At 38.9% G+C, this 144,179-nt stretch overlaps 1 protein-coding gene and 1 pseudogene across 3 annotated transcripts; one reads left to right on the top strand and one right to left on the bottom strand.

Moving 5' to 3' along the window:
- Window positions 1-1,078: 1,078 nt before the first annotated feature.
- Window positions 1,079-89,727, top strand: WAPL (WAPL cohesin release factor). Of its 3 annotated transcripts, XM_039233699.1 has the most exons (20): window positions 1,079-1,527; window positions 4,282-4,802; window positions 29,918-30,961; window positions 33,050-33,168; window positions 61,640-61,735; window positions 62,795-62,947; window positions 63,196-63,332; window positions 64,041-64,152; window positions 66,260-66,487; window positions 70,216-70,327; window positions 71,077-71,174; window positions 72,101-72,177; window positions 76,480-76,655; window positions 77,165-77,280; window positions 77,669-77,833; window positions 80,311-80,518; window positions 82,898-82,986; window positions 86,952-87,047; window positions 87,386-87,478; window positions 89,597-89,727. In XM_039233699.1, exons 2-19 carry the CDS (start codon window positions 4,304-4,306, stop codon window positions 87,449-87,451), a joined length of 3,591 nt encoding a protein of 1,196 aa, XP_039089630.1. In that variant the 5' UTR covers window positions 1,079-1,527; window positions 4,282-4,303; the 3' UTR covers window positions 87,452-87,478; window positions 89,597-89,727. The 3 variants fall into 3 exon arrangements, with proteins under 3 accessions (XP_039089630.1, XP_039089629.1, XP_039089631.1); XM_039233698.1 differs by having other exon boundaries at window positions 87,386-89,727; XM_039233700.1 differs by having other exon boundaries at window positions 33,068-33,168; window positions 87,386-89,727.
- A 14,345-nt stretch (window positions 89,728-104,072) lies between these two features.
- Window positions 104,073-113,268, bottom strand: LOC120232773 (annotated as a pseudogene).
- Window positions 113,269-144,179: the final 30,911 nt, after the last annotated feature.

Consider the following 144,179-nt stretch of genomic DNA (forward strand, 5'->3'; position numbering starts at 1 on the left):
AAAAAAAAAAGACACCCCCTTCTCCTCCCCACCATCTCCAACTTTCTTAACAGGTAATACATTGACCCGGAGAAAAAAAAAAACCAAACCCACCCAAAGACCACAAAAGAGGGCAGTGTGAAATTAACTCTTTTCTCTCATCAATCTCCCACCTCCATGTCCTCCCCAGGGGCAACCACTGGTTCAATTCTCTAAACTTTTCATTATGGAAAATTTCAGAAACATTAGAGAGACTGGAATAATCAGCTCTTGTGTACGCATCATGCAACAATGGAAAAACACCCCGCTGGCTTTATTCTCCCTCCCTTGGTATTTGTAGCTGTTATTTTCAAGTAAATCCCAGATTCATAACGCTTTTACCCGTCAAAACCTTAGTCTTTTTTTTTTTTTTTTACATAACCATATTAGCGTTGTACACTCAACAAAGTTAACGATAATACCATTCAGTATTCTCGAGGTCTCTCTTAATGCGTGCAGGACACCCCGGTAACTACGAAAGTATGGGCGGAGGGGTCGCGGGAGCATTCAAGAGCCGGGGCCGAAATCACTCGCGGCGTTAGGTGCCCAGTGCCCCGGGCTTCCCGGTTCCCGCAGTCGTTACCTGCGTCCAGCCGGCACTGGCCAGGCCTGGTAGAGGGCGGCTCCCGAGCCGCGAACTCCGCTCCTACCCGCTCCCGGGCCGCGGCGCCAGCAGGCCTGGCGCAGCTGCACAACCCACCGTCCCTAGACACAGGCGAGTCCCTGGAGGGGAAACGATTGACACAGCTGCCTGCACTGCGCCCCCGGCCGTCCCCCGCGGCACCTGCGTCTCCCGACGGGGCTAGGAGCTGGAACCGGCTCCCGATCCGGGAAGGCAAAGCCCGCCACGACCGCTCCTCCCGCCGCCCGCTCCCGCGCCTAGCTGCGAGTATAGCGCCCTCGCGGACCCGGACCACAACTCCCGTCGGGCCCCGCGGCCGGGCCAATGGCGGGCGCCGGAGCATGCGGGGAGCAGCGCCTGCGCGGCGGTTTGAGTAAGCGGCCGCGCGATTGGCTGCGGGGTCGGACGGCCGCGCGGGGCCTGTGGGAAGCGGAGTGACGGAGCGAGCGGCTGTTGGAGGAAGGAGGTGGGGGCCGGGAGCGCAAATGGCGTTGAGATGGTTCAGGGCCCTGTTCAAACTCCAGCGCTGACCATTCACCGGCGGAAGCGGCGGCGCAGGAGGCGGCGGCGGCCTAGCGGGGGCACGTAGCGGGCTCCGGTACCTGTTCTGGCGGCGGCGGCCAGGGAGGCCTAGGCCCGGGCCCGGCCGGCGGCGCTCAAGGCGGGGAGGGAAGTTGCGGTGCCGCCGCTCCTCCCCCCCTCCCTCCACCGGGTTTCCTATTTACCCAGAGCGGAGTCGCGGGTTCTGAAGGTGGCGGAGCCCCTTGCCTCTCTTCGCGCACAAGCCGGCCCTGTTCTCGCGCGGGGCTCCCGCGCCCGTCCGTGGGCCGTTGGGAGCTGGAGAGGCGGAGGCGGCCCGAGGCCAAAGCACCCGCCAGGCGCCGAGGGTAAGTGAGGTCTCGGGCGGCTGCCTAGGCCCGGAGGGAGCCAGGGAGGGTGGGGGAGGCAGGGGTCTGGAAGTCTCGCTGTCTCACCCACACAGCCTCTGAGGAAGTTGGGCAGGGGAACGACCTGGAGAACTCTCTTTTTCCTCTTTTATTTGTCCTTTTTCTGAGTTCCTTCCGGGCGGCCACTGATTTACCTCCCTCCCCAGGCGCGGTCAAGTGCGTTGGTTTCAGCCCTGAATCCTTTGCCGTCTTTCCTCCGCCGCTGGCCGCCACTGAGGCCTTATACTGCCCTGGGGATTCAGTGGCAGAGGCTTCCGGGGCGTCGGAAGCTACATCCCGTTCCTGGCGGTGGGGGTGGGGAGGAGAAAAGTTGCGTGAGCTTCCAGCAGGAGGGGGCCGCGTCTGCCGCTACCCCCACGGTGCCCCGACCGCTCCCAGGTGAGGATCTCTAGGTGGTTAGCTTCGCCCTTTCCGGCTTTCACTCCTTAGTGGAAGCCCCTAACCTACCCTGGGGGTCGTAAAGACGCTACACTTCGTTGAGTGTGAGGACTTTTTGATCCCACCGCACTTTCCTGAAAATTCGACCTGGCTTTGGGCAGAGGCGAGGGCCCAACGACTGTAAAGACTTAGTTGTGAATCATTCTTTCCTTTTTAGTTAGGAAAGTCTTTGGAGTTTGAAGCCTGAGCAAGATAGCTTGTGTACTTGAGATATACTTAAAAGTATGTCAACTGTGTCTGCACTCGTACTTGAATTGAACGTACTCGAAACTCTAGGCTTAGGCAATGCCATCCCAGTAGTGCGTCTAGTGACTTTTCAAAAAAGACATGGAAAACGATAAAGGAAATCAAAAGTAGGGTATATTACATAATGAACTCCTCTGTACTTACCGCCCAGATACAACAGTTCTTAATTCTTAACCGAGTGTTTCTCATCTACACACTTTTCCATTCCACATTCTTTAAAGTTAGCGAATTGCTGACATTATTTCATCAGTATTTTACTGTATGTTTGTGTAAGACGTGGACACTTAAAAAACATAAGCATGATTTTCTTATCGCTTAAAATAACTCCTTAATATCAAGTGTTCATCTGCAGACTTTCAACTTGCAACAGTGAATGCTTTTTGGTTCCTGGACCATTTTACTGCAAGACCACCAGTTTTTCTCCTGTAGGCCCAAAGGAGCTCAAGTCTAAATTTTTGGTGTGTCATTTAGTCAGCATTTTTAGCTGGTTACGGTGTAAGTGTATACAAAATGTTCAAGCTTTGTTGGTGTTTATGTAAATGTAGGTCTGTAGATGAGGGCTTTAAATTCTTGAAGGAGCAAAATGACTTTATTCTTTTGTTCTTGCAGCTGCCAAATATACTTACTTAGTTTTGTTTAGGCTGGACTCAACAGGAGAGACAAAGTTTCTTTAGTATCAATCTACAGTAGGTAGATCTCTCTCAGGAAAGATTTTGTGACACTTAAAAGGTCTTCACACTATTTTTCCTAATGCAGACCTGTATGATGACAGAATTATTCTTTTGTCAAATTAGAATTGGTTTCTAACCAAACACGAGAGAGGAAAATCATTACTGAATGTATATAAAACTAACTTTATAACGACATAAGTTGTAAGAGTTTATTAGTAAAGGAAAAATATGTTTAAAGCATAGACCACAATGTATTCAAAAGTAGAAGTCCAACATTATTCCAGTTGTTGTATTTTAAATTTCAAATTATGAAGCTTTTTTTTTTTTCAAAATCTAGACAATTATCTTTTTCTAGGTATATTTAATAAATTGACATTTGAACTTTAGGAGGTCAGAGTGTAGGAAATGGGTAAGAATTGATAATGTTTCAAAAGTACTGTTACTTGCTCTTTAAAAAGTGTATTCTTTTGACTTACTATTCTGACTTTTTTTGTTATAGTACTTGTTATTATGTAGATATGACAGATGAGTCCATTTATCCTTTATAAAGCAAAGAGGAAAACAAAGTTATAGGTTTCTGTTGCTTCATTTAATAATCAGCACAATGGTGTAATATGCTGGAGTTCACCAGCTTCAGAAAACGTAACTCAGCAAATGAGCATAGCACTATAGGGACAAAGAACAAAGAAGATAGAATATGGTTTTTTTTTTTGTGCTCAGGTTGATGACCGACTAGAGACTATTTTTCAAGTCACAGTTTAAACTGCATTAGACCAAGAATCAAAATCTTTGTTTGTGTTAAAAGCTGCAGGTTTTAATACATGAGAAAATAGTACCATTTCCCCGACTTCCCCCCCTCCTATGAATAAATGCTCTGAAGTTCTCATTGCAATTATTTGATAATTCTGAGATACTGAAAAAAAATAAACATTTCGTGCATAACATTTTATAGGAGTAATGACCTTATTCAGATTATTTTCTTAAGGTAAAAGTAATATTTATGAGAAGAGTACATAGATTCATTTGAAACTTAAAAAAACTTGATATTCCACTCAAGTTGCTTTTGTGGATAAGTTGGTTAGTCATTATACTTGCTTACTTTGTAAGTACTGTATGATTATGTACTCACTATAAATAAAAAATTAGATACGGAAGTAGGGAGAATAAAAAATGAGCCCCTATTTATACACGTCCTCCCTGTATTCAACCAGCAGCCATTTTTAAAGTTTGTTTCTTGACTATTGAAAAGCCCCCATGGGGAGAATTATGGGTTATTTTTATACTCAGTGTTAATGCTTGTTAAGTATTTGAATTATATATTTTAATTTTTTCCCCACAGAGAATATGAAACAGGTGTCAAAATGACATCCAGATTTGGGAAAACCTACAGTAGGAAAGGAGGAAATGGCAGTTCAAAATTTGATGAAGTCTTTTCCAACAAACGGACCACCCTTAGCACAAAATGGGGAGAGACAACATTTATGGCTAAATTAGGGCAGAAGAGGCCCAATTTCAAACCAGATATCCAAGAAATTCCGAAGAAACCTAAGGTGGAAGAAGAAAATACTGGAGATCCTTTTGGATTTGATAGTGATGATGAGTCTCTACCAGTTTCTTCAAAGAATTTAGCCCAGGGTAAGGGTTCCTCTCATTCAGAATCTAGTGAAGCTGCTCAGCTAGAAGATGTCACTTCTGTACTTGAAGCTAATAGCAAAATTAGTCATGCGATGGGTGAAGACAGTGTTGGATCTGATAAATGCTTACATTTGGAAGAAACTTTGGTTGGGAAAGAAAAGAGCACAAACCGAATCTTAGAAGATGACGCAAGCAAAAGTAGCTGTGCTAAATTAATGACTTCAGGTAAGTTTTGAATTTCTTTTTCTTTCTCTTTTTCTTTTTTAAAGTTTTATTTATTTAAGTGATCTCTATGCCTAACTTGACTCATGGGGCTTGAACTCGTGACCCTGAGGTCAAGAGTTGGATGTTCTTCTGACAGAGCCAGCCATGCACCCCTTGAATTTCTTTATTCTGAGCCAGGAGAGCTTTGTGTACGCCATTTAGTTATTAAATGCTTTAAATTCTGAAATATCCTGCTTCTTGGGTTTTCTTCCTCCATTTGTGATTAATGGGGGCTTTAGATAATTTTGTAGAAGACATTTAAGAACTTTAAAGAAACCAATTGAGGGTTGAAATTTTACTTAAGCAGCTTGGATGTTAATGTTTCCAGACCGTTACTCATGGTACATTTTGGGAACAGTTTAACCTACCTCCCCAACTCCATTTCCAGAAAGAAATTGTCTTTTTGTTGTGTTAGGATGACATCGTATCTCATTTCTATTACTGTGGAAGATTTGTATGGTTACTGGTAATGAAAACGAGATGAGCATTTACAGTGAGGATTAGGTTTAGGAGTGTTAGACTTTTCTTTCAAAACTAGTTTAGAAAGATTAAAGAGGTATTGTGGAAACATTGAAGAATTGAACTTCATTGCAATTTGAGATTTGTGGAGTCTGGTGCCAGTAGCAACTTGTATTAATAGATTTTAATCCACAAAGCCGGTTGTATTTTTAAAGTGTTAATTTGTAAATCTGGCATCTAGTGTTCATTTGGAAAACAATGTATTTTATCCATTTTACTTCTACTCGTTTTGTAAAGGATTTGAGACTTATGGTAAATGGTAAAAGTGCAGTTAACTAAAGACTAAAGAGCTAAGGTTGGAGGTGGCAGGAAAGACTGTGCTTGCTTTATTGGCAATAGGACAGGGATGGCACTGTAATTGAAAACAAACCTTAGTTTTCAACTTCTTGGCAAAGTTTGGTGATATGAAAGGTTATATAGATCTCTTACACTGAAAGGAAGTAAAGACAAAACTTTCCTAGTACTGAATTCTCAAGAGGAATTTGTCCTCGAGGCTTAGTATAAGTGCCTCAAACGGTGTAATAAAAGACTTTGCCTTGCATAGTTTTACTAAAAATGCTGGACATTTTTCACTCTTTCTCACCCTTGGATGAGATGATGAGCCAGCTGTTATTGTCATTCCCTTGGTCCTCTTGGTTAATTCTGATTTGGCTGTCCTTATGCTTTGGCACATTTCTCCTGAAACATTGTTCAAAACTTAAGGTTAGGTTTAACTTTCACTAAAAAATACAGCTTAGGGGCACCTGGGGTGGCTCAGTCAGTTAAGCATCTGACTTCAGCTCAGGTCATGATCTTGCAGTTCATGAGTTTGAACCCCGTGTTGGCCTCTGTGCTGAGAGCTTGGATCCTGTGGCCTGCTTCAGATTCTGTTGTGTCCCTCTCTTTCTGCCCCTCCCCTGCTTGCACTTACTGTCTTTTTCAAAAATCTGTAAACATTAGATTTTTTTTGAAAGCAGCTTAAAAACTTTTCCCAGATCAGTTTCTAAGCATGTATTATAAATCATAGGGCTGTTGGACCAAAATAAACTAACTCCGGTCTCCTTACTTTATAGGTGAGGCTCAAAGAGGTCAAGTGACTGTCCAAGGTTGGCTAGTGGCAGAATTGGAATGAGATTTACTGATTTTCTACATGTTGAGCACATACTACATAACCTCCACTGTGATGGGCTGTGGGAGTGCTTTTCTACTTCCCTTATTCAGTATTCTTACTGCTGTGCCTTGGCCTTTGATAGTTAATCCACATTGTGGGGCAGATAGCCTGAAGGAAGGAACGTGAAGCTCAGGAAGTGGTGAAACTGGTCAGGAAGGCAGACACAGCTTCCCCAAGTGCTATGTTTTGGAGAACTGGGCATCACTGGCAGGCAAAGTGTTTAGGTAGAGGGACAATAGGAACTTGGAAATTAAATTTACTTAGACAGCATTTGCTTATATTGCATATACATCTGTGTATGTCCAAACTGCCATTTGAAGTTGTTTAGTGGGACCTGGAAATAGTTTTCTGTGGAGATGAGATATTAGCTTCCCAGTCTGATAAAGCTAAATTGTAGTTCTGCTGCTGATACTGTGCACTTAGTAGGGAATCCAAACTCCATAGTAATGGTTTTGTGAGTAGAAAACGTGTACTAAAACATAGATAAATAGATGTTCAAGAACATCTTATCCCTCTTCCTTTCTTCTCCACAAGTCATCCTTAGTGGAAATAGAATGGCGAAGCACTATGAACATCGTATTTTCTCCTTTCCCTTGACCACCAGCTGCGGCAACCCTAGAAAGATAAGATAGGGATAAGGGTAGGGTAGGATGAGAAGGGAACTTTGAAGGAGTGCTTTTAGGTCTCATGGTAGTCGTAGTTTTAAGGTCTTAAAAACCATTTATAGGTTTGTATGTTTATAAATTAGTTACAGATTTGGAAATGTTTTTACACATTATGACCTTGCTTTTTCATTCTCCCTCCCCTCCCAGCATTTGGGCATTTCCCTGTGTCTAGACTTATTGCATTATGTCTGTCATATTGTTACTGCCTTTACTCTCATTCAGAAAGCCTTCTGGTTGTAGTTTAGAAACCCAAACTTAAATTTGTAAAAAAAAGAAAAAAGAAAAAAATTGTGTTTAGTGTTTACTTGGTTGGGGGGAGTTAGAGAGAGAGGGGAGAGACAGAGACAGACAGACAATCCCAAGCATGTTCCACGCTGTGATCACAGAGCCTGATGTGGGGCTCCATCCCACAAGTGGTGAGATCATGACCTGAGCCAAAGAGATGGATGCTTAACCAACTGAGCCACCTGGGCATCCCACTAAACTTAAATTTTTGATAAAGAGGGTCTTTCTGGGTTAACAATTCTTTGAGAATGGTAACATTAAAAGAATTTTTTAAACAATGTTTTATTTATTTTTGAGAGAAAGAGAGAGACAGCGTGAGCAGGGAAGGGTCAGAGAGAGAGAGAGAGAGAGAGAGAGAGAGACAGAGTCTGAAGACAGGCCTCAGGTTCTGAGCTAGCTGTCAGCACAGAGCCCGATGTGGGGCTTGAACCCACAAACCGAGAGATCATGACCTGAACGGAAGTTGGACGCTTAACTGACTAAGCCACCCAGGTTCCTATTATTTCAGTGAAAAGGATTTATCCAAGCTCAAATTTACTGTATCCTCCTGGCATCAAGTTTTAAAGTGTGTCTCTTTCTCTATAGGGAAATAGGTGGTTTTTAGCTACTGCTAAAATTCTTTTATAGGTAAAATATTTTATATCAGGTAGTACTTTTAAAAACTGTGGCTCCTTTGAAGAGGAAACTCAGAATAAGGTTATGATAATATGTGTTATGGTTGCCATTTTCCAAATAGATATTTAATGAGTACGAGAGCCAGAATCTAGATTACAAACTGTGAATGAGAACTGCAAGGAAGGATTGAGTTACTAAAATGTCCTAACTCTTGGGGCGCCTGGGTGGCTGTCAGTTAAGCATTTGACTTTGGCTCAGGTCATGATCTTGTAGTTTGTGAGTTTGAGACCCGCGTTAGGCTCTGTGCTAACAGCTTGGAGCCTGCTTTGGATTCTGTGTCTCCCTCTCTGTCTGCTCTTCCCCTGCTCACACTCTGCCTCTCTCTCTTCCCCTCCCCCCCCAAAAAAAAGATTAAAATTAAAAAAAAAAGTCATAACTCTTGATTTAAAAAACAAAAAACTTAACATCAGTTTCAGTAGCTGTCAATATATGGCAAATCTTATTTTATCTACTCTAAACACCACTCTTTCTACTTTCTATCCTATAATCCTTAGATTATTTTATTAAAAAATTTTTTTTTAATGTTTTATTTATTTCTGAGAGAGAGAGAAACAGCGCGATCAGGGGAGGGTCAGAGAGAGAGGGAGACGCAGAATCCAAAGCAGGTTCTGAGCTCTGAGCTGTCAGCACAGAGCCCAAAACGCAGGGCTCGGCTCGAACCCATGAACCATGTGATCCTGACCTGAGCTGAAATTGGAGGCTTAACCTACCGAGCCACCCAGGCGCCCTATCCCTGGACTATTTTAATGCAGATTCAGGACTTCTTATTTTATCTGCAAACACTTTAGTTGTAATTGCTTTTAAATTGAGTTCTCAAACAGCTGTGCCACTTAAAAATGACTGTTAGCAGGACCTAAAGATTTGTCCTTTTAAGAGATCTTGGAATGTTCTTTAAAGTGTGGTATTCAGGGCTGTGTGCATTAAGGATAAAAGAAGGTTTCTCTTGCTTTTCATATGAGGCTACTTCCATTTTCCATCTTTGTGCTTTCTGCTACAGGTTTTTAATCTGGACTCTAGAATAAAGTATGCAAAGACTTACATTTCCACTTGGCACACTTTCCTTGCCAGCCAGCTGGGATTCAGTCTACACATCTTGCCAAATATTGAGATAACTACTGCATAGGCTCTTAATTTGCATGACTGGTTTTGTACCCAATGCATTTTTTTCCATTTGCTTAAAGCTGTACTGAGTGTTTGTGTGTTAGGGATATTATTGTCAGGAATTTAAGAACTTTTGATTTGGAACTGAAGATGATGATTATTATTTTCAATGTTTATTTTTGAGAGAGAGAGAGAGAGAGAGACAGACAGACAGTATGAGCGGGGGAAGGGCAGAGAGAGAGGGAGACACAGAATCCAAAGCAGTCTCCCTCAGCTGACAGCTCAGAGCCTGAGGTGGGGTTTGAACTCAAAAACCGCAAGATTATGACCTGAGCCCAAGTCAGATGCTTAACCAACTGAGTCACCCAAGCGCCCCTGAAGATGATTTTTAGAAAGGAAAATTAATTGTTTCATTCCTGAAAACTTAAAATAGGCCAGGAACTTGTGAGATGAGATTTTCATCTGTTCATTGGATAAAGTACAGCTGATTAATGAGGATATAAAAAAATTTTTTTTAATGTTTATTTTTGAGAGAGAGCGTGCACATTTGCGCATGCACCCATGAGCAGGGGACAGGCGGAGAGAGAGGGAGACCGAAGCAGGCTCCGGGCTCTGAGCTGTCAGCACAGAGCCCAACATGGGGTTCAAACTTACAAACTATGAGATCATGACCTGAGCCAAAGTCAGATGCTTAACCCACTGAGCCACCCAGGCGCCTCTCATGAGGATTAGTAAAGAATTCTGAAAGCATAGTATCACCAAGAGCTCCTAGCCTTCATTTAGGTATTGGATGTATTTGTATTTGTTGCTTAGAATGTTTAATTTAAGTGAGACATAAAATTCTTTTAAAGGAATTATGTAAGAGACCGATTATTTAGTTCCTACTTTGTGTTGAGCTCTTACATATCAATTCTTAATCAACTATATAAGTCAGGCTTTATTTCCATTTTATAGAGGGTAAATCACAATTCAGTGAATAACTTAGGTTACTAGTAGAAGATCTGAGGAACATTCAGTGTTTTTTTCTGTATTCTGATGTAAATGAACTTAATTTTATCATATTTCGAGCCTTACATTTAAAATAACAATGTCACTGTACAGTTTTATCTTGATGTTGGAAATAACTGATAGGAACACATTCTAGATTCCCTCTTGCGTCTATTTAAATAATTTTCTTTTTTTAAATATTTTTTTGGAGAGGAGAACATGCTTGCAAGCAAGCAGGGGAGGGGAAGAGAGAATCCCAGGCAGTCTCTGACCGGAGCCAAAATCAAGTCAGTCAAATCAAGAGACCATCGCTCAACCAACTGAACCACCATGTGCCCCTGAATAATTCTATTTTTAATAAAAATTGTGGCCTGGGGTGCGTGGGTGGCTCAGTCCATTAAGTGTCCAACTCTTGATTTTGGCCCAGGTCATGATAGCATGGTTCATGAGATCGAGCACTGTGTGGGGCTCTACACTGACAGCTCAGATCCTGCTGGAGAGTCTCTCTTCTCTCTCTCTCTGTCCCTCCCCTGCTTTCACTCTCTCTCTAAATAAATAAACAAACTTAAAAAAAAAACGGGGCCTAAATAATTATAATATTTAGCAAGTAAAATTGACCTTTTTACAAGTAATAAGTATTTTCTACGTTTTTCATTTTTTGTGATACAGACAAATGGAAATTTAATATGCAAATTCTGCAAGACACTGTAATTTTAAAGTTTGTTTTAAAGTAGAATTTTAATTTCTTTTAAAGTTTATTTATTTATTTAGTAATCTCTACATGCAACATAGGGCTTGAACTCACAACCCTGAGATTGAGACACATGCTTTTCCGACTGAGCCAGCCATGTGCCCTAGAACTTTAATTTCTTATAAAATATTTTCTTAGTAAAAGGACCTTATTTCAAGGTCTGAGTAATAACAGAAGTGTAGGTGACCACTGACAAGTTTCTTCTTGGATCCAGTTTGAATACCAGCCACGGGAGGTAGTATGTAGAAACTGTAAGCATACTTCATGCCCACTAGGAATGAAGTTATTGATTTCTGCTGGTAATAATAACTGCTTTTAAAACAGTGACAACACATTTGTACAACATTTGATGCTTTTCAGAGATTTTCCATATGCATTCCATATTTTTAGAATTTAGAGCCAGGTGATTCATACATTTTTTTTTTCTCTCCCAATCTTTGACTCCAGGAAACAGTCCTCAACTTTTCCAGAGCCCTGATGGTAGAGGAGGATGAGTTTGTTCATAGGAAAGTCAGGGGGATGCTTTCCTTCCAGCCATTCAGCTATTATTTTAGTGTTCTCTGTATGCTGAGTGCTCATGTATGTCAATGAACAAGATTTTGCCTTATTCACATTCTAGTGGGCAAGACAGAGATTGAATAGAGAGGAAAAAGTGTGCTGAATATTACAGAAAAATATAGGGTTTGGGGTGCCTGCCTGCCTCAGTCGGAAGAGCATGGAACTCTTGATATCAGGGCTGTGAGTTCAAGCCCCAAATTGGAGAGAGATAAATAAACTTTAAAAAAAAGAAAAGAAAAATGTGGGGTCCTTAGAGAGTGTATGGTCTGAGTGAGGGGTAGGGGCAAAGCTGACTTTTTAAAAATTTTATAACAGTATTTCAACTCTTTTTCTTTTTTTTTTCTTCAAGTTTACTTGTTTTCTTGAGAGTGAGAGTGGGCGAGGAGCAGAGAGAGGCAAAGGGAATTCCAAGCCAGCTCTGTGCTGTTAGCACAGAGCCTGACATGGGGCTCAATCTTATTAACTGCGAGATCATGATCTGGCCTGAGCCAAGATCAAGAGTCAGATGCTTAACCACCTGAACCACCCAGGTCCCCCAAAGCTGACCTTTAAGTTGGCACCCACTGCTGCACTGAGCAAGCATAAAAGTGGCAGAGCTTAGTGGCATGGACAGTGAGGAAGAAGGAGACATTAAGAATTTCTCTGTTATCGGGGCGCCTGGGTGGCTTAGTCGGTTAAGCGTCCGACTTTCGCTTAGGTCATGATCTCGCGGTTCGTGGGTTCGAGCCCCGCATCGGGCTCTGTGCTGACTGCCAGCTCAGAGCCTGGAGCCTGTTTCAGTCTGTGACTCCCTCTCTCTCTGACCCTCCCCTGCTCACGCTGTCTCTCTCTCTCTCCTAGAAATAAATAAAACATTAAAAAAAATTGAAAAAAAAAAAAAAAGAATTTCTCTGTTATCTAATGTGAGCATGTGAACAAATGGTGCTATCATTGAGGTAAGAGGACATTTTGAGGGCAAGTTCATCAGTATAGGTTTGGATTTGAGACGTTTGTGAGGCATAGGGTATGCTGGTATGAACTTAGATAAGACTTGGAGATGATAAATTTGAGATTCAGCATGTAAATGTTATTTGAAATTATAGGATTGGATGAAGTTATTAAGGACAGTGTAAGAGGAAAAAGCACTGAACTATGAAGAACTTGTAATCCTTAATTGATGGAGAGAAGAAGAAAAAAAACTAGGAAATTGAATAGGTGCAGCTAGAGCACCAGTAGGAAAATTGATCCAGTGCTATTTTATAGAAGCCAGTAGAAAGATGTCCATGAAGGATCAACTGAATTGGAAGGTTGCTTGCAAAATCAACAAGAATGAGGACTGCAGAGCTGGCATTGGAGTGTGCAGCTTTGGTTGGAATAGTCAAGTAGTGAGTACACAGTGAGGATATGGGAGTAGCAAGTGTACACAACTTTTGTTAAAGAAGTTTTAAGGGGGAAGAGAGGTTCTGAAAAGTTATGAGGTGATGAGGGGTTCTGGAAGATTTGATTGCATGGTAGAGCCTTAAGAGCATAGGATTCAAAGCATAAGGGGAGAAGATTAGTCTGGGAAGAAGGGATGCCACGTTTCCTGGATAGGAGGAAAGATGGGTGAGAATATGAGCGTGGTGAGAGAGGATGGAAGATAGGGTGGCTTATGGTTTATGGATGAAGACATTATTTTCCCCCACGAAATGACAGAAGAGGTTATCCCTGAAAGAGATAAGAGCAAGGAAATGCAGGGGCTAGAGTGGAGGGATAAAAGGTTCAAACAGGTGTTGCAGAAAATGGAAGAAGGAGCTGTATAGAGAAAATTTCTGGACGCTAATGAAGACTTAGTGAAGTTTGTATCATTAAAAACTTAGGGTCACTTAACTCATTGTGTGAATGTGCCCTCGCCCCCCGTTTTAGTGGGGCCCTGTTAGCCAGAACCTACACAGAATGCAGACTCTTGGACAGGAAAATTAGAATTATCCTCTGACAAGATGTGTGAACAGGTAGAGAAGGAAGAATTTAGGGTTTTGTCTGGAAATGATGGACTGTGAAATTTAAAATGTTTAGGAACTGGACAAGGCTGGTGGATAGAAAGAGAAGAGAGGTCAGTATACGGAGAGTCTTATTAAATAAAAGTCTGGAATCGGGTTATTGGAACAGGTTGAATAGTTGATAGGTTGTGACTGAGAAGTGGATTATCTGATTTTTTTGTTTTGTTTTTGTTACAAATAGTTTATTGTCAAGTTGGTTTCCATATAACACCCAGTGCTCATCCCTACAAGTGCCATCCTCCATGCCTATCTCCCCCCCCCCCATCAGTCCTCAGCATTCAAGAGTCTCTCATGGTTTGCCTCTTTCTCCCTCCCCCACTATTTACCCCCTTCTTCTTCCCCGGGGTCCTCCATTAAGTTCCTCCTAGTCGTCCTATACGTGCAAACGTATGGTATTTGTCCTTCTTTGACTGACTTATTTCGCTCAGCATAACACCCTCAGTTCCCATCCATGTTGCCACACATGGCCAGATTTCATTCTTTCTCATTGCCATATAGTATTCCATCATATAGATAAATCACATCTTCTTGATCCATTCGTCCATTGATGGACACTTAGGCTCTTTCCATGTTTTGGCTATTGTTGAGAGTCTGCTATGAACATTGGGGTACATGTGCCCCTATGCATCAGCACTCCTGTATCCCTTGGGTAAATTCCTAGCAGTGCTATTGCTGGGTCATAGGGGAGTTCTTTTGTTAATTTTTTGAGGAACCTCCACACTGTTTTCCAGAGGGGCTGCACCAGTTTACATTCCCACCTACAGTGTAGGAGGGTGCCGTTTTCTCCACATCCTTGCCAGCGTCTAGAGTTCTCTGATTTGCTCATTTTAGCCACTCTGACTGGCATGAGGTGGTATCAGTGTGGTTTTGATTTGTATTTCCCTGATGAGGAGGGATGCTGAGCATCATTTCATGTGTCTGTTGGCCATCTGGATGTCCTCTTCGGGGAAGTGTCTATTCATATCTTCTGCCCATTTCTTCACTGGGTTGTTTATTTTTCGGGTGTGGAGTTTGGTAAGTTCCTTATAGATTTTGGATATTAAGTGGGTTATCTGATTTTAATATTTAAGATGTGAAGCCTTCTAGTACATGACAAGTTTCTGGATGAAACTGAGAACTGGTGGTTTAACTGGAATGTAGAAGATTTCTCTTTGGGAGAAGGTTAAAGAACTGTGAGGTCAGGGGATTGGGATTTGGTGGAATTTAGGAAGGTAGCAAGACTGGCATGAGGGATATGTTATAAATCCTGTGTAAAGCCCTTAAATGAAGAATAAGGTAGTTAAATGATGGGTTTGGGGAAGATTAGAGGATAACTAGCTAGGTGACAGAAGCCTCAAAAGAACGGGCTTTTATAAGAAGGTGGAGTAGGAATAGTTTTATAAACAGGCTCTGGAGAGTCAGCAAACCAGTGACCCCAGAACATCCTACTCTCATACTGCAAGGGGCTGCAGCGTGAGAGGCATGTGTAGTCATGGTTCATCTAGGGCCCAGGAGTCGTAGAGGGAATGAAACCCCAGGTATATGTGAGTGTGCTGATCACTGAGGCCTGTGTGGTTTAGACTTAAGGGTTTGGGTGGTGATGGCAGTTGGTTGTTGGATTTTGAGAAGTACAGATACATTTTGAGTATTAAAGAGTTTGGAAGAAGGTAGATGACAAGATGTGTTTACATTTTGGATCATGACCCAGAGAGACAGATGAGAAGCATGGTGGTTTTAGAACCAAATTTTCCAATAGCAGTGTTCACACCTTTGTTTATTCACTCATCATCTGAAAAGTGTTTGAAAACTGTCCCCGCTTCATATATCCCCTGTATATTTTTTAAGTTTGAGTTTTGATTTATCAGTCAAGATCCCAGCTGGAAACAGGTGGCATGCCCCAGTGAGGCTAATACCAAGAAAGTATGTTTGTTTGTTTGTTTAACGTTTTTTGTTTTTTTATTTCTTTTTTTTTTTATACTTTTATTTATTTCTAGGAGAGAGAGAGAAGAGAGAGAGAGAGTGTGAGCAGGGGAGGGTCAGAGAGAGAGGGAGTCACAGACTCCGAAACAGGCTCCAGGCTCTGAGCTGGCAGTCAGCACAGAGCCTGACGCGGGGCTCGAACCCACGAACCGCGAGATCATGACCTAAGCGAAAGTCGGACGCTTAACCGACTAAGCCACCCAGGCGCCCCGATTGTTTTTTTTTATTTCTGAGAGAGAGACACACACACACACAGCGTGAGAAGGGGAAGGTCAGAGAGAGAGGGAGACACAGAATCCGAAACACGCTCCAGGCTCTGAGCTAGCTGTCAACAAAGAGCCTGACACAGGGCTCGAACCCATGAAGTGTGAGGTCATGACCTGAGCCAAAGTCGGCCACCCAACCTTCTGAGCCAACCAGGCGCCCCAAGAAAGTATATTTATAAAGGGGCTGTTTACAGAGGTGGGGAAAATATTAAGGGAATCACAAGGGATGATGCCATGGTTTGGCTGCAGGGAAGCTATTATCACCCATTTTCACAGGGACAGGGGATTATCTGAGCCATATAGAGGAATCCACCTTCAGAGAAGCAGTATCCTTTTGTTGAGGAGCCTCATAAGGAAAGTGCTGGAGGGAGTAACATACATAAACCTAAATTTCCTCCATTTGTCCTGCTGGGGGTCCTTATGGGTAAAACCCAGTGGAAGAAGTAAGGAAACTTTGATTCAGGTCAGCCTTCTGGGGCTGAGATCAGAATGGAGAGTGGGTCTGGAAGGACAAGTGGAATATGCCTAGTGTAGTATTTTAAAAACAAACAAACCATAAAATTCTTTGAAAATGTATGTAAGTATGTACTTATTATCAAGATATATATTTCTATTATCTCAAAAGTTCCTTCATGATCCTTTTTGGTCATTCCCTTGTCTCACGTTTAGCCTCTGGCATCCACTGATCTGTTTTCTGTCCCTGTAGTCTTTATCGTTTATCTTCTGCAGAATGTAGCCTAATCAGTCTGGTTTCTTTCATTCAGCATAATGCTTTTAGTAGTAGTCCATGTAACAGTAGTTCATTCCTTTTTAATTGCTGAGTAGTATTTCATTTAGTTGACAGACATTGGATTGTTTTCAGTTTTGAGCAATTATGAATGAAGCTGCCATAAACATTCACATTTAGATTTTTGTTAGACGTATGTCCTCGTTTCTCTTGGGTAAGTACCTAGGTGTGGGACTGTTGATTATGAAAATAGTGATCTTAAACTTAAATGCTTGCAAAAGATATAATTTCCTGTAAAAACATATAATTTCCTATGAATATTGATGTTTTAAGATAAAACATTCAATTTAATACCCATGATTTTTTCACCTTTTTATTATAAAAACGCAGATACAGAAAACCCTACAATATAATGTATAGATGTATATGTTCAGTTTAATGAATTATTTATAAGAGCAACACCCTTATAACCACCACCCACATTAAGAAATAGAATTTTGGCAACCACTCTAGACTCTTCTATCTGTCCCTTCCTTCACCCCCAGAATGACTGCTCTCCTGTCTTTTGTCATAATCACCTTCGTACTTAGAAATGCTGTAATTATTTGCTGTTCGCTTTCAGATATTAAAGAAAATAAATAACAAATTCTTTCACAACCAGAAGATTTACAGTGCCTCTTTATCTTTTTGAAATTGTATTTTTATTTTCTTTATTTTTTTTCTTTAACTTTATTTTAAGAAAGCCTCCATGTGGCAGGGGCTGGTGAGGGGAGCAGAGAGAGAGAAAATCAGCATAGAGCCTGACATGGGGCTCGACCCCATGAACCCTGATATCATGACCTGAGCTGAAATCAAGAGTTGGATGCTTGTATTTCTATTCCACTTCCCCTTCAGAATTTTATCCTATTGCACGTATTTGTTTAGTCTTTTAATAATTTATCCTTTTCATTATTCTTTGTACAGGAATGTGTATATATATTTAAATTTAAACTTCTAAGAATTTTTTGTGGTTATAATGCTCTAAGAATTTAAGAATTCTTCTAGATTATTACGAGCACAATTATTAGTACATGGTTGGTCAGCTATGAATGCCATACACTTTAAAGGCAAAATTGATTGGAATTTTGGACTTGGAAACACATCTTAATGATGGGTAGGGCTTTTTCCAGTTAGTTCATGTGTATGAATGTCATTGCTAGGATAATACAAAGCTTTGGTATCAATCTTTTCTTGTTCTTAATACATGTAAATATTGAGAAACCATAGTGACAAAAGTAAGGGGAAGCGTTGTTAGCACAGTTTCTGTTTGAAAGCAGTAATTGGAAACTGCCTGACATGCAAAGGATGTTACCCATACATTAGAGTTACTCACATAGTAAGCACAGAAGCCAGTAATCTATCATATTATTTTTTATAGGTTATGCCAGAATAGTAGCAATATATCACAGTAAGATTAGGAATGGGTGAGCAATATGCCATTATTTATAATGTGGGAGAATGATTAAATCCCAGGTGGGTTGGCACATCAGTTTTTGGAGCAGAGTACGTGTGGAATTGAGGATGTAGTAATGAATTTTCCTTTTTTTTTTTTTTTTTAATTTTAATTTTTGAGAGAGAGAGAGAGTGTGTGTGCGCGTGCGTGTGCATGCAAGCAGGAAGGGTGGGAAACTGGCAGAGGGGGACAGAGGATCTGAAGAAGATTTGCACTGTCAGCAGAGAGCCGGATATGGGGCTTGAACCCATGAGTATCAAGATCATGACCTGAGCTGAAGTTGGATGCTTAACCAACTGAGCTACCCGGACACCCAGGTGCATTTATCCGTCGATGGACATTTGGGCTCTTTCCATACTTTGGCTATTGTCAATAGCGTTGCTATAAACATTGGGGTGCATGTGCCCCTTCAAAACGGCACACCTGCATTCCTTGGATAAATACCTAGTAATGCAGTTGTTGGGTCATAGGGTAGTTATATTTTTAATTTCTTGAGGAATCTATACTGTTTTCCAGAGTGGATGCACCAGTTTGCATTCCCATCAGCAGTGCAAAAGAGATCTTTCACTGTATCCTTGCCAGCATCTATTGTTGCTTGAGTTGTTTATTTTAGCCATTCTGACTGGTGTGAGGTGGTATCTCATTGTGGTTTTAAATTGTATTTCCCTGATGATGAGTGATGTTGAGCATTTTTTCATGTGTGTGTTAGCCATGTCTTCTTTGGAGAAGTGTTTATTCATGTCTTTTGCCCATTTCTTCACAGAATTATTAGTCTTTTGGATGTTGAGTTTGATGAGTTCTTTATAGATTTTGGATACTAGCCCTTTATTTGATATGTCATTTGCAAATACCTTCTCCCATTCTGTTGGTTGCCTTTTGGTTTTGCTGATTGTTTCCTTTGCTGTGCAGAAGTGTTTTATTTTGATGAGGTCCCGATAGTTCATTTTTGCTTTTGTTTCCCTTGCCAGAATATAAGGATGTTTTAAATTACCAGTTAAAGTGCCTTTTTTTTTTTTTTTTAAAGTAGCTTTTACCATTCAAATCTTTGAGTAAAATGGATCCACTGGTTTTGCTTTGGCTTTTTAGATGCCTCTGATAAATAGCCACATATTCCTGTTGACTGACAGTGGGAAAAAAACCATTCCCTTCCATAGATGCAAATGCTGTTGACAGTTTCTTATATAGCTTTTCATAATCTTCAATATGCATAGCATATAAATCAGTGTGTTCTTAAACATGCAGGCACACATAAATGGGAGCATGACTCATGTATATAAATACATGTATACGTATTATACATATATATACACAGCGTGTATAGAGTGTGTGTGTATATATATGTATGTATAGTGTATTGTATCTTACAAAAAACATATATGTGTAAATCTCTCAGACATACACTTATTTATAAATCTACTTGTTCTTTTGTAGCAGTTCCATGTTTTCCGTTATGAGTGTACCATACTTTAAAATTAGTCTGTAAGGAATATTTTGACTATTTCTGGTTCTTTGCTCTTTATAAATAATTGCTATTTTGAAGATCTCCCTACTCGTGTTATTGAGCATAATGTCTCAGTATAGTGGTAGAAGATGTTGTATACATTAAAAAAAAATTTTTTTAATGTTTATTTTTGAGAGAGTGGTGAGGGTCAGAGAGAGAGGGAGACAGAATCTGAAGCAGGCTCTGCACTGTCAGCGCAAAGCCTGATGTGAGGCATGAATTGTGCTGAAGTCAGACATTCAACTGACTGAGCCCCCCAGGCACCCCAGGGTGTATGCATTTAAATTTTCAGTTGATGTTGCCAAATTTCTAAGTAGATGTGCGGTGGTTCTGCTCCACCCCGCCCCCAGTCCTCCTGTCAAAGTTTGTCCTTTGCCTAGCTGAAAGAATGCTGTCTATTCAGGGGGTTTAATTTTTTTTCATTTTAGAATACATACATCTTTTTAAAAATTTCAAATTAAAAAAATTTTATTTGTGCATGGTAATGGTTGAAAGATTCCCAGCCGTTTTCCTCAATCATCCCAGTTCTCCCTGGAGTGACCATTTATTTTTTGTTTCAGCCTTTCTGACATATACTGTGCACATAGAATCAATAAAAGTAGTTATAGGTGTGTGTATTTAAATCCACAAATGTTAACATGTCATTTTGTCCCTTGCTCTTTCTCTTAATATGTTTTGGGGATAATTCTAAGATTATTTATTAGAGAAAGAATACACGCCCATACAGGGGCTAGACAAAGAAGGAGAAAGAGAGAATCTCAAGCAGGCTCCATACTGTTAGTGCAGAGCTCGACGCAGGGCTTGAACAGGCAAACTACGAGACCGTGACCTGAGTGGAAACTGAGTCGGATGCTTAATGAACTGAGCCACCCAGGCCCCCTTTTTTATTTAAAATACTGCTGCATGGTTATGTCCATTTCTGTATGTGGTATAAATTCCTTAAAAGGTTTCTTGTTGATGTGAGACTTTTGGGTTGCTTCCAGTACTTTTGTTTTCCTTTTAAGTTGATTTATTTTTCAAATACCACTTAATAACTGTGTGACTGTCAGACAGTAACTTATGTCTATTACCCTTCATCTGCAGAATGAGATGCAGGTTCACGTTTCCTTATCTGAAACCTTTGGGGCCAGATTTGTCTTGGAATTCGGGACTAATTTGGAATATAGAAAGTGTGGGGTACATTAATACCCCATCAGAGTCTGAGGCAGCATTCTAATCAGTGTTTGTTCAGAAAAAGAAAATACATTCCTAAGTAGGACAAATACTGTAAATAGCCTCACTTAGGTGAGGTCAGGTTTTGTTTCAGAATGTGTTATGAAAAAATTTAGTTTTCAGAGCTTTTTGGGTGTTGAAATTGCGATAAGGGCTTATGAACTTTTAATAGTACCTACCTCAAAAGGTTGCTATGAAATCAAATGAATTAAGGTGTGGAAAGTATGTGGAAAGTACCAGGCACATACTGAGGGCTAAGTAAGTATAAGTATAGTTCAGACTGGTTTTATTTTGTTTTTTTTTCCCCCCTCAGCTTTATTGAGTTATAATGAACATATAACACTGTGTACCTTTTTAGTTTTTGATTTTTAAAAATTGGTAATTTTTAAAAGATTTTATTTTTAAGTAATACATACATCCAATGTGGGGCTTGAACTCAACAACCCTGAGATTAAGAGCTGCATGCTCCACTGACTGAGCCAGCCAGGCACCCCTGTACTTTGATTTTTTTTTTTGTACTTTTATTTATTTTTAAATATTTATTTATTTTTAGGAGAGTGCAGGCAAGGTAGAATCAGAGATGAAATAAAGTATTCTTTCATAAGTTATTTGTTTCTGTTTCTTTTTGTATAAAATGTTTCTTTGTCTCTAGTGCTTTTTTTGCTGGGATGTTGGACTTCCTGATGTGTACAAATTTATTATTTTTTTCATTAAAAAATTTTATTAAATTTATTTTGAGAGAGGGCACGTGAGGGGGGTAAAGGCAGAGAGGGGGGGAAGAGAGGTAATCCCAAGCAGGCTCTGCATTGTCAGTGCAGAGCCAATGTGGGGCTTGAACTAATGAATGAACCAAGGTCATGTTTTTTAAATGTTTGTATTTATTTCTGAGACAGAGGGGGAGAGAGAGAGAGAGAGAGAGAGACAGCGTGAGCAGGGGAGGGTCAGAGAGAGAGAGGGAGACACAGAATCCGAAGCAGGCTCCAGGCTCTGAGCTAGCTGTCAGCAGAGAGCCCGACACGGGGCTTGAGCCCATGAATGGTGAGATCATAACCTGAGCCAAAGTCGGACGCTTAACCGACTGAGCCACCCTGGTGCCCCCCAAGGTCATGAATCATGACCTGAGCTGAAATCAAGAGTCGGACACTTAACCAACTGAGAGCCACCCAGGCACCCCAAGAATTTTTAGTATATAAGGAAATTAGCTTTTTGCATTTCCCTAATGAAGAGCATTTTTCATGTGCTTATTTGATGTCAGTATAGTTTCTGTGCTGATATCTGTTCACATTTTTTTTTTGCTCATTTTTAATTAGTTTATTTTCTCATTGAACTTTAAGAGTTCTTTATATATTTGTATAAAGGTCTTTTATAAAGTATATATATTATTTTATTTTATTTTATTTTTTTACAAATAGTTTATTGTCAAATTAGTTTCCACATAACACTCAGTGCTCATCCCCACAAGTGTCCTCCTCCATGCCCATCCCCCCCTCCCCCCCACATCCATCAGTCCTCAGTTTTTGTCAGCATTCAAGAGTCTCTCATGGTTTGCCTCTCTCCCTATTTATAAATTATATTTATTGCAGACATTTTCTCTGAGTCTGTGGCTTGTCTTTGCATTCTCTTAACAGTGTCTTTTTCAGAGCAGAATTAACTAATTTTAATCAAGTCCCTTTTTGTAAACACTTCTTTTATGACAAGGTTGTACACTCTCATCCCTAGGCGTTCCCTTTGTTGGACAGTTCTAATTGATCTTTAGTATTTTTGCTCATCAGTCCTTATAGTTTCAGTGAATTGAATGATTTCTGCATATAGAATATGCTTGTTTCCTCTTCTCATGACCACCACTCCAATCTTTAAAACTAGCTTGCATGTAATGGAGGTACCCCTTATGGCCCAAATTAACTTTATTTTTTTAAAAGTTTATTTATTATTGAGAGACAGCATGAGCATGGGAGGGGCAGAGAGAAAGGAGACACAGAACTGGAAGCAGGTTCCAAACTGTCAGCACAGAGCCTGATGCGGGGCTCGAACCCACGAACCGTGAGAACACGACCTCAGCCTAAGTCGACCGCTTAACTGACTGAGCCACCCAGGCGCCCCCCAAATTAACTTTTCTAGTTACCTTACCTGTATTTAGTCAGTAATCATCTCCAAAGCTCCTTTATCTGTACAGTCGTCTTAGTCAAAAGTCAAAATCTTTGTTTAAATTTAACCTTCAGCGAATCATATGATACGTATTTGTCCAAAACATTAGATGTTTAACTTCATCTGGATTTTTTCTGTTAATGTGGATTACGATGGTTTATCTGCTTCAGTATTTCAATTTTAAGCTGCTACCAAAGGTAGTATAATGTAATAGAACTCAGGGTGGATCTTTTTATGGGGTCTTTTGGCCATTTGTTTAATTGGTAACTGTGTCATTAACCTCGCTGGCCCAATTTTCCATATCTGTGTGATGGATTTGATGAAAGTGAAAGAAAATATATTCATTTTCTTATAAGGATGAGGGAAGTATATATGTTGTTATTAGTATGTATATACATACTAGCATATAGTTACACAGATGTGTATATCTGTGTATGTGTGTATGTATCTAGCTTCCTTAAGCATTAATTCATGGTCAGTCTTGTTTCATTTTTATTCTTATCTATTTTTTTTTAAATGTTTATTTTCGAGAGACAGACAGTGCCATTGGGGGAGGGGCAGAGAGAGAGGGAGACCCAGAAACTGAAGCAGGTTCCAGCTTCAGCAGAGCCTGATGAGGGCCTCAAACTTGTGAACCTCGAGACCATGACTTGAGCCAAAGTTGGATGCTTAACCACTGAGCCACCCAAGCATTCCTATCTACTCCTTTTTAATGGATTATTTTGAAGCAAATTCCAGACATTGTATTTCATACATAAGTAGAATTCTTTAAAAGATAAAGGGTCCAAAAAAAGTAATTGCAGTACAATTGTTACTGTTTAAGGTACTTAATATGTACCTTTGGCAGTTTTTATTCTTTTAAGTATATGAACAGACTATTCTCAGACTGTAGGCAATTCAAGAGATTGGGGCACCTGGGTGGCTTAGTCGGTTAAGCGGCCGACTTTCGCTTAGGTCATGATCTCGCGGTTCGTGGGTTCGAGCCCCGCGTCGGGCTCTGTGCTGTCAGCTCAGAGCCTGGAGCCTGCTTCAGTCTGTGTCTCCCTCTCTCTCTGACCCTCCCCTGCTCACGCTGTCTCTCTCTCTCTCCTAGAAATAAATAAAACATTAAAAACAAATTAAAAAAAAAAAAAAGATAGAAAGGGCTTTTCCCTTGTCCCATCCTTAAGGACCTTATCTCTACATAACAGAGATCTGCCTCATTCTTTTTTAATAGCTACATAGTATTTAGATATGTGGCTGTATGATACTTTGAGTAGTTCATTATTGATAGTTGTATTGTGTATGAAGGCAAACACCAGGAAACAAAGTTGTAGTGAGTTTCCTTGTTACTTATGTTTATTTCATACTCCTTGTAAATGCTTGTAAATAAAACTGCTTGCTTCAAGGGTATGTTTGTTTCTTTGACATGTACGTTTTTGAAAACATTTATTTATTTTGAGAGAGAGCTTTTGTGCACCAGCTGGAGAAAGGGAGAGAGAATCCCATGCAGGTTCTGTGTTATCAGCACAGAGCCTGATGCAGGGTTTGATCTCACAAACCCTGAGATCATGACCTGAGCTGAAATTAAGATTCAGAGGGTTAACTGACTGAGCCACCCAGGTGCCCTGGAAATGTAGTTTTGTCTTTACTGCTCTGTAGAATTTCTTTGTATGAGCAGACTGCTGTATTGACTGTCCTGTTAATGAATATTTAGATTTCATTGTTTTGGAATGATGTTGCTATGGGCATTCTTTGTTATGTTGAACCATGTGGAATTGCTAATATTTGATTATTTTTAAAACGGAGGTTTTATATGGTTCAGCTTAGTACAACTTTTGGTATATGTTTGCATGGGTATCTATTTGGTAAGTACTTAGAAATGAAATTGTTGTGTCATAAGTTTAGTTTTCATAGATAATGCCGAAGTTCAGTTTCCTTTACCACCAGTTGAAGTTGCTTTACCGTCTCCACAGTACTTGATATTGTGAATTTTAGTTCTGTTGGTGGTTGTGTCATGGTATCTCATTATGGTTTTAATTTGCACCTTCCTAATTGAATTAGGCATCTTTTAATATATTTTATGTTTGTTGAACATCCTTTCTTGAGTGAGTCATCAAGTCTCGATCATTTTTTTATTAGACATATTTTAATTAGTGAGTTATGTGCATTCTTTATATAGTCTCAATACCCTCCACTCTAGTTTGTCTGGTAGTTCTTAAATAGTATTGTTTTATGGACAGATTTAATTTTGGTGAAATTAAATTTCTTTCTTTTCCTTTATGGTTAGTGTTTTTTGTATCTGGTTTAAAAAAACTTACCTCTTCTGAGGTCCTAAAGATACACTCCTGTAGTCTATAAACTTTGCATTTATCCCCCATTGTAGGTCTCTAATGCATCTGGATATGTAAGAACTCTTGTTAAATGAAGGAAATTTACCTCTTCTTTGGTAATACTAGTTGCAATTAATGTTTTTCACATTTTGTTTCCTTTAACCTTATTTAACATGCTGAAATTTTAGATTTTATGTAAGTTAATATGGATTATGGGCTTTATATCTGAGAAAGAATTTCTCCATTCCAGTGTAAAGTATTTTAAAAAAATTCTCTTTTATAATATGTGTATAGTTTCATTTTCCATAATCAAGTTTTTGATTAATCTAGAATATATTTAATATTTGATTTATTATCAAATATTATCAAATATCAAATATAAATAATTTATTTCCTTCAGATATTCCAGTACCTTTATTGAATAATCCATCTTTCCCATAGAGATTTGAAATTCCACAGTCAGTATACACTGATGTTGTGCATATATTTTGCTCCTTCTCTTTCTCGTTTGTATTTTTAATTTTTTAAAAATGTATTTTTATTTATTTTTGAGAGAGAGAGACAGACAGTGTGAGCAGGGGAGGGTCAGAGAGAGAGAGGGAGATACAGAATCTGAAGCAGGCTCCCGGCTCTGAGCTAGCTGTCAGCACAGAGCCTGACACGGGGCTCGAACCCACGAACTGTGAGATCATGACCTGAGCCGAAGCCGGACTCCCAACCAACTGAGCCACCCAGGCATCCCTCTTTCTCTTTTAAACCACTGAAAATATATTTTAGTTTGAAAATTTGCTGAAACTATGTGTACTCTCTCTGAGAAATATGTGCAAATATTCATACAGTTTCACAAAATGTGAAGAAACTGTGAAACCCATTCATAAATCTCTGATCAAACTTAACCGTCTCAATTTTTTAAATACTTCAAAGAGTATTCTTCACTCACAGAATACTTGTTATCCCACCTATCTATTTTTCTTTATAAAACTATGTAGGGGCACGTGGGTGGCTCAGTTGGTTAAGTGTCTGACTTCGGCTTGGGTCATGATCTTGCAGTTTGTGAGTTTGAGCCCCGTGTCCGGCTCTGTGCTGACAGCTCTGAGTCTGTAGCCTGCTTTGGATCCTGTGTTTCTCTCTCTGTTCCTCCCCCGCTTTCACTCTTCTCTCTGTCTCTGTCTCTCAAAAATAAGTAAAGATTAAAAAAAAATTTTTTTTGAATAATTGAACTCAATACTTCTATTATTGTAAGGACTGATATGTTTGTGTTTTTATTGTTAAGGGAATTATCCATTTCCTTTCAAAATAAGAATCTTTAAGGGAATAGTGGGCATTTAATTAATCTTTTATGTGCCATTGCTTTCCATGTTTTAGATAAGCAGCATGAGGCCTAGAGAGATAATAAGGCTTGCCAAACTTATACACATCTAGGTATTGGCTTAGTTATGTGGTTTAACCCCATGCTTGTCATGTGTTTTTTTCATTAAGATAAATTCCCTCCTTTATATATTACCTAACATACAAAAGATTGAGTAACTAATGTTGCTAAAATCTAGTGATGTTGGGGCTCCTGGATGGCTCAGTAAGAAGAAGAGTGTACTACTTAAAAAAAAAAAAAAAAAAGAAGAGCATACTGCTTTTGATCTCAGGTTTGTGAGTTCAAGCCCCATGGTGGGTGTAGAGATTACTTGAAGAAAAAAATTTTAAAAATAAAATCAAGTGATCTTAAAAAACATTAAGTATCTGATAGCAGATGGTGCTGGGCTAAGTTTTAAATTAACAACTTTCTATACATCCAGTCTTCACCCTTAGCTTGAGAAACAGTAGGACTTAGAATGTGGTTTTGGATTCCTTGGATGAAACTGGTAGGCACAGGACACATAAGGGAGTATTGGTGAACTTACAGGTTAGAGCCCACTAAGGAAAGTCTTGCTAAAAGATTATTAAAAATATGTTCTGTATTGTGGCATAGTGGTAATAGTTATGGTAATTTGCATTTATGTGATGTATAACCTGTAAGATGTACTTAAATATATTATCTTTTATCTATTCATCTAGCCCTTCAGAAATATTTTGTTAGTTCATTTTTTGGTGAAGAAATGGCCTGAGCTTAAGGCCTCATTTTACCCTGAAAGTGGCAGAATTGGCACACATTCATTGAACTCCTAAACCTGTGTTAGCTAGGAACATACTTCTGTTTATATAGTCAGTTTAGATTAAAACAGTAAAGTATAGCTTCTCTGGAAGAAAATAACTTATTTTATTTACTGTTTTTAATCACTTGATGTTTTAAGATATCAAACAGAGTTTATGTGACAGAGAAGCTGGGATATTTGAGGGAGGAAAGCAGTTGAAAGTAATTGTCCTGCATTTTAGGATAAGATGGCCTTGCTCTCTTCTGAAGATATAGTTGTAAAGCTTGTTCCAGAGCTAAATGATGAAGGGCTATGGAAGGTGTTTATTTTGTATATAAGAATACTCTTGTGGAGAACTTTTAGTTATAACTTTTAGTAACTTTTAGTTATAACGTTTAATGAGAATATTTTCTGTAGGACTCTTTATTATTCTGTGCTTAAAGTAGATTTATATGATAACCTGACAACAAAGACATATGAAAGATGTCTTATTTATAAGAATAGTAACACAACATGCATTCTCTCTGATTTTTGGAGAAATTAAAGTGAAACTTGAAGTAGTTTTTTTTAGATTGTTTTACTTATTTTCGAGAGAGATGGAGAGACAGAGCACCAGCAAGGGAGGGGCAGAGAGAGAGGGAGACACAGAATCCAAAGCAAGCTCCAGGCTCTGAGCTGTCAGCAGAGAGGGTAATATGGGGCTCAAACTCATGAACTGTGAGATCATGACCTGAGCTGAAATTGGACACTTAGGTTAACCACCTGAGTCACCCAGGAGCCCTGAAGTAGTAGTTTTCTTTTTCTTTTTAATTCAATATATTTTATTTGTTTTAATGTTTATTTATTTTTGAGAGGGGGAGGGGCAGAGAGAGAGAGGGAGACAGTGGCTCTGAAACAGGTTCTGTGCTGTTAGTACAGAGCCTGATGTGGGGCTTGAACTTATAAACTGTGAGATCATGACCTGAGCCGAAGTTGTATGCTTAACTGACTGAGCCACACAGGTGCCTCCTGAAATGGTAGTTTTTACAGATAGGGATACTGACATTTATTGTTCATGTAAATGCTATTCTTTGTTTTTTAGTCAGAAAACAGACACAGCCTACATAAAATTTGTGGCATTAAAATGGTAGAATGCTATGCAATTACAAAAGCAATGTGATAGTACATTTAATGACATCTCACAGACCTTTGTGTGGCTAAGCATACTAAGCACTCCCATAATGTATTCATTAGGAAGTAATTCCTTCAGGAAGGCTATAAAGTAGTCTAGGTCACTGACTTCTCTTCTGACCAGATGAGGAAATTGAAGCTCTTAGGAAAACTCCTGAAGTTAGGGGTCTTGCCTGAGCTCTGAAGAGCTTATCTAACCAGGACAACATTAAGTCTCCAGGCTCAGCTACGACTACTCTTTCTACTTGTTAGTAAAAGTAAAAGCCTTGATGGTATTTCTTCTGGTTTGGTTTAGATTTTGCTTTGCTTCTGTTCCATTTAAGATATCAGATGTCAGAGTCAGCTTTTAATTTTCAGCTTTTCAGTATCTTAGGCTTAGTGATTGGTACTTCTGAGATTATGAAAAACTATAATTCCTTGCTTTCTGCTGGGAAGTATCTAAGAATAAAACAGATATTAGGTCCCTTCTAAAGGTAAGTAAACATTAACCTAACAAGTTAAATTATATTTAAACCCATTGGGTAGTATTAAGAATTGTGCATCAAATTCATGTAAAATCATCCCTTTGTCTAGATTTGATGGTTTGTTAATTGAGATTTGTAATTGGCTTTTCTTAAATGTAAGTGCACTTTTTAATTATAAACAGGAAGTTTGGCATAAACATTTTGCCATTATTTTTTCTACTGCTAAGTGCTGGGAGAGTTAATCATAATACCAGTTTGAATCATATTTTCATCTCTCGTTTAGAAAGGTTAACAAAAAATGTTTATGATGATAGAAATTAAAGATAGTAAAAATGAATTGCCCAAGTACAAAATGAAGAGTAAGTGTAAGATTTACTGCTTGCTGATATGCATAGATAGCCACTTAGGCACCAGAGCAGCTGTTAAAAAAAGAAAAAAAAAATCTTTGAAGTTATATGGCTTTTAGGATTAGGAGAAAGAATGGAAACAGAACTAGAGAAAGAAACCTGACCCTGAGATGGGTTTCTAGACAGAGCTGGCATATTCTTATGGGCAGCCCTACACCAGAGAAATAAACTGCCAGAATGTTTTCATTTATTGTGTTACACTGTTTAGATTCTACTAAATAAATTATAATTTAAGCATTTAATTTGAAAAACCCATAATAATCTCTAAGAAGGTTTGGCTGAGTCCTTTAATTCTGAATTGATCTAGTTGCTTAATACTGTCAATCTTTTGAATTAAGAGTAACAATTTTAAGGGACTTGAATGACTAGGGAGAGGTCACTAAAAGGCATGAGAGCTCTATTTTAAAAGGTGGAAGGGGAAGTGTCAAATACGTAAACATTCATTAATTTCTTCACTGTCTAATAACCTTATTGCAATTATTTCAGGATTAATTCTGTGCTCTTAGGTAGATATCCTTGTTATTTCTTAACTTTAACATTGATGTCACTTATGTTTTTATCCTTGACTTATTTTTAATTTTTATAGATAAAGTGGAGAATTTTAGTGAAGAATATGAAAAGAATAGTCACCATATTTACAAAAATGCTGAAGACAGTACTAAGAAATCCAATGCAGAAACGACAGTAGCTTCTGGATACAAAGCTGATGAAATCAAGGAAACAAATGATACTTGGAACTCCCAACTTGGAAAAGGGTCAGAATCTCCATCAGAAATATCTCCCATTAAAGGATCTGTAAGAACTGGTTTGTATGAATGGGATAATGATTTTGAAGATATCAGATCAGAAGATTGTATTTTAAGTTTGGATAGTAATCCTCTTTTGGAGATGAAGGATGAGGATTTTAAAAACCGGTTGGAAAATCTGAATGAAGCCATTGAGGAAGACATCGTGCAAAGTGTTCTTAGGCCAAGCAACTGTAGGACGTACTGTAGGGCGAATAAAGCAAAATCCTCACAAGGAGCATCAAATTTTGATAAGCTAATGGACGGCACCAGTCAGGCCTTAGCCAAAGCAAACAGTGAATCAAGTAAAGATGGCCTGAATCAGGCAAAGAAGGGCAGTGGAAGTTCTGGGACCAGTTTTAGAGGGACGGTTGGACGGACTAGAGATTACACTGTTTTACATCCATCTTGCTTGTCAGTTTGTAATGTTACCATTCAGGATACTATGGAACGTAGCATGGATGAGTTCACTGCATCAACCCCTGCAGATTTGGGAGAAGCTGGCCGTCTAAGAAAAAAGGCAGATATTGCAACTTCTAAGACCACTACTAGATTTCGACCTAGTAATACTAAATCCAAAAAGGATGTTAAACTTGAATTTTTTGGTTTTGAAGATCATGATGAGACAGGAGGTGATGAAGGAGGATCTGGGAGTTCTAATTACAAAATTAAGTATTTTGGCTTTGATGATCTCAGTGAAAGTGAAGATGATGATGAAGATGACTGTCAAGTGGAAAGAAAAACAAGCAAAAAAAGAACTAAAACAGCTTCATCACCCTCCTTGCAGCCTCCTCCTGAAAACAGTGATAGTTCCCAGGACAGTCAGTCTAATACTAATAATGCAGGTAAGACTTAAAAAAATTATTATAAGTAAGTGTGTTTTAAGTTTAAATCAATAGTTACTTAGTTTCTGCCTAGATACTTGATTTTAATGTGTTATGTTTAATTTTAATAAAAGTACTATTTATTTAGAACCACAGATTGTACCTTATCCAGAGGTACAGTGTTTTAATTGTTCATAATCAAGTTCCACGTAAGGATCAATTTATAGATTGGGGTCTTTTCATATATGTGTTTTAATTCTGCCTTTAGCACTTGAGAATTTTAAAATGTGTGTCTGAGTACAGGGATACTAGACATCTTGATGTTTCAACTTTGAAAATCCCCATGCAGTGGGGACTTAAGGGTAGATTTTGGACATTATGATTTATAATGAGGGAAATATTAGAAAATTAAAATTGATCAAAAGCCTTTGTAGTTGGCTCAAAACTAATCAACTAATGTTTAAAACATTCTCAAGAAATCTTAAGTTTAAAGTTAAAAAGAAATGTTAATCTTAAAAATCATCCTCTCGAGTTGATTTAATAAAATTGAAAAGTGCTAGTTAAGTATTTATTCATTCTTAACAGTGAAAATTTGTATCTTAAGATAGTAGGGCCAGTATTGACTAGAGGCTCTCAAGGAGTTGATAGTTTCCACTGTGAGAGACAAACACAAGAAGTAGGTTAGCTTTGCTATAATTAAGTCATTACCTGACAAGGGCTTTGTGAAGTGGATTGATTGTTGAGAGAAGAACAGTAAGCTAAATCCTCTGGGATCCAGAGGCTATATTTATATATATTTAACCAAATACATAGTTCCTCTGTATCGCTTTACTTGCTAAATAACGTTTTTGTCCTCTTAAGTCATACAAGAAGTGTCATTATGGTGAATTAGAATTCTAATAGTATTTTTACATATAGATTGTCTTGTACATTTTAAGCCATACTTGAGACAACCTACTATTTTGCTTTATTTGTCCTAGTTTTGTTAGATTAGAGTCACTTTTCAAAACTAGAATTGTATAAGAATAGTCCCTAAGGGCTCACTGTATACTCCTAACTGTAAAAATAAATAAATAAAATAAGGGGATTATCAGAATTCAGCCAGTGTTGTTTTGTATCTCTTCTGGAGAACTGAAGTTTGCAGCAGCTTTGTGAGTCACATGAGATCTGACGGGGCAGACAGCTTTACGGTTGCTTTGTGAGGGGGATGATAAGTAATCATGCACAGAACCTGAGTTCCTGTCTTCCTGTAATTTACGTAGCCCTTTCTGCTAACTTAGATAGCAAGTTATCCTGATCAGCAGTTGAAAAATCTCTGGCTGAAATTTACATTTTGGGGTAATGTAACTTTTTAAGCTTTGAAATGTGAGATCATCAGGCTCCCTTTCAAAAACTTCATATTGATACCAAATAAAATTTAAAAATTAGAGACCATTTGATTGATATATCCAGAGTTTGAATTTGGGTCTTCAACTGATATATGAAATAGCAAACATTTTCAAGGGTTGGGCTACTAAAAATTTTTCTATTTTGCTTTTTTTGTTTAGAATAGAAAAAAATATAACTGGGAATTTATCTAATTATTTGGTTATTTTTGTATGAAGACCCACAAATCATTGCGCTACATTGTACTAGGTCATTTTATATCTTTTGCCAAGGATAGCTGTCTTTTTTTTTTTTTTTAATGTGACTTTTGTAGGTGCAAGCAGACATTCTTTGAAGGCCAGCATGATTCAGTATACTTAAGCTCTAGAGAAATGTTAAAAGGTAGATACTGTGTGTATGTTTGAACTATACCCGCCCAATGTCAGTGTCCATAGATATCCAGCAGTTATTTTAGAAAAGAATTGATTTTGCCACTTACACAATAAAACTGAAGCACATACATAGTAACTTGGTGTCTGATTTTCTTCTAGAGTAGGGGGCAGGCAAGGGGGTGAGAATGGCATAATGAGACTTCATATCATTAGGAATATTTTGTCAACTGAATGATGCTTTTATTTTCTTTATTCTTTTACCCCACAAAATGGCACTCCCCAAATGTTCATAGGTTGTTTGGTAGATAATTTGAAATATTAGAAAGCTAGCTAGTTTTGATTACCATTTCAGAAAACTTGGATTTTACAGAGGATTTGCCTGGTGTGCCTGAAAGTGTGAAGAAGCCCCCAAATAAACAAGGAGATAAATCAAAAGAAAACACCAGAAAGATTTTTAGTGGCCCCAAACGGGTAAGTAAAGTATTATCAGTGATTTATATTATTTATATATTATTGGAGGGCTAAGCTCTTGATTTTTTTAATCTGAAGATTATAGATTTTGTCTTTCAAAGTATGTAAGTAAAGTTTTTTAAAAATTGTAACCATTTTTTTTGAAGTGTGGTAAAATATACCTAGCATAATTTTTATTTATGTACAATTCAGTAATATTAAATACATTCACAGTGTTTTGTAACCATTCCATTATTTATATCCAGAACATTTCATCATGTGCAGCAAAAACTCTGTCCTCCTAGCCCCTACCTGTGTGGTAAACGCTATTCTACTTTTTGTCTATTCTACTATTCTACTTTTTTTGTATGAATTTGCCTATTCTAGTTATTGCATGTTAAGTGGAGTCATACAATTCTTAACTATCTGTGTCTGGCTTATTTCACTAACCATAATGTTGTCAGGGTCCATCCATATTGTAGCACATATCAGAATTTCAGTCCTTTTTTATGGTGGAAGAACATCCCATTGTATGTATATACTACATTTGTTGTTGTTGTTCAAGGGTGTTTTATTGATGAGAAGACCAAACTCTACCGTCCACCGGCACAACTCTATTAGGTGATATAAATACATGGAAGGTTACTGTTTTCATTAGTTTTAAGCCATAAACTGGCTGACTTAAAATATGTTTATTCTGTCACAGTTCTGCATGACAGAAATCCAAAACTAAGATGTTGGGAGGGTCTTGCTTTCTAAAACACTCTAAGGGGGCTATTCGTCCTTGCTTCTTCCAGCTTCTGATGGGTCCAGGTCTTCCTTGATTTGTGCTGCATAACTCCATTGTCTGCCTCCGTCACATGGCCTTCTCCCCCTTTCCCTTCTTCTTTCTCTTAGAAGGACATTTTGTATTTATCACATTTTGTTTATTCATCTGTTGATGGACACTAGGACTGTTTTCAGCTTTTGGCCATTTGAGTCCCTACTTTCCTATTTTAGATAAATAGGAGTAGAATTTTTGAGAGAGTTAGGCGTGTGTTTAACTGTCACTCTTTTATACCTTGACCAAACCATTTTACATTCTCACCAGCAGAGGGTTCCATTTTCTCCATGTCTTCACCAACACTTATTTTCTGGGTTGTGTTGTTTTGTGTAGTTTTGTGTTGTTTAATTTTGAAGTAGGCTTCATGCCCAGCACAGAGTTCATTGTGGGGCTTGAACTCAGAGCCCGGAGCTCAAGACCTGAGCTATCCATGTGCTCTCCCCCTTTTTTTGATAATAGCTATTTTTTCTCTTTCTTTTTTTTAATAGCGACTCTAATGGATGAGAAATGGTATCTTATTATGTTTTGATTTGCATCATTTCCTGACCAGTGATGTTGAGCATCTTTTTGTGTCCTTTGTGCATGTTTGGTTTTTTCTTTTTCTTTCTTTTCTTTTTCAATCTTATAAACTTGTTCATTAAAAATCTTTTTAAAAAATTCAAATCCAAATTAGTTAACATGTAGTGTAATAATAATTTCAGGAATAGAATTTAGTGATTTGGTCTTATAAAAAGTACCCAGTGCTCATCCCAATAGTGTCTTCCTTAATGCCCCTCATCCCTGATGTTTTTCCTTAAAAATTTTTTAATTTTAATTTAATTTTTAATTAAAACAATTTTTTAAAGTTTATTTATTCTGAGAGAGAAAGAGTGAGAAAGGGAGAGAGACTGCCAAGCAGGCTTTACACTGACATAGCAGCACTCACAAACCATGAGATCATGACCTGAGGTGAAATCGAGTTGAGTGGTTAACTGACTGAGGCACCCAGGCTCCCCTTTGTGCATGTTTGAATTGAGGTTGTCTTTTTGTTAAGTTATAGGAGTTCTTTACATAGTCTAAATATTAATCTCAAATAAATAATTTGCACAGTAGAACATTCTGTCACCTGTCCCTTTACTGTCTTGATAGTGTGCTTTTGATGCACAAGTTTTTAATTTCAATGAAATCCCAATTTGCTTTTTCTTTAGTGGCCAGATATCATTGCTGAATCAGATGCTTGACTTTTCCTTTATGTTTTCTCCTAAGAATTTTATATTTTAGGTCTTACATTTAAGTTTTTGATTCATTTTGAGTTAATTTTTGTATATGGTATAAGTTAAGGGTCCAACTTCATTCTTTTTTTGGGGGGGGGTGCAGTTTCATTTTTATGCATTATGTAAGTCATTTAATATGGTCCAGCATGGGTATTCAGAATAATGTGCTTGACTTTACCTGTTCATTAAAAAATCCTTCTATAACTTGTTCTGTGTTAATTTTGTTATTGAAAGTTACAAGTTGTCAACATCTTTTGGAGACTGAACTGCTTTCAAGCAGCCCAACAGTAAGGGCGTCCAAGGATGAGTAAGGCCAAGTCTTACAGCCTCATTTTATTTTTATTCTTTCACCTCTGTAAAGAGCTAATTGGCAATCTTTTCAAAATGTGCTATACTTTTGTACCCCCATGTGACCACCCCCCTTGCCAGAAAAAAAAATTGCTTAATGATAATTTCAATAAACTTAACTTAGACTTCAGAATTTTGCTCTGGGGTGAGGGGCTGGGGGCCAGGGCAGTGTGGAATATAGTCTGTATGGACTATGTAGCCTATAGTCATTACTGCTTAGGTGCAGCTTTTGGTTTATATGAAATTGTGTATGGCATGTATTAATTCCAGAGCAATAGTTATCAATTACTTTGGTCTCAGGACTACTTTGTAATCTTAAAACATTTACTGAGAACCACAAAGAATTTTTTTTTTTAAGATCTTTTAATTATATGTGCAGATCAGTATCAAATTAGAAGCGAAAGCATTTCAAAAATACATATTAATAATTCACTTAAAACAACAACCTATTGCATGTTAGTATATAACATTTTATGAAAATTACTTTCTGAAAAAATGTAGTGAGAAGAATAACATTGTTTTACATTTTTTTGCAAATCTTTTTAAAGTTTGGCTTTATGAAAGACAGCCAGATTCTCATAGCCCCTGGATTCAGTATATTTCATTGTGCTGTTTTGATTGAAATATATGAAGAAAATCCAGCCTCACACATATATGTATTTTAAGTAGTCTTTTCAGGTAATTGTGAATGTTGTTCTTTAGTACTATACCAAAACTCAACAAATGGGAGTTTCTTAAGGATGAGTTGCAATTTGGAATCTAAAACCATGCCAGTGAACCTTTAATACTGTTAACAGTAAAATCTGTTGGCCTTTCACTTTTTTTTGGTCATCATTTTGAATGGAATTTTTACACATACATGCTTTGTAACATCATCTATTGGTGATTTGGAAAATACTGGTTACACTGATTTCTCTGCAGATTTTTCAAGTGGTGACACATCTCATTACATGGTATTAAAAAAATCACATTAGTATCACTGCCAGAGTCATCAGAAGTTTTAAGTATTAGGAAGCTATCAGTTTCATAGTAAGAGGGAAAGGGTCTCTAAAATTTTAATTGCTTAAAAGTTGAAATTTTTTCATTGGCAGAAAATACTTCAAGGAGAATGACTGACAGTGATAGGCCCACTTTGTTCATTTTTGAGAAATGGTCTGCCTAATATCAAGTCAAGCATAGCTTGTCAATTAGTTTTTCAAGTAGAGAATGGTGATCCAAAGGCACCTGGGTGGCTCAGTTGATTAAGCGTTCAATTCTTGTTTTGGCTCAGGTCTTGATCTCAGGATGGTAAGATCGAGTCCCTCATTGGGCTCTGTGCTGAGTGTGGAGCCTGCATGGCATTCTCTCTCTCCTTCTCTTTATGCCCCTCCCTATCTCTTAAAAAAAAAAAAAAGAAGAATGGTTTTCTAGGCAAAAAGTGAGTAGTTCAGCTTGCAACTTCAGCAGTAAGATGTTTTTCTTTGACAAAGCCATTGTACTTTGTATGTAGCAGAAGTGTTTTTTTTTTTGAAAGTTTATTTATTTATTTTGAGAAAGAGAATGAGTAGGGGAGGAGCAGAGAGAGAGGAAGAGAGACAGAATCCTAAGTGGAATCTGTACTATCAGTGTGGAACCCGATGTGGGATTCGAACTCCCGAACATGTGAGATCTTGACCTGACCTGAAATCAAGAGTCGGTCATTTAACTGAATGAGCTACCCAAGTGCCTCTGTATGCAGCTGAAGTGTTTTTTTTTTTTTTTTTTTAAGTTTTTTTTATTTTTTTTTTTTTTTTTTAGAGAGAGAGATACAGCATGATCAGGGGAGGGTCAGAGAGAGAGGGAGACACAGAATCTGAAACAGGCTCCAGATTCCAAGCTGGCCATCAGCACAGAGCCCGACATGGGGCTCGAACCCACGAACTGCGAGATCATGACCTGAGCTGAAGTCGGATGCTTAACTGACTGAGCCACCCAGGCGCCCCTCAGCCCTTCTGTTTAACACCCAATGTTCATCCCAGTAAGTGCCTTTCTTCATGCCCAANGGGGAGGGTCAGAGAGAGAGGGAGACACAGACTCTGAAACAGCCTCCAGGCTCTGAGCTGGCAGTCAGCACAGAGCCCGACGCGGGGCTCGAACCCACGAACCGCGAGATCATGACCTAAGCGAAAGTCGGATGCTTAACCGATAAGCCACCCAGGCGCCCCGGAATATTAGTGTATTTGACAGTTGGGATTTAATAAAATTAATAATATTTATTCCTTCACCAAAGGTTTTTTCTTATATGAAACCGCATTTTATTTTTTAACTGGGAAGTATATGACAGTAAAGAATATGACTACTTACACAGTTTGGAGCCCCCCTATCTTGATTCATGCTAAGTCACCAACAGCTTTACCCAATATTGCTTTCTCACTGTCCTTACGAATGACTACATAGTGAAAAAGGCAAATAACGTCTTACTATTACTGGGAAAATTATTGAAAGAGTTTCATGGGTCCCTAGCACATGCTTTGAGAACTGCTGATTTATAGACTTCTACTTTTTTCCTCCCTCTAGACTTTTTACTACAAACAATCAAAATATATAGAAAATGTGAAAGAGCAGTATGATGAATATCCACATCCTTCTACCTAGATTGATTTCCAGTTAATATTTTGACTCAGTTGCATATACATGGTCTCCTCCCCTAACATGTATAACATATATATATATATATATATATAAAACACTTTTTTTCTGTCTGATTTAAAAGTTGTGGAGTTATAGATGGCATACATTTTAAAAGAAAAAGGATAATCTCATATTCAACTGTGGTTATATGATAACAGTACTTTAAAAAATTAGCAATTCTTTGGAGTGCCTGGGTTGCTCAGTCTTTTAAGCATCCGACTCTTGATTTCAACTCAGATCATGATACTGTGGTTTATGAGTTCAAGCCCTGCTCTGCATGCTGACTGCAGAGCCTGATAGGGATTTTCTGTCCCTCCCTCTCTCTGCCCTTCCCCTGCTCTCACTTTTTTTTTCTCTCTCTAATGAATGAACTTCTTAAAAATAAGCAATTTTTTGATACTATCTGATGTCTAGTCCGTATTTCATTTTCTCCAGCTATCTCCTAATTGTCTTTTAGGTTTTTTTTCCCCCCAAATCATAATCCTTCAGTTGTTAATATTTCTTAAGCCTTAAACAGTCCCATCATCTTTTAAAAATTCTTGTGGCACTGATTTTATTTTAAGGAATTCATGTTACTTTTCTTATAGAATATTCCACATTCAAAATTTATCGGATTTTTTCCTCCAATGATATCTTTTAAGTCATTACCCCATTATATTACAGTAGCATAGTGGCATAGAACACTGGAAGTCTGTAAGTTTGATTAGGTTAGGGTTAAACATTTTGACAAGAATAAGTCAAAGTGATAATTGTGTATTCTGCTTTACATTAGAAGCTACATAACACTTGGTTATTCTACTCTTAATATTGTTTGACCACCAAATGAAAGTTTTGATCACCAGCTCTTCCATAAAGGCATATTTTTCCATTAGTTTAGATAGTAAGTAAGCTTCTGGGTGCTACGTTGGCACCATGTGAGTATCCTGTTCCTCATTATGTTTCACTTCATTTTAGCATCCATTGTTGATCTTTGCCTGCATCATTTATTACACTGACAGTTGCAGAATGGTGAGATTTCTAAATTGCTATTCCACATTTAATAACTGGAATTCTCTAGAGATGTTCTTCCTCCTTTCCCTATGCCTTGCTCTCATTCTCTTCTACACTATAGAGTCAATAACTTTTTTTAATGTTTATTTTGAGAGAGAGAAAGAGTACGTGTACACATGCATTGAGCAAGGGCAGAGAGAGAGAGACAAAGGATCCCAAGTGGGCTCTTTATTGACAGCAGAGAACCAGACGCGGGGCTTAAACCCATGATCTGCAAGATCATAACCTGAGCCATCGTTGGACACTCAACTGTTTGAGCTACCCACACGCCCCAAGACTCAATAATTTTTTAAAGAATTTTATTTGTTTATTAAATGTTTTATTTATTTCTGAGAGAAAGAGAGAGACATTGTGAGCAGGGGAAGGTTAGAGAGAGAGGGAGATACAGAATCTGAAACAGGCTCCAGGCTCTGAGCTAGCTGTTAGCACAGAGCCTGATGCAGGGCTCAAACCCACGAACCGTGAGATCATGACCTGAGCCAAAGTCGGACGCTTAACCGACTGAGTCACCCAGTCACACCTATTTATTTATTTTTAAATGCTTCTTTATTTTTGAGAGTGAGTGAGCAAGCAGGGAGAGGCAGAGAGAGAGGGAGACAGAGGATTCAAAGTGGGCTCTGTGCTGACAGCAGAGAGGACTCAGTAATTTTTACTTATTAAATGTATTTACAATAAGATTTGGCCAGTGTGAACCATTTCAAGGTATCTTTTGTGTCCTTTTGCTATAACCTGTCATCTTTTTTTTTTTTTAAGATTGTATTTTATTTTTAAAAGTTATGTCTACACCTAATGTGAGGCTCGATCTCACAACCTCAGCATCAAGAGTCATACGCTCCACTGACGGAGCCAGCCAGGCGTCTCAACCCCATCATCTTTGAGTACTATGCTTGCTTCCTACACAAGAGATGACTTGATATTCATCTTGTATTTTTTTTTTTAAGTTTATTTATTTATTTTGAGGGAGAGAATCCCAAGCAGGCTCTGTGCCAAAATGGGCCTAAAACACCTAAACTGTGAAATTATGACCTGAGCCAAAACCAAGAGTCTGATACTCAACCAACTAAGCCACACAAGCGCCCCTGAGACTCCTCTTGTATTTTACCTGTTTTAGTCACGGAATCATCCATTTATGCAAGTATCCTTGGTTCTTTTTGTGTGAGGATAGTATTTAGAAACCATGATCTGAGTGCTGGCTAGATTTTTCTTACAGGTTCTTTTGTTGGATGGAGCTATGAAACATGTAGAAAAACAAACTATGAGTTCATATTGATAGTTTCATTTCAAATTTAAGATTATGAAAGTTTGTACTTAGTTTACTTGCTTTATTAAGTATGTATTATTTTTAAAATTGCAATACCAATATTATTATGAACAATAAGTACATTGAGTGAAGTTTAAGATTTTTCCAGTTCTTGTTGTCTTTAGATTATTTCACTAAGGATGAAGTCAATGATGTGTTCCCAAATTTTGAAGTAATTTTATCCTATGTGTTTATGTTAATTTGATACTCATTTGTACTCATTTGTGTTCAGGTTTTTAACTTGGTTTTAATTTTAGTATTGAAGTCATTTCTTGCTACTAATGTGGCTTCTAGGCAGCAGTGTGTATGTACTTGACCCGATTATGAAGGAATCTGGCCTAAAGTAAATCAGGTCATATAACCTAGTAGGCAGAAGAGAGGACCTATTTACTGTGATGGATCATGTCTGAGAAAAATTAAGAAAGTGATGTTAATTTATAGAACCAGAAGAGCTTATGAAATTGAATTTCTTTGAAAAATGTAATATGGGTGAAGCACCCTTTAAAACAGTAGTCGTAAATAACATTATATTCCCTGAAGAGACTTAACTTCAGTGTTTTAATTTCCTTTTTTTAAAATCCTACTGAAATATTTGCCAAAACCCTTTTTATTTTAAGTGAGATTGTGTCAAAATTTCTTCACATATGTTAGTACTATTTAGGTTGATCAGTGATTTTCAAAAATGAAACTTTGATCCCACTGTTACTGTACCTTAATAAAAATAATAAAAATGTTTTAGATCCCATGGAAGTTATGTACTCTTATGAAACTGTCTAGGTAAAGAATTTAGAAGCCTACTTCAGGAAGAGAGCAACAAGAAGTTAAGTGGTATAAAATAGCTCAGAGGAAATAGGTCATCCATTTGCCTTCAAGACACTAAAAGACTACTTCAGAGTTGTTAAAAAGGAGAGAGCCATTGAGAAACAGAAATAGGGGAAATTTAAATTTTTACCTATTGAGCTTTGATGAGTGTAAAGGAATAGAGGAAATAAGTGGATCAAAATTTAAGCATTTAGGTAAATGATATGTGTAAATTAATATAGTGGTAATGGTAGGTGTTTTATATATAAGAAATTACGTTTCATGTTGTCTGTGCAGAAAAATAGATACGCTCAATTCTCAAAGGGATTTTTATGTAGGTTACCCCAAATCTCCAGAGGAGAAAGAAGAGGGGGGTAAGTAGGTGGGTGTAGGAAATGTTCTCAGCCCTTGTTCCAGTTCTCCATTATAATAGAAACACCTTCATGTAGCTGATAGGTCAGTGGGAGTATCTGGGTCCTCTCTAATCTGATTAGATTTAAAGACAGTAATGACCTCATTTCTGAGTGAAGAGGTGGCTTGTGGTGGCAAGCCTTCCTACCTGTTGGTCTTTTCATAGCCTCAGTACTGTGGATGTTTTGGACTGAATAAATCTTAATTGTAGTGTTGGTCCTAGTAAATTGGAGGATATTTAGTAAAATATCTGGCCTCTATCCATTAGATGTTAGTAGAACATGTTTCGTCCCCCAACCCCTCAAACCCACTGCCAGTGTTTCAACCAAAAATGTCTGCAGATATTGCTAAATGTCTTGTGGGGTCAAAATGGGCTTTCCTCCCATTGGAGTGTGTGTGTGTGTGTGTGTCTTGAGAATAAGTTGCAGGCTTGATGCCCATTATTCCTAAATCCCTTAGTCTGTACTTTTGAAACACAAGAGCACTCTCCTCTGTAGCTACAGCATTCCCATCAAAACCAGGAGGTGGATTTGACATTGATACAGGAATACAGTCTAAGTCACAGATCCCATTCAGATTTTACCAAGTGCCTCAACAATGGCTTTATGGCAAAACAAATTCCACCCCCCCCCCCCAATAAAGAGCCCATGATCCAGTCCAGAATCACATGTTGTGTTCAGTTGTGACAAGTTTCTAGTCTCCATCAGTCTGGAACATCTTTCTTTCCTGGTCTTTCTGTGGCTTTGACATCTTTGAAGCATTCATATCAGTTATTTTTAGAATGTTTTTCAATTTGTGTTGTGGTTTAGGTTATATGTATTTGGCAGAAATACCATAGAAGAGATGCTATGTTCTCATTGTGTCATAACAGGTGGCACACAGTTGTCAGTTTGTACCATTACTGTTGATATGAACTGATCCCTTGGTGTTGGTCAGGTTCCTCAGCTTTCCTCATTAAACTCTCACCCGTTAGTTTTAGCACTCATTCTTGCTCAGACCAATTTTTTACTATGATGGTTATTGAATGATTTTTTCTAATTACATCATTCCTTCTACAGTTATTAGCAGTTGGCCTTCTCCTCTAAGATAGATCTTTTCCTCACATCCATGTGTGTAAGAATATGTGTATGTATATATTTATATACTCATTTCTTTATGTAAGTAGGAACATGGATTCCTGTTTTATTTAATCATTTTTGCTGTTATTGAAATGATACTATACTATTTTAACACTCAGATTGTTGTAGATTTGGCATGTGGATGTTTCTTCAAACTGACTTGTGATGTGTCCAACTATTTTGCATTTCTTTACTGTTGACCTGCTGAGATGTTGAAGACTCATCATATACATTCCTAGCCCTTGAACCAACCGTTTATCTCAGGACCCCTGTTTTGTTTCAGTAGAAAAGTGGAAAATGGTATTTAGAAATAAAAGTCTGGTTGTTAGGTATGGTTGTTTCTTCTGTGTTGTCATTGCCTCTAGGCCTTTGAGTTGACAAAGCTGGAAAACACGTAAATATATGTCTCTCTCTCTCTCTCTCTCTCTCTCTCCCTCCCTGCCTCCCTCCCTCCCTCCCTCTCCCCCCCTCCCCCCCACACACTTACTTTGTATCTATATTTAGAACCATGAGTTCACACTAATAACTCAAGTTTGAGTGCAACACCATGCTTTATTCTAGTCTTTCTACATTTTACTTTGCTGACAGAAATCTGGTTTCCATTATTCTCAACATATTTATATTTTTTCTCAATCCTCCTGTAATAACCAGTTTCCTGACCACACAGGCCATCTCCTCAGCTTTAGTGCCACTAGCCAAGAGGTCCCTCTTTTCCCTGCCCCTCTCCTCATGTTAGAAAACATTAACTTTTTAAAAATTTTAGTGTCTTTTTATTTTTGAGAGAGAGAGAACATGAGGAGGGAAGAGCAGAGAGAGAGAGGGAGACAGAATCCGAAGCAGGCTCCAGGCTCTGAGCTGACAGCATAGAGCCCAAAGCAGGGCTTGAACTCATGAGTGGTGAGATTATGACCTGAGTGGAAGTCGGATGCTTAACCAGCTGAGCCATCCAGGCACCCTGAAAACATTCACTTTTTAAGTATGCTGCTTTGATAATCTTCCCCAGCACCTAACCAGGGATACAGAGAAGGGTTGTTCATTGCAGGATTGAGGGCTGGGTAGGGAAACACATGTGGCAGAATGAAGATGAGCAGGATGAAGAAAATTTCTGTTAAGAATATAGTTGAGGGGCGCTTAGGTGGCTCAGTTAAGTGTCTGACTCTTGATTTTGGCTCAGGTCATCATCTCACAGTTTGTGGAGCCCCGAATTGGGCCTCTGCACTGACAGTGTAGAGCCTGCTTGGGATTTTCTCTCCCTCCCTCCCTCTCTCAAAATAAATAAATTTGAAAAAAAAAGAAAAAAAAAAAAAGAATAGTTGAAATGATAACCAAGAAAAGTTGTCACTTGCTAAAGGGAGGGAGAAAATGAGAGTTTGAGGAATTAAGTTGGAACATATCTGAATTTAAGTGCCTGTTGTTTCTGTATATGGTTTTATTAGTCATTTGGCAATTTTAATGCCCCCCCCCCCTTTTTTTTTTAATGCCATCCTGGGGCACCTGGGTAGCTCAGTTGGTTAAGCATCAGACTTAGGCTTAGGTCGTGATTTCATGATCTGTGTGTTTAGGCTCACATTGGGCTCTCTGTTATGAGCACAGAGCCCATTTCATATTCCCTGTCTCCCTCTTTCTCTGCTGCTCCGCTGCTTATGCTCTCTCTCAAAAATAAATAAACATTTTTAAAAATGCCATCCTATTTCTGGTATCTGGATATTGTTTCCCTGCATTCTGTTATTTTCAGTTGTCATATATGTGCTAATATACTTCTATACTTTAAGTATATTAAGTTAAATAAGAAAAAAAAATTCTTTTGCTTTCCCTGCTTTTTGTTTGATTTCTAGCTTTCCATTCAGCTACTGCCTTTCTGCCCTCTTTTCTGAAGGCATTATCTGTGTGACCATCCTAACCTTCAGTGCTTGGAGGGTTCTATTTTATCTAGGACTTCGGCCATCTTATTTTGCTAGTAAAGACTGCTGTTGGGTCACTGATGAAACTAATTGTATTTGTCAGTCTCTGTTTCAGTTCTCTTCTCAAATACTTAAACATTATCTTCTTTTTTTTAAAATTTTTTAAATGTTTTATTTATTTCTGAGAGAGACAGAGACAGAGAGACAGCGTGAGCAGGGGAGGGTCAGAGAGAGAGGGAGATACAGAATCTGGAACAGGCTCCAGGCTCTAAGCTGGCTGTCAGCACAGAGCCCGACACGGGGCTCAAACCCACGAACCGTGAGATCATGACCTGAGCTGAAGTCAGACGCTTAACCGACTGAGCCACCCAGGTGCCCCAACGTTATCTTCATTTTTAACATTTTCCTATAGTTTAGTGTTGTGCCCATCTTGCACTATCTTTTGTCTGATTCTCAAAGGAACATCGTGGACTTTTTTTTTCCTTTTTTTTTTTCTTCCTTTCTATCATTCAGTATGATATTGGATAGTGGGCTTCTGAGTAATTGAATTGAATTAAAATTTGATTACCTGGGGCTCCTGGGTTGAGGCAGTTGAGCATCTTACTTTGGCTCAGGTCATGATCTCATGGTTCATGGGTTTGAGCCCTACATTGGGCTCTCTGTTGTCAGTGAGGAGCCCACTTCAGATCCTCTGTCCACCCCCACCCTGCCCTGTGCTCTTTCTCGTTTTCTCTCTCAAAAATAAACATTAAAAAAATAATAATAAATAAAATTTGATTATCAGTGTAAATTGTATACTTGCTAATGGGCACCTGGGTGGCTCAGTCAGTTGAGCCTCCAACTTCGGCTCAGGTCATGATCTCGTGGTCCATGAGTTCGAGCCCCACATCAGGCTCTGTGCTACCAGCTCAGAACCTGGAGCCTGCTTCAGATTCTGTGTCTCCCTCTCTCGGTTCCTCCCCTGCTTGTGCTCTGTCTCTCAAAAATAAATAAACATTAAAATTTAAAAAAAAAATTTTTTTTTAATGTTTTATTTATTTCTGAGAGAGCGTGAGCAGGGGAGGGTCAGAGAGAGAGGAAGATACAGAATCTGAAACAGGCTCCAGGCTCTGAGCTGGCTGTCAGCACAGAGCCCGACGCGGGGCTCAAACCCACGAACCATGAGATCATAACCTGAGCTGAAGTCAGCTGCTTAACCGGCTGAGCCACCCAGGCGCCCCCACCCCCCCAATTTTTTTTTTTAAAGATTACATAAAGCTGCAATTTTAAAGTTAAGTGTAACTTTATAATTTTATAAACTTTTTTTTAGTTTCAGAAAATGAATTTATATAGGTTGTCAACTCTTAACAACTGTAGAGATTTTTAAAGGACAAGTAGTTCTACCTCCCACCCAAGAGCAGATGTTCCTTCACAGTATCCTCCTCCAGCAATTAAAACTCACTCTCATGAATTAGCTTATTTTTCTATCAAATTGTTTTATTCATGATTACCTTTGTTCTGTGTCTGGGGATTCACTGATCATCTGGGGATCCAGTCATCAAGATGGTAGTGTGAAATTTACTATATTTTCATGGACTAGAAACCTGAGATATAAATGGATGTGGTGCCATGAAAAAAGAGAGAGAGAGAGAGAGAGACTCTGGCCATCGGCTTGCTACTGGCCAAAGTGTATAAGTAAAAAGCCACAACTACCCATTTATAGCTCCTAGGTGACTGATCCAAAAAGTTTTGAAGCTGAGCATGTTCTGCCTGATCTAGGGTATGAAAGAAGGTCAGTTTTAGTTGGTGTTTTCTTTGTGATTGTTTTTATTAAACATATATATACTATTTGCTTTCATTGTGTTAGGTGCTGAGGATACGAAAAAGAATACGTCTGTAAAAGGCTGCCTGATGAGGTAGAATGTTTTTCTCTCTATGAGAACTTTTGGTTAGTCTTAATATTTCCTCACTGTGTTTCAGAGCAGAAATATCTGTCATCTTTTTATATAGGTGGAGTTTAGCTTAAATAGTAAATTAGGTACTTAAGTTATTCTGATTTACATAAAGATTTAGGAAAATGTAAATTACTTTTTATTGTGTTTTTTTTCTTGTAATATTTTAGTCTGGAGGGGTTTTAATAAAGAATAAAACTACTATTAATCTTTTTATTTTCTGTAGTTTAAGTGCCTTTAAAGTTTGAAAGTTCACAATATTTTTAACTTATTTCCCAGAAAATGAAGTTTGAAATGAGAAAATAATAGTTACAGGTTTATCAAGAACCTGAGAGCTTTGACATAAATTTGACACTTAGCCAAAGAGTGTGTACCTGCATATTAGGGTGCCTATTTTTTGGAATTTGTCTTTCCAGTTTGTAATATATTTTGTTTAGAGTTCGTCAGATTCAGACATCCAGAAAACTCTTAGCTAGACTTTATTTTCTTGATACTCTGAGGACTTCATGCTGATGATGACTGTAAATTAACGAAAGATGTGTAATTTTTTGACAATGGTGACCATATTTTTTTTACCTTCACATTCTTAGTCTCTGAGATACAGAAGGAGTTCATAAGTGTTTATTTCTGGGATTCATGGAAGTATGTTTCAGCAAGGAATATTTAGTACTAAATACATATATTTTTATTATTTCAAGATTGGTAAGCCTATCAGATTTGGAAAAATTTCAGCCAGTATCCTTCAAATATTTTTTTCCTCCATTCCTCTTTCGGAACTCAAGTCAAACTAGTCCTACCTCAGTCAGCTGAACATCAGTAAAACCTGTAGTCTGGCAGAACATTATTGACTTAGAGCAATAAAGCATATCGCATGCCAGAGAAACGATGGCGCATCTTACCAAAGAAAAGTTTTTGTCAGATTTGGGGGGAAACTGGCGACTTTGGGTGAAATTTAAATGAAACAGTGTCTGAGAGGCGCACTGCAGAGTGGTGCTTTTTGTGAAGAGATCAATACCAGATTTGGGTTGTAAAGTCCAACCCCAAACTGGGTCCAGTTTACTTGGAAATTATTAGGTTAAAGTAATTGTGGGGATGTTGTGTCCAGAAATTCTTTATTTAAAGCTGTGCATCTCTTCAAAGTAACTTAGATCCTCTAAGCTAGAATGGGATACTTTAACTTTTTTCTTTTTTTTTTTTTTAATCACAAATCTGTATTACTATATTTTTAGTTTTAATTACCTGTATAGCTAACAATACAGTGTTATATTAGTTCCCAGTAGTATAGGGATTCCGCAGTTCTGAACACCACTCAGGGCTCATTGTGATAAGTGTACAGTTAATCCCCATCACCTATTTCAACATCCCCCACTCAACTCTACTCTGGTAATTATCAGTTCTCTGTAGTTAAGAGTTGGATTGTTTGTTTTCTGTTATATTTCTTATTGTTTCTGCTATTACATTTTGAAGTTGTTCTGTAGTGTGTAATCAGCTATTAATCCCAACCATTAAGAATTTTTTTTTTTTTTTTACAACTAGTTGATTGTCAAATTGGATTCCATATAACAAGCAGTGCTCATCCCCACAAGTGTCCTCCTCCACGCACATCTCCCCCCCACCCCCGACACACCCATCAGTCCTCAGTTTGTTCTCAGCATTCAAGAGTCTCATGGTTTGGCTCTCTCCCTTTCCCCCACTATTTCCCCGCTTCTTCTCCCCCATGGTCCTCTGTTAAGTTCCTCCTAATCCTCCTATAAGTGCAAACATATGGTATTTGTCCTTCTCTGCCTGACTTATTTCGCTCAGCATAACACCCTCAAGGCCCATCCATGTTGCTACACATGGCCAGATTTTCATTCTCATTGCCATGTAGTGTTCCATCGTATAGATAAACCACATCTTGATCCATTCGTCCGTTGATGGACACTTTGGCTCTTTCCATGTTTTGGCTATTGTTGAGAGTCTGCTATGAACATTGGGGTACATGTGCTCCTATGCATCAGCACTCCTGTATCCCTTGGGTAAATTCCTATCAGTGCTATTGCTGGGTCATAGGGGAGTTCTGTTGTTAATTTTTTGAGGAACCTCCATACTGTTTTCCAGAGGGGCTGCACCAGTTTACATTCCCACCAACAGTGTAGGAGGGTGCCTGCCAACCATTAACAATCTTTATCTCTAAGTTTAGATCTGTTTTGTATCTTTATTGTCTTTTATGCTACTTTATGTAGTAGTGTTTGCTCTACCTTGAATATGTGGAATGTAGTTACAATTATTTTTAATGTTCTTGTGTACTAATTCTATTATCTGTATTGTTTCTGGGTTTGTTTCTGTGAGTTGATTTTTCTTAATATGGGTCGTATTTTACTGCTTCTTTGCAGGCCTGAAAATCTTTGATTGAATCCTATTTATTTAGGATTTTACTTTGTTGGACATTGGATATTTCCTTCTATGATTTGACTTATTCTGAAATACATTTAAGTTATGTTTGACTCTTACAAGGCATTTAAATTTTAGGTGGGTGAGCAGCTTTTAGGGTTTACCTCTTTTCCCCTGAAAATATATCACCCGATTCCCCTGAGTTACACGGTTTTTCACTGTGGCTAGTGGGGACATGAACTTTTTCCAACTCTGGGATAGAACAGCCTAGATTATTTCCTTGCTCTTCTGAGGGAAGTTCTTTCCCTTACCTCAGATACTTTCTTCACACATTTGCTCATCATTACTCAGCTATATATTGGTGGGGACCCTTTGTATATCCAGAGTTCTTTGAACAGCTCTCTCCTCTGGTACTGTGCTCTACAAACTTGCCACCTTCATAGCCCTGGGCTCCTGGTTCCATCTCAGTAAGAGAGACTGCTACTGGTTGGACTGTGAATTCTTCCTTCCGGTGTCACTCCCTGAAAACTCAGGCAGTTAAAGGGCTTACCTCATATATTTGCCTTTTTAGGGATCATTGTGCTGTGCTATCTGATCCATTACCTGAAAACTGTTTCATAGATTTTGTTCAGTTTGTTATTTTCATGTGGAAAAGTGAATTTGGTCCCTGTTACAACATCGTGTCCAAAAATGTAAACCCTCGATTCATGTATGAGTTGTATGAAAGTCATTACATTTTTTATTCTTGAAGTCTAAAAAAATAAGATTTCTTTTTTCCCTTTCATAAAGACTTAAGAGTATTAAGGATTAGGGCACCTTGGCTCAGTCCATTAAGCATTGATTTCAGCTCAAGATTCCGTGGTTCCTGGGATCAAGCCCTACATCGGGGTCCAGGCTCCAGAGCCTGCTTGGGTGTGTGTGTGTCTCTCTCTCTTTCTCTCTTCCCCCTCCTCCTCTCCCTCCCTCCCTTTCTCTCTCACCGCCCCCCCCCCAAATAAATAAGCATTTAAAAAATAAAGAATGTAAGGATTACCTCCAAAACTAATGGTCTCTTCTTGTTTCGATCTCGGTTGTTGTTTTTCTGTTTTAGCCTTACTTCTAACTTGATTTGTAATTTTATGTTAAATTGAAATACAGTTGTATCTGTTTATGTTTAGTTATGATTTATATGTTGCCCATATAAAAAACATTGGAGAAAATAGAAATTTGGTAGAACCAGGTTAAAAATAAATGAAATTTTGTTGAGAAACAGTAAGGAATAGAATGAGGTGAAGCCAAAATTCCAGTCTTTTGTTTTGATAGATTTCCTAGAGCCTACCAGAGATACAACTTTGAGCTGCTTAGAAGCTAGGGCAGAGATGGTTGTTAGTGGCCCCTTTACTTTTTATTTAGGAAGGACTATTAAAAATAGAAAACCCTTACCACTCTTGTACCAAGATATTTTAATCTTTTTCTGTATCTCAATCAAGTAAGTATTGCTATTAAACTTTCATTTGTTGGGGTGCTTGGCTGGCTAAGTTGGAAGAGCATGTGACTCTTGATCTCAGGGTCATGAATTTGAGCCCCACATTGGGTGTAGAAATTAATGGAAAAAAATAAGCATAAAAATTTTTTTCATTTGTTATTAGTAGGTTATTTTAATTAACAGAATTTAATTTCAGCTTATAAATGAAGGATATCTTTATCCCTTCCCACTTGTAAGATTGGCTGTACTAAGGTTGTATTCATCTTTTTATAACTTGTTGACTTGTTACTTTCTTCAGTCTTATCTGCATTTGATATAATTGCTTCATGGAAATTAAAACACTAACAGAATGATAAAAGATTTCTACCTTTTTTTATTTTTAAAGTTAAAAAATATTTTTAATTTAGAAAGAGGGAGAGCATAGGCAGGGGAGGGGCAGAGAGGAAGAGAGAGAACCCCAGGCAGGCTCCATGCTGACAGTGTGAGATCATGACCTGAGCTGAAAACGAAGAGTTGGGTGCTTAACCAGCTGAGCCACCCAGGTTCCCTGATTTCTACTTTTTCTATTTTATAAGTATTCTAAGAGAACTTTTTTTTTTTTTTAAGTTTGTTTATTTTGAGAGAATGCATGTGAGCAAGCAGGATTGGGGGAGGGACAGAGAGAGAGGGAGAGAAAGAATCCCAAGCATGCTTGGTGTAGTTGGCGCAGAGCTCAAACTCAAGAAGCACGAGATTATGACCTGAGCTGAAATCAAGAGCTGACAGTCAACCTTCTGAGCTACCCGGGTACCCCTAAGAGAACTTACATTTTTTAAAATTTGGAAATACTTTCCTTTTTTTCTTTTCTTTTTTTAATATTTATTTTTGAGAGAAAGAGAGTGCTAGTGGAGGAGGGGCAGAGAAAGGAGACACAGAATCCGAAGCAGGTTCCAGGCTCTGAGTTGTCAGCACAGAGCCTGATGCAGGGCTTTCAGCACAGAGCCTGATGCAGGGCTTGAACCCATGAACTGCAAGATCATGCCCTGAGTGGAAGTTGGACCCTTAGCAGACTGAGCCACCCAGCGGTGTGCCAGAGATATTTTCAAAATTACAGACGAGTTGCAAAAATAAAATATTACAAAGAACATTCCTTATCCTGATTAACTTAACATGTATTTTTTCATTGTTCTTTCTCTCTCTGTATTTGTGTATGTATACCCATATACTTGCATGCTTGATTTTTTTTTTTCTGGATATTTAAGTTACATATATCATGGCCTTTTATCCTTAAATACAGTGTGCATTTCCAAGTCAATTGTAGGTCCACATCATAGTAATCAAACTAGTAAATTTAACATTGTTGCAATGTTATTACCTAATCAGTTGTTTCAGTTTAGTTAGTTGACACCATACTGCCCTTTGTAACATTTTCTCCTCTTCTGGTACAGGATCCAGTCTGGAGTGAGGTATTTCATTTAGCTGTTATCTCTCTTTAGTCTCTTCTGAACTGGGGTATTTCCATAATCTTTGTCTTTTATGACATTGACACACCCTGATCCCTTTAAAAAATGGCATCTCATTTTGGTTTAATCTCAAGTTTATTCTTGATTGGATTCAGGTTATTCATTCAAGGTCCAGATACTGCTTAAGTGATGATATATTCTTTTCAGGGTGTCACATCTGGAGGATGTTCATTATGATCACCAAGACAAGGGCTTGTCTATTCTTCTACTGTATATAACTATTTTTTTCCTTGTAACTAAAAAGCAGTCTTTGAGGAGATACTTTAAGACTATTCAAATACCCTATCTTTCATTAGATTATATTTTTAGATTCAGTATACATGATGATTCTTTCATGATCCAGTGTTTATTACTATGCTGGTTGCAAAATAATCCCCATCTTTCATACTCCTCCACATCCAGCACTCTGCATGAGACCACACTTCTCCCTTTTTTTTCTTTTATTAGTATAGACTTATGAATCTCTCTTTTTTAATGGCTTATAATTCATTATTTATTTTGGAGCTAAATTTGTGCTCTTTGGACCTCTTAAAGCTGACTCTTTTGTGCCTGTAACATACCATATTTTATGAGCACTTCCTTATTTTTTTGACAGAACATGATGTTCCAGGTTCATCTTGTACCTCTGCTGTAGCCCTGGAATCAGGCCCATTCTCTAATGAGTCCCCATTCCCTATGGGCAATGCTATTAGAGACCAGGATCTGGGCACTAGATGTGCTCATTGCTTCATGCCTTTTAGCAGATGGCAGTAGAAAACATGCATATATATATGTTCACATGCACACATGTTTCTGCACATGCACATACCTGTTCTAGAAGTCATGAGTTCACACTGTCTTCAGTGTCTTAAGCTATCCGCATGGGATTCTTTCTTGCCTTCTCCTAACTTTGACTCCCAGCAACATCAACACATTGACTCAAACCTATAATACACCTCAAATAATTAGAGAATTGCTTTGTCCACTGTATTACAATAAGCCTAATGTGTTCAGGATTTTTATTTTAATTTTTGCAGTCCTGCACTTTACCACCCTATGCATGAAGCGAAGTACTGTGTTTGTAATTTGCTTTGATTAGTTCTGTCTGCCTGCCTCTTAGTCTTTCTGTTTTTTCTTCAGTGTGTTTGGTATTCATTTGAATTATGAGTAGGTTTATTTTTTCTGGCTTGCTTTCAGTTTTAAGTTTTTTCCCCTTCCATTCTTATTGATTTGTTTTTTGAGTATTTACAATGTTAACATGCTTCCAGAAGTCACAAATATACAAAAAGGTCAATTCAGTGAAGAGTCACTTCGTTGAGAAATGTTCCAGCCCATCACTGACCTTGTGTAGGGAACCAACTTCGTTGTTTTCCACTTTATCCTTTCCGTGTTTCCTATCTTATTCATCATTTAAAAGTAGGCTTCATTCCCAATATGGGGCTTGAACTCAACCCCGAGATAAAGAGATGCATGCTCTACCTACTGAGCCAGCCAGGCACCCCTGTGTTTCCTTTTTAAAAAATAAGCACAAATTTTCTTATTTTTCTTCCTTCTTATTTAAAAAGTAGCATCTGTATGTGCTCTTTTGTACTTTTTTAAGTTTACTAATAACTCTTGGAAATCACTCTGAGTGTATATAGTATATATAATTCTAATTTTTTTAAAGTTGGGTTTAGATTGTGGTTTTTTTCCTGATTCTTTGTCCGTTCTTACATGTTTACATCTCTTAATTGTTTATTTTTTAATGTTTATTTATTTTTGAGATAGTGGGTGAGCAGGGGAGGGGCAGGGAGAGAGAGAGAGAATCCCAAGCAGACTGCACTATTAGTGCAGAGCCTGATGTGGGATTGAACCCACAAACTGTGAGATCATGACCTTAGCTGAAATCAAGAGTTGTGCGTTTAACCAACTGAGCCACCCAGGCACCAGGTGCCCCTACTTACATCTTTTAAGTTGTAGTTATACATGTGTAGGTTATGTAGATACACAAATAGAGTGTTGGGAAAATTTTTTATATTTGATAAATCATTATAATTATTTGGTCCTAATTTCAGTTGAAGATTGTTCACATGTTTTAGGATTTAGCTTAGTTACTATAAAAGAAATCCCAAATAAATTTTTAAGTAGGTAGTGTACTTTTCTCCGTCCTAAGCTGTTTACCCTTGGACTATTTTCAAGTTGCTGTATTGTCAGAGTCAAGCTTCCTCTGTGGTAGTGTTCTGTCATCTCTATCCTATTAAATAGTATAGAAGGGATGGGAAGCTGTGAGGCAGCAATCCATTCCTAGAAGACCAGGACCCACAAGGCATACTGTACTTCTGTTCACTCATCGTTGACTAGGACTTAGGTATATGCCCACACAAGCAGCAAGAGATGTTGGAAAGTCAAGACAAGCATGTGTCCAGCTACATATTCTTTTTTTTAAAAGACATTTTTAAAATGTGTATTTATTTTTGAGAGAGTGTGTGCATGCTTGAGTGGGGGAGGGGCAGAGAGAGTGTGGAACAGAGGATTCTAAGTGGGTTCTGTGCTGCCAGCAGCGAGCCCAGTGCAGAGCTCAAACTCACAAGCTGTGAGATCATGACCTGAGCCAAAAGTTGGACACTTAACTGACTGAGCCATCCAGGTGCTCCTCTAACTATGTATTGTTGAAAAAGAAGGGGAAATGGATGTTTTCTAGCTAAATGTGTCTCATGGTATTTACACCTTCTCTTTTCATATTTTTAAATTTGATAATTCTCACCTTAATACAACTAGTCCATTATATACTTAATGGCATTTTTAGTTCTAAAACGTGATACCCTGGGGCACCTGGGTGGCTCAGTCGGTTAAACGTCCGACTTTGGTTCAGGTCATGGTCTCACGGTTTGTGGTTCAGGCCCCTCGTCGGGCTCTGTGCTGACAGCTAGCTCAGAGCCTGGAGCTTGTCTTCAGATTCTGTGTCTCCCTCTCTCTCTGACCCCCCCTGCTCTTGCTGTCTCTGTCTCTCTCTCAAAAATAAATAAAACATTTAAAGAACAAAAACAAAAAAAACCGTGATATCCTTGTTTCAGCTGATAATTTGATCGTGGCTCATTCTAGTATTTTTTATAGTTGTTGAATTGTAGGTTAAATTGTATTAGTTTTCATAAAGCTCCAAGGATTGAATTTATGCTTTGTTATCTGGATATTTTATGGTTCATGCTCAAATTATATTTCAATTCTAACGTGACAATAGTCTGCTTTTTAAAAGGATTTTACAAATATTGTTATTTGTTTTTTTTAAGTTCTTATTTATTTTTGAGAGCACACAGCAGGGGAGGGGCGGAGAGAGAGGGAGACAGGATCTAAAGTGGACTCTGTGCCGACAGCAGAGAGTCCGATAAGAGGCTCAAACTCATGAACCCTGAGATCCTGACCTGAGCTGAAGTCAGATGCTTAACCAACTGAGCCAGCCAGGCGCACCTCCCACCTCTTGTTTAGAGAGAGAGGCAGAGGGGGAGAGAGAATTTTTTTTTTTTTTTTAATTTATTTCTGAAAGAGAGCATGAGCAGGGGAGGGTCAGAGAGAAGGGAAGACACAGAATCTGAAACAGGCTCCAGGCTCTGAGTTAGTTATCAGCACAGAGCCGGACACGGGGCTCGAACCCACAAACTGTGAGATCGTGACCTGAGCCAAAGTTGGATGCTCAACCGACTGAGCCACCCAGGCACTCCGGGAGAGAGAATTCTAAGCAGGTTCTATGTTCAGTGTGGAATCTAATGTGGGGCTTAATCCCACAACCTCAGGATCATGACCTGAGCTGAAATCAAGAGTTGCATGCTCAACTGACTGAGACATCCAGGTGCCCCAACCATGGTCTGCTTTAATAAAGTCACTGCTACCAGTTACACTTTTGACATATGCTCAGCAAATAACTGAGAAGTAGTGTGCCTTGTTTTTCATAGGGTATTTCTTTAAAAGGCTTATTTATGGAGTTTAATTGTATGTATCCAGTAGAAAAGATTTTCAGCTCTACTTTCTCCCTTGTACCTGTGGATTATATTCTCTGCATAGCGCTCTGTATTAACCTATTATAAATGTCTTGTTCTTAGCAGTAAGAACAATATTTAATAAAATATGAAAATCTTTTTAAGGTTTTTTTTTTTTGTCATAGGGTGGAACAATTTGAGATTATGTAATTATGATTAAAGGAGAATTTTAAAAAGCTGAAGTTACCCTAATCTTTATAAACCTTTCTCCCTCAAACTCCCTCTGCTTCTATCACCCATCTTTTTAAAAATTCCTTAACATTTAAGGGGCTCCTGGGTGGCTCAATTGGTTGAGTGTCTGGCTTTGGCTCAGGTCATGATCTCCACAGTTCGTGAGTTTTGAGCCCCATGTGGGCTCTGTGCTGACAGCTCAGAGCCTGAAGCCTGCTTCGGATTCTGTGTCTCCCACTCTCTGGCCCTTCCCTGCTTAAAGTGTGTCTCCCCCCGCCCCCCCAAAATAAATAAACATTAAAAATTTTTTTTAAAACTCCTTAACATTTTTTTTTTAAAAGCCACTAAAATACCATGGGTGCATGTTTGTGTGCGTGCGCGCGCGCACACACACACACACACACACAGTTGTGTGTTGCAGCACTTGATTCTTTCAGAACTCACTTCATCGTACAGCATGCTGATTGAATTACTGGTTAGAGTGCGATTTTGTTCTCATGATATTCTTGTGTGGGTAAGGCTAGATGAATTCTAATCAGCTTACTATTTTTGTCCTCATTTAGTATATAGTCTTCTTTAAAACTCAAATAAATTTGGTACTGTTGTTTTAAAAAAATTCGTATGGTTTAACTGCTATTATCCAGATTTTTTCCCTTTTGGGAGCTATCTCAGTGAAGGATAGCATAATATTGTCATTTCTTCTTAGCTTTTGGTGACGGAATTCTTTCCTCTCCTTTGTAATTATGATTCAGTTAAGCCAATCTGTTAAGCATGGCCTTGGCCTTAAAATTGTGTAGACCCAGTTTTTATCCATTGTTCTCATAGAAACTGGGTTCTATCTCATGGATAAATGCTCCCATAGATCTGTTACTGGAATATTTTTCCCTTAGCTCACTAGTAGAGTGTTGTACTTAGGGTTCTTCTTGTTTGTCATGCCCCTGGAGAGTTAAATAGAATAGTCTGCGTTTATTTATTTATTTATTTTTAATGTTTTACTTATTTCTGAAAGAGGGAGAGAGAGAGCATGAGGAGGGAAGGTCAAAGAGAGAGAGAGACACAGAATCTGAAGCAGGCTCTAGGCTCTGAGCTAGATGTCAGCACAGAGCCTGATGCGGGCCCTGAACCCACGAACCGTGAGATCATGACCTGAGCTGAAGTTGGACACTTAACCAACTGAGATACCCAGGCGCCCCAGTATGTGTTTAAGATTACTAAAGTTGAACTATGCTAAAATGATTCCAAATCTTTAAAATGTTATAGTATTCTCAGGCTGCCTGGGTGGCTCAGTTGGTTAAAGGGCTGACTCTTGGTTTTGGCTTAGGTCATGATCTCACAGTTTGTGAGTTTGAGCCCAGCGTCAGTCTCTTTGTGGAGCCTGCTTGGAATTCTCTCTCTCTCTCCTTCTCTCTCTGCCCCTCCTCCCCTGTTCACTTTCTCTCACTCTCAAAATAAATAAATAAATGTAAAAAAGAAAAATAAAGGGATGCCTTGGTGGCTCAGTTGATTAAGCCTCCAACTTCAGATCAGGTCACGATCTCACAGTTTGTGAGTTCTAGCCCCATGTCAGGCTCTGTGCTGACAGCTCAGAGCCTGGAGCCTGCTTCAGATTCCGTCTCCTCTCTCTGCCCCTTCTCCATTCATGCTCTGTTCCTGTCTCTCAAAAATAAACATTTTAAAAACTTAAAAAAAATGTTAGAGTATTCCTTTTTTGTTATTGTTTATTTGTTGAGAGAGAGAGGGAGAACACAACTGGGGAAGGGGCAGAGAGAGAGAATCCCAAGCAGGCTCTGAGCTGTAAGTGTGAAGCCTGACATGAGGCTTGAAATCACAAGATTATGACTTGAGCTAAAACCAAGGGTCGGACACTTAACCCACTGAGCCACCAGGCACCCTGGTTTGAGTATTCTTAAGGAGCTTTCTTAATTATTTTGTAATATTCTCCTTAGTAGATTACAGAGCACACAGAACCCACAAATATTTTAACACAGCGAAAAGTTAAAAGAATTTGGTTAATGTGATATGTCTACGTTTTAAGCCAGAAAAACGTTAACAAGACTAAAGGTAAGCGTAGTATAGTGATGCAGTCAGAATGACCTAGTTAAAACTTCGCTAGGTTGCTGAATAATAAGGATGATTTTCATCTTTTATGAAAAGTTGATTGCTATGTGTTATTTTTGCAGGTACTATATATACACCATCACTTTCACTGAGTGACCTTAGCATGTGACATAGTATTTTTATGTAGTCTCTATCATAAACAGTTCACTTCGGTGCGTGCCCAGATTTTGATAGGAATTGCATTGAACCCATAGAACCCTGTGGGTAGTAAGGCCATTTTAACAATATTAAGTCTTACAATCCATGAACACAAGATACATTTCCATTTATTTGTGTCTTCCTTAATTTTTTTCAGCAATGTTTTGTACCTGTTAGTGTGTACAGTCTTTTGCTTCCTGCATTTATTCTTAAGGTTTCTTTTTCTCTTTTTTATGCTATTGTAAATGGGATTTTCTCATTTCCTTTTTGGATTTCGATTGTTCTTTGTTAATTGCTTAGAAATGCAACAGATTTTTGTATGTTGAGTTTGTATCATACAACTTAACTGAATATATTTATTAGTTCTAATGGTTTGGGGGTTTTTTTTGGTGGAATACAAGATGGTGTCATCTGTGAACAAATAAAATTGTACATCTTTTCTAATTTGGATATCTTATTTCTCTTTCCTAATAGCTTTTCTGGTATGTGTGTTAAATAGAATTGGCGAGAATGGCCATCCTTGCCTTAATACTAATCTTAAAGGAAAACTGCTTTCAGTTTTTTACTTTTGAGTATGTTACGTTTTGGGCTTTTAATATATGACCTTTATTATATTTAGGTAATTTTCTTACATGTCTAGTTTGTTGAGTGTTTTTATCATGAAAGGGTGTTCAATTTTCGCAAATGCTTTTTTTGCACCAAATTGTGATGATGGACAGAATTTTGTCCATTCTCTTAGTTTGATATATCACATTAGTTGATTTTCGTATTTTGAATTATCCTTGCATTCCCCTGGTAAATCCCACTTGGTCATGGTGTATGATCCTTTTAGTGTGCTGTGGCATTCTGTTTTCTAGCATTTTGTTGAGAGTTTTTCCATCTGTATTCATCAATGATATTATATTCAAAGACTTTTGAGATGAGTTAGAACAGTGTGTATCCCAGTCTGATTTTTATAATAGTAATACTTGCTGTGTTTTCATGTCAATTATTTCATTTGCTCATTGCAATTCTCTGTTAGATGAGTAGACCACATACTCCAGTGTTCTTTTGGAGATGCTAGACTCAGAATTACACATCATCACATAACTATTATCATTAATATTATTGATAATAGTTAATACAGAGCACATATTCTTTCAGGCACTCTTCTAAATGTTTTACATATTTTCATTTAATCCTCAGATGAGTGAAATGTTGAGTAACTAGTATTAGAGCTCCCTGTTCGTCTGGACTTTAATGTACACTCTCTGGTTCCTAAGTCTGCTTAGGTATATTACCACTCACAGTTAACTGAAAGGTGGTCTGTTGAATTTAGATTTGCCCTGCTGTCTTGTTACCTGTGAAACCAGAGACTTTATTATTATCCAGAAGATTATTATTGGAGATCAGTGTTTTTTAAAAAGAAGTATAGCGATTGGGCTTTGAGGTACCTGTTCTTTCCAAATGTGCTTTATCTTCCTGGGCTCATGACTACTTTCAGTATCAGAAGTTGCTTAAATGAAGAATCTAACAGCTAGTAGGCATATGGATTATATAGCTGATACTTGAGAGAAAAACAGCAAGGAATAGAGAGCTAAATTTTAAATATTATGCTGAGTCTGCTCTATGTGGTTGTACCTCAGTAGGCCTGATTAAATCACTGCTAGAGTGCACAAATTGCTTTAGAATACTAATGCATCCTCACTTTATGCAGGCCGGTGTATAAGAATAATGGGTTTATATACATATTACAGGTGAGAGACTTCATGTAAGTTTCAAAGTAAGATTCATTTTAGTATTAAGATTTTTTTTTTAGCACATATAATATGCAAATCAATTTAAACTTCATCTTTTAATAAACCAGTTCTTATAGAGCTTACACTGTTAACCTTGATGTCACAACATGGTTGTTTTAAAAGATATTATTTGAAAAAAGATAACTTTGATGCTTGATTCCAGTGATGTTATTTCACTGCAGCTAGTAAGGGAAGAAGGTTATTTTTTTAATGTAAATCTGGCCTATCTTGAAGGATGTTTCCCAACTTGTACTCATTTTTTTTTAAGTTTGTCTATTTAGAGAGCACGAGGAAGTGCCAGCTGGGGAGAGACAGAGAGAGAGAGAATCCCAAGCAGGCTCTGCACTGTCACCACAGAGCCTGACATGGGGCTCAAACCCACAAAATCATGAGATCATGACTTGAACACTGAAATCAAGAGTCAGGTGCTTAACCAACTGAGCCACCCAGGCACCTTCCAACCTGTACTTTTATTTTTTGTATGTAGTACTGAAAGTGTGAGTTACTATACTCTTATTAAAAGAAAATCTCCAAGGAGATAAAACATTTATTTGACAATTAAAGGACAAACTTTAACATAACTTCTGTAAAGAATGGAAAAAATGTTCTTAGCTTCTGTTTAATCAATCTCCTTTTGAAAGTGAAGATTTTTGTGCTTTTTATACAGATTTAATTCTTTGGATTTGGTTATAGGGATTCATGGTTCTTTATTCTCAATTCTGAAATTCAGAATGCTAAAATTGAAAATTATTTTCCGTAAGTTTATATTAAATTGATTTGCCAGCACGCTAAGCTCGACTGAAGTGGAACATGCTTGTTTATATCTTCATCCCACTTCATGTGAATATGCAGACATTTTGCTGCAGAAATCATATATGTATCACACAGTACTGCTTTAGATTCCACTGTGTTATGTAATATATGGTATAGATTCCATAACTACTTTTTTAAATTTTGAAAACGTCTCAGGAATGGTACTTATCAGGCCCCCATAGTTTCACTTACATATGAATATATGGACTTTTATTACTTTTCATAAGCTGCCGTATTTCCATCATTGGAAGAATATGGATTGTGAATCAGTGGTAGGGGGAATAAAGTATATGTTAAATAGACTGTATTGATTAGTAAGTTAGTACACGATTGGTAATGGTTGCCCACAGCACTAATTGTGGATTTTGTGGCTGCGTACCACCGTGGCTCCGTAGACACGGAAGCACGGTGTGACTGCAAGCCAGGTGTTGTCTGTCTTGCTTTGTCTGGGATATATGTTTATGTATTTAAGGTATTCTTTGAATTTTTATTTATTAAATGAGGTACTTTTATAATGATGCAAACTAAGGAAACAGGCGATCATTTTCTCCTCCTTCTAGTCTCCTACGAAAGCTGTATATAATGCCAGACATTGGAACCATCCAGACTCGGAAGAGCTGCCTGGACCACCAATAGTAAAACCTCAGAGTGCCACAGTAAGTCAACTGTACATTTTATTTCATCTTTGTTTAATAGATTATAAATTAAACTGTCTTTATTCACGGTTTGAAAATCTTTGACTTCAACAGTTTATTTTGGACTTCCTCACTAAAATTGAGTGTCTTCAGTTTAATCATTGGAGAAGTGAGGATTATGGACAGGGTAATAGAATTTCTGGTGCTCCTAGTTTATAGATAAGAGCCTTAAAAAATATTGGACTACTTTTTACCCTTGACCCACATCTTTTGGAATTATTGTATTTAGTGTTTTAAGGGTAAATTATTCCATATTTGAATTTTGTAATTAGCTATTAGAGCTATATTATAAATTACATCCTGCATAGATCTTAGAGTAGCTTTGAGTAGTTCATTTATTTTTCAGAGAACTTTGTCCTTCATTCCAGTACTAACTTTCAATTCAAATCATATATGAAAAAGATTCTTATCAAATTATATTCTTCAGAATAATTGAAGGACCATAGATTAATACTTCTAGGTTAATGGTAATACGTTAGTCATCTGGAGCTATCAAAGGATGAATTCAAAAAAGTTAGGGATAGAGATTTCTGTATGTACAGTTCCCTGTCTCCTTAAGTTGAATATATTCAACTTTGTTTACTAGTATAAAATCATCATTGTGTCTATTAAGAATTATATACCAGCCTTTTATTATGACTATTTATTTATACCGTAAATTGCAGATTCTTATACTTTAAAAGTTCTTTTGCTATCTGTTATAGTTTTCTTGTCCCTTTCCTAGTTTTTTTATCAGTGCTATTTATGTATGTAATTGTGGTTCTTTATCCCTTCTGATGGTCCTGGGGACAAATAACAAATTGTTTATGAAATCTGATCTTTAAAAAGACCAGAAGGAATTCCCAAATGGTTCTTTTGTGAGTCTTACCTAGTAGTGCATGAAATTTTGAAGTAGCCCATAATGACCTTTCAGAGGCTTTTTCCCACTTTTTTTTTTTTTAAACAAATTTACTAGGTAGATGAGTTGTTACTATTTTTCTATACTTATTTAGAACAATAATTTAATACCTTTATTAATAGGTGAGGCTGTCTTCAAAGGAACCAAATCAAAAAGATGATGGAGTTTTTAAGGCTCCTGCACCACCACCCAAAGTGATAAAAACTGTGACAATACCTACTCAGCCCTACCAAGAAATAGTTACTGCACTGAAATGCAGAAAAGAAGACAAAGAAGTAAGCAGCTATATACAGTTGTACTGCACGTGGATAGATTTTTGAATGTAACATTTAGCCTTTTAATGTCTTCAACAGATATCCACGAACTTCTCTTTTCCTAGTACTACCAATGATTTTAAAACATTTCTTTTAGTTGCCGTATAATGAACTGTTTTTTATACTTTTAAATGAAGTACAGCAAGCCTGTAGATTTAAGCATGCCAGTTCATGGTTATAAAAGAGGTGGACTTATTTTTTCTTGGCAGTTATATACAGTTGTTCAGCATGTGAAGCACTTCAACGATGTGGTGGAATTTGGTGAAAATCAAGAGTTCACAGACGACATTGAGTACCTGTTAAGTGGCTTAAAGAGCACTCAGCCTCTAAACACACGTTGCCTTAGGTAAGATCATATTTTTATATTTGATAATTGTGTGCATGCTATATCTAATTAAAATTCTTAAGCTGAGTAGAGCCAAACGTTTATGAGTTTGTTGTCATGAATGTATTGTATAGCCAGTGATGTTAGAATGTGATTGATTTCTACATGGACAAAGGAAAATTGGATGATTGTAGCCATTTAGCATAGTAGAGGCTTCAGTTTACACATGTTTAAAAGAAGTGTTACAATAAAAAATCTTTTAAGTTATTTTTCAGCCTCAAGTTTTAGACAAGTGATAAATTTGTTTTCAGCATGTTTTGATTTGGATAATCGTTTGTGTACTATAAAAGGTTGAATATCTTAATTTGGTTGATTTATCCAGTCAATTGGAATGTATCCAATCAAACATTATCTATAGTCTTATATATCAAAAGTGTTATGAAAGGTAGCTGAGACCTTTTGGCTTTTAATGGTGGTAGTAGTGGAAGGAATACACCAAAGACTACCACGTGTTAGTAATATTTTTTTAATCTAGCACCCCTCATCACGTACTGTGCATCAACAGATTTTTAATAATTCAGTTTGCCCATGTGTTTTATATTGTGATCCCTGTGGGTGGTGCTTTGACACCCCACACCTCTCCCCATTTGCTTGTTTTGGGTTTATGCAAACAAAAACGTAATGCACTTGCTATTTTCAGTCCCCCTAACCTAGTCTGTTTTCTCCTAGTGTTATTAGCTTGGCTACTAAATGTGCCATGCCCAGTTTTCGAATGCACCTGAGAGCACATGGAATGGTAGCAATGGTTTTTAAAACCTTGGATGATTCCCAGCACCACCAGGTATTTTTAAGTTTCTGGGATTAGGAAGCATTATTTTAAAATATAAGTCTATTTAGCTATTGAAAAATATCTTCATTGGTTATTCATATATGAGTGTTTCCTAATTATGGGTTCAGTTAGTTTTATTTGCTAAATATATAGAGCTTAATGCTAAAAGTTTTTGCTTAATATATTATTTAAGGATGTTTTCTCATGACCCTCTTTTCTCTAATTTATACTATTAAAACATTAGTCCGATACTATACCTAACATACTATACTGAATATTTAATTCTGTAAGCATTGATTCCCTCTAATCATAAGATGCTGAAAAATCTTTAATTACTGTTTGATATTAAAAGCATGAGAAAAACAGTTTGAAAGTAAAAACATTTTTTTTAGACGTTTTGTTTGGATGTTGATTCTAGTTCTAGCCCATTGTGAAAAGAAATAATTTCTCATTTTCATTATGACTTTTGACACTATCTCTTAAAAATTAAGCATATGTAATAAAAGTCAGGTTTTTCAAGTTAGAAAAAAAACACTAATCATTATCCATAGTGGTGTTTTGAGATCACTTTATTATATTTTTGCTCAAGGAAATTATGTTCTAAATGCAGATTAGGTGACATAGTCTGATATTGAATTTTCTGAAACTGAAAGCACTATACTTAACCCTGAGTTGAGATAACTCCATTGCCAAGTAGTAGCAGATATAGAACAATGAGGGAGAAGAGAAGAGAACTAAGAATTAATTTGCTTTGTTACACAGTTAGGAGAGCACCAAGGCATTAGTGTGTACTCTTGGGGGCAGTGGATTTCCCAAGGCCTATACTGTGACATCCTAATTTCCAAAAATAATTTGCTCTGTAAGCATTTAATTAGTCACCTAGTCAGAAATTTTTCTACTATGAGAGATTCAAAGTTTAAATCTTTAGATAATTATGTTTCTTTATGTATGAAATAAGTATAAGTACAAAATACTCCAAATGTTAAGAGTATCCCAACATAGACCATTTTGTTGTATTAATGAGTACCTAAAATATATTACCTCAGTACTCTGGATTTTAGTATCTGTTTTAAGCAGAGTATGCTAACTACCTGATCTAAATGATTTTGAGGGCACATAATATTAATGTAAAAACATTTTTTTTAGGGGCACCTCGGTGGCTCAGTCGGTTAAGTGTCTGACTTCAGCTCAGGTCATGATCTCACCATTCATGGGTTTGAGCCTTGCATCAGGCTCTGTGCTGACAGCTCAGAGCCTGGAGCCTGCTTCGGATTCTGTGTCTCCCTCTCTCTCTGACCCTCCTCTACGCATGCTGTCTCTTTCTCTTTCTCTTTCTCAAGAGTAAATAAAACACTTAAAAATGAAAAAAGAAAAAAAAATTTTTTTAATGTTTATTAATTTTTGAGAGGGAGAGTGCAAGTGGAGGAGAGGGCAGAGAGAGGGAGAGGGAGACACATAAACTGAAGCAGGCTCCAGACTTTGAGCTATCAACACAGAGCTCGATGCAAGGCCCAAACCCATAAACTGTGAGATCATGACCTGAGCCCAAGTCAGACACTTAACCCCTTAACCACCCAGGCGTCCCCTGCTTGATTTATTATAAAGAAATGAGTCTAAATATGTTTATTTGAGCATCTTAGCTTTATATTATTGACTCAAACTCAGCTGTGTTTATTTTGTAGAAAAAAAAATACCTAAGTGATACAGATTTTTAAAACATGTTCTTGATTTAAAATTGAAATTCAACTTTATCAACTATATCATAAAGTGAAGTATCATATAAAAACAGGATTGTGTGTGTGTGTGTGTGTGTGTGTGTGTGTGTGTGTGTATTTAGCTGGAAAAAAATGATCTGTGAACTCTTTAGCACAGAATGGCTAAAGAAATATGTATTCCACTTGATGTTTTTCTAGTTTGGGAGCATTCATGTAGAGAAGGTTGATAGGAAAATTTTAAGTTAGACTTTTCTTCGTTTAATTCATATTTTCCTAGAGTATTTTAAGGGGGCAGTTTTCACTGAGTAAAACATTTTTAAGGCTTCCAGAAAATCTCAAAACAGTCTTAGAAACTGAAATTGTCACTAGTTACATACATTAACCTTTCTTTTTGTCTGTTGAAGAATCTGTCCCTTTGTACAGCTGCCCTCATGTACATATTGAGTAGAGATCGTTTGAACATGGATCTTGATAGAGCTAGCTTAGATCTAATGATTCGACTTCTGGAACTGGAACAAGATGCTTCTTCAGCTAAGCTACTGAATGAAAAGGACATGAATAAAATCAAAGAAAAAATTCGAAGACTCTGTGAAACTGTCCACAACAAGCATCTTGATCTAGAAAATATAACGGTAGGTTTTCTTCCTTCCTTATAAAATGAAAATTATTTTCAAAAAGTTTTAAATTAGTCACAGCAGGGATGTGACTTTGGACAGATCATTTAATCTCCTGGTCAACAATTGGGCAAAATCTTTCTTGTAAGGTTTAGCTCAGAGCATAATTCTTTTCCCCGCCTAAACTAGCCCATCTGCATTTAGGTTTTTTTGCCAGTAAACTTTGTTGCATTTTGTCTGTCCTTTAGTCTTCCTTGTTTTTTGTTTTGTTTTGTTTCTTTTTGAGTGTAATAACTGTATTTAGGATATTAGGAATTTGAATTCTTATTCTCTGTGGGTTTCAGAAAGAAAGATTCAGAGGAATTTCAGGGGCCATTTAAATGAGCATTCACATATTCCAGAGTATGCCAAGGTGTCTGGTTAACTCCTCAAGGGCCCAAGACTCAGAAGGAAGTTTCCTAGGCACCTGCCTTCCCTGGAGCAATGTCTGTCATAATTGGGGTCATGGCCTGTAACCCTTAGTCTCAACACAACTCCTGAAGTTTAAAATGACTGTGTTGCTTCTGGTTGATACCAGTTCTCCTTTCCTTTCGCTTTTTTGCTTGTAGAATCAGTAGTTTCCATACCATAGGCTACTAGATCAGTAGAAGATAATTGGCCTTGTCATTTTGAAAAAAGATTATTTGTTTATATATAATCTGACTTTGAGATATTTCCAACATCAAGACTGTATTAGCATTGTTTTTTTCTACTGCCTACTAAACTGAAGACTGCAGCATTTGCCTCAAACATTACAGAATGCTTTATGCTATTCAGATATGATTTAGGGGTAGTGCTCTGTGATTTGTATAAAGTGGGGTTTGAGAAGAAAGCAGGTTAACATTAAAGGACAAGATAATAGAATTGAGTGTATTCAGTACTTAGTAAAGTTGGAAAAATAAGCTGTTATGCTCAGGTAGTGGATAAAGATCCCTGTACCTTACCATACTGTTTGTATACTACATTAAAATATATTTGTAATTTTTATTTTCCTTTAGCCTTTTGCAACACATACAAATTTTTTAATGATATGAAAATTGAGATTTTTATTTTCTGCATCGTTGAATAAATGTATCTTTTTTGTGGGGGTTTTCCATATTCAACATTTAGATTCTTTCTAGGCTTTTGCTGTTAAATAGCATGGTGATAAACTTGTTCCTTGAAATTTCTCTATGGTTGGTTGAATTTACTAGGATGGTAAATAGCAGTATAATAACCTTCGTATTTTGTATTAAATAATGTATTTACATGGTTAAAACCAGAACACAGTTGCTAATTTTAGGATGCCTCTTTTTCTTCCCAAGTTCAGCTATACTTGAATATTGAATTTGTTTTAAATTGTACAGTAGACTGTTTTGTACAGGACTGTCCCCATGCACATTAGTTTTGATTTTTTATTCCTTAAAATACATTTCCTATTCTTGATGTACCATGAGAAGATAATTTAAAATATAGTATGTTTTCAGATATAATTCACATAGCTGAGAGCTAACAATTGCTGATTGGTATTCTGATTAATGATTTGACTGTGCTTTAAATCTTTGAGGACTATTCCAGTTTTCATATAAAATATTTGATTTATAGACTGTTTTTAATGAACATAGCTTAACATATCAAACATATCCTTTTTATGTTGATAGAGATAAAGCCCCTTTTAGCATAAAAACGAGATTTTTATGCTATATATTGACATCAAATTACTATTCCTTTTCTTCTCTAACAAAGAAAGCCTCATTAGGCTTCACCTTATTACTGCTATGACTTGAGGTAATATACCTGAACTGATCTCATTAAATTACTCTTTCAGGGACTTAGAATGAGATTTGAGCAAAATGGAATCTGTTTTTGTAGTGACAACTTCTCTATATTTGTCACCTTGGATATCAACCTTGTTTTTTTAATGAATAGACTAAAATATTCTAGATCTCCTCTAAGTCTGTAATACTAATAACATTTTTGCTGGTAAGCTCTGTTTTTTCCATTTCTAAATATTTATGTTCAGTTCCAAATAGGCTGGGAGGACTTAATATTAACTTGTATCTTTGAAAGGAAAGACGCTTTGGAAAGGAAAACCATGTCTTATCAGCTTTGCTAATTTTGTTATGCTGAAGTTCCTTATTTTAGCAGGAGCCAGTTTGGTTTTTTTGGGGGTGGGGTGGCTGTATGCTTTTAAAAAGAAAGATAATAAGAAAGAAAAATAATAATTAAAAGCACTCTAAAAGAAGAACTCTAGTCTGGTTGTAAATATGACTTTACTATTCTGTGCTTCCCATAGTGATGGTCCTCAATCATTATTTACATGTAATTTTGTCATGATAGACACATGGTGTGTATCCAGCCTGCTAACTCTGCATGTCAAGTTCAAAACTAGTGAATCTGAAACCATAAAAGTAAAAGGCGAAAGATTTGTACGATCTGAATAGAATACCAGAGTATTGAAACTGTAAAATTAACAGGATTTTTATTCAGAATAGATAAGAAAATATATAGAATAAATTAAAAAAACCAAGCAACTTTGCAAGGAATAAAGAATAATTGACAGAGACTCACAGTAGAGGAAATACAGTTAGCTTATAAATATATGAAAAAAATGTACACGTTTACTGTAGTTAGAAAAATTCAAACCAAAGCAATAAGATACCGTTTTTTACCCTTTGGCAAAAAATTTAAAGTGCTAGTGCTTTTGAGGATTCGAAAGCAAGGTATACTGATACACTTATACTTTGTTCCTGGAGTTAAATGTTACAGCCTTTGTGGTAAAGTATTCCAATATAGTGAATTACAGTTAATACATATGCACTTTGATTCAGTAGTCCTATCGTTCTGTCTTTCTGCCTCTGTTCTATAGAAGTAATAGTATCAGCGTTTATTTTATTGTATTGACAAATGATAGACTTTTTTTTTTCTTTTAAGTGAGCTCTGTGCCTAATGTGGGGCCCTAACTCACAACCCTGAGATTGAGAGCCACATGTTCCATGGCCTGAGCCAGCCAAGGGTCTACAGACTTTTTTTTTTTTTTTTTAATATTTATTTCTAGGAGAGAGAGAGAGAGAGAGAGAGACAGTGTGAGCAGGGGAGGGTCAGAGAGAGAGGGAGACACAGCCTCCGAAACAGGCTCCAGGCTCTGAGCTGGCAGTCAGCACAGAGCCCGACACGGGGCTCGAACCCACTAACCGCGAGATCATGACCTAAGCGAAAGTCGGACACTTAACCGACTAAGCCACCCAGGCGCCCCATTCTTTTTTTTTTTTTTTTTTTTTTTTTAAGTTTATTTATTTGTTTTGAGAGAGAGATAAAGAGAGATCTGGAGCAGGGGAGTGGCAGAGAAAGGGAGACACAGAGTATCCCAAGCAGGCTCCATGCTGTCAATGTGAACCTGATGCAGGGCTCAAACCCACGAACTGCAGGATTATGACCTGAGCCAAAACCTTAAGTTGGATGCTTAACCGACTGAGCCACCCAGGTGCTCCCTGATTTTAATAAGGGGTTTTTCCTCTGTGAAAACAAGCCACTGTTTTAAAGTGTTTCTTCAGCTTAGACTATTCTGATAAAAATTGGTTCAGATTTACTTATGAAAGCACTTAGTGTTATAAAAAATACTATGGACTGGTAGCATGCAGTGAACTCTTCTAAAGTAAAACACTGTAGTGTTGCCTCGGAAATCTCGCCAAGATTCAATATTCACTAATGATGCCTCTGATTTTTAGACTGGGCATTTAGCTATGGAGACCTTGCTGTCCCTTACTTCTAAACGAGCAGGAGACTGGTTTAAAGAAGAACTCCGGCTTTTGGGTGGTCTGGATCATATTGTAGATAAAGGTATGACATTAACATGTATAACATTTTTATATGTCATTTAAAGCCTGAAGAAAATATTCTATTTATACTTCAAAAGATAATGGCATCAGTTTAAAAATGTCACTTTTTTAAAAAAGATACATATATATCTAAATGTTTATTTTGAGAGAGGGAAGAGAGAGAATCCCAAGCAGGCTCCAACATGGGTGCTTGATCCCACAATGGAACAAACTGTGAGATCGTGACCGAAGCCAAAATCAAGAGTTGGATGCTTAACCAACTGAGCCACCCAGGCATTCCTGTTACTTTATTTTTTTAATGTTTATTTGAGAGAGAGAGAGCACACACGAATATGAATGGTGGGAGGGACAGAGACCGAGGAGAGAGAGAATCCTAAGCAGACTCTGCTCTGTGGAGTTTGATCTTATGAACCGTGAGATCATGACCTGATCCAAAATCAAGAATTGGATGCTCAACTAACTGATCACCCAGCTGCCCCGAGATCTGTTCGTTTAGTAGCAGCATCTTGCAAATCTCTTTGACTCTTAAAGGAAAGACTATTGGCACTTTGATACTGGGGAGTTACGGGAATAATAACAATAACAGTCTCCTATGTTTCAGCATCTCAGTGTTTTATAAAATGTAGAATAAGTTATATTCAGAGAGGTTCTGGCATATCACTGTGTGCGGATGGCTTTTAATGTTAATTATGGAGAGAAATACTGAGGTGATGAGACATACTAACTTTGTATCCATTTTGTTTCTCCTAGTGAAGGAATGTGTGGATCATTTAAGTAGAGATGAAGATGAAGAGAAACTAGTAGCCTCATTATGGGGAGCAGAGAGATGTTTACGAGTTTTAGAAAGTGTAAGTAAAAGTATGGGCACCTGTTTTGGGAAATTTACTTAATTGTGACTGAGTGTGTGAGAGACTGTCAGATATTTTTTATGAAGTATCCCAAAAGTTTTGTTAATCCAAACTGAAATTATAATGCATTAGGTGAGCAATCAGTGTTAATGAACAAATTAAATAACCGGTTTGGTTTAAGAATATGCGTATTGTCACTCTTGAGGAAACCTTGGAGGTTAAGATTGTTTTTATTATAAAATGTTCTTTCCTTCATGTGCAATTCTGCTTAAATATATTGTTTGTGGAAAATGATCATTAATAGCTGTCAGGTTTTTTTTTTTAATTAATAAGGATTTCCTTGATTTAGCTGTTTGAGTCAGATTGTAATCACAGCTTTAATAATAATTTACTTTGAAGAATGCTACTGTAGAACTGTGTGTCATAAGAATATTCTTTGGCTTTTATGAATGATTAAACCCAGTTCAGTGTAACTTATAATTTATGCTGCCAGTACATTTCAGGATGTATAGATATAGATTGAAAGTTCTTGGTATAGACAAAATTGAAATTTTTCCTGCTAGCTTTTAGAGTGCTTCAGGTGCATTAAACAGATAGCATTTTTTTTATTCTAAATGAATCCACTTAAGGATTTTAATAGTTTATAAGTTTAGAGGCTGCTCTTTTCTGACATTCAGAGTGATGGGTAATTCATTACAGTGAATGTAGTTCAGAATGTTACCTATGAGCAAACAGTTATAAAAATGTTTAAATTTTGTAACAAAAGAATAGCTCTATTTTAAATATGGAACATATTGGTTATTCCTTTAGATGACAAGGGCTGATCTTCCCTATCTTTGTCTTTTACTATACAAGGGATTGTATGTTGTATATAAATGAATGAAAGTTATAGATTGCCACAATTATTTCATATTTTTCCCTTTTAGGTAACAGTACATAACCCAGAGAATCAAAGCTACTTGATAGCATATAAAGATTCACAGCTCATTGTTTCTTCAGCTAAGTAAGTTTTTCTGAAATATCATGCTCTTTATTTAAAGCATTTGAGTTGAGGGGTGCCTGGGTGTGTCAGCTGGTTAAGCTTCCAACTTTGGCTCAGATCATGATTTTGCAGTTCATGAGTTTCAGCCCTACATCAGGCTCTGTGCTGACATCTCAGAGCCTGGAGCCTGCCTTGCTTGGATTCTGTGTCTCCCCCTCTCTCTGCCCCTCCTACACTCACGCTCTCTGTCTCTCTCAAAAATAAACATTAAGAACAGTTTTAAAAAGGGGCACTTGGGTGGCTTGGTCAGTTGAGCATCCAGCTTTGGCTCAGGTCATTATCGTGTATTTGTGGGTTCAGGCACTGCATTGGGCTCTGTGCTGACAGCTTGGAACCTGGAGCCTGCTTTGGATTCAGTGTCTCCATCTCTTTCTGCCCCTCCCCTGCTTGTGCTTTGTCTCTTCTCTCTCAAAAAATGTTAAAAAAAATTTTTTTTGAAAAATAAAGCATTTGAGTTGACCATAAAGGAAGTATGATTGCATCACCTTCCTTCAATAAAACACTTTTGTCAAGTTCTGTGAATAAGTGGTACAATGTAGTGCAATAGTTAGGAGTACAGAGTCTGGAGCCAGGGAGACTGAGTATGGATCCCAGCTTCCTAACTTTAGCCCTGTCACCTTGGGCAAGTCATTTACATGCTAAAAGTTCTTTAGAAGAGGGCTAATAATTGCATCTACCTACATAAGGTTGTTGTTAATAAAAATAACTTATACATATGCTAATAGGTGTTATATAGAACGTTTTTAAAAATATGGTTTTTAAAAAATTTTTTAATGTTTATTTTTGAGAGAGAGAGGGAGACACAGAATGTGAAGCAGGCTCCAGACTCTGAGCTGTCAGCACAGAGCCCTATGTGGGGCTGGAACCCACAAACCATGAGATCATGACCTAAGCCGAAGTTGGATGCTTAACCGACTGAGCAACCTAGGCGCCCCCCAAAATATGTTTTAAATAGTATATTTGTAAAATACATATTTTAAAATATTTTAAATGGTTTTTAAATGTCCCTCTTCTATATGTTGAATACAGTGTATACTAGGGTGTTAATATATATGTGTATGCATAAACAATTCTTAGCATATGGTAAAAACTAAGCATTAGTCCTTATTTTTAATTGTAAATGACCTTTTCTAATCTCCTGTCCTTTATACCTGTTTTTCCAGATCTACATGTAGCTCCCCCTATTCACCCTCTCTGCCAAACTTGCATGATATTAGGTTAATGCTCTCACCTCAGTTTGCATAAAATTTCCAGTTATGTTTCCAGCCTTAGTTCAATTTTAATACAACAGCCTCTTCCTAATGTCTCCAACCTAGTTCTTGATATCTTTGCCCTCGTTCTCTGGCCTCCAGCCTATCCAGCCCAATACCACAGGGGCTTAGCTTTCCCAAATCTCTGCTTTGTAAAAATAATCCTCAATGCTAAATCTCTGGTTCCTTTTTTTTTTTTTTTTTAAATAATTTATTTTTTAATTTCCATCCAAGTTAGCATACAGTGCAACAGTGATTTCAGGAGTAGATTCCTTAATGCCCCTTACCCATTTAGCCCATCCCCCCTCCCACAACCCCTCCAGCAACCCTCTGTTCTCCATATTTAAGAGTCTCTTAAGTTTTGTCCCCTTCCCTGTTTTTATATTATTTTTGTTTCCCTTCCCTTATGTTCATCTGTTTTGTATCATAAAGTCCTCATATGAGTGAAGTCACACGATATTTGTCTTTCTCAGACTGGCTAATTTTGCTTAGCATAATACCCTCTTGTTCCATTCACATAGTTGCAAATGGCCCAAATCTCTGGTTCCTTACTGGCCTTAAATGTGTGTCTATAGTCCTTGGGATAATATCAAAAGCCCAATGTAGCCTGACTCAAGTTCATCTGTTTTTAATCTCTTATTTTGGTGCATTTCAAACACAGACAAAAGTAGAGAAAGTAGTATGATAAATCCACCCCCCCCCCCTTTTTAAGTTTATTTATTTATTTTGGGAGTGCATGAGCCGGGGAGGGGCAGAGAAAGAGGGAGAATCTTAAGCAGGCTCTGCACTGTCAGTCCAGAGCCCAGGCAGGGCTTGAACTCGTGAAAACTGATACCATGACTTAAGTTGAGATCAAGAGTCAAGACACTTAATCGACTGAACTACCCAGGTGCCCTAGTAGTATGATAAATCTATGATGTCTATGCCATTTAGCTTGAATAGTCATCAAACATGGCTAGTCTTATTTTCATTTGTAACCCTATTCATAACTCTTCTATATTATTTTGAAGCAAATTACAGATTTCATATAATTTAATCCATTAAATACTTGAGTATATGAAGTCTCTTTTTAAAAGAGGACTCTTTAAAAGATGTAACTACAGGGGTGTCTGGCTGGCTCAGTCGGTGGAGGATGTGACTGTTGATCTCAGGGTTGTGGGCGTGAGCCCCACGTTGGGTGTAAAGTTTACTTGAAATTAAAAAAAAAAAAAACTAATTTTTTAATTAAAATTGTCTAGCACTCTGGGCTGATAGCATAGAGCCCGATGCAGGGCTCAAACTGAGAAACACAAGATCATGACCTAAGCCAAAGTCAGACACTTAACTGACTAAGCCACCCAGGCACTCCCAAAATTTTTAAATAAGTAAATAAAAATAAAATAAAAGGTGTAATCACAATAGTGCTTTCATACCTATAAATTATTGGCTGCTTAATGTTATATATCCAGTCAGTATTAAAATTTCTGGTAGTCTTTAATTTCTAAAAAACCTGTAGGTTTCCCCTCCTCTCTTTTTTTTGGCCTTACATTTGTAAATTTTGTGTCACATTTAGGTACCCTTAAGGCCTGTGTTCTAGTTGTTTGTTACTATGTTTTATTCTCCCCTACCAAAGAGTATTCTTGTAAGTGAAATCTGTTTCTTTCTTTAAAAATGTCATATATTTCATGACCCCTGACACATGGTGTCTTCCAGGAGGTATTTGTTATGACAGTTTTTATCTCTTTCATTGTGGTTAGGAATTTTCTGTCAGATATCTTAGAAGTGGCACTTAGGGAGTCAGAATTGGATGTTTGTGAAGTAACACTCCTGACTTTTTTATAACTTTTCATTAGGACCCTGATAAATGCAGGGACAGCATATTGAAAGATTAAATGGTAAAGCTCTGCTATTCTCCCCTCATTTACCAGCCAAAATGTGTTAGCTCAGTACTACTGAAGCCAGTCGAGTTAATAATAATAATAACACGTTTAGTTCTAGCTAACATCCTCAAACATCTAAACAACAAATTATTTTATATTTTATTTTATGTTCATCTTTGAGAGAAAGTGTGTGTGTGTGAGAGAGAGAGAGAGAGAGAGGAGGGGAAGGGCAGAGAGAGAAGGATACACAGGATCTGAAGTTGGCAGCACAGCCTCATGTGGGTCTTGAATCCACAAATTGCCAGATCATGACCTGAGCTGAAGTTGGAATGCTTAACTGACTGAGCCATCCATGTGTCCCGAACAACAAATTATTTTAGATTAGACATGATGAACACCTTCCTAACCATATAGTATGTTTTAACAGGAGAGGCTAGAGAAGGATGAGTTATAGTACAGTTTTTTCCTTAAGAGTTTTGTATGGTGTATATTATAATACATGAAGAATCAACTGAGAGAGTCCACTTCATTTCTCAAATAATTTTTTGAATTAATGGACTTGGTGATTTAAAGAGAGTCTTCAGAAGTACTAGGCTCACTTAAGGATTATATTTCCTTGTTATTTTGGGTAGCATCTTGAGAATCCTTGGGATGTAACTGATACCCTTAGGTTGCCAGGAGACATGTCAGTTAAATGACCTCATGTTTAAAAAATACATACTCTAATGTTTATGAAGTATTTAATATCATCTATACAAGGTTATTTATTATTACACAAATAATAATTCTCTACTTGCTCAGAGTTTGCATCCTAAATGAAAAATATCTAAATGAAATTCAGAAATGTAGCTCCTAAAGGTTTTACCTTGTTTAGGGAGGGATTGTGGTAGGTCTGTTGTGTTGGAGAGATTGGTAAAGTGGGGACAACTGTAAGTAGTACAGATGTAAGCTTCTCTACTGAGTTTATAATTTTAATTTAGAAAATTTTAAATTACTGAGCTTTCTCAAAATAAAATTTAGCACTTAGTGTGATATTAGGCATATGTGGTATATGATTAAATAGTTAATACATTATAATCTCTGTAATAGAAAGAAATTAATTTGGCAGCATTTATGACAGATTTAAAACAGTCTACATTTTGTTTTCTCTTAAGAGCATTACAACATTGTGAAGGATTGATTCAGCAATATAATCGTGCTGAGAACAGTATATGCTTACCTGACAGTAAGCCTCTGCCTCACCAGAATGTAACCAACCATGTGGGCAAAGCAGTGGAAGACTGCATGAGGGCCATCATTGGGGTATTGCTCAATTTAACCAATGACAATGGTAAGTTATGTTTTCTACATGTATTCTCTGAAAGATTGTATATTAGTAAAAATAAATTCCCCTTATTTTCTTTTCTTGATGTAGTGATTTTTTTCATGGCCATCATGTAACTCACTCATGCATAAATTTAACTACTTGTAGGGCTGTTTTTGTTTATTTGAGTTTATTTTTAAGAATGAGCATGAGTGGAAGTAGGGGAGGGGCAGAGCAAGAATTCCAACCAGGCTCTGCTCTGTCATCATGGAGCCTCAAACTCCTGAACTGTGAGATCATGACCTGAGCTGAAATCAAGAGTCCGGATGCTTTACTGAGCCATTCAGGCACCCCAATATTTTTAGGGTCATCCTGGTAGCTTGGTTTGGAAATACTATGGTCAAAAATATATTTTAGTAAAGAAATAGCTATGTATTCCTAACTTTTAGTATCAGTGTTTATGAATGTTGGTTGTTGGTGTCCGAGAGAAGAATCCGAAGCAATTTTCATATTTTTAACATTCTTAACTCTTTCAGAGTGGGGCAGCACCAAAACAGGAGAACAGGACGGCTTGATTGGCACAGCAATGAACTGTGTGCTTCAGGTTCCAAAGTACCTACCTCAGGAGCAGAGATTTGATATCCGAGTGCTGGTGAGTCGGAGTGACTATTTCAGAAATTAGTATTTAATCTATTAAAATGATAAAAACTTCATCCTAGTTTTGGGTTTAAGAACCAGCTGTTTGATATATTTGCTTGTGAATCCACCTCATCTTGTACAAAAGAGAGGCATCTGTGCAAAAATAAGAAGTATAAAAAAATCTAAAGGTTAAAAAAAAAAACCACCTAAATAAAAGGTGTGATTTTTAAAAAGGAATGAAATCATTGGGAAGAGCTCATTATCTTCCACACTGGTTTTTAACCATTTAGTGGATGGCAGAACACAGATTAGGTTTCTAGCTGCCAACAAAAGTTATGTATATTGTGTTAATTTGCTTTTAATTCTCACCTGTGGTAATGTGCATGTTTTAATTTTTGTAGGGCTTAGGTCTACTGATAAATCTAGTGGAGTATAGTGCTCGGAATCGGCACTGTCTTGTCAACATGGAAACATCATGTTCTTTTGATTCTTCCCTCTGTAGTGGAGAAGGAGATGATAGTTTAAGGATAGCTGGACAAATTCATGCCGTTCAGGCTTTAGTGCAGGTAAGCAGCAACTTCAAAACAAGCTAACACCTTCATTTTGTTGCACTGTCCAACTTCCTCATCATTTGCACTTTTCCAGCCTCTCTCCCTCCACTTTCCCTCCCCTTTTCCTTTGTGGGTATGTATGTGTGTTTCACTCTCTCTAGCTCACCGTCGCCAGTTCACTGAGAGGTACACTGGGTTAGAATGTATACCCTTCCTTACTTTGCTCCACTGACAGTTTAACTGTAATAATCACTCCTTAGGCATTGTTAGTGAAAAGCAGAAACAAGGCGTATTTGTTTTATCAGTCAAAGATAACAGATTAGGAATCAGTCTCCAGCCTCAATCCCATCCAGTTCAAGTCCTCTAGCATTTACTTCCCGGTGTGATCTGTGTCTCGGACTTTTGTGCTTCTGAATATTGGGCCATACCTTTCCGTTTTTCAGAAGGGGAGAGGCTGCAGACTTTTCAGAGTATGTTTGCGGAGTAATTTCCTGGCCTAGGAATTGTGTCAGAATAAATAGATTTAAAAATTAGTGTCACTGTGGCATATCTGGCTGGCTCATTTGGAGGAGCATGTGGCTTTTGATCATGGAGTTGGGAGCTTAAACCCCACATTGTGTGTAGAGATTAAATTAGTAAACTTAAAAAAAAATGAAATAAAAATTAACGTCCTCAAGTCACCAGATCCCAGTTACCAAACACGCCCTGTCTTCAATTTCTGCTTCTCCCAAAAAACTGCATGGCTTTATTTCTTGAACAATAATGGGTACTCTAGTTTTTCTTTTCCAGCCTAATGGTTGGGTTCCTAACTACCTTTTTCTTTCCTTAAAAGACAGTTCGCACATGTTCGGAATTGATAATGAACTATCCTTTTCATTGTTTCTGTAACCTTTGCTATCCTGTTAATACTTTTGGCTTTTTTGAAACTTTTTTTTTTAATGTTGTATTTTTGAGAGAGCATGAGTAGGGGAGGGGCAGAGAGAGAGAGAGAGACACAGGATCTAAAGCAGGCTCCGTGCTCTGAGCAGCCAGCACAGAGCCCAACACAGGGCTTGACCCCACAAACTGTGAGATCATGACCTGATCCACAGTCGGCACTTAACCAGCTGAACCACCCAGGCACCCTGAAACTACCACAACAACTTGATTTTTTCCGGAGTCATAACTATGACCCCATCATTGTCTTATCAGTTATTTTGATCTCAGGAGTTCTCTCTCCCTCCCTCCCTCTCTCCCTCCCTCTCTCTCTCTCTCCCTCCCTCCCTCCCTCTCTCTCTCTCTCTCTCTCCCTCTCCCTCCCTCCCTCTCCCCTTCCCCTGCTCGTGCTGTTTCTCTCTGACTCTATCTCTCAGAAATAAAAATAACCATTAAAAAATTTTTATTAAAAAAAGGTTTTGTGTGTTTGCTCTATTGATATTTACTGAATTTGAAATCAAACCAAATTATAGAACACAGGCATTCGTTCCCATAGCCATCAGACATAATCACATAGTATGTACATTCTAGAAAACACTGTACATTCATGAGTGAATCAAAGAAGTCAGTTGACCTCTTACTGTTGTTATGAATGTGATTTTGATCTCACAGATTCTCTAAAGGGATTTTGGGGACCCCTAGAGACCCTTGAACCAATTTTAAGAAATACTGCTTTTATATAAACCTCAAATTTTATTTTCTTAAGGGTATTAAAGTTTCTATACCACTCTTCTGTTTTCTCAGCAATTTTTTTGAGATCTATTTGGCATTTGATTTTCAGGTAGTTGTTTTTAGTAACTTGGAGTTTTCCCCAAATTCTGTCAGTAAATGCTTTCTGTACATTCAGCACTGGACCAGCACAAGGAAAATAAAGTACATGAAGGCAAGGAATTCAGTGTGTTCCCTTTTGTCTTAGAGTTTTCACTGTGTCGAAGTACACACCAACAAGTATACTTCCATTGTTAATAATGTTAGTTGAGATCCAGTTCTGAGTATTTTTTCTGAGACCTCTTGCTTGTTATTTTTTTTACTGGTCCTTGTTTATATTATCTTTTTAGATTTCTTTCAAAGAATCCATGTTGCTTTCCCTTAATATAATGTAGTGTGTGTGTGTGTGTTTGAATGTTATATAGTTTTCTTTAGTGTCCTTTCATAATTTATCCAGTCTGCTCAGGCTTAAAAATTTTTTTTAATCAAGTTTGTATTTTTTGCTTGGAATATCCTGTCATTATTATCTAACTTAAGGGCACATGTTGAGATTTGCATTCTTACAAACAGAATGCCTGGTAACATTAGTAGATACATTTAATTTACTTGATTGAATCCCAACAGCATTTATACTTTCCTTTTTGCCTTCAGTTGGATGTAGAACAAAGCCTTTTATTGTAACTTACCCTTTTTAACCAGAGAGCATGCTTCTTTCGGTTAGTGATTTTGAAAGCAAACAGATCTTATACGTGGGTACATACATGTTGGTTGGTGTTCTTCTAACGATCTTTAAAAATAATTTTTATCAGCTGTTCCTTGAGCGAGAACGAGCAGCCCAGTTGGCAGAAAGTAAAACAGATGAGTTGATCAAAGATGCTCCCACTACTCAGCATGATAAGAGTGGAGAGTGGCAAGAAACAAGTGGAGAAATACAGTGGGTATCAACTGAAAAGACCGATGGTACAGAAGAGAAACAGAAGAAGGACGAGGACGATGAAGAACTTGACCTCAATAAAGGTATATTTATTTTAAATCATGTATTCAAATTGAAAATGTTGTTTCCCTCTAACAAATTTTTAATTCATGTGTTTTCATAATCTTGCTATGATTGTATGGCCTCTCTAGCTCAGTGCAGACAAGCTTTAATATTTCAGTGCTCATAGGAATTCTTTGCTGGTTTCCTAGCAGTGAGGAAGGCACATGTGCAGTGCAGGAAAGATCTGCCTTTCCCAGGCTGGCCTTTCTTTACTCGGTGAAAAGAGAGTCGTTGAACAGTAGGACTCCTAAAGGTTACAGTTTTGAGATTATTTTATGGTCTCACTTTATAAACAGATGATTATCAGAAATTACAATAATAGTTCTCAGATGGTATGGAGTAGCTTGCAAACACTGAAAGGAACAAACTGATGGAGTCATTACATTTATCAGCCACTGTTGTCAGCAGCTGATACTGGGTTTACTGTTTATGCAAGTACTGCAGAATAGCTATTTGTAACTTCATATCACTCATGAAATTAAATAATATGGTTAGCTTCACCAAGCTAGGAAGCAAGCCCTTGCAAATCTTTTTCTGAGCATAGTCTCCTGTCCACTGTTCCACTAATGGCATTAGTTCTAATATTCTAAGAAATTGCTGTTCCATTTTCTAAATTTTTTAAAATTTAATGTTTATTTTTGAGAGAGAGCATGAGCATGGGAGAGGCAGAGAGAGGGAGACACTGAATCTGAAGCAGGTTCCAGGCTCTGAGCTGTCAGCACAGTGCCCAGCATGGGTCTTGAACTCCTGAACTTCGAGATCATGACCTGAGCCAAACAAAGTCAGTTGCTTAACCAATTGAGCCACCCAGGTGCCCCAACTGTTACATTTTCTCAGTGTTCATGTTTCCTTTGGCATAATATTTTTGGTTGTGTAGCATTCTTTTTAAATAATAGCTTTATTGGCTTAAGTGTTAGCTTGTGAGGATCTGCTGTAACTGAGTACTGTAGACTGAGCAGCTTAAACAACAGAATTCTGTTCCAGTTCTGGAGGCTGTAAGTCCAAGATCAAGGTGTCAGGGTTGGTCTTAGAGCTGGTCTCTCCTTGGATTGTAGATGGCTGTCTTCTCCCTGTCTTTTTATGTGGTCTTCACTCTATGCATCTTTGTTCTAATCTCCTCTTATGAGGATAACAGATGAGGACCCACCCCAGTGACCTCATTTAAAGTAATCCAAGTCCTACCTTGACATACTGGGGGTTAGGAGCTCAGCATATTCAGGGGGTGGAGTAATAGTTCAGCCCATAACAAGATAAAATTCAGCCTTTTAAAGTAAACATTAGAGCAGTTTTCATTGTATTCACAAGGTGCAATCATTACCACAGTCTAATTTCAGAACTTGTCATCATCCTGAAAAAACCCTATACCCATTTAGCAGCCATCACTCTCTGTTCTCCCCTCCCCAGCCAGTGGCAACCACTAATTCTGTCTCTGGATTTGCCTATTCTGGACATTTCCTGTAAATGGAAAACAGTATGTAGCCCTTTGTGACTGATTTCTTTCACTTAGCCCGATGTTTTCAGTGTTCATTCATGTTATGTTATCAGTACATAAGTTACTTTTTATGGCCGAATAATACTCCATTGTAGGTATGTACCACACTTTATCTAGTCATCAATTGATGGACATTTGGGTTGTGTCCACCTGTGGCTCTTTGAATAATGCTGCCATGACATAACGTTCACATACAACTTTTTGTGTGAACATATATTTTCAGTTCCTTTGGGTATACACCTAAGAGTGTCAGGTGCTGAATTATTTGTTAACTCAATGTTTAGCATTTTAGGGAACCATCAAACTGTTTTCCAAATTGAGTGCTTCATTTTATATTCCTGCCAGCCACATATAAGGGTTTTAGTTTCTCCAAATCCTTACAAATAGTTATTTGTCTTTTTCATGTTAGCCACCCTAGTGGGTGTGAAAGTATATGAGATTTGATTTGCAGTTCGGGTTGAATAAACGGTGTTGCTTATTGCTCATTTACTTATCTATGTTGTCTTTTCACTTTCTTGATGGTGTCTTTTCAAAGCAAAAGTTTTGAGTTTGATGAAGTTCAGTTTATCTAATTTTGTCACTTGTGGATTTGGTGTGGTAGCTAAAAAGTCATTTCCTAACCAAGGTCATAAAGATTTAGTCCTGTATTTTTGTCTAAGAGTTTTATGGTTTTCATGCTTATATTAAGGTCCCTCTTCCATTTGAGTGACTTTTTGTTAATTTGTATGGCTATTCCATTTTCCTAGTGCCATTTATCAGTGTTTAAGCAGTTCTGAAGAAAAGATAACAGAATTGGTGGTTTTCGGGGGTGGTTTTGTTTGTTTTGATATACTGTTACAGTTTGTTGGTTTTTTTAAAATATTCTTAGCCCTTCAGCATGCTGGCAAACACATGGAAGATTGCATTGTGGCCTCATACACAGCGCTGCTTCTTGGGTGTCTCTGCCAGGAGAGTCCAGTAAGTAAACAGTGCAGTATTATTTTATGTGTCTTGAAAAGATTCCATTGTGACAACTTCATCCCGTTACCTAATTTACTTATGTATTTAAAGTTTATTTATTTTGTGAGAGAGAGAGAATGGGGTAGGGACAGAGAAAGGAGGAGAGAGAAAATCACAGCAGGCTCCACACTGTCTATCCAGAGCATGATGTAGGACTCAAACTCATAAATCATGAGATCATGGCCTGAGGCCTAATTGAGATTTGGGCACTCAACCAACTGAGCCACCCAGGCACCTTTATTTGGTGAACTTTTAAAGGTATTACTCTTATTATTTCCTATTTCAAAATAAGAGCGCATCGGGTTTAATGAGAAAGTTTTTGGTTGATGGACGAATTTATCGAAATGGCTTTGGTTGAAGTAAAAGCATAATGTAAGACCTCTGCTAAGCTGGCTGTAGTCTCTGCAGGGCCAGGGGAGTTGGGGAAGGAAATCTCTAGTCTCAGTGATATTATTAAGGACTCAGATGATGTGTCTTTAAACCCTACTGCCTCTACATGTTGTCTTGTCTTGTGCTTGGTCTCCTCCTGGCCCCATACTGGCTCTAGCTACCAGTCTCATCTAGGTAACTAATGTCTAGTATAAGAAGCTGGCCTCCTGTATGTTTATTTTATTTTTTTATTTATTTTTTATTTTTTATTTTTTTGCAAAAGCAAAGGGCATTTATTCCGGCTTAAGCTCGGGCTCCCAGACCTCATCAACACAGTGGATCCATGCTGAGAGCCATGTATGTTTATTTTTAAGAGCAGTGTTGTTTTTTGGTTTTTTACCTGCTTAGATCCCTCTCCACCCACTGTACCAAGTAGACTTCCTCTTATCTTGGCTAGCTTTGGCTCACATGGCCTTTGTGTGAACCACTTATAGGAAAGGAAAGTGGGATTAGTATATGAGATTTAGATGATGAGGATTTAACTAGAAGTATTAGTGTCCTGATGATGGGGCTGAGTCAGCATGGAAGCAGACAGTTCTGGCTAATGGGACAGTCATTCAGAGTACTTCTTAAGGGGAAAGTCTAGTGAAGAGCCAGATTTTAAAATGAAAGGGAAGTTCTTTTCCTTAGGAGCCAAGGGCATTCAGGAGGCAAGAATGGAAATCTATTCTATAGTGAAAGGGTTAGCTTCTTTCTCTTCTTAATGTTTGAGAGAGAGAGAAAGCATGTGCAAGCAGGAGAAGGGGCAGAGAGAGAGGAGAAAGAGAGAATCCCAAGTAGGCTCCATGTGGATCTCACAAATCCTGAGATCATGACCTGATCCAAAATCAAGAGTTGGACGCTTAAGTGACTGAGCCAACCAGGCGCCCTGAGTTTGCTTCTCCTTTATGTTAAATATGTTTTCTCTGATCCTTTCTTACTCATCTGTTCCATATTTATATTCTGGTCAAGCTCTGATCTAAATGCAGCCTAGCTTGCTCCGTTGTGGCCCTTCCTAGCACATGGCTTTCAAGATCAAGATCAAAGTTCTCATCATGGCTCTAGAGACCCTGCAAGATTTTTTCAGCTCAGCCCTTTTCCTTATTTCCTTAAATTCAAAGATTAAAAAAAATTTTTTTTTCTTACGTTTAATTTTTGAGAGAGACAGCATGAGCAGGGGAGGAGCAGAGAGAAAGGGAAACACAGCATCCAAAGCAGGCTCCAGTGTCTGAGATGTCAGCACGGAGCCCAACATGGGGCTTGAACCTACCAACTGCGTGAGATCATGACCTGAGCCGAAGTCAGATGCTTAACCGACTGAGCCACTCTGGCGCCCCTTTCAATTCACAGATTTTAAGGACAAATGAGAAACACTTATCAAGCAGAGGGGAAAGAGGAATAGGCAGGTCTCAAAACAATGGTCTCAAAAAAATTTAACAATTTTTAGGTATTCTATTTTACACACACCCTAGTTTCTTTTATATTCTTTCTTAAGTAATGGGTCTAGAAATTAATTTGTGGTATTGTCACATATAATTTACCCTTGGCCATTTTTCTCCTGTATAAATTGTAGGCAGTGTTGTGAATGCATAGAACCCCAGATGTCTTTACTGCCTTGGGGGATTATTACGGTTAACCCCAGAAAGCTAGCTCATACATAAAACGTAATGGAAATTGGTGTAAGTAGAAGAGACCCAAGAAAGCCAGTGGTTGTATTATAGTACAAGCTGCCTGTGGGAAAGGGCTGCACACTGCAGGAGCCCAGGAGATTGAGTCATTTTCCATCGCACACCGTGTGTCTGGTGCGTTGTAATAGTCTCCTCACTAGTCTTTGCCTTTCCTGCTCTCTTGACTCCATTCCTGAAATCTTGGACACTGCCGCCATAGCTCACTTCCTTGAGACCACCTTTCTGGGCTCCCCATCATTTAGGGAATCATGACTTTGTTTATGGCTACAAGTAAAACTTGTTAAAACTGCTTCTGCATTTTCTAAATCTGTTACTCTGCTTGGGTACTTTCTAAATTTCTCTAATAGGCAATGCTGTTGCTCATCTTTTCTTTTTAAAAGTAATCTCTACACCCAACGTGAGGCTTAAACTCACAATGCCGAGATTGAGTTGCATGCTCTTCTGACAGAGCCCCTCTCATTATTTTTTCTTTTCATACTTGCTGCTCTCGATTTAAAAGTAAATGCTATGACTGCCCTTCCCATTCCCCAACTACTGTATGTTGCATTCTGTATTGATGGAAAGGGATTTGATTATTGAGGCTTTCACTCAAAACCTTGGCTCTAATCATTTATTCTGTATGCTACAAATCCCTTTTCTACTGAGCAGTCTTCATGGCACCCTGGCTACTGCTCTGGCCACCCCTGTGCTAGCACTCCTCTCCTAGAAATGGCTTAAAGACATTCTTAAATTAGCTTTCATTTAGTTCTGTAGTTTCCATCTTGATTGCCCTTGTAACATTCACCACTTCGGTATATTTTTCAAGCATTTTGTAAACTCTCTGTGTTTTAGGTGCAAGATTAACTCCGGAGTAAATGTGCACAGCTGGGGGCCTGCGGTGGCTTTTGGTGGGGAGGTCGTTCACTTAGAATATGGGCGCTTGATAGCGCATAATGTAGCATAGTTATTTTGGTAGCATTTATTAGATCTTTTCTGAAATTGTATTCATACATTGTTTCTTTATAATTTCAAAAGTACCCTGACAGGAAATTTTTTTGAATAGGGAGATAGGGGACTGGTGGCAAATTTCTTAAAAGCGTAGTATGTAATCTCGTTCCTGCCCCCATCATGAAAATCAGTTTACGCGCCCCCCCCCAACCTCTTCGAGCCCCAAACTCGGACAACATATTTTCTTTTGTGCTTTTTATTATAGGTGAACCTTCTTAAAAGAGTCTTTCCATTTCTTATGAACCTTTAAAACAGGTGTTTAAGCAAGTTATGTGTTTTCCTTGTAACAGATTGGTGTTATATATAAAATATAGTTTAGCTGCTTCTTGCTAACAGTGAAGGGAAACACCGTAATGTCCTTTCCTGGCATTGCTGACATTCCCTCTCTCAAGAAACTAGATTATCATTGGAAAGATCTAGTTAATTCCTAGCCTATATAGAAACATGAGGATTTATATATATATATTTCATAAGCACCTCTGAGGACATTTTCAACTTCCCCCTTGTCTTCTTGACATTGTCCCCACCCCCAATCCGTTTGCAGTGCATTTTGTTCCCTCGGGCATTTTTCTCTGTACAATTACAAAAGTAAACATGGACACAAGTGTTTCATTGTAGCCTTTGCCAGTTTTACCCTTCTGAGGATGGGATGGAGCAGGGAATGGACACACACACTGGCAGATTTCGGAGGGTAGAAAAGTACATGGCACATTAACTAAGGAGTTCAAGGACCTTGTGGAAGTTTGGAACAGGACGTGTGCCAAAGCCAACAAGCCAGTGCGGGGGGCAGACTCCTGCTCTCTGCTGCCTGACCCGTGTTTCCCTGGTCTCTTTCCTCAGATCAATGTGACCACTGTGCGGGAATATCTGCCAGAAGGGGACTTTTCAATAATGACAGAGATGCTCAAAAAATTCCTGAGCTTCATGAATCTTACTGTAAGTAGCTTCTGTTGCAGCTTGTGTGGTCTTAAAAACGATACTGTCATTAGATGGGAGACCTTAAAATGCCGTATGGCCATAGTGACTGGAAGCAAAAAGGGATTCTCTTTTAATGTGTTCTTTTTAAGGTGATTGTTCGTTATTATGGTGATTGCTAGTTATTATGGCCAAATATATTGACATTGACATTATATTATCAGAGTCGCAATTTAATCTTCGTATGTTCTGATTCAGTTTAGTAAAGCTAAAGAATTTAAGCTTTGATTTGATGCTTGTTAAGATGTGTTAAATATTAACTGTTACTTCCTCTCTGCCCCTCCTCACCCCCCCTTCAGTGTGCTGTTGGAACCACAGGCCAGAAATCTATCTCTAGAGTGATTGAATACTTGGAACATTGCTAGCTGCTTTACCTTTGCTTCAGGTGCTCGGTAATGCTGGAGCTATTCTTAGAGAAAAGTCATGAAAGAAGTCCTTGAAGATATACCAAGAACATTCATCAGTATCATTCATGTTTGGATTTTTAAGGCCACCTGATTTCTTCGTCATGCATTCTGCATTTGCTAAATGACAGTTACTACATCAATCTGCAACTATCAAAAATGAGGGAAAAGGTTCAGGCTGTTAACTATTCCATGCAGTATTTAAATACACTTAACTTTGGCAGAGTTTATACTCTCCCCTGTTCTCTTGCTTCACTCTGGGCAAGTTCTAAGGGGAAAATTTGTGCTGCTGTTAGTGCAACTGCTGTGTATGTTGAGCCACTGTTGTCATGCCAGCCAGGTGCAGAGGCAGCTTAGCTACTGAGGTATCGAATGTTTTGAGGACATTCTGGACAACAGCTTAGTTCCTTTTTCAGGCTCATTTGCTTTTGCTTTTTTGTTGAATGATTCCAATCGTAAATAAAGCTTTTAATAATTTTGTGAATTTTTTTTGTTGTTGTTCCCTGAACTACTGTCTATATTTAAAATTAGATGGAATCCAAAGACACAAGGGATTAATAGTATATTTTTTTATTTTTGATTTGGTTTGGGTTGTTGAACTATTTTTCACTTTTGAGACCATGACCATATTATCATACCATAATGAGTCATAGTTATAGACACAAGAAAACAAACAACAGTTTGAGGGAATATTATGTTAAGACGATGTGCCCTGTTAAAGGATGAAGCAAAATAGACAAACCCAGGGTAGTTTACGCTAATGCTAGAGGCGGCTCTTGAAACGCTGTTTGGAGGGAGGGCTCTCTAGATAGATTTTCTAATGTTCAGTACAATAAATATAAGGAAGCTAAAACACCAATGTGGAATTCATGTTTCCAGATAATGTGTATATTCTTCTACAGAGTGACAGGATCAAATGCATAAACGCAAAGCCTTAAATTGCTGGTTCAGAGAAGATCCTTTTTTTCATTCAGATTCTTAGTTCATACATAGCACAGTGTGTTTGGAAGACAGTCATAGAACACACAAAACACATTTTATGTATTTAATCTCACAACATTGCAAATCTTTCTTGTGTTAACTATTGTTCAGACCACTGGTTAAACTTTTTTTTGTTGATTCGGCCTGAATACAGGCTTTCCAGAGATCTCTTTCGTTAATACTTTTAAATACCTTTCAGGTAGTTATATCATGTTTCTTCATTGGATTTGTAAAACTTGAAGCCATAAAAATATTAGTTTGGTGTGTATGGAGGAAAATACAAAGTCTAATTGTTACCCATTTAGACTTTGTTATTTCCTTGTATAAAGTGACAAATCGGGGCTCTTGTATCAGTGCCAGCTGTAATGTTTTTTAATGCAGTGGCTGCCTTCTATTGTCTTCCTATTTTTGATAATGCAGATTGTTGGGAAATCTATAAGGAAGTAACTGATTCCAGGCAAATTGTTTTCTTCCTCCTACCCACCCAGCCCCCACCCATCACCTCTTAGCAGCATAGTTATGCCAGTGTAACTTGGGAAGGACCTAGATTTTATTTGCCCTGAGTATAAATGCTAGCATAGCCAACTATTTTAAAAGTATATCAGTAAATGATATTCATAAAATTGAATTAGTGAGATGTATTTTGTTTAATAATTTTACAATGCATTGATATTGATTAATCATTGGATCTAGGAAAAGGAACAGATTTTTGGTTAAAAAACCAGACTTGTGGCAGATGGTAAAGAATCTTCTGAAATGTTTGGATGAGAACAATCAGGGCGAACTACATTTTTCTGTTACACTGGTAATCATTTGAGAATTGATTTACCTCCGTGTTTAACAGTTTTTTGTTTTGTTTTTTAAATAATAACTAATTGTCAAGCACTGATAGAGATGCAGATTTTGGTGGGGTGGGGGGGAGAAGTCACCTCACCAACTGCAGTGCATTTGTGTGTTTTTAACCCTCAGAGAACTCTGCATTTTAGGGTACTTGAGGCTGACTTGCAAATTAAAGTTTTAAAGTAACCTTTTTTTCCATTGTAAATATTTCTGTAAATACTACCAATTGGAAATTAGAACAGTAGAGTACTTTTCTGAATCCAATCCTATTTTTATTTTATACAGTATTTCTCAGCTGTGATCTTTGGAGCAAAAGCCAACGGCAGGAAAAAAATAGTTTGTACCAGTTTCATGAAGTATGTCTTTGGGTTTTTGTAAATAATTTTAACTCAAATAAAATTGCTACTTTCAATACACATGTTGTCTTTAACATAAATCTATTGAACTGTTCTGGAGGAAGAAATTTCATGAATGTGATATAGCTGACTAAGGGGAGACATGATGTGTGACATGAATTTCCTTTTCAACATACACAAAAATTTAACCAATTTTTGTTAAACGTTATATACTTCTCCCTTTTTATTCATTTTCTAATTTATTAAAAAAAATTTTTTTAAATGTTTTATTTATTTTTGAGACAGCATGAGAGGGGGAGGGGCAGAGAGACAGGGAGATGCAGAATCCGAAGCAGGCTCTGAGCTGTCAGCACAGAGCCTGATGCGGGGCTCGAAGCCATGAACGTGAGATCATGACCTGAGCTGAAGTCGGAGCCACCCAGGTGCCACTACTTCTCCCCTTTTAATACTTATCAGAATGTCAACTCTTAACTCGGATTTGTTAGGGATGGTGATTCTCTGCTTGAATATAATTATGCCCGTGATGCATTTAAGTTGCCTTCGTCTATTTGCCCGTCTGAATATGACCCCAGACTTCTTATTTTTTACAGCTGCTTTTTAGCTTTTCAATTTTCTTCTTAGATGTCAGATTCTAAGTTTCTTGCATTGATTACAAGTGGATTCATCAACCTCTCCTCACTGCTTTTAAAACTAGATTGGAGGAAGGTCTTCTCCTCTTTTGCACACACAGACACATGTGTAAGAGTGCAGGCTCTGCATATAGAAAGACCGAAATCACAGACATAAATTAGGAAAATAAGTGCTGATGTATGAGTAGTTTCCCAAACTAACTTGTATCTTGCTTACTCAGACAGAAATGGGGCTCTCCCTGACCTCAGGACTGAAGACTAAACAACTGTGCGTATGAAGCACTAGCACCCTGTTTCAAACTTCGGTCTTGGTAAATGGTAGCTTTCACCAAACAATTGTTTTCACTGCCAGGAAATGAAAATGTTCTAAACAGAGTAGAATACAATGATTATGTCCACACCTAGGATAATAGCTTTCATATTGCTGAGGTCCTTGGGTTTGGGTCCCTTTAACTACAAGTCTCTAAAATTATTTCCAAAATTGTTAATATCTTGTTAATGACTAAAGCAGGGAGAAAATTGAACAAACCAGTGTGATTATTAAAAGTGTTTCGGACATGTCCCATTGGTATTTTGTTACATTAGAGGGAAGGACTGGAAGAGTTTGCACAATTCACTGTCAGTCTCTTGATATTGGGTGCATAGATTAAAATTTTTCTAGGTGAAATTAATATTTTTTAGTAATCTTCACACCCAACATGGGGCTTGAATTCACAACCCTGCAGTCAAGGGTCCCACGCTCTTCTGACTGAGCCAGCCAAGCTTCCCTAGAAAATCTTTAGACAAAGAACAATATCAAGTGTTCTGGTCAAACGTCTATTTCCTTAGCTTCTGTGCAATTTGAATACCCCAAAGGCCTTGTACTGGCCTGAGCAAAAATAGAAAACTATATCCATATATTACCTAGTTTTCAGTTGTCTAAAATGAACTGTTAACCCAGAGTTGTATTATAGAGGATGTGGGTAAAGGGAACTATGCTGTTGGCAGGTTCATAAATCTTAATGTAGTTTAATCCTATGTAGATTATAATAAAGATGCGTGTTATAACCCCAACAGCATCTAGTAAAAAACCGTGTGAAAGCATATAGCTAGAGCTGCTTTACAAGAATAAAAATGGAACACTGAAGAAATACTTGTTTATATAAAGGAAGATGGGGAAAGAGTAACAAAAACCAATGAGAAACATAGAAAAATACCAGGAACATACAGATTTGAGTAAAAGCAAAGAAATCCTTTTATAAGACAGGAAGAAGTCAAGAATATCCACTAACTCTAACAATACCAATAGTTCTATTTAATGCAAGTGCACCAGATCCCCCAATTGCAAGGCAGGGATTGTCAAACTGAAAAGGAGATGTGCTAGGGGCACCTGGGTGGCTCAGTCGGTTAAGTGTCCGCCTTCAGCTCAGGTCATGGTCTCACAGTTTGTGAGTTCGAGCCCTGCACTGGGCTCTGCACTGACAGTGAGGAGCCTGCTTAAGATCCTCTGTCTTCTCCCAGCCCCTCCCTCCCCTGCTCACGCACTCTCTCTCACAAACATAAAAAGAAGTTCTTTGAAAAAGAGACCTGCTAAACACAAATGTTTTTTGAAGGAAAGAGCATGGGAAAAGATAGACCATGCAAGCACTAAGTTGGAGTAACTGTTTTACAAAGACAAAAGATGAATATTAAGCCAAAAAAAAAAAAAAAAAGATTTCATGCTTAGGGGAGAGGGAAAATGTATCTGTAAAGAATGATAATTATGCACCTAGCAGAACTTTTAAAATACAGCAAAAACTAAAAGGTAGAAATACACAAGGTCACAACCATAGTTTGATATTTTAACACCTCTCAGGAATTGATAGGATGTATTTTTTTTTTTAATCAGTAGGAAAAGGTGATCTGAGTGATCAACTACTTTAACTGAACTTTATGGGACACTACTCCACTGTTCTTCAGATGTACGTGAAACTTTCACCAAGACAGACTACGTGATGGGTCATAAAGCAAATCTCAAATGTATTTCGGATGACTGGACCCTTGACCGCAAGGAATTCTCTCAGTGAATAGAAGGCAATACTGAAAAAATAACATTCAAAAATCAAATATACTGCTAAATAACCTATGATTCAAAATCACAAAGGACATTAAAAAAAGTTGGAACTGAGTGGCAGAATACAAATAAAATCTATGGGATGCAGGTAAAATAGTGCTTAGAGGAAAATTAGCTTAAAATACTTAGGAAGAAGGCTTAACATCTAAATTTCTAACTGAAGAAACTAGGGGGCAAATGAGCAATTAAACCCAAGTGACCTGAAGGAAAGAAAGAAAAATATAACAGAAAGCAGTAAGATGATAATAATAGAAGACAACTAAAGAGAAATTTTACCTAAGCCAAAATTTGGGTCTTTGAAAAAATAACAAAAGTGGTAGACACTTAGTGGAACCAATCAAGAAAAAGATAAGTCACAAACTACCAATGTCAGGAATGAAAGGTGGAATATCAGTTGCAGACCCTACAGACTTTTAAAGGGATATTAAGTCATTCAGTTTTACAATTTAGTTGAACAAATTCCTTGAAAAACAAATTTAAAAATACTCCAGAAATAGGAAACCTAATTTGCCCTGTATCTTAAAAAAAGCAATTTATATTTTAAAAACCTCCTACAAATAAAAGTACTGTCCCAGAAGATTAGTGGCACATTGTAAAGCATTTAAGAAAATACCAATCTTAAATAGACTTACTGAGAAATTATAGAAGGGATACTTCTCAAGTCATGTTATGAGGCTCACCTATAATATCCCTAATACTACAAGCAAAAGGGAAAGAAAACAACAAAAAAAACCAAACCAATGTTTCATGACTATAGATGCGAAATCTTATTAATAACAAAATACTAGAAAATAAAATCTGTCAGTACATAAAAAGCCTAATACATCACAACCAAGTGGGGCTTACCAAAGGAGTACAAAGTTGTTTTATATTTGCAATCAACATACTGTATCGACAAAGGACTAAAATCATGTCCCTTCTACATAGAGAAGAAGTACTTGACAATACAATAACCATATTTGATCTTAAAACGTCAGCAAACTAGTCTACTGGAATTCAAATGAAAATTTAGAAACCTCAGCAAACTGGAAATAGATGAGAATTCCCTTAATCAGATAAAGAACATATATAAAAAGTGCTGTTGTATAAAACTTTACTCCTAAGATCAAGAACAAGGCAGAGATGTTCAAGCTCAACACTTCTATTTTTCTTAAACTAGAATTGAGAAACTGACCTAAAATTCACATGGAAATGCAAAGGACCTAAAGTAGTCAAAATAATCTTTTCAGAATAACAAAGCTGGAGGACATACACTATTGAACTTTGTTACACTATAAAACTATAGTAGTCAAAACCATGTGATATTAGCACAAGGAGGGAAAAAAAATCAGTATAAAAAAGAGCCTAGATGAACACCTACACATAATGGTCAATTGATTTTTGGCAGAGGCACCAAAACACTTTAATGTAAAAAGTATTTTTAGTATGGTTCTGAAACGTCTGGATATCCATTAAAACAAAACCAAGAAACCTTGACCCATAAAGCCTCATGCCAAACACAAAAATTAATACCAGGTGAAACATATACATCTAAATGTAAAAGCTAAAACCATGAGGGTTTTAGAAGAAAGCATGAAAGAACATATTCATGATTTGGAGACTGTCAAAGATTTTTTAGGATAACCAATAAAGGAAAAAATGGATTAGACTCATCTAAATCAAAAACTCATATCGAAAGATACCATTAAGAAAATAAAAAGGGGTGCCCGGGTGGCTCGGTGGGTTAAGCATCCCACTGATTTTGGCTCAGGTCATGATCTCACAGCCTGTGAGAGCCCCACGTCAGGCTCCGTGCTGACAGTGTGAAGCCTGCTTGGGATTCTCTCCCTCTCTCTGGCCCTCCCCCATGCATTTGCGTTTCTCTCTCTCTCTCTCTCTCTCTCTCTCTCTCTCCCTCTCCCTCTCTCTCCCTCTCCCTCTCCCTCTCCCTCTCCCTCTCTCTCAAAATAAATGAACTTAGAAAGTGAAAAGGCAAGCCTCAGACTGGGAGAGAATATCCACAAATCATATTCTTGACAAAGGACTTGTATCCAGAATATATAAAGAACTACAACTCAATAATAAAAAGCAAGCAATCCAGTTTTTAAATGAGCAAAAATCCTGAATAGGTACTTCACAAAGGATGACATATGAAAAGTAAACATATGTAAGAGTGCTCAACATCATGGAAGTGCCAATTTAATGACAAGATAGTCGTATTCAGTAGAACAGACAATTCAAAAGATGTTAATGTTGGCACAAGATTATAACATTTTGTTAATGAAGTTGGTGAGAATGTAAAGTCCTACCGCTACTTTGGAAAAATTTTCAAAATTAAAAATTCCTTGTAAAATTAAAAGTACAACTGTCCTTTAATCCAGCATTTCCATTTTGTCCAGGAGAAATTAAAACATTCAATAGAAAAACTTGTGGAGGGACACCTGGGTGGCTCAGTTGATTAAGTGCCCAACTTTGGCTCAGGTCATGATGTCATGGTTTGTGGGTTCAAGCCCGTGTTGGGCTCTATGCTGACCGCTCAGAGCCTGGAGCCTGCTTCAGATTTTGTGTCTCCCTCTCCCACTGTCCCTCCCCTGCTTGTGCTCTGTCTCCCTCTTTCTCTCAAAAGTAAACATTAGTTGGGGCGCCTGGGTGGCTTAGTCGGTTAAGCGTCCGACTTTCGCTTAGGTCATGATCTCGCGGTTTGTGGGTTCGAGCCCCGCGTCGGGCTCTGTACTGACTGCCAGCTCAGAGCCTGGAGCCTGCTTCAGATTCTGTGACTCCCTCTCTCTCTGACCCTCCCCTGCTCACGCTGTCTCTCTCTCTCTCCTAGAAATAAATAAAAAATATTAAAAAAAAAAAGTAAACATTAAAAAAAATTGTGGAAAAACTATTGATAGCTATTATATTAATAATAGCTAATACTAGAGGGGTCCCCAGCTGGCTCAGTTAGTAGAGTGTGTGATGCTTGAGGTCATGAGTTTGATCTTATTAAGGTCATGAATTTCAGCCCCAAGTTGGGCATAGGAATTACTTTCATGAAAATTTCTTTAAAAAACTATTGAGGTGCCTGAGTGGCTCAGTCAGTTAAGCATCTACCTCTTGATTTTGTCTCAGGTCATGATCTCACAGTGAGTTCTAGCCCTACATCAGGCTCTCTGCTGTCAGGGCAGAGCCTGCCTCAGAGCCTCTGTTCCCCTCTCTCTCTGCCCCTCTCCTGCTCATGCTGTCTCTCTTGAAAGTAGACATTTAAAAACAAGTTTATTTAATTTGAGAGAGAAAGAACAGGAGAGGGGCAGAGAGAGACTGAGAGAGAGAATTCCAAACAGGCTCCACACTCAGCATGGAGCCCAATGTTCGGCTCAATCTCAGGACTGAGAGATCATGACTAGAGCCAATATCAAGTCAGGTGCTCAACCAACTGAGCCACCCAGGCACCCCCGAAATCTGATGCATTTCTGTACACTAATAACCAAGTAGCAGAAAGAGAAATTAAGAAAGTAATCCCATTTACAATTACAGCAGGAATATTAAAGTGCCTAGGAATAAATTTAACCAAAGTGGTAAAAGACCTGTATTCTGTAAGCCAAAAGATATTGATGAAAGACATTAAAGAGGACACAAACAGATGGAAAGATCTTCCATGTTCATGGATTGGAAGAATTAATATTGTTAAGAAGTCCATGCTACTCAAAGCAATCTACAGATTCAATGCAACCACTATCAAAATAACAACAGCATTTGTTATTAGAACAAAAATACTAAAATTTGTATGGGGGCGCCTGGGTGGCTCTGATGGTTGAGAGTCTGACTCTTGATTTTATCTCAGGTTATGATTCCAGGGTTGTGGGATCAAGCCCTGCATCTGGCTCTGCACTGACAGTGCTGACCCTGCTTGGGATTCTGTCTCTCTCTCTCTCTCTCTCTCTCTCTCTGCCCCTCCCCTGCTAGCATACTCTTTCTCTCTCAAATAAATAAAATGGAAAAAGATGAAAATAAAATAAAATTTGTACTAGAAAAGACCCAAAATAGCTAAAGCAATCTTGAGAAAAAACAACACAGCTGGAGATATTACAATCCCAGATTTCAAGATATACGACAAAGCCATAATAATCAATACAGTATGGTACTGGCACACAAACATTTAGATCAGTGGAATGGAATAGAGAGCCCAGAAAGAAACACACGCTTCTATGGCCACTTAATGTATGACAAAGAAGGCAAAAATATGCAATGGGGAAAAGACAATCTCTTCAATAAATGGTGAAGGGAAAATTGGACAGCTATATACAAAAGAATGAAATTGGACCACTTTGTTATACCAAACACAAAGATAAATTCAAAATAGATAACACATAAACTTGAGATCTGAAACCATAAAACTAGAGGACAACACAGGCAGGAATTTCTCTGGCAGTGGCTATAGCAACATTTTTCTAGACATGGGAAACCAGAGCAAAAATAAACTATTGCGACTACAGTAAAATAGAAAGCTTTTGCACTGCAAACAAAATGAAAAGTCAACCTAATGAATGGGAAAAGATATTTGCAAATGAGATATTCAATAAGGGGTTAATATCTGAAATGTACAAATCAACACCAAAGAAACAAAGTATCTGATTTAAAAATGGGCAAAGGACCTGAACCATCATTTTTTCCAGAGAAGACGTACAACTGGCCAACAGACATATGAAAATATTCTCAATACCACTGATCATCAGGGAAATGCAAATCAAAGTCACAAGGAGATATTACCTCTCAGAACAGACAGAATCAAAAGGACAAGAAATAACAAGTGCTGGTGACGATATGGAGAAAAAACCCCTTTGCACTGTCAGTGGGAATGTAAATTGGTGCAGCCACCCAGAAAACAGTGTGAAGTTTCCTCAAAAAAATTAAAAATATAAATACCATAGAATCCAGCAATTCTACTACTGGGTATTTACCCCTCCCCCTCAAATGAAAACACTAATTCGAAAAGATACATGTACTCCTATATTTATAGCAGCATCATTTCCAATAGCCAAGACATGGAAGCAGCCCAAGTGTCCACTGATAGATGAATGGAGAAATCAATTGAACTGTGGGAAGTACATACAATGAAATATTACATGGCCATAAAAAAGAATGCAATCTTGTCATTTCTGACAACATGGATGGACATAGAAGGCATGATGCTAAGTGAAATAAGAGAAAGTCAAATGCTGTATGACCTCACTTACATGTGAGGTCATCTAAAAAACAAAACGAAACCAGATCCTTACATACAAAGGACAAACTGATGGTTGCCAGAGAGAAAGTGGGTGGGCAGGGGATGAATAAAATAAAGGGGATTAAGAGATCTCTCTTATACAAGGTATAACTGATAGCAGTGCTCCCTGTTGTCATTGTCTTATTTTGTTATATAGAATTCATTGAATATTTAGGGTATTTCTCTCTTTTTCAGTGCTTCAGAATAATTTGCATAAGATTCAGATTATTTACTTCCTGAAAATTTAGTGGTAACAACTTTCGAAACCATGAACTTTGTGTTATATGTGTAGTGGAATTTTTTTAAGGCGAATTCAATTTCTTTAGAGGTCATAAAACTCGGGCGCCGGGGTGGTTCAGTCAGTTAAACATACAACTTCAGCTCAGGTCATGATCTCGTGGTTCCTGAGTTTATACAAACTTCCAGTTTTAAAATAAAGTAAGTCATGGAGATGAAAAGTATAGCACAGGGAATATAGTGAGTAATAGAATAATGTTGCTTGGTGATATTACTGTGGTGAGTAATAAGTAATGTGTAGAATTGTTGTATCATTATGTTGCACACCTGAAACTAATATAATATTGTATAATATTAATTATACTTCAGTAAATAAATCAAAATTAGTGAGTCATATTTGGATAGACTGTAAATAAAGGGGCAATGAAGAAATTATAGGGGTACCAACTTCTGTCTTTTCCAACTTTCACTGGTAATACTGGTTTTCTGGTAAGACTGTTTAAACTGCAATCATTTCTATCAATTCCTTTTAATGTTTGTTTATTTTTGAGAGAGAGTGTGAGCAGGGGAGGGGCAGAGAGAGAGGGAGACAGAGGATCTGTGCTGGCTCTGCGCTGTCAGCAGCAAGCCTGATGTGGGTCTCAAAACTCACCAACCTTGAGATCGTGACCTGAGCTGAAGTTGTACGCTTAACTGACTGAGCCACCCCGGCGCCCGAGTTTGATGACCTCTAAAGAAATTGAATTCGCCTTAAAAAAATTCCACAACACATATAACGCAAAGTTCATGGTTTTGAAAGTTTTTACCACTAAATTTTCAGGAAGTAAATAATCTGAATCTTATGCAAATTATTCTGGAGCACTGAAAAAGAGAGAAATACCCTAAATACTCAATGAATTCTATGTAACAAAATAAGACAATGACAACAGGGAAAAAAGAAATTGCAAGGCTTTTCTTGCATAACCGTAGACACTAAATTCCTTTAAAATATGCTCGCAAATTGAGTGTGGCAATTTTATGAAATGTATAAAAAATACAACATGTCCAAGTTGGATTTATTATAAGAATTCAACAGTAAGTTAACATCAGAAAAAAACAGCAACTCATCACATTAGCCGAGTAAACGAAGAAAATCATGACTTCTTCTTAGTGGATGCACAAAAGGCATTTAATTAAACTCAAGTAATACTCAAAGATAAAAATTCAAAATAAATCAAATGAGTAGCTAAAAGAAATATCTTATTTGAGGATTTGATATTAACAAATCAAATGCAAAGATATATATCTGTGCTTATCACAAGTGCACTCCTTAATCCCCATCACCTATTTAACTTATCTCCTCCACCCCCAAAAGCAAAGATATTGAAAGAAAAAAAATCTTTTAACAAAGTAGGAATGGAACTTCCATGAAACAATTGAAAGTAGTAAAAACCTACAGAAATTCATCTTAATAGTAAAATCCTAGGAGCATTTGCTTTGAATTCAGGAACAAAACAAGGATTTCCAATGTTAGTCTTTCTAGTTAATAGTATATTAAAGGTTCTAGCTAGCGTGAGAAGACAAATAGTTATAGATGCAAACGTTTGAAAGGAATACATAAAGCCTGAAAGTATTTGCAGATGGTCTACATAGGTGTCTACATAGAAAATCTAAGTGTCCATAGATGATTTTTTAGAAATAAAAAGATAGCTTAGCAATGTGGTAGGTATAAATTCAAAAGACAAGCAACCAACAGAATTCTGACCAACCATTTTGCTGAAGACGATTAAAACACTGGAAAAAATGAAAAGAAAAATCTTTTTACAAAAGAATTGATTAGGTAACAGAAAAATAAGACGTTATTTGGCCTCAGAGAAGGTGAGGAGGAAGAACCCAGAGCACACAATCACTTTTGCCCTGGGGGACTTGCTAGTCCAGAAGAAATAACAGTGAAACTTCAAAGCAAAAAGTACTACAAGTCATAAGCATTAGATGATCATTTGCTTATGACAAAATGGTCAATTCACAAGGAAGATACAAAAATTAAAAAATTATTTTTACCTAATATGTCCTTGAAATATATGAAGCAATAATTTTCAGAATTCCTTTAAAATTGTTTTTAATGTTTATTTATTTTTGAGAGAGAGACAGAGACAGAGCATGAGTGGGGGAGGGACAGAGAGAGAGGGAGACACAGAATCCCAAGCAGGCTCCAGGCTCTGAGCTGTCAGCACAGCGTGAGGCTCAAACCCACAAACTGCAAGATCATGACCTGAGCTGAAGTCAGATGCTTAACCAACTGAGTCACCCAGGTGCTCCAATTTTCCAAATTCTAATGATAAATGGATAATTTGGATTTTATCAAAATTGAGAACTTCTGTTCTTAGAAGGCCACTGCTCAGAGAGCCAACCCACAAGCTACAGACCAGTAGAAAGTATCTGCAAATCTCCTATCAGATAAAAGACTTGTACCCAGAGTATATAAAGAACTCTCAAAACTCAATAATAGGAAAACAAACAACTCAATAACCAGTGGGCATGAGATTTCAATAAACTCTTTAAGGAAATACAATACACATATCAATGGTTGTATGGATTTATAAGGGAAGGGAACAGTAGAAGGGAGGGATTCCTAAGAAGCATGAAAAAACTTCTGGGGGTGATATGAATACTCATTATTTTTATTGTGGTCATGGTTTCATGGGTTATACCAATGTAAACTTTTATCAAATTATATGCCTTAAATAAATGTAGTTTGTTATATATCAATTATACCTCAATGAATCTGTTAAAAAAATAATAAATCTTCCTATAAAGAAAACACTATGCACGTTTACCTTTACTGGTGACTTTTCACCATTTTTTTAAAGTTTACTTATTTGAGAGCAAGAGAGAGAGAGAAAGAGAGGTAGAGAGAGGAAAGAAAATCCCAAGCAGGCTCCACACTATCTGTGTGGAATCGGAGGCGGGGTTCCAACCCATGAGCCATGAGATCATGACCTGAACTGAAGTCAAGAGTCAGATGCTTAACTGACTGAGCCACCCAGGCACCCTGATTTTTCACCATTTTAAGAAAAAAATAACAGTCTTACACAAATGCTTTAAGGGAATTGGGAAAAAAGGAAACACTTCCAACCAAACCACTGTCTGCCCATGATATCAAAACCTGACAAGGACATTATGAGAAAAATTATAATTCAATCTTTCATGTTTAGATGTGAAATGTTAAATAAAATATTAGTGAGTTGATTCTAGCAAAATATAAAAATGTTAATGCCTCACAAGCAAGTTGAATTTATAGTAGGACAAACACTGATCAGGGTACACGTACAAAAGCTTCTTAGTGCCCATGATCTCCATTCATGGCCCTCTATTCTCCCTCACTATTTTGGTGGCCTACAAATTCATAGCTTTAAGTGTCATCTCTGTGTTAATGACTCCCAAATTGAGACCTTCAATCCAATCCTTTCCCTGAACTTTTATATCCAGGTACCTATTCACCCCTCCCACTGGATATCTCACACCTAAGGTCTATAGTGAACTCTGGGTCCCTCCTCACCCCCAGCTGTACTTAACCCATCCAACTTTCTTGTCTCTTGCCTTCCATTGAGCTCCTTTGCTCCAAACTTGGGATAATTTGACCCTCCCACTGGTTTTACCATTGAATTTATCCATTATCTTCTCATCTCCATCTTCATATGTAGCTGGAATCCAACTATTTCTTACCACCTTTTCTCATTGCCAGATATATTTTTATTATTTATCTGTTTCTCATCTCCCTTACTAGCATGCAAGCTTCATGAAGGTAGGGCTTTGTCTTTTTCATTACTGCTGAATTCTAGTGCCCAGAATAGCAACTGACACATAGTAGGCATCCAATCAATATTTTTACAATTACTGACCTATAGTAACTTCTCACACATCACAAAAACTTAAAAGATGGATATTACCAATTCTGAAAGGATGTAGGGCCATGATCCACATTCACATATTGTGGGTCTGAGTATAAGTTTTTTAGAGGTCAATAGGGTTGATTGAAATTTTACAGATGTAGATCTTTGACCTGGAAATTTTATTTCTAGCAATGCACAGGAGAAAACACTTGCATTGTACACAAAGAGTGAATATGAGTATGTTCTTTACAACACCGGAATAGTGAAAGATCAAAACTACCTGAATGTCCCCTAGTAGGGGAATTGCTGAAATATCATACACTGTCCTTATACTGACAAGGACTCAACCTCATACTGTTATGGGGGGAAATTTAAGTTGCACAATACTATGTACAGTATATAATAATCAGTTATATTTTTATATAATGTGTTATATGCTTATGAAAAGTTCTGGATGTCTATATAGCAAACTGATTACAGTGATTATTTCTGGGGGAAGATGAGATGAGGGAGATGTCAAGGCAAACTTTGTTTAAATTTTATTGACTTGGGTCACCTGGGCGGCTCAGTCAGGTAAGCATCTGACTCTTGATTTCAGTTCAGGTCATGATCTCATGGTTCGTGAGTTTCAGCTTCCTGTCAGGCTCTGCACTTACATTATGGAACCTGCTTGGGATTCTGTCTCCCTCTCTCTCTGCCCCTCTGCTGCTTTCTCTTTCTCTCCTTCAAAAATAAACATTAAAAAAAACTTTATTGCTTTGATTTCTTTTAATGAAAATATATTTATTCATATGTATTGAAAATTAAAATTAGAAGGACAGAAAATCAAACGAACAAAAAGTTGGTATTGTTGACATTGCTACTTAGTAGCTGTCTGCAAAAGGTGCTAAGTACTGAGCAAGGCATAAATGATCTGGTTACATTCAAGAATGTCCCAGCAAACCACACTTAATTTAGTTAGAACTATCCTAATATGTCAATGGAAACTTGACTTGTGTGGGACCAGATCATCACTTTTTGCCATTGGCAGGCAGTAAATATTAACAAGTTATCTGCAAGTAAGATTTCTTGAGGGGTTAGCATGCAGTGTATATTTCAATGAGCATAATGTTAATAGATAAATGCAACTTTGGAAATAGTTCTTACCCTTTTTATGAATGGCTTGATCCTTTGAAACTACCCTGGAAAGGGGCACTTGAGTGACTCAGTCAGTTAAAGTCTGACTTTGGCTCAGGTCATGATCTCATGCTTCATGGGTTTGAGCCCTGCATCGGGCACTGTGCTGACAGCTCAGAGCCTGGAGCCTGCTTCAGATTCCAGGTCTCCCTCTCTCCCTGACCCTCCTCCACTCACGCTCTGTCTTTCTCTCTCTCAAAAATAAGCAAACATTAAAAAAAAAAAAAAAAAAAAAACTACCATGGAAAAGAGCAAATACTACTAAAAACAGAGTCCATTTCCAAATAGTTGAAGGTATTTAAAGTGTTTGAAAAACATCAGGAGCAAGGATGTAATTAAAAGTAACTCTATGCAAGGATATGATTCCATGACAACTATCTGGGGACAAACAACCAAGGCTTTGGGAGGAAAAGCAGGAGCATGAACAGCAGGAGCCTGATCCTCTGACAGAGCCAAGCTGAGTGAGGTGGCATAGGATCATCACACTATTAAACACCATCCCTTTGGTTTCAAGTAATACTAATGGATGGTTGGTTGAAAGCGTATACTTCTTGGGGTTCCTGTCTGGCTCAGTCAGTAGAGTAAGCAATTTCTGATCTTGGGGTCATGGGTTCAAGCCCCATAGTGTGTGTAAAGATTGCTTAAAAATAAAAACTTTTTAGGGGCGCCTGGGTGGCTCAGTTGGTTGAGCGGCCAACTTTGGCTCAGGTCATGATCTTGCAGTTTGTGGGTTCGAGCCCCGCATCCAGCTCTGTGCTGACAGCTCGGAGCCTATAGCCTGCTTCAGATTCTGTGTCTCCCTCTCTCTCCACCCCTCCCCCACTCATGCTCTGTCTCTCTCTCAAAGATAAAAATTAAAAGAATTTATAAATAAAGTTAAAAAAACTTTTAAAAAGTGCATACTTCTCTTAGAATATGAAACATTGGAAGTTTTACTGCGGGGATTTTCCTCACAACCACTGCAAGGAATTTCTGACACACAAAACTTGAGTCAAGCTCTGAAATGGGCGTGAACTGAAATGAGTTCATTATCTTCCAGTAAAATTTGGCTTTTCTTTCCTTTTTACAAAACTGTAAAAACTGCAAAAAAATTTTATGGTGAGTTTTGGGAGGATGGACTGCAGCATGCAATTAATATTGACACAAATCATAAGGTGGGTAACGCTTGGATTCTATTTGGAGAGTGTTTCTGAGCCTGCTGAGGTCGAAGGGCCATTTCGAAGGTTGAATTTGGTACCATGTGCTTTCATGTGTCTTTTCTCTGACATCACTTCTGCAACACCCTAGAAGGCGGAGTGGTACCTATTTCACAGAGAAACAAATCGAGGCTCTGGCAGGTAAGGTGGTTAACTGAGGCCTCAGAGGAGGCAGAATCAAGACTTAAATCCAAATCTTCCTGGTTCCAAAGGCAGGGGCCTCAGTACCCCATGCTGTCCTCCCTGAGGTAACCTCTCACTGTATGTCCCCGCGTCTGTAAGTGTCCCTGCATTTTACTGTTTCACAGCTTTCCCCGTCCGACTGAGCTTGTTGAGAGCAGGAAGCAGGATTTATTCATGTTTGAATTCGCAGGGTCCCAATGAAAGTAGCTTAAAATAACTTTTTATTTTTATCTCCACCAATTTCTAAAATAAATTCTGATTTCTTACAGCAAGGAAGAAACCATTTAAAGTTCCAGGGATGAGAGTAATTAGAAGCAGGACTCCAGGTAGGGCACAGTTAAGGAAAAAAAAAATTGGCTGATAGGAAACCTCACCTCATTGGTGTGAATGGTTTGAGGAATGATTTCATATTAGCTGGCAATGTGGGATGAAATCAGAGAAACCAAGAAAAGTAAATTATTAATTTAGGGGTCAGAAAAAGTTGTACAAAGAAGTGCAATCGTGGAATATAAATAATATATATAAATATATATATGTAAATGGAATATATATAAAAATATATATATAAATGGCTCAGCTGGGAGTAATACATATGTACATGGTGGCAGTCATGAACGTTAAATACTGACTTCCCCTCAACTTGTGATCTAGCTATTTTGGGACAGTAAGTATGTGGAGGTGGGGGACATAAGAGAGAAATCCTACTCTTCTAGGTCAGCCAATCCATGGAAAAATCAAGATATAGTATAAGCATATCTTCTAAAAATACAGAGGTGACATGGGCAGGAGAAATGGCTGGGAAAGGTGGTGCTGGATGCTTCTCGGGAACAGGCTCAGGGTGTATTAGAGGAGAGCCCAGGGAACTATTAGTTTTCATTGTAAGCTTTTTCACTATAAAACTTTTTTCTAAAGACTTTATTTTTAAGCAATCTCTACACCCAACAGGGGGCTTGAACTCACGATCCTGAGATCAAGAGTCACTTGCTCTATGGACTGAGCCAGCCGGACGCCCCTCATTGTAAAACTTTTGACTTTATAAGATACATACACATGTTACTTGGGGAGAGAGAAAACCTAAACTGTGAAAGTAAAGTGAGTGGCAGCTGAGCCTGCCTTTGGGGTGGAAACCACATCCTGAGTTGAATCTTTAGACCATGGAACAGTTTCTAAAGTACTTGAGCGTGAATTCTCACATGATTGGCCACGGGAAACATCAAATAGTTTTTGGTAACTAAACTGAAATTTAAAAAAAAAAGGCTCAGGACTCCAGTACTATCGTCGTCAGTATTCTTGCTATGCAGCATTGCATAGAAAATAATGCAAAGCGAACACTACGTAAGCACATGGTGGTGTCCAAGTTTTCCTGTTCTCTGCTGCTGTGCTCTGAGGGGAAAATGCAAGTCTATCTTCATAAAAACAGCCCACCTGTACTGCACGTTCCCTATATACATGCCAGACCCCTGTAAACCACATCCTGCCTTTGACCTTTGGATCACTGAATAGCTTCTGAATTGGTAAGCATGAGTTACTGCACAATCTAGCGTGTCCATCCAGAAATAGCTTCAGAGGACTAATATTAAACACGACACTTATTTTTAGGGTTTTAGGAGTAAGTGACATAGCAAAATCACATACACGAGAAACCAAAGTAAAGGAAACTCATCTATTTAAAGCACCTGTTATTTTTCCAACTGCTACCTCATCTTCCTTTCCAACCCAGGGTGCTGTTTTGGAGGAGAATTTTTAATATAAACTGCTAATGTTTATGGAGCCTGGCCCAGCTGGCAATTTTTAGATACTTCCAGAAGGAGCTGCTGTTTCAGTTCTGGGGTCCCAGGTCCATACTGGCAGAGTTCATGAAGTGGGAACAAGCTATCTTTTAACTGATTTTCCTTTCTTTCTTTTTTTTTTTTTTAACTGATTTTCAAGGCAATGCGAAGTTAAGAGAAAAAAGGAAGGGCGGGTGGGGGTGGGGGCGCCCTGTTGGTTTAGCGTAGAGCGTGCTACTCTTGTTCTCAGGGTCGTGAGTTCAAGCTCCTCAGTGAGCATAGAGCTTATATTAAAAAGAAAAAAGAAAAAAGATTTTCTTTGCACTTAGCCTGGATGTTAATGAGTTATTTATGACGTAACATACACATCTCTTCTGCCCATCAAATTAATGCAGGTTGTTTTCATCAAATCTTCTACCTGCTAAAATGACTTGACAGTGACGTACATATTGCAGGTGGCGGTGGGGAGCCACAGGCGTGTACCCCCTTGTGTTGTAGGAAAATGAGCCACTCCTTTGCAGAAGGCAGTGCCGAGTGGGGAGAGCCAGAGGCCTGGTTCTGCTTTATCCCCGTTGATAAAGTAGGAGACACGGGCAGCTGTCTGGGGGCTGGCGGGCATGGCTGCTCCAGTGGTCCTGGTAGAAGCCAACATTTACTGAACACCTTTGAGGTGCTCTGTTCGGTGCCAGGGGCTGTATGTGCCCCGCCTCATTCACGGTCACACCGATGGTGTGGGGACACTGGCCTTGAGAAGGCCAGGCTCACAGTTAGTAGGGAAGGGCTAAACTCCGGGCTGGGACCCAGTTCTCCAAGCCTGTCCTGTGACAGCGGGTGCTCCCTGAGTCCGCCAGCCTTCCTGTCTGAGCTCTGTGGGTGTTTCCTGAAATAATCGGCTAGATCAGAAGGCTGAGGGATGTATTTTATCTGGGCAGCTTTGACATTTATTTCTGTTTTGCTCCACCTCCATTTGTACTGATGCTTTGATTTTTATGAAGATCTAATCTGAAGAGAAATTGAGGAAGAAGCTGGGTAGAGTGGGGAACACTCCCTTCCAGAGAAGGGAGTGACTGAATTATTCAGTATGGGGTTTACCCAAGATAAAGTTCTTCTTCTTTTTCTCCTTCTGCTCCTTCTCCTCCTTAATTTAAAAAATGTTTATTTTTCACAGAGAAAGGAGCACGTGTGTGGGGGAAGGGCAGAGAGAGAGGGAGACAGAGGATCCTACTGGGACTCTGTGCTGAGAGTTGAGAGACTGATGCAGGGCTCAAACTCTTGAACTGTGAGATCATGACCTGAGCTGATGCTTAACCGACTGAGCCCCTTAGGATCCTTGTCTCCCTCTCTCTCTGCCACACACACACACTCACTCTCTCAAAAATAAACATTAAAAGTTTTTTTTAATTTATTTATTTCTTAGTAAGAGAGAGAGAGACAGCGTGAGCAGGGAAGGTTCAGAGGGAGAGGGAGACACAGAATCGGAAACAGGCTCCAGGCTCTGAGCTAGCTGTCAGCACAGAGCCCGATGTGGGGCTCGAACCCACGAACAGTGAGATCATGACCTGAGCCGAAGTCGGCCGCTTAACTAAGCCACCCAGACGCCCCTAAAAATTTTTTTAAAAAAGAAAAGAAGATATTTTTAGACCTGCCTTTGTCTCCTAGTTGTGCAATGGACACTATCTCTGTTTCCTTAAGCATGGTTGCTTAGAAACACAGAGGACATCTGACATTTGTGTATGTTTGGGTTAGGGATTATGGCAGGCACTATCTGCAAGTTTTGTAAGAGCTCAGTGGGCCAGGAGCTGATGTGTCCAAGTAATTCCTAACGACCTGGCCTTGTTAAGAAGAGGGAAGCCCCAGCTGAGCCACCCAGATGACACCATGTACAGGAGAAGCCATGCCCACGGAGTCCTGCTCGAATTCCTGACCCACAGTATCAGGGCTGACAAAAATGACTACGGTTTGAAGCTACCAAATTCTCGTGTACTTTGTTACACACCTATAGCTGAGACAGACACTTATTAGGAAGGGCCTAAGCTGGGAAGATGCATAGATTCATCGGCCAAGGCTGAATTCAAGTCAGGCAAACTTATGAGATATACGTGCACAGGGAAGAGGGCGAAAAGGCGAGGGAGTGGAGGCAGGCACAGAGGGGCAGAGTCACCATGGAGGAGACGGAAGGGCAAGCCAGCTCTGTTGCTGAGGGGTGAATAAGGTGGCCTGATTCTCAGAGGGGAAGTATACGATGTATACACATGCCAGAAGTTAAAGAAGTCTTTGTTGAATAAGCCAATGAATTTAGGAGGCAGTCAGCTCTTCTGTTTTACTTATCTCCATTCCATCAGCAAACTACATTCCTCTCAATGGTGTCAGTTGGTTTCTTACTCATTTTGCACGCTAATTTGTGCCCCTTTCCTAAGGCAAAATGTCTAGGGTTCCAGGATTCTAATACAGAGCGAGCTGACAGGAGAAACCTGGTTGGAAGGTGGTACTAGAGGATTTTTTTTTTTAAAAAAAGAGATTGCCTATACAGGGAGTACACAAATCTTAATTCCTTACCTATGTGTACACCATGTAACTACTCCTCAGATCAAATTGCCGTTGTCCCAGAAGGTTCCCCTGTGCACTTTCCTAGGCACCACAAGGTAATCACTGTTCTGACTTCTACCTTCACAGATAAATTAATTTGGTCTTGAACTTCATATATATGGAATTACACAGCATGTATGTGTTCACTTCTTTTGCTCAAGATAATGTCAGATTCATGCACAATTGCAGTATCGATAATTTCTTTTTTATTGTATGAATGTGCCGCAATTTATTTACCTTTTTAATGAGTGTGTAGGTTGTTTCCAGTGGGGGGCTATTATGAATAAAGCAATCGTGGATATTCTCATGCAGGCCTTTTGTGAATATCATGCATTCAGTTCCCTTGGGGAAATATCTAGGAGTGAAATTGCTGGATCATAAGGCTGGGCATTGGTTTAACTTAGGTAGAGAAGGTCCAAAAGTTTTCTAAACTGGGTAAACCAATTTATGGTTCTTCTATTTAAAAAAAAATATTTATTTTGAGAGAGAGAGAGAAGAGAGAACAAGTGGGGGAGGGGCAGAGAGAGAGAGAGAAGGAGAAAGAGAATCACAAGCAGTCTCCACACTGTGAGCAGAGTCCGATGTGGGGCTCAATCTCATGAACAGTGAGATTGTGACCTGAGCTGAAATTTACAGTCAGCTGCTCAACTGACTGAGCCACCCAGGCACCCCTCCCTGCCGCAGTTTATTAAAGACTATTTCTGGGGCACCTGGGTGGCTTAGTCGGTTAAGCATCCGACTTTCACTTAGGTCATGATCTCGCGGTTCGTGGGTTCGAGCCCCGCATCGGGCTCTGTGCTGACTGCCAGCTCAGAGCCTGGAGCCTGTTTCAGTCTGTGACTCCCTCTCTCTCTGACCCTCCCCTGCTCACGCTGTCTCTCTCTCTCTCTCCTAGAAATAAATAAAACATTAAAAAAAAAAAAAAAAGACTATTTCTGGGTACTGTAATATCCGTGTTAGAACTCAATATTGTCAGTCTTTAAATGTTAGCTGTCCAGTCTGGTGGGTAATGGTATCTCACTGAGGATTGAATTTGCATTTCCCCCATGAGTGATGATGATGAGCACTTTGTCATGTGATTGTTGGCCATCTGGGTACCCTCTTTAAGAAGTGCCTCTGGTCCTTCACCCATTTCCTAACTGAGTTGTTTGTCTTCTTGTTGATCTGTCAGTGCTCTTTTGTCAGACAAATGCATGGTGAATCTATTCTGTCAGTTGCTGACTTGCCTATCCATGATATCTTTAGCTTCACATAAGCACTTAATTTTAATGAACCAGGAGTTTTAAGAATATATAATGTAGGGGTGCCTGGGTGGCTCAGTCCATTAAGCATCCGACTTCAGCTCAGGTCATGATGTCGTGGTTTGTGATTTCGAGCCCCTCATTCGGCTCTGTGCTGATAGTTTGGAGCCTGGAACCTCCTTTGGATTCTGTGTCTCCTTCTCTCTCTGCCGCTCCCCTGCTCATGCTCTGTCTCTCTCTCAAAAAAACAAAACAAAACAAAAAAAACCACTAAAAACAATGTCACTCAACTGACTCAAAAAAAAAATATATATATATATAATGTATATATACATTGTAATAATAATAAAATGAATACTTGTAAACTTGCCCCAAAGGAGAACATGAGCCCTGCGTTGGGGTAGCATGCTCTCCTTAAGTGAGCCTCTCCCTTAGAGAGAATTCCTGTTACATTCTCATGCTTTAAAAAACGGTCCCCTAGTTTGAATCCATCTCCAAACAACATGTTGCTCAGCTTTGCTTGTGTGTTTGTTTATAAAAATAGCATGTTTGTTGCCTTCTGAGGCTTCTTTTTTTTCATTCACTTTTCACTTCTAGGATTCATCGTTATTGCTGCAGACGGGGCAGGTCCGTCCCCACAGCTGGATAATATTCTCTTACATGGAGTTTTCACAATTGTGCATTAGCGCATCCATGGAAATAAGGCTTGATCTCAGTTGTTCTTTTTTAAATTTCAAAGAATGCTATTGTGATCCATCTTGCAAATATCTCCTCATTCACCCATGCAAGAGGTTCTGTAGGTGTATCCCTAGGAGTGGACTCTCCTGGTCACAGAATGGGCCCATGCTGGGTTTTACAAAATATTGAATTTTCCGGAGTGTTTGTCCAAATGTCTGAGTGTTTTCCAAAATGGTGGTACCAAATTTTACTTCCACCTGCAGTTAAAGTTGCCCCTGTTGTCCATGTTTTCCCCAACACTTTGAATGATCTGATTTTAAATGTTTGTCTAATTGTGTGGGTATAAAATGCCATCTCATCATCTTTCTAAAAAAATTCTCTGGTTTTACTTACTTAAACATTTTTTTCTTAACTAAGCTCTATGCTCCACATAGGGCTTGAACTCAAGAACCTGAGATCAAGAGTCACATGCACTACTGACTGAGCCAGCCAGGTGCCCCACAATCTTCTCATCTTAACTTCCATTTTCATCATGACTAATGAGCTGGAGCATACCTAGGAGAGCATACCTGATCTCGTCTCTACACTTTTATTGGGTTGTTTATCTTTTACTTACTAGTGTTATTTATTTGTCCTCAGTACTGTTCCTTTGTTGGTTGGTGATGGACCCTTTGGGGCTGGACTTTTCACTTTCTTTACAGTGTTTCTAACAAATAGAAGTTCTTAATTTTAATGTAGTTACATTTATTAATTTTTCTTATGATTAGAACTATTTTATATTGTTTAATACAGGCATACTTTGGAGATATTGCACGTTCAGCTCTAGGCCACAATAAAGTGGGTCAAATGAATTTTTTGGGTTCCCAATGCATGTAAAAGATATGTTTGTTTGTACTATACCATAGCCTAAGTGTGCAATAGCATTATATCTTAAGAATATACATACCTTAATTAATATTTTATACTTGCTTTCACCCTATCTTTTTTTTTTGCTGGTAGAGGGTCCTATCTCCATGTTGATGGCTGCTGACTGACGAGGGTGCTGGTTGCTGAAGGCTGGGCGACTGTGGCAATCTCTTAAAATAAGACAACAGTAAAATTTGTTGCACTGATTGACTCTTCCTTTCGTAATTTCTCCGTAGCAGGTGATGCCTGTTTGCTAGCATTTTACCCACAGCAGCCCTCTTTTCAAAATTGGAGTCAGTTTTCTCAGAACTCACTGCTGCATTATCAACTAGGTTTATGGAATATTCTAAATCTTTTATCATCATTTCAACAATCTTCACAGCATCTTCCCCATTAGCAAATTCCATCTCAAGAAACCACTTGCCCTGCTCATCCATGAGGAATAATTCCATATCTGTTGAAGTTCTGTCGAGGTTGTAGCCATTCGGTCCCATCTTCAGCCTCCACTTCTAATTCTAGTTCTCTTGCTATTTCCACCACCTCTGCAGTTACTTCCTCCACGGAAGTCTTGACCTCCTCAAAGTCATCCATGAGTGTTGGAATACACGTCTTCCAAGTCCTGTGAATGTTGATATTTCGACCACTTCCCATGAATCATGAATATTTTTAATGGCGTCTGAAATAGTGAAAGGTTTCCAGAAAGTTTTCAATTTGCTTTGCCCAAATCTATTGGAGGAGTCGCTATGGATGGCAGCTACAGCCTTATAAGATGTATTTCTTAAATAATAAGACACGAAAGTTGAAATTACTCCTTTGTCCATGGGCTGCAGAATGGATGCTGTATTAGCAGTCATGAAAACATTAATCTCACCATACATCATCAGAGCCCTTGGGTGACCTGGTGCATTGGCAGTGAGCAGTAATATTTTGAAGGAATATCTTGAATCTTTTGAAATGAATCTTTTTTTCTGAGCAGTAGGTCTCAACAATGAGCTTAAAACATTCAGTAAAGCCTCTTGTAAACAGATGTACTGTCACCAGGCTTTGTTGTTCCATTTACAGAGCACAGGCAGAGTAGATTTAACTACTTCTTAAGGGCTCTAGGGTTTTCAGAAAGGTAAATGAGCATTGGCTTCAACCCAAAGTCAGCAGCGGCATTAGTAGCTATGAAAAGAGTCAACCTGTTCTTTGAGGCTTTGAAGCCAGGTATTGACTTCTCTCTGGCTCTGAAAGTCCTAGAAGGTATCTTCGTCAAATATAAGGCTGTTTCCTCTGCATTGAAAGCCTGTTGTTGAGTGTAGCCATCTTTATGATCTTACCTAGATCCTCTGGAGAATTTGCTGTAGCTCCTCCATCAGGACTTGCTGCTTCACCTTGCACTTTTATGTTATGCAGATAGCCTCTTTCCTTGAACCAATCCCGGCTAGCTTCCAACTTCCCTTCTGTAGCTTCTTTACCTCTCTCAGCTCTCACAGAGTTGAGGGGAGTTGGGGCCTTGCTCTGGAGTAGGCTTTGGCTTAGGGGAATGTTGTGACTGGTTTGATCTTCTACGTAGACCACTAAAACTTTCTCCACAGCGGAAATAAGGCTGTTTCATTTTCTTCTCATTTAGGGATCACTGGAGTAGCACTTATAATTTCCTTCACAAGTTTTCCCTTTGCATCCACAACCTGGCTAACTATTTGGTGCAAGAGGCCTAGCTTTCAGCCGATCTCGACATGCCTTCCTTGATAAGCTGAATCATTCCTAGCTTTTGATTTAAAGTGAGAGATGGCAACTCTTCCTTTCATTTGGACACTTAGAGGCCATAGTAGAGTTATTAATTGGCTTAACTTCTTTTTTTCTTTTTAATTTTTAGAGGAAAGAATGAGAGAGAGAGAGAGAGAGAGAGAGAGAATCTTAAGCAGGCTCCATGTAGAGCCTGATTCAGGGTTTGATTGAACAACCCTGGGATCATGACCTGAGCCAAAATCAAGAGTTGGATGCTCAACCAACAGAGCCACCCAGGTGCCCCTAATTGGCCTAATTTCAATATTGCCGTGTCTCAAGGAATAGGGAAGTCTGTGGGGAGATAGTAAGTGGAGCAGTCAGAAAACACACATCTATCATTAAAGCTTGCTGCCTTAGATGGACACAGTTGTAGCACCCCCTAATGATTATAATAACATCAAAGAACACTGATCACAGATCATCACAATATAATAATGAGAAAATTTGAAATATGGTGAGAATTACCAAAATGTGACACAGAGACACAAAGTGAGCAAATGCTGTTGGGAAAATGGCTCCAATGGGCATGCTGGATGCAGGGGTGCCACAACGTTTAAAAAAAAAAAACACCACAATTTCTGCACAGTGCAATAAAACAAGGCATACCATATGACGAGGTATGTCTGTAAATCTTTCTGTACCCAAGATGATAAAGACATCATTCTTCTATATTGTCTTCTAAAAATATTACTTTCCTTTTCACATGTACATGTGTGATCTATTTGGAATTAATTGTATGTTACAAATATCAATTTCATTTTTCCCATGTGAATAACCAATTATCCCAGCACCATTTCTGACCCTCCTCTGTCAGTCTGTGTGATAGGCTGAATAATGGTTCCTCAAAGATATCCACTTCCTAATCCTTGGAACTGGTGACTGTTACTTTATATGGCAGAAGGAAATAGGCATGTATGATTAAGCATCTTGAGAAGGGGAGGTTTCTTGGATTATGTGGGGGAGCCTGAAGTAGTCAGAAGGGTCCTTATAATAGTGAGGAGTAGACTTAGTGGACATTGATGAGGCACTATGAAGAAAGAAGAAGGGATCATGAGCCACGGGACTGGGATGTGGTAGCCTCTAGAAGCTAGAAAAGGCATAAAAACACATTCTTCCCTAGAGCCTCCAAAAGGAACACAGCCTTATGAAACATATTTAGAATTCTAGCCTCCCGGACAATGAATTAGCATTGCTTTAAGCCACTAAGCATGTGGCAAATTGTTGCAGCAACAACAGGAAACTAATACCATCTTCAACATCACCTTCATCATATGTGAAGGTTTCATACTCTTCTGAGGCTCTTTCTGAGCTTCTGTTCCATTAGCTGTTATTGATCCTTCTGCCCACATCACACTTTTAGTTACAGTAGCTTTATAACAAATATTGATACCTGATAAAGCAGATTCTTCATTCACCTTCTCCCTATGTCTTGGCTACTTGACTCCTCTTAGGCTTTTGCGTTTCCAGATAAAGTTCAGGATTCGCTTGTCAAGTTCCTCAAAAAGATGCTTTTGGGAGTTCTATTTAGAATTACATTGACTCTAGCCAATTTGGGGAAAATGGACCACTTTTTAAAATGTATTTGTTTTGAGAGTGCAAGAGAGAGGGTGCAGGAGGTGGGGGCAGAAAGAGACAGAGATTCCCAAACAGGCTCCATACTATCAGCACAGAGCTCCACACAGGGCTGGATTGCACGACCCTTGGATCATGACCTGAGTCCAAATCAAGAGTCCGATGTTTGCACTATCAACAGTAGCCAAAGTATGGAAAGAGCCTAAATCTCCATGGATGGATGAATGGATAAAGAAGATGTGGTGTGTGTCTATATATGTGTGTGTTTGTGTGTATGTATATGTATATATATGTGTATATATATACATATAATGGAGTATTACTCGGCAATCAAACAGAATGAAATCTTGACATTTGCAACTACGTGGATGGAACTAGAGGGCATTATGCTAAGTGAAATTAGTTAGAGAAAGACAAATATAGGACTTCATTCTTATGAGGACTTTAAGATACAACACAGGTAAACATAAGGGAAGGGAAGCGAAAATAATATAAAAACAGGGAGGGGGACAAAAACATAAGAGACTCATTTTTTTTTTTTAAATTATTTATTTCTAGGAGAGAGAGAGAGACAGCGTGAGCAGGGGAGGGTCAGAGAGAGAGGGAGTCACAGACTGAAACAGGCTCCAGGCTCTGAGCTGGCAGTCAGCACAGAGCCCGACACGGGGCTCGAACCCACGAACCGCGAGATCATGACCTAAGCGAAAGTCGGACGCTTAACCGACTAAGCCACCCAGGCGCCCCAAGAGACTCTTAAATATGGAGATCAAACAGAGGGTTGCTGGAGGGGTTGTGGGAGGGGGGATGGGCTAAATGGGTAAGGGGCATTAAGGAATCTACTCCTGAAATCATTGTTGTACTATATGCTAACTACTTTGGATGTAAGTTTAAACAAATAAATTAAAAAAAAAAAAAAGAGTCTGATGCTTAACCAACTGAACCACCTGGGTGTCCCTTAAGATTATGTTTTCTAACTGCTGTTGGTATGTAGAAATGTGATTGATTTTTTTTTTTTAATATAAGCTCTTACTGTAATAGTTTGTCTATAGATTTTTGTTCTGTTTTGTTTTCTATGAGACAATATCACCTGTGTAATGAAAGTTTGATTTCACCCTTTTGTTATACATTTTAATACATATTTTCTTCTCTTAACTGCACTGGCTAGCATCACTAATATAGCATTGATAGAAGTGGTGATTGTGGTCATTCTATTTTTCTAGTTTTAAATGAATTTTAACATTTTCTCATGACAATAATGTCTGGTGTAGATTTTTTAAAAATTCTCATTTTTAAATTATGATCTGGTGTTGAACTTCATCAAATGGTCTTCCCCATGCTTTCCTTTCAGCAAAATATAGCAACATTTTCTAGTAAGAATGGACTGTCCCTCCTATTGTCTTTGCTTTCCCTCTGGCGTTTCTATGAGACATGTTATTCAACTTCCGACCTAGTCAGCTTTGCCAAAGCTCAGGAAGGGGCAGCCCTGGGTGATCTCAGCTAAGACACATGACCCAATGTCCATGTGGCCCGTTGCTGGCCAAGTATTTCAATGTCAAGACCCTAACCTGTGTTCAATAGTGTGGAGGCTGGGAGCTTCTAAGCCACAGAGATGAGGGGTTAGAATCAGTCATGGCAACCCTGGATCACTGCAGGATGAAGTCACAGGGAGCAGAAACCTGGAGCCATGGAGCATAGGGTAGAGGCACAGAGATACGTAGACCCCACACAGACGCAAAGAGTTGCCTCGTCTGATCTTAATGATTCTCAGATCCCAATCTTGTCCCCATGAGGCCTGGCTCTGCCTCACTTCTGCTCTTACAGAAAATTCCCTTTTTCCCCTTACTAGTTGTCTCAGTGGGCTTCTCCACATGATTAAACAAGCCTGGCCCCAATCTCCTGCCACATCAGTTCCTGTGATGCTGACCTCCACAGCACTTGTCACATTGATCCCTGCTTTCCCATCCCTAGAACCTCATTCAGGTCCTTCTCATGTATGTCCGTGTGAACTCTCACGTTGGTGGCAAGTGGGTCTCTATGCTCGCCCTTAGGCAGCCACCTTCCCTGGCTTCCAGATGCATCAGCCTAGCTCTGAAACTGTCCCTGCCTGAACCTAACTAACAATGGGTCATGCCTGTCCTGCGTTTCTGAAATCTGATCACCTCACCTTGGCATTCAAGGATTCACACAGGTTGCTCTTATTGCCTCTCAAACATATTTTACCTCGCAACGACAAGTGACCCACACTATGACAAAACCATGTTTGCTTTGAGCATCTGTGTGCTCACATTCTGCTCCGCAGGAGCCCTTGCTTCACCTGCAGGCTACATAGAGCCACCACTCCCTCAGGTCCCTTAGAGATGGAGACTCTGGGAAGTCAGGGTGCGTCACAGCAGTGGTGACCAGCCCTCAGGAGCACACGTACATTGATCCCCTGTCTGCAGTGCTGCTGTTTCCATGACTCCTGTTCTCTGCTATGGCTCCCCTGCTCCATCTATGAGCCCCTCTGTCCCTACTTCAGAGGCTACTGCCAACACCTGGCTCCCCACCAGTAAAGCTGTCACTCACTAGGAAGGTTCTGCTTACATCCTTTCCTTAGAAGCACATGTGGGCCCAACAGATGCCCAGAGTCCCTGGGGATTCCTCTTCAGGATATTACCTTTTTTTTTTTTCTTCAGGTTTTAATACTAGATAAATATGCTTACTGTATTTTTGAAAAAATTTTTAAATTTATTTTTTAAGGTGTGTGTGTGTGTGTGAGAGAGAGAGAGAGAGAGAGAGAGAGAGTGAGTGAGCCCTGACATGAGCAGGGGAGGGGCAGAGAAATAGGACAGAGAATCTGAATCAGACTCTGCTTTGTCAGCTCAGAGCCCCAAGCAAGGCTCAAATTCAAGAACCACAGACCATGACCTGAGCCAAAGTCTGGCACTTAGCCCACTGAGCCACCCAGGCGTCCCTAAATTTAATTTTTAAAGTGTTAAAACCAAAACACAGTGATAAAGCTGGAGTCCCAGTGACTCACTTTTCTAATCTGGTTTCTCTTCTCTGAGGTACATTGGGAATGTCTTCTGGCCTTTTTTTAAAAAATATAAATTATACCCTAATTTATGTGCTGATGACCCCCCACAGTCTTGTTTATTGTTGCTTATTTTGAAGTATTTTCTCTTCAAATATTTGGAAGAGAAAGAGATGTGCATAGGCCAACATTCACCAGGCAGAAAAGGATAAGCAACAACAAAAAATCTCTGCCGCCCCTGTCCCTTGGCAGAGGCCTTCCCCACCTAGGACACCTCTTTCCGTCCCTCCCCTGGTTAACTTGTCTTCAAGGTACCTGTCGCTAGCTGACACAGAAGTACGCGCGCCAGGGTCTGCGTCTCCTGCACTGATTGGAGGCCACCGCAGAGAAGGGACCGAGCCGGTCTCACCCAGGGCCTCTCCCCAGCTCACAGAACAGCGCCCGACGCCCCGTGGAAAGCGGATTCAGGAGGCGAAGGCGCATCCAGGAGTCTGGGGCAGTGACAGTGGGGGGAGAGCTCTGGAAGGCGCAGTCCTGGGAGTGCGTGATGGCCTTTGAGGAAGGGCACGGAAGACAGTTGAAGACAGAGGCTCAAGCGGAGGACGAAGGGAAGGATGTGGGGTTGACGGAGGACCGGGGTGGGGAGGGGAGAACCCTGGGCACCGGCACCGGGTCGGTTGGTTCTCTTTCTAGGGCACCTCACCGCACAGGGCCACTGATGCGTCCTTCCCTGCCATCGGCCCACCCTGAGCGCCAGCCTCCTCGGAGACTGGCCTAGCTGGGCCGTCTTCTGTCCCCACACGCCGCTCAAACCTGTCAAGGAGCAGCGGCGGCGAGGTTGGCTCGGAATCCAGCGCCTGTCCCCGGCTCTCCGCAGGCTGGGCAGCGGAGGACAGCGCGGCGGGCCCAGACGCCCGGCTTCGCTCGCGTGCCCGCGGTGGCACTGGAGGCCCCGAGGGCCGCACCGCCCCCGGGCTGCCCCGAGAGGAGGCTGGCGGACGCTGGCAGGGGCTGGCGGGTGCGGACCAAGGCCTCAGGTCCCGCTCCTGGGTCCTCTGTCCCTTTCGGTCCTGTCTTAGCGTCTTGCCAGCACCCTGGGGTGGCGCTGGGCCTGGGGTGGCGGGTGTCCCCTGCTTGGGGGAGTTATCTGAGGACGTGAGGTCTGTGGGCATAGGCACCGGCCCCCCCAACCTACTTTGGAGGCGCTGGCTCCCCCCGTGCGGTCACCGCCCGTGGCCTTCGGCTCCCAATCCCTGCAGTGGATCCCCCCACAGAGGAATCCAGCCACTTCTCCCGCTTCTTGCCCCCCAACCTCCCCCCCCCCCCACCGCGGTCCCCTGGGCGGGGGTCATCAGCCCCCCGTCCCTCCCTCCTCCATCCCCCCACCGCCGCCCCGACCACCCTGGCCGCCGCCCTCCCTCTCCGCCTGGAAGGCGTGGGTGTGGGGTCCCTAAGCGCCACACTGGGGAAGTCCACGAAGGTTTCTGGGCAGAAACAGAGTCAGGAGCGGCCCGGGAGGGTCGGGTGGGCCGCCTGCAGGCCGGGGCTCGGACGGCTGCCTGTCCGGCTGCCTGTCCGGCTGGTTCTCCCCGGCCGCGCCGCGCGTCCCAGCGGCCCGCCCGACCCGGATCCCCGCCGGCCTCCCGGCTGCGCTCCCCGCCGCCCGCCCTCTCTTCCTCCCTCGTTCCGCTTCTGAGCCTTCTGACCGCAGGGAGAGAGAGACAGGCCTCTGGGCGTCCCTGGGCCCCGTCCCAGAACTGCAGTCCGGGCCTTGGTCCCAGCGTGCCTGCAGCGCCCCCTGCAGGGAGTCCCGAGGCATTCCCCAACCCAGCAGTGAGCGGGGCCCGCAGACCCTTCCTCTCTTCTCTCCGCCTGTGTGCGGTAGAGGCGGACGTCGGAGTTACTTGCTCTTTGTTTGAATCCGAGGTCCAGTATACAGGAAGCGACACAAAACAAATGTGAAGCTTAGGAAATTATGATAAAACGAAGAACCTTGCCATCACTAAGAAACAGTACTTTTCCAGCCTCTCCAGAATACCCGCCCTGGATCCCATCCCAATGTCACCCACCTGCCTCCTTCCAAAAGTACCCACTGCCCTGACTTTTATAGCTGTTACTCTCCTTGAGGTTCTTTACAGTTTTTATCAGTCAGGTGAGCCTCTCTAGATGCTAGAGGTTAGTCCTGCTCATGTCTTTTAAACCTTTTAATCTGCAGGTTCCTTCTCCATCTCTCCTCTCCTGACAATGTCTCCAGGGAAGAAAGTGAGCCATTCCCCCTGCAGAGTTTCCAGCCCGGATGCTGCAGATTGTATTCAGGGTGCAGTTCAGCACATCCCTCTGTCTCCAGAGCTCCTGCAAATTGACCACTTGATCCAGAGGCTTGATCAGACTCAGGATCAAGATTTTTGAGGATACTCTAGGTGTTGATGTGCTCTTTCATTGGCAAGCACGTGTCTGCTTGTCTCTTTTTCCGAGATGTTGGCAGAGAGGGATACTCAGCTTTTCGAGGCTTACATTCATTAATTCATTGTGAAAAATGGTGAAATTCTAATTCCATCATTTCTTTTTCATTTAGGAGATGGGTTGATTTATTAAGGACACCTCCCTTCATCTACTATTTGGTTACCCAGTGAAACAGCTCATAGAGGAAAGGCAGGGTAGCTTCTTCTTTTCATTTATTTGCCCATTTTCAAGATAATGAATTGCTACATTGTCATCCTCCAAAGATGATAAATTAGTTTTTATTTTTCAAATATTTATTTATTTTGAGAGAAAGAGTGAGAAAGAGAGAGGGAGGGAGGGAGGATGTGTGCATGATCGGGGTGGGAGAGTGTTGGGCAGTGGGGGGGGAGAGAATGTCAAGCAGGTTAAACGTCCAGCATGAGCCTGACACAGGGCTCTAGCTCAGAACTGTGAGATCATGACCTGAGCCGAAATTAAGAGTTGGGCCAACTGAGCCACCTAGGCACCTCGATAACTTAGTTTTTAAAAATACCATGAGGAAGTTAAGGATTTAAACATATTTGATGGATTTCAGTGCACTGCAGTTATTATTACTTATGTTCAAACTCTCCCCTCTTTGGCCAGTGGGAGCTTCTTCAGGTTAACTTGTAAGTCCTTCCTACATGACCCTATTAGGATGAGTGTTTCCTTGCTCTCTGGTTTGGCCAGAGGTTTCCAGCTCATCTTGTATTACTTCCTGCCCAAGACTAGAATCGGCCATTTCTCCAAGAAGCCTTGGTTTCTTTTAATGGGAAATAATAGTGAACACCACAACTGGGATGTTCGTAATCCCCTCACTGCTGGGTTGATCACAGAAAGGTCTTTTCAGGGGGAAAACCTAGAAATCGCATATATTATAAAATACTCATGCTGCTCCATCCAATTCCAACTGAGGACTTGGGTTCTTACTTAACCTTTTCTGTTACATCTACCTTTCCTTTCTTCCACACAGGGAAACCTGGTTCTCAAGGACACAGTGAATGACTGAATTAGAATATCTAATTAGTCACTTGTTTTTATCTCGATTTAGGTACACATGGGTTCAGAATAACAATTTCAATAATACCACATAAGACACTGATGAAAGAAACTCAAGATACAGATAAGTGAAAATTTATTCCATGCTCTTGGGTTGGAAGAATATTGTTAAAATGTTCATTCTACCCAGAGAAATCTACAGATCCCGTGCGATCGCTATCAAAACTCCAACGGTATTTTCCCACAGAACAAATAATCCTAACATTTGTATGGAATCACAAAAGACCCTGAATAGCCGAAGCAGTCTTGTGAAAGAGGAACTCGCCCTCCCTAATTTCAAACTATATTCCAAAGCTCTAGCAGTAAATACCATACTCATATAGCAGTATTTATTAGCATTAAAAGAGACACTTAGATTAGTGGAACAGAATACAGGGCCCAGAAATAAACCCATGCATGTATATATTTTGGTCAGCTAATTTACAACAAAGGTGCCAAGAATATACAATGGAACGGACAATCTCTTTAATAAATGATGTTGTGGGGGGCGCCTGGGTAGCTCAGTTAAGCATCTAGCTCAGGTCGTGATCTCATCGTTTGTGAGACTGAGCTCTGTGCTGATAGTGTGGAGCCTGCTTGGGATTCTCTCCCCCCCAACTCTCTCTCTCTCTGCCCATCCCTTACTTGCACTTTCTCTTTCAAAATAAATGATGCTGAAAACTGAATAACCACACAGAAAAAAATGAAACTGGGTCCCTATCTTATACTATACACTAAATTTAACTCAAACAGATTAAAGACTTAAATGTAAGACCTGAAACCATGAAACTCTGAGAAAGAAATATAGGCAGTTAGCTCCATGACATCAGTCTTGGTGAAGAAGTTTTTGGACCGGACTCCAAAAGCAAAATAAATAAAGGCAAAAACAAACCAGCGAGACTACATCAAACTAAAAAGCTTTGGCACAACAGAACCAATGACAAAATGAAAATGCAACTTGCTGAGTAGGAAAAAATACTTGCAAATGATGTATCTGATTAAGTGGTTAATATCCAGAGTATATAAAGAATTCATACAACTCAATAGCAAAAAAAAAAAAAAAAAAAATCAATTAATAGGAAGAAGATCTGAATAGACATTTTCCCAAAGAAGACATACAGATGGCCAACAGACATATGAAAAGATGCTCAACATCACTCACCATCAGGGAAATGCAAATGAAAGCCACGATGAGCTATCACCTCATACCTGTTAGAATACCTAGTATCCAAAAGACAAGAAATAACTGGGGTTGGGATGTGGGGGAAAGGGATCCCTTGTGTGCAGTTGCTGGGAATGTGAATTGGTGCAGCCATAGTGGAAAACAGTATGGAGGATACTCAAAAACTTAAAAATAGAAGTGTCATATGATCCAACGATTCTACTTCTGGGTATTTATTCTGAAGAAAATGAAAACACTGATTCAGAATGATATCTGCACCCCCATGTTCATTGCAGCTTTATTTACAATAGCCAAGATATAGAAATCAGAGTGTCCACAGGTGGATGAATGGATTACAAAAATGGTGGTATATATCCACAATGGAATATAATTCAGCCATAAAAAGGACTGAAATCTTGCCATTTGCTATAACACAGATGGAACTTGATGGCATTATACTAAGTGAAATAAGTCAGACAGAGAAAGACAAATACTAGACCATCTCACTTATATGTGGAATTAAACAAAACAAAACACCAAGCTCATAGATACAGAGAACAGACTAGTTGTGCCACAGGTGGGGGCAGGGAGGAAATGGGTGAAAGTGGTCAAGAGGTACAAACTCCCACTGATAAGCTAAATAAGTCATGGCATAGAATGTACGGCATGGTGACTACAGACAGTATTAACACTGTATTGCATATTTGAAAGATGGTAAGAGTAGATATTAAAAGTTCTTATCACAAGATAAAAACATTTTTTTAACTGTATGGTAATGGATGTTAACTAGATTTACTGTAGTGATCATTTTGCAGTATATACAAATATCAAATCATTATGTTGTACACCTGAAACTAATATGTCAATTATACCTCAATTAAAAAACTACAGTATCCTAGAAAAAATAACAGAACTAGACTTCTAAAAACAGTTAAAACTCCTTTTGCATAATATTTAAATTCCACCCTTCATTTTTTTTTGTTTGTACCAAATTACATTCTCAGAACATAAAGCTGTTACATACTATAATGTTTTTAACTCTCACGTAATCTTAATTCCACGAGTAACTCTACATATTTACTGCTCACCACCAAATCTTAGTGCAATGTCTCTTTAGTTATGCTGGTTTGGAAGCTGGTTGGTTCTTTAGTACATTCCTCAGGGGGGCTGGTGGAGTGCTCTTCTATAACAGGATAATGAAGGCAGGATCAGTATTACTGATTTTCCCCTTTGACTCAGGCTCCGGTCTGGCTCAGCACAGAATTGTTAATGATTCTCTCTTCATTTAAAAGCTTGAGATTTTGCTCATGGAGGATTTTTTGGCATTAAATTTGCTTTTTAAAAAATTATTGCATTAAAATCTCATTTACCTTGATTCTGGAGTTGTTTGACGCTCCCTAAAATTTTGTGCCCGAGGATAGTGCCTTTCTGGCTTCACTCTGGTTCCAGCCTTAAGCTGAAGCTTTTCATTGGTCTCTACTGTTCTCATCCTACTTAATTTTGATTCCACTCCTGTCAGTTGCAATCTATTGTGGGGTCCACTGCCAAGGGAGCTCAGGCAGCTCAGTGTGAGAATTCATAGACCTTCAGACCTTACTGTACAGCCCACCACTCACCAGTGGGGTGAGCCACACCTTCCCAGTCTCAGCTGCAGGTCCTCACTCTGCTCCTATATCATGCTTGGGAGAGGCTCTCCTGCCAGGAGTGAGTGGGGGCTCATTCTGCTCTTGTACTGAGAGTGTGCAGGGCCCTCAGGCCGCTAGTGACCCTACTGCTTCCTTCTGCTTTCCCTAATACTCATCGTGATGTAGTACAGCTTTTATGGCTGGGGCCCACCCACTTCTATTTTGTGGTGATGGGGGATACCTTGTCACGTAGTCCTGTAAAGACGGTCCATGGGTTTTGGTCTGAATATCTTCCTGCTCTGTTTGTGATTGTGGGGAGATTCTGGAAGGCACAAAATTAGGTTTCCACTACCACTGCCATATTCCCAGAATGCTTTTATTTTTAAAAGGATGCTTTAAAAGACAACAAGGGAGAGCCAGAATTTTTTTTCATGTACACAAAGCATTCAAAAAACACATAAAACCCAGAGACTGTTCTCTATGCAAGGCCTAGGTCTGTTCTCATTGTTAAGGGACATTGCAACTGCTAGGGACATAATGGTCCTGGTCCAGGCAAGATAGTCCAAACCCCCTTGTGCTACAAACACCTAGACATGTGATGGCCTAGACAAGCTCAGAAGAAATGCAAAGTCCCCTTGAATGAAGAAGAAAGGGAAAATCCTGAGTATGGGATTATGACTCAGTATATCAGCTGCCAGGGTGGGGGTCCCGCTATGGGTCTACATTGCCCGGTGACTAAGTTTCATTGCCTTGTGATGGGAGAGGAGACAGGGATTAGGGATGGAGATACACGTATACGAGGCCAGGTCGCTGGGAGGTTTGTGCCCCTAATCAAAGGTTGACTTGAAAACATTCTACTTGGAATGCCTGGGTGGCTCAGTCAATTGAGTGTATGACTTTGGCTCAGGTCGTATCTCCTGCTTTGTGAGTTGGAGCCCTACACTGGGCACTCACCTGGCACTGCGGAGCCTGCTACGGATCTTCTGGCCCCCTCTCTCTCTGCACTTCCCCACTTATGCTCTCTCGCTCAAAAATAAATAATAAAACACGTTTTAAAAAAAGAAGACATTTTAGTCATCAAGGAAGCTTTATTGTCTGGGCTCTGGTGAAGGAAAAGACTCCCCTGAGGGGGAACAAATTCCCAAGCCTGAATGTTTATTCCCCTCCCTCCCCATTCATATGTTGGAATCCTAACCCCTATGGGGATGATATTAGAATGAGGGGCCTTTGGGAAGGCCCCTTCCACCATGTGAATGCACAGTGAAAAGATGCTGTCTATGAACCAGAAAATAAGCCTTCACCAGACACCACATCTGCAGGCCTCTTGATCTTGGATTTCCAAGCCTCTAAAACTGAGAAATGAATTTCTGTTAATATGCCAGTCAGTGGCAGTGTGTTACAGCAGCCCCAAAGGAATAAGACTGTGATTCGGACAGCTAGTATCTGATAAGTGTTATGGATATAAATAAAACAGAGGAAGGAGGTGTGAACATTTTAACAAATTTATTTTAAGTGAAGTCTTTGTCTAGGAGGAACATAAAGGAAATGATATGTAAGAAGAATACTATATGTTCATCTCCCTGGGGCCTAAAAATGCATTTGAGAAAATTCAATATTCTTTTCTGATTGAAACCCATTTAATAAAGTGGCAATCAGGGGGATTAGAACCTCCAGAATTTTGGGAAAATTCAGGAAATAGAATAATCTGATAAAACTATACAACAAAATGGGGCGCCTGGGTGGCTCAGTTGGTTAAGGGTCCGACTTCAGCTCAGGTCATGATCTCAGGGTTTGTGGGTTTGAGCCCTGCATCGGGCTCTGTGCTGACAGCTGGCTCAGAGCCTGGAGCCTGCTTCAGACTCTGTATCTCCCTCTCTCTCTGACCCTCCCCTGCTCACGCTGTGTCTCTCAGAAATAAATAAAACATTTAAAAAAATGTAAAAAATTATACAAGGTTATAAAATATAAATATAAAATTAGGTTAAAGACCTAAAAGACTGCATTGAAACCATAAGTGAATTAGGTAATATGAATAAACAATGAGAAAATAGAAAAATAAAATAATATATAAAAAGAATTTCTACAACCCTCCTCTCCCCTGCCTCCCCACCAAAAAAAGCTGTGGAAATGTCCATACCAATGGATCAATTAGATACCAGATCTGTGACCTAGAAAACAGAGTAACTGAAAGCAATCAAGCTGAACAGGAGAAAATAAAAATAACAAAAAATGAGAATAAATTAAGGAACTCAGCGACATTATTGAACATAATAACATTTGCATTACAGGGATCCCTGAAGGAGAAGAGAGCAAAAAGGGGACAGAAGTAATAGCTAAAAACTTCCTGAATCTGGGGAAGGAAACAGAAATCCAGATCCACAATGTACAGAGATTCTCCAACAAAATCAACTCAAGGAGGTCCACACCAAGACACACAGTAATTAAAATGGCAAAAAAGTAGTGAGAATTTTAAACACAGCAAGAAGAAAGAGAATTAAAAAAAATTTTTTAATAGTTTATTTATTTCTGAGAGAGAGAGAGAGAGAGAGAGAGAGACAGTGTGAGCAGGGGAGGGTCAGAGAGAGAGGGAGACACAGAATCTAAAGCAGGCTCCAGGCTCTGAGCTAGCTGTCAGCACAAAGCCTGATGTGGGGCTTGAACCCATGAAGCGTAAAATCATGACCTGAACTGAAGTTGGATGTTTAACCGACTGAGCCACCCAGGTGCCCCAAGAAAGAGAATTTTAAAAGCAGGAAGAGGAAAGAAAATAGTTTCATACAAGGGAAACCCCATAAAACTATGGGGTTTTTCAGTAGAAAAATCAGTAGCTGATTTTTCAGTAGAAACTTTGCAAGCCAGAAGGGAGTAGAAGGATATATTCAAAGTACTGAAAGAAAAAAAGGTGCAACGAAGAATACTCTAGCCAGCAAGACTGTCATTCAGAATAGAAGGAGAAATATAGAGATTCCACACAGACAAAAGTTAAAAGAATTCATGACCACTAAACCAGCCTTATAAGAAATATTAAAGGAGACTGAGTGGAAAGGAAAGAGCCTAAGTAGGAGTAAGAAAAGCATAAAGCAATAAAATCAAGTATATCTATAAAAATCAGTCAAGGGTTTCACAAAATAGAAGGATGTAGAGTATGACACCATATATCTAAAATGTGGAGGGAGAGAGGAGTAACAATTTAGTGCTTTTAGTAACAAACTTAAGTGACCATCAACTTAATGTAGATTGCTATATGCAGAAGATGTTATATATAAATCTAATGGTAACCACAAATCAAAAACTGGTATATGCAAAAAATAGAGAAAGGAACTGAGCCTATCCTAAAGAAAGCCAGCAAACCATGACAGAAGAAAGGAACAGAGAAGAATTACAAAAATGATCATAAAACAAATAACAAAATGGCAACAACTACATACCTATCAATAATTACGTTGAATATAAATGGACTAAACACTCCAAACAAAAGACATAGGGTGATGGAACAGAAAAAAGCAAGATCCATCTATATTCTGTGTACAAGAGGCTCATTTCAACCTAAAGACACATGCAGATTGAAAGTGAAGAGAAAAACCCATTTATTATGCAAATGGAAGTGAAACAAAAGCTGGGGTAGCAATAGATATATTGGATAAAATAAACTTTAAAACAAAGAGTGTAACAAAAGACAAAGAAGTATACTAAGTAATCATAAAGGAAACAATACAACAAGAAGAGAGAATATTTATAAATATTTATGCACCCACCACAAAAGCACACAAGTATATAAAGCAGCTAATAACAAACATAAAGGAAGTAATTGATAGTAATCCAATAGTTGTAGGGGACTTTACCACCCCACTTATATCAATGGATAGATCACCCAAACAGAAAATCAATAAGGAAACTATGGCTTTGGATTATATTTTGGACCAGAAGGATCTAACAGATGTATTCAGAACATTATATTCTAAAACAGTATACACATTCTTTTCAGGTGCACATGGAACATTCTCCAAAACAGATCACATATTAGGCCACAAAATAAGCCTCAACAAATTCAACAAAGATCAAAGTTATATCATGCATCTTTTCTGACAATGCTATGAAACTAGAAATCACCACAAGAAAAAATGTGAAAGGACACAAATACATGGAGATTAAATAACATGCTACTAAACAATGAATGGGTCAACCAAGAAATCAAAGAAGAAATCAGTTAAAAAAAATACATGGAGACAAATAGAAATGAAGACACAATGGTTAAAAAATCTTTGGGAAGTAACAAAAGCTGTTCTAAGAGGGAAGTTTATAGCAATAGAGGCCTAAGAAAAATCTCAAACATCTTAACCTTATATTTAAGGGAGCTAGAAAAAGAACAAATAAAACAGTAGAAGGAAGGAAATAATAAAGATTAGATCCGAAAGGGGTACTTGGGTAGCTCAGTATGTTAAGCATCTACTCTTGATCTTGGCTCAGGTCATGATCTCATGGTTCATAGGTTCAAGCCCCACATCAGGCTCTGTGCTGACAGTGTGGAGCTGCTTAGGATTCTCTGTCTCCCTCTCTCTCTGCTCTCACCCACTGGCATGTGCTCTCTCTCTCTCTCAAAATAAACAAACTTAAAAGAATTTTTTAAAAAAGATTAGAGCGGAAATAAACAAAATAGAAACTAAAAAAACCCAATAGATCAATGCAACCAGGAATTGGTTCTTTCAAAAGATCAACAAAATTGATAAACCTTTAGGCAGACTCATCAAAAAATAAAATAAATAAGAGAACTCAAACAAAATCAGAAATGAAGGTGGAGAAAAAACAACATACCACAGAAATATGAAGGACTATAAGAGCAGTGCCTAGTTGGCTCAGCTGGTTAAGTGTCTCTTGATTTTGGCTCAGTTCATGATCTTGTGTTTTGTGAGTTTGGGCCCCACATCGGGCTCTCTGCTGACAGTGCAGAGCCTGCTTGGAATTCTCTCTCTCCCTCTTTCTCTGCCCCTCCCCTGCTCACACTCTCTCAAAATAAAGAAATAAACTTATGCCAACAATTTGGACAACCTAGAAGAAAAATGGATAAATTCCTAGAAACATATAACCTCCCAAAACTGAATTAGGCAAAAATAGAAAATTTGAACAGACTAATTACCAGCAAAGAAATTGAAAAACTAATCCAAAAACTCCCAACCAGACCAGATAATTTCACAGGCAACTTCTACCAAACATTTAAAGAAAAATTAATACCTATACTTCTCAATTTATCCCCCAAAATACAAGAAGAAGGTAAGCTTCCAAATTCATTTTTATGAGGCCTACATTACCTGGATTCCAAAATAAGATAAAAACACTAGAAAAAAAGTTCACTATAGGCCAATATCTCTGATGAACATAGATGCAAAAGTCCTCAACAAAATTTTAGCAAATAGGACTCAACAATACATTTAAATAATCACTCACCACAATCAAGTAGAATTTGTTTTTGGGATACAGGGGTGGTTCAATATTCACAAATCAATCAACACAATACATCACATTAACAACAAAAAAAATGGATACAGGGTACCGGGTCGCTCAGTTGGTTAAATATCTGACTTTGGCTCAGGTTATGATCTTGTGGCTTGTGAATCTGAGCCCCATGTTGGGCTCTGTGCTGACAGCTCAGAGCCTGGAGCCTGCTTCAGATTCTGTGTCCCTCTCTCTGCCCGTCTTCCACTCGCACTCTACACACACTCTCTCTCAAAAATAAACATTAAAAAAAACAAAAACAAAAGAACAGATAAAAACCATATGATCATTTCAATAAATGCAGAAAAGGCATTTTAAAAAAGTACAACATCCATTCATGATAAAAGCTCCCAACAAAGTAGATTTGGAGGGAACATATTCTCAACATAATAAAGGTCATATATGAAAATCCCACAGCTAACATCATATATGATGATGAAAAACAGAGATTTTCTCTTAAGATCAGGAACAAGACAAGGACTTGTCTTGTTTCCATCCAACATAGTACTGGAGGTCCTAGCCACAGCAATCAGACAAGAAAAAGGGATAAAAGAATCTAAATTGGTAAGGAAGAAGTAAAACTTTCATTTGCAGATGATATGATACTCTCTATAGAAAACCCTAAAGATTAGCAAAAAACTACTAGAACTGATAAATGACTTCTGTAAGGTCCCAGGATACAAAATAAATGTATAGAAATTCATTACATTTATACACCAATAAGTAGCAGAAAGGGAAATTAGGAAAACAATCCCATTTGCAATTACACCAAGAAAAATAAAATACCTCAGAATAAACTTAATCAAGGAGGTGAAAGATCTGTACTCTGAAAACTTTAAAACATTGATGAAAAAAATTGAAGATGACACACAAATAAATGGAAAGATATTCTATGCTCATGGTTGGAAGAACAAATACTATTAAAATGTCTATATTACCCAAAACAATCTACAGATTTCATGCAATCCTTATCAAAATACCATCAGCATTTTTCATAGAACTAGAGCAAATAATCCTAAAATTTGCATGGAACCACAAAAAGACCCCAAATAGCCAAAGCAACCTTGAGACAGAAAAACAATAGGGTGCCCGGGGGCTCAGTTGAGTGTCTGACTCTTGATATTAGCTCAAGTCATGATCCCCAGATCATGAGATTGAGCTCCACGCTGGGCATGGAGCCTGCTTGGTATTCTCTCTCTCTCTCTCTCTCTCTCTCTCTCTCTCTCTGTGCCTCCCCCCAACTCATCTGCTCTCTCTCTCTAAAAAAAAAAAAAAAAAGTGAAGAAAAAGAACATAACTAAGATTTCACAATCCAAGATTTCAAGCTATACTACCAACCTGTAGTAATCAAAGTGACATCTAGATCAATGGAGCTCAGAAATAAACCCATGATTTTATGGTGAATTAATCTTTGACAAAGGAGGCAAGAATATGCAATGGGAAAAAGACAGTCTGTTCCAAAAAACAAAACAAACAAAAACAAGAAAGAAAGAAAGAAAGAAAGAAAGAAAGGAAGGAAGGAAGGAAGGAAGGAAGGAAGGAAGGAAGGAAGGAAGAAAAAGTCTTTTTAATAAATGGTGCTGGGCAGCTACATGCAAAGGAATGAAATTGGACCACTTTTTTACACCATACACAAAAATAAATTCAAAATGGATTAAAGACCTAAATGTGAGACCTGAAACCATAAAAATCCTAGAAAAGAGCATAGGCAGTAATGTCTCTGACATCAGTCATAGCAACATTTTTCTAGATGCGTCTACTGAGGGGAAAAGGGAAACAAAAGCAAAAATAATCTGTTGGCAATACATCAAAATAAAAAGCTTCTGCACAGCAACAGAAACCATTAATAAAATGAAAAGGCAACCTATTGAATGGGAGAAGATATTCACAAATGACATATCTCATAAAGGGTTAGTATTCAAAATATATAAAGAACTTATACAACACTCAAAATATAAATAATCCAATTAAAAATGAGAAGACATGAACAGACATTCTTCTAAGGAAGATACAGAGATGGCCAATAGACATATGAAAAGATATTCAATATCACTCATCATCAGAGAAATGCAAATCAAAACTGCAATGAGATATCAACTCACAACTGTCAGAACAGCTAAAATAAAAAACACAAGAAACCATAAGTGTTGGCAAGGATGTGGAGGAAAAATACCCCTCTTGAAATGCTGGTGGGAATGAAAACTCTTATAGCCACTGTGAAAAACAGAATGAAGTTTCCTCAAGAAATTAAAAATATTATCCTTTAATTCCATTGCTGGATATTTACCTATGGAATTTAAAAACACTAATCTGAAACAATACATGCATCCTTATGTTTTGCAGCATCATTTCCAATAGCTAAATTATTGAAGCAATGTGTCTATTCATAGGTGAATGGATAAAGAAGATGTGTGTGTGTGTGTGTGTGTGTGTGTGTGTGCACGCGCGCGCGCAAGTGTGTATCCATCTCACCGGGGTGCCTCCTACATGGGTGCACCCAAGCACGCACTGGACCAGACACCCCACCAGGGCACCCCCTACAGAGAGCACCCTGGGACTCTCCCCTCCCTGGCCGGCACCCATTTCAGTTCTGGTGACCCACTAGGATGCCCTCTGTAAGAGGGCCCCTAGAACTGCCCACTCCACAACTGCTTTAGCTACAGCTATCCTGCCAGGATGCCTTCTTCACAAAGCACCCTGGACCCAGTGGCCAGTGCTTGTTTTAGCTCCAGCCACCTAAACAGGGTGACCCCAATGCAGAGTGCCCTGTGCCCCCAGCCTGCACTTGCTACAGCTCCAGACAGCCAAAGAAGCTAGGTACATATAGTCTACACAAGGGAAGTGCCTACACAAGGCCATTCTTTCAAAAGTAGGAGACTAGCTGTTCTAATTTATAGAAACACGCACACACAAAATCCCAACATGAGATAAAAGGAATATACAAAAAATGAAAGAACAAGATAAAACCTCAAGAAAGAACTAAATGAAACAGAGGTAAGGACTCCACCAGAAGAAATGTTCAATGTATTTGTCATAAAAACTCACCATAACTGAGAGAAGAGAAGAACTCTGAGAATTTCAAAAAGAGAGAAACTATGAAGTACCAATGAGAGCTGATGAACACAACAATCGAAACGAGAAATACGCTGGAGGAAAACAAAAGTAGCATAGAAGATGCAAGAAGAAACAAGCAATCTGAAAGACAAGGTAATGGAAAGCACTTAAGCTGAAAAAAGAAAAAAAAAAGAAAAAAAGAATTTAAAAAGATGATAGGTTAAGAGACTTCTGGGACAACATCAAGTGTAATGACATTTGCTTGAGAGACAGAAAGAGAAAAAAGAAAGGAAAGAAACATATTTGGAGAAATAATAGCTGAAAAATTCACTGCCCTGGAAAAGGAATCAGACATCCAGGTCCAGAAAGCACAAAAGGCCTCAAACAAGATGCACCCAAAAAGGTCCAACCAAGACAAGTAAAAATTTAAACATCAAAAATTAAAGATAATGAGAGAATATTAAAAGCAGCAAGTGAAAAGCAACTAGCTGTGTACAAGGGGACCCTCATAAAGCTCTCAGTTGATTTTTGTTTTTCAGCAGAAACTTTGCAGGTGAAAAGGGTGGAAAGAAAAAACCTACAACCAAGATTATCTATCCATCAGGTTATTATTCAAAACTGAAGAAGATAGAGATTCCAAGACAAAAGTTAAATGAGTTAATCATCACTAAACTAACTTTACTAGAAATGTTAAAAGGTCTTTAAGCGGAAAAGGCCATAACTAGAAGAAAATTATGAAAGGAAAAAATGTTATGAGTAAAGCAAACATAAAATAAAGGAAATAGAGTAATCACTTATAAATCTGGTATGAAGGTCAAAAGACAAAAGTAGTATATGCAATTATGTCTAAAATTTAGTTAGGAGGGGTGTCTAGGTGGCTCAGTCAGTTAAGTGTCTGATTCTTGATTTCAGCTCAGGTCATGATCTCACACGTCGTGAGATCTCTGACAGTGCAGAGCCTGCTTGAGATTCTCTCTCTCGGTCTCTGCCCATTCTCTGCTTGCTTGCCTGCCTGCATGCTCTCTCTCAAAACAAACATTAAAAAATTAGTTAAGAGTTTCATGAAAAAAAACCTAGAAGATGACATTATGAAAATAAAATGTAAAAGAAGGGGTAAGATTACGTGTTTTTATTTATTTATTTTTAAAATATTTTTTATTTATTTCTAGGAGAGAGAGAAACAGCGTGAGCAGGGGAGGGTCAGAGAGAGAGGGAGATACAGACTCCAAAATAGGCTCCAGGCTCTGAGCTGGCAGTCAGCACAGAGCCCGACGCGGGGCTCGAACCCACGAACCGCGAGATCATGACCTAAGTGAAAGTCTGACGCTTAACTGACTAAACCACCCAGGCGCCCCAGATTAAGTGTTTTTAGAATGTGTTTGAACCTACATGACCATCAACTGAAGCAGAACCGCTATATACATAGTGTTATATATGAACTTCACAGTCACCACAATCTAAAAACCTATGATACACACACACACACACACACACACACAATACAAAGAAAAAAATCCAACACAAAGAAAGTCATTAAATCACAAAGGAAGAGAGGAAGAGAAGGAGAAAAGAACACTGAAGAACTGCAAAACAACCAGAAAAGGATGAACAACATGGCAACAAGTACATACGTACCAATAATTACTTTAAACATAAATGGACTAAATGCTTCAATTGAAAAACAAAGGGTTATTAAGTGGATTAAAGAGGAAGACTCATCTATATGCTGCCTACAAAAGTCTCATTTCAAACCTAAAGACATACAGACCAAAAGTGAAGGAATAGAAAAAGATATCCCACTTAAATGGAAATGAAAGAAAACGTGGGGTACCAATACTTACATCAGACAAAACAGACTTTAAAACCAAGACTGTAGCAAGAAACAAAGAGGGGAATTACATAATGATAAAGAGGAATCACTTCAACAGGAGGCTATAGCAATTGCAATTATCTATGCATCCAACATAGGAGCACAAAAATACATAAAAGCAAATGTTAACAGACATAAAGGAAGAAACTGACAATAACACAATAATACTAGGGAACTTTAACACCCCAATTCCATCAATGGCTAGAACCATCCAGACATAAAATTAATAAGAAAACAGTGGGTTTGAATGACACATTAGACCACATGGACTTAACTGATACACACAGAACATTCAATCCAAAAATAGCAGAATATACTCTCTTTTTTTTTGAAGTACATCTGAAATATTCTCCAGGATAGATCATACGGGCTGCAAAACAATTCTCCAAAAATTTGAGAAGAATGAAAACATATAAATCATCTTTCCCAACCACAGAAGTATGAAACTAGAATTACAAAAAACAAAACAAACAAAACCTTGAGATGAATGAAAATGGGAACACAATGGCTCAAAATCCTTGGGATGCGCCAATAGCAGTTTTAAGAAGTTTATAGTGATATGGGCTTATCTCAAGAAACAAGAAAAATCTCAAATAAACATTCTTACACATCAAGAAACTAGAAAAAACAAATGAACAAACAGAGCCCAAAGTTAGTAGAAGGAAGAAAGTACCAAAGATCAGAGAGGAAATAAATGAAGACTAGAAAACAAAACAAAACACCATTAGGAAGGATCAATGACACCAAGAGCTGGTTCTTTGAAAACTTAAAATTGATAAAACCTCTGGCCAAGCTCCAAGGGAAAAAAAAAAAAAGGAGAGAAGACTCAAATCAGGATTAAAGAGAAGAAGTGACTGACACCACAGAAATTCAAAGCATTAAAGTATTATGAAAAATTATATCCCAAAAATTGAATAACAAAGAAGCAATGAATAATTTCCTAGAAACATAGAATCTTCTAAAGTGGAATCGGGGGCCACCTGGGTGGCTCAATCGGTTGAGCGTCTGACTTCGGCTCAGGTCATGATCTCACAGTTTGTGGGTTTGAGCCCCATGTCGGGCTCTATGCTGATAGCTCAGAGCCTGGAGCCTGTTTCAGAGTCTGTGTCTTCCCCTTCTCTGCCCTTCCCTCCCCTGATCGTGCTCGCTCGTTCTCACTCTCTCTCTCTCTCTCAAAAATAAATAAACGTTAAAAAAAATTTTTTTTAAAAAGCGAAAAAAAAAGCAAAACAAAAAAGCGGAATCAGGAAGAAACAGGAAATACAAACATCAAATCCTAGCAAGGAAATTGCATTGGTAATCAAAAAATTCCCAACAAAAGTCCAAGACCAGATAGCTTCACAGGTGAAGTCTACCAAGCATTGAGAAGTATAGGCATTAACTGTTCTTTAAAACTATTCCAAAAAATAGAAGGAAGAAAAATTTCCAAATTCATTCTTTAAGACCAGCATTATCTTGATACCAGAACCAGAGGAAAATACTACAAGAAAACTATAGGCCAACATCCCTCATGAACATAGTTGCAAAAATCCTTAACAAAATATTAGCAAATTGAATATAATACATTACATTATATATAATACATTACAATACATTACATTATGAATCAATACATTAAAAGGATCATTCACCAAGGTCAAGTGGGATTTATTCTACGGATACAAGGATGGTTTGATACCTACAAATCTATCAGCATGATACATCACATTAACAAAACAAAGGATAAAAGCAATATGATCGCAATAGATGCAGAAACAGCATTTGATAAGATTCAAAATCTATTTATGACAAAACTTCTCCATAGCAGTGGGTTTACATGGGACGTGCCTCAACACAAAACAGGCCATACATGATGAATGCACAGTAATATCATACTCATTGGGGAAAAACAAAGAGCTTTCCCCTAAGATCAGGAACAAGACCAAGATGTCTACTCTCACCACTTTTAGTCAACATAGTACTAAAAGTCCTTTCCACAGCAGTCAGACAAGAAAAGAAGACATCCAAATTGGTAAGAAAGAAGTTAAACTGTCACAATTTGCAGATGATATTACATATGGAAAGTCCTAAAGACTCCAAAGGCAAAGAGAGTTTTTGTTTTTTTTTAACATTTATTTTTGAGAGAGAGAGGGTGACACAGAATCCAAAGCAGACTCCAGGCTCTGAGCTATCTTGAGCCCATGGACCACAAGATCATGACCTGAGCTGAAGCTGAATGCTAAAGCAACTGAGCCACCCATATGCTCCCCCTACCCCCAAACCTATTAAAAGTGATAAATGATTTCAGTAAAGTTGCAGTATACACAAAAGTAATATATAGAAAAATGAATCATTTTTATGAACTTATAGCAAAGTAGTGAAAAGCAAAATTAAGAAAACAATGTCATTTATAACTGTACAAAGAATAATAAAACATCTATGAACAAAGTTAAGCAGGGAAGTGAAAGACTTGTACTCTGAAAACTAGAAGATATTGATGGAAGAAATAGAAGGCTACATAAATAGAAAAGCATAGCAGCTCATGGACTGGAAGAATAGTTAAAATAGTTAAAATACTATCAGAAGCAATCTACAAATTCAATGCAACCCCGAAAATACTGATGGTATTTTTCACAGACTAGAACATGTCATCCTAAAGTTTGCATGGAACTACCAAAGACTCCAGATAGCCAAAGCAAACTTGAGAAAGAAGAACAAAGCTGGAGGTATCTCAATGCCAGATTTTAAGATATACTACAAAGTTACAGTAATCTAAACAGTATGATACTGACTGATAAAAACAGTTATGATACTGATAAAAACAGACACATAGATCAATGGAACAGAAAAGAAAGCACATGCTTATATGGTCACTTAATGTATGACCAAGGAGGTGAGAACATACAAGGGAAAAAGATGGCCTCTCCAATAAATGGTACAGGGAAAACCGGACAGCTTGGTGCAAAATAACAAAACTGGATGACTGTCTTACATTAGACACAAAAAACAACTACAAGTAAAGGCCTAAATGTGAGACCTGAAACCATAAAACTCCTAAAAGAAAGTAAAGGCAGCAGACTTGTGACATTGGCCCTAGCCACATCTTTCAGGATAGGTCTCCTTGGGCAAAGGAAACAGAAGCAAAAATAAACAACTGGGACTACACCAAAATAAAAGCTTTTGTAAAGCAATGGAAACCACTGACAAATGAAAAGGGTACCTACTGAATGAGAGAAGACATTTGCCAATAATGTATCTGATAAAAGGTTAATATTCAAAAGCTTTTGTAAAGCAATGGAAACCACTGACAAATGAAAAGGGTACCTACTGAATGAGAGAAGACATTTGCCAATAATACATCTGATAAGGGGTTAATATTCAAAATATATAAAGAATATATACAACTCAACACCAACTCCCCACCCACCATATACATATACACAAAACAAAGAATCTGATTAAAAATGGGCAGAGGGCCTGAATAGATATTTTCCCAAAGAAGACATGTAGATGGCCAACAGATACATGAAAAGTTGCTCAACATCACTCATCATTAGGAAAATGTATGTCAAAACCACAATATCACCTCACATCAGCAGACTGGCTAGGATCGGAAAGACCATGAAAAACAAGCTGGCAAGTATGCAGAGAAAAATAGCTGCTGTGGGTAGTGAAACTACAATGGAAAACAACATGGTAGCTCCTCAAAGAATTAGAAATATCACTGAATCCAGTAATTACACCCCTGAGTGTTTATCCAAAGACAATGAAAACACTAATTTGAGAAGATATATGCACCCTTATGTTTATTACAACATTATTCACTATAGACAAGATATGGAAGTAATCTAATTGTCCCTTGATGGATGAATGGATAAAGAAGATATGGTGTATATAAATACAATGGAATGTTCGCTGTAATAAAGTCTGAGAGCCTATCACTGGCAACAGTATGGATGTGCTTAGAGGCAAGTGAAGTGAGTCAGAGAAAGAGAACTACCATGTTTTCACTTATATGTGAAATAGAAAAAAAACAGATCAAATGAACAACAACAACAAAACCCCACCTAAACTAAACAAAATAACTTCCCTTCCCCACAAGCCCCCAAATAAACTCATAAATAGAGAGTGAAACTGGTAGCTGCCCAAGCGGAGACAGGTGGGGGAGGGGAGACAGTTGGGGGAAGGGGAGGAATGGTGAAATAGTTGAAGGGGATTAAGAGATACAAACTTCGATTTATAAATTAAATAATTTACAGGGATGAAAAGTGCAGTATATCATCAATGATATATGCTGTATGGTGACAGATGGTGACAACACTTATGGTGATGAGCACTGAATAAGACAATTGCTGACTCACTAGTTGTACATTTGAAAGGCATAGAACATTGTATATCAAGCATACATATAATATTTATTTTATTAAGTTTATTTATTTTGAGAGAGATAGAGGAAGGGGTAGAGAGAAAGGGAGAGACAGAAAATCCAAGCAGGCCCCATGCTTAGGGCAGAGCCCGACACAGGGCTCGAACTCACAAACTGAGAGATCATGGCCTCAGCCGAGATCAAGAGTGCAACCCTTTGTGGGAATGTAAACTGGTACAGCCCCTCTGGAAAACAGTGTGGAGGTTCCTCAGGAAACTAACAATAGAACTCCCCTAAGACCCAGCAATAGCACTGCTAGGAATTTACCCAAGGGATACAGAAATGCTGAGGCATAGGAGCACATGTACCCCAATGTTCATAGCAGCACTCTCCACAATAGCTAAAACATGGAAAGAGCCTAAGTGTCCATCAACAGATGAATGGATCAAGAAGATGTGGTTTATCTATACCATGGAATACTACATGGCAATGAGAAAGAATGAAATCTGGCCATGTGTAGCAACGTGGATGGACCTTGAGGGTGTTATGCTGAGCGAAATAAGTCAGGCAGAGAAGGACAAATATCATATGTTTGCACGTACAGGAGGATTAGGAGGAACTTGACGGAGGAACAAGGGGGAGAAGAAGGGCAGAAATGGTGGGGGAGAGGGAGAGAGGCAAACCATGAGAGACTCTTGAATGCTGACAAAAACTGAGGACTGATGGATGTGGGGGGGAGGGGGGATGGGCATGGAGGAGGACACTTGTGGGGATGAGCACTGAGTGTTATGTGGAAACTAATGTGACAATAAACTATTTGTAAAAAAAAAAAAAAAAAAAATGAAGAGTGCAACCCTTTGAGTACCTAGTGGCTCAGTCAGTTGAGCGTCGGACTTCAGCTCAGGTCATAAACTCCCAGTTCATGAGCGGTTCATGAGTTCGAGCCCCACACTGGGCTTGCTGTCAGCCTGTCAGCGCAAAGCTGGCTTCAGATCCTCTGTCCCCTTCTCCCTGTCATTCCCCGCTTGTGCTCTCCCCCAAATAAATATGTTTTTAAAAAAGAGTCCTAGATAATCTAGGGGACCAAAAAAAGAAATACTAATAGATATTAGAAAAACATTAAAAACTAAACTATACTGAAAACACTGCATATCAAAACTTGTGGCATTAGCTAGTGTTTGCAGGGAAATTTCCAGATGGATTAAAAATCTAACCATGAAATTGTAAAATGTTTTATAAGAAAATACAGAAATTTTCTTATGGCATCAGAGGTAAGGAAGAGCAGGCTATAAGAAGCAAAAACTAAAACATAAAATGATAAATTTGATATTTATAAAGAAATAATAAAGAGAAAAGGCAAACTACAGAGTAGAGGGATTTCCAGTGTCTATAACTGACAATTGGCCTACATATGACAAATTCCTTCAAAATAGTAAGAGAAAGATGAGCAACCCAATCAAAAATAAATGAAGGATAAGAACAGGCATTTCCCTAAGGAGAAAATATGATTGGCTATGAAGAATCGCCACCTTACTAATAACAGGGAAATGCTAATTTTAAAAAGGAGATATATACTTTTACATACCCATAAATTTTGCAAAAAATTAAGAAGCCTGATGATACACTGAGCTGGTGAGACTGATAGAATCAGGAAGCCTTACACTTTCCTTGTCAGAATATATCAACTTGGCAGTTCTACTTGGGTCTCTGCTAACTGAACGATGGAGACATTTGAAAATGTTTGCTCTAGAGAAGCCTTTTCCCATCTTCATTAGGACACATGCGCCAAGATGTTTACTGAGTCACTGGCGATCATCCTAGAAACGTGGAAGGAAATGACTCAACTCCACCTTGGTAGGGGAATGCATAAGTGAACTCTGGAATCGCTGTAAAGCAGCAAAGCCAGAGAGAAAGAACTCCACCTGCAACACCTTTAAATAGCAAAACAAAACAGAACAAAAGCCCCAACAACAACCACTCATGCAAGGAAAGAGCAAGTTGCAACACCATATGCATATCACTATAATAATTTATGTAAAAAACACACTGAAACTGAAATATACATCATTAACGGAAACAGACATATAACAAAGCGTAGAAAAGTCAGCTAGGGCTTAGAGCACAGTACTTAACCCAGTAACCGGTACTACCTACCAAAGCAACGGGGCCTTCTCACAGCACCTGCCTCCTCTTCCCAGAAGGGCCCGCAGTGCTCAGCCTCGCCCTCTCCTCCGGCAGGGACCTGCTCCCACGCCCCCGCCTTCCTTCCTCTTTCTCATGGAGGCTTCTCCCTGCACCCCGACATGCCCAGCAGGCCCCACCCTAGTAAGAAAACAGGTCTAACGTCCCTGGACTCCACAGGTCCCTCCAGCTACCGTCTGCTGCCTCCCCTTCTTTTTACACCTACAGGCTTCTGAGAGGAATTGTCTACACTCGCCCTGCTACTCACACCCTCCTCTGCCTATCTCCCTCTGTGCCCCTGCTTTCCGGTTTTGGCCTCGATCTGCACCCAGAGTCCTGTCTGCCATGGTCCCGCGTGACCTCTGGGGGCCAAGTCCAAGCCCTGCTGCCCCTGACTTCCCCGGCCCGCGCACCTGCCTCTTCCCCGGTCTCCGCGGGGCGGCACGCTCCGAGACTTGCGGCCACCCTAGGGCCGGAGTCCCCGTCGCTCCTCCTCCTGAGCCCGCCGCTCACACAGCACCCCGCCCTCCACCACCCCTTCTCTCCCTGCCAGATCTCTCTCTCGGCCAGAGCTCCTCAGCCCTGGCGGCGCACTACAACCACCTGGGAAGCTCGGCAAAGGCCGGTGCCCGGGCCGTTTGCGTCCGAGCCAGCAGGGGAGGGGCGGGGTCGCGGGTATGTAATCAAAGCTCGCAGGTGGTTCTGACGCCCATTTCCCTCCGCTCCAGACCCCTCTGCGGAGCTCAGGCCGCTAGTGTGAGAGCTCCCCCTGGCGGCTTTCTCAGGACGTCCGGTGGGATGCAAAGAAACTGTTAACTTGTAAAGTCTGGTGAGTTTATGAGAGAAATCTGTGGCTGCAGTTAGGGTAGGTCCAAGGGATTCGCTCCCTTCCCCCTTCCCCCGTCACGGTTCTTCCTAATCAAATAGCAAACGCTTCACAATATACGGGGCACTGGTTTGAGTGCCTCCCCACAATCACATGACACGGATAGAATTCCCATTTTACAGACAAGGAAACTGAGACACGAAAACTTGCTGGAGGCCACGTAAGTAGCAGGAGCTGACATCACAAAGTCCACATAAGCACAGCGCTGAGGGCAGGGAGGCTGCTGCCTTCACTGGGCACGGAGGATGGCGAGGTCGGCTTCTTCGGGCACAGTGTGGCACAGGGGCAGGCAGGCAGATGACAAGCTGCCGTCACCAGAAACATCTGGTCTTACAGCCAGCCTCAGTTTTTGGGAGAGGCACTTATGGACAGAAATATAAAGGGAGCAGTAATGAGATTGTCAGGTGTATCTGGGAGTTTAAAAGACAAATTTGAGCCTGTCATTCTGCTAACAGTAAAATTATTCATGGCTCTCTGGGAAAAAGCCCAAACCCTCAGCCAGACCTCAAGTCTCTCCTCCGCCTGGCAGCCCTCCTTGCCTTGCTCCCCTCAGTCCAGCCACACTGGCCTTGACTGTTCTTCCTTGAACGGCCCGGTCCCCAGTTTCAAATGTCCCAGACTCCAACACCGTTTCACTCTTTACCTGGAGGTTTAAGCTCCAGTGCCGGAGTCCCTCCGCTTGAGGCTCGCAGTTCCTCCCCCATGTCTCGATCGACGGCAGTCAGTTCCGCCTTCTCGGCCTGACGTTCGGATGAGGAAGGGGCGGGAGGTTGCGGCTCTAGGCAAACTCAGGCGCGGAGCCCTGTGGCTCCTTTTGCCCCCCCGCGCCCAGGTGCGCCCAGGTGCTCCCAGCGGACTCTGTCGCCCCCTGGCGGCAGCAGTGGATCTAGACGCTGGTCCTGCCCACCGGCCCTGCGAGGCCTGGCGCCGACCGCCACCCCAGGAGACGAGGCGCCCCCTTGTTCCTCTGGCCCTGCCACCTAGCTGGCTTCCACGAGGAATTTAGAGAATCCCATAGTACCGAACCCGGAAAAAGCAAGGTCTGAGCTGGAGGCAGGGCTTCCCGATATGGATCCCTCCCATCTCAGGCCCCGCCCCTTCAGTTTCCTAGATGGTTAACTAGGTGGGTCTTCACCAGATCGGTGATGGATGTAAATCCTCACTCCTGCAGCTTTACGATGCGGTTTATGTAAATCACCTTTTTTCTTTTGATAAATGGTCGATGATCCTTTCTATGTGCCAGGCACTAGGAATGCTGCAGTGAATAAAACCGACAAAAAACCTGCCTCTTTGAGCTTACAGTCTAGTGGAGAGACTGATAATAAAATAAAAAGGCTTTAAAAAAGCGTGGTATATTAATAAGTCCTTGGGGGAAAAAGAAATAGGAAAGGAAGATAGGGACTTTGGGAGGATAGGGTTGCAATTTTTAAAAAACTTGCTTAATGTTTATTTATTTTTGAGAGACAGAACATGAGTGGGGAGGGACAGAGAGAGAGGGAGACACAGAATCTGAAGCAGGCTCCAGGCTCTGAGCTGTCAGCACAGAGCCTGACGTGGGTCTTGAACTCATGAACCATGAGATCATGACCTGGGCTCAAGTCAGACTCACAACTGACAGAGCCACCCAGGTGTCCAAGGGTTGCAAATTTAAGTAGGGTGATTTGTGAAGGCTTCTCTGACAGGGAGCAAGTGATTAAAACTTGAAGAGATAGGGGAACATCTGGGTGGCTCAGTCGGTTGAGCATCTGACTTCGGCTCAGGTCATGATCTCACCGTTTGAGTTCAAGTATCGCAATGGGCTCTGTGCTGACAGCTCAGAGGCTGGAGCCTGCTTTAGATTCGGTGTCTCCCCTCTCTCTCTGCTCTTCCCATGCTCATGCTCTGTCTCTTTCTGTCTCTCAACAATAAATAAATGTTTAAAAAAGCACAAAAAAACTTGAAGAGGTAGATATCTGGGGGCAGAACATTCCGGGTGGAGCAAACAGTAAGTGCATAGGTGTGTTCAGGGGATTCAAACAGGCCAAGGTGCTAGAGGCAGGGGGTGGGAAGGGCACCTGGGATGAGACCAGGGAGGAAACCCTCATGAGGAGGAAGGCTTTTTCTTTAAAAAGGAGGAAGGAAGGAGGAGGAGGGAAGAGCTCTCTATGCAGGAGGAACAGTATTGGCACACAATAACTGAATCTCTGTGGCTGCTGCTGTTGAGAACAGACTGCAGGGCCCAAGAGATGAGTGG

This window comes from Hyaena hyaena, unplaced genomic scaffold (assembly GCF_003009895.1).
Source record: "Hyaena hyaena isolate Hyena2069 unplaced genomic scaffold, ASM300989v1 scaffold_78, whole genome shotgun sequence".
Classification (NCBI taxonomy): domain Eukaryota; kingdom Metazoa; phylum Chordata; class Mammalia; order Carnivora; family Hyaenidae; genus Hyaena; species Hyaena hyaena.

Bases quoted from the DNA above. Each gene is read 5' to 3' on its own strand.
- WAPL (XM_039233698.1), top strand. From the start codon at position 4,304: ATGACATCCAGATTTGGGAAAACCTACAGTAGGAAAGGAGGAAATGGC. The intron at 76,656-77,164 runs GTAAGTTATGTT...TAACTCTTTCAG, and splicing joins CAATTTAACCAATGACAATG to AGTGGGGCAGCACCAAAACA. The intron at 80,519-82,897 runs GTATATTTATTT...AAATATTCTTAG, and splicing joins AGAACTTGACCTCAATAAAG to CCCTTCAGCATGCTGGCAAA.